This window comes from Pyrgilauda ruficollis, unplaced genomic scaffold (assembly GCF_017590135.1).
Source record: "Pyrgilauda ruficollis isolate IOZ18807 unplaced genomic scaffold, ASM1759013v1 scaffold41, whole genome shotgun sequence".
In the NCBI taxonomy this organism is placed as follows: Eukaryota; Metazoa; Chordata; class Aves; order Passeriformes; family Passeridae; genus Pyrgilauda; species Pyrgilauda ruficollis.
In genome coordinates, this window is record NW_024525601.1 from 5060590 (window position 1) to 5204768 (window position 144179).

The following is a 144179-nucleotide window of genomic DNA, read 5'->3' on the forward strand; positions in this document are numbered from 1 at the left end:
ATTTGAGTTTTTCACAACATGGGTGCCTCTGGCGAGTAGGGTTGGGTTATCTCTGTTTTCAGTAATGGCAGAGTTCTTTAGTTGGTTGGGTTTAAGTTTGTTTTGATTTGTTTGTGGTTTGTTTTTTTTTTTTTTTTGGGGTGGTGGCGGGAGGAGGGCATGGGCTGTGGTTTTGGTTTTGATAGAGAACTCTGTTATGCTTATAAGATTAGAATATCTTACACACTTTTTGGGTTAGGAAGCACTCAGGAGATGGTTTTGGTAAGGTGAAATAATTCTCCAGCCTCCTGGAGAATTGAACCCTGCTCAGGAGGCTTGGATTAAATTTCTAGGCTATGCCACTTTAAAATTACTCTTTTCCTCCTCTCAGTTAGTGCTGATGACCTGATTGGGAGTGTTTTGGCTGCTTAGTGAGGCCTCCCTGCTGTGGATCAGAGACATTCTCTGGTGGAAGGAACCACAGATGAAATATCTGTGAGGGCATGGCAGCCTTGGGGCTGCATGCTGTGGATTCTTCGCTTTGTTGATGCAGCAGCTGCTTTAGAATGGGGCATAGCAGCGCTGGGGTCTGTGCAGTGAGCTGGTGCCTGGGCTGTGGCTGCACAAACCTCCTGTGCTCCAAATCCAACAGTGATGTCTCTGTAAATTACACCATTAACTTCCTTAAATACTCTGGATTTTCCATGATTTCATGGCTTCATCTGATGCCTCTTGTCTGCTGTCGCCAAAACGTTCCTCTGGTGTTCAGCCATAATACTTGTGAGAAACAAATGTTTGCAAAAATTGAAGGCGTCCTTGTTTGTTGAGGTCAAACCAAGCTCAGGTCAAATCCAGCTGTGGGTTGTTCCAGGGCATACTGAAGTAGGTGAGAGACTCGTGTGCTGGCTGGTGCTTGCAGAGATTTTTCATTTACACCATACATTTCCATAATTGGGCAGGGCTTAATTTTGCTGCATTTTGTACCAATTTCAAACAGAGTGGGAAATTATGGTTTAGGGCTTCCCCCTGCTCTGATCCCTCCCCAAGAAGTGACAGCAAAGGTTTTCAGACTTAGTTTTCATTTTTACTATTATTTTTCTTCTACCTAAATACCTCATTCTACTTCTAGTGACAATGATGGGAGGAGTAAATGCAGATCAGCCAGGACAAATATGCCATTGGTAGGTTTTTTAGATTTGGTTTGGCTTTTTTGAGAGTATGCTTCACTTCAACACAGACTTCATTCACTTGCGTTGCAGGTCCGGGAGTGGGAAACCTTGTCTCAGGTTCTGTAGGATGTTTGTAACTTATGTGAATCAGCATCCCAGTACAGCTCCTGTGTCCTTGGCATTGTGCTCCAGTAGTGCCCAAGCACAGCCATGACAGCAGTCTGAAGCAGGAAGGATTTGGGGTGCTGAAGGGATTTGGTGTGGCGTATTCTCTGAGTGGTGGATGGAGCTTCAGTATCTTCTCTGGTGTCACATGTGATGGCAGTGGCAAAGAGCTCTTGGATAAGGTTCCCTAAGAACGGTGCTTTTGAAACCTGAGCCTGGTTCTTTGAATTATTCTCTGAAGCTACCCAAAAGCAAATGCAAGTCTTTTTAATCTTTGGTAATAAGTAATGTGATCCAAAATACCACGTGTTAATTCAGTGGCTGCATTTCTTCTTGTTCCTGAAAACTTCCCAAGCCAAGGCTGTGCTCAGAGCATGGTCTTGAGGTTCATCAACCAGTTTTAGAACCTACAGGTTAAAACTGTCATGGGACTGCTCTTCTCAAGTACAGCAGAAAACAAAACCTGATAATATATGAGAATTTGCAGAATAATATTAGGAAGTGAATAAACTACATTAATTTTTTTTTAAATAACTTTTGTAGGACCACAGTCTTTATGATGCCTAAAGCTGTTATTTTCAAAATCTTTTACTGGAATCTGGTTTTTTTAAATTTTATTTTACATGTCTATCATTTCATGCTGTTTAAGATTTCACAAGTGAATATGCTCTGCTTCTGTGGAAAAAGTTAATAAGCTCCAGATGTGATTTCATTCTCTCCAGAGGTAAATTTAAACCTAGTAATTCCTTACAGGCTTTGAATCAGTCATTCTTCTTTTCTGTTCCTTAATACCTAGCTGATGAATTACAAAAGTAATTCAAACTTTGTTTTCTAGTTCTTTTCCTTTTCTGCTGGCAACTGGCAATTCTTTTGCTGTGATGCATATCAAATCACAGCTCACTGAGGCTCCTTACAAACAGGAGGGCAAAGCACTCACATTGCCATGCTCCTTGGGATTTACACCTTTGGATTGACAATATGAAGCCATTGAGGACTCTTGATCTGAGAAGCCTTAGAAAATTTTGATTTTGCTGGCTATTGCTTAGAAAGTCATTACTCTGTTGCTGCTCTTTATGCCACTTGCACTACCTTTCAGAATAATTTGCTTTAGAAAATTGTGCAGTGAAAGAGTCTTGACAAAATCAGATTGAAGGCTCAAATAACAAAGGCTGAAATTGTAATGTTCCTACAGCTAATGAAGTGTAATTTTCCAAGTCAGTTCAATAATTTGCCTCTAAACTTCAGAGTAAGGTTTTATTCAGTGACTGTCAAATTTAAGATACCCCAAACCTCGCAGACAAAGCAAAGACCATGTTTGTAGCCCATTTACACTGGGAACCAAACTGCCAATGTGGAGCTGTGCCAGCTTGGGACAGATGAGAAACTGGCTCCCTACAGAGAGCATCAGATCTGTGTTTTTCATACCTAGTTTTTGACCCTGACATCCAATCTGGTAACCACAAGTGGAGCTGAGCTGCTAGCAAACAGCAACTTTCATTTTTATTTTTGTTCCACAGTAGAAACATGTGTCAAGTACAAATAGTGAAGTTCATCTGCTGTTGTAACAGCCCTCCTCACAGCTTTCTAGCAGAGGGCAAGATACCAAATGCAATCACACCAAAAACCCCCAAGGAATGTAGCACACGGAATGTAGCGCATGGGGCTTTAGCAGTTTGGGAAGGGGCAGAGGATGATGAGGAAGCAAAGCTGGCCACAGCAGGGACACTGAAAATCTTTTGTCAGACAAGCAGCATAACTGCAATGCCATTGGTGTGGGAGGTGATTACACCCCAGCTGGGATCACCATCAGCTGTTTGGTGTGGGACCATACATTAGACCTTAGGGGGAAGCCAGGCACATCTCTTAGTGGGTGAATTAAATATTGTAGGAACACAGCGTCCTACCTACATTGCTGCAGTGGCAATGGATGGATTTAACTTCCATGAACTTTACACTTGAGAAACAATTCGTTCTCCATTGTGGGCAAAGTGTAATTAAACCAGAATCTCAGAGGGATGAATCAGCTAAACCTATTCCTTTCTCCAGCTTCCTGCTTTTTCTTGAACTTTTCCGTCTAATATTAATTTGATTCTTTCAGAGACAGACATTTTAATTGATTAAGTGTACCCTAGAGGTTGATAATATGTTGCCAACGTTTTTAACAATATGCTAAAAAAAAAAAATCATCCATCAGCTTCATGCCTTTCTCAGACAGGGGGAAAAAGAAACCTGTCAATTCTACATCCTTCATCTTGTTCCCCAAAAGATCCATCATTTCTTTTTGTTGCACATCTGTTTTGGTACTTCCTAGTTTGTGTTGATTTTTTGTCTGCCTTCAGATGAGGGTAGTTAATATTTCCAGAAGCTATGATGGAAGAAACATACCCTGTTCCTTCTGTGGGAAGTGGTTTGGGGGACCTTTTCTAATGAAGGCTTCGTGAACCTGCACAGTTTGCCCTGCATTAGTGGGGCTGCCTTTGAGAGCAGTGGGCACTGAGGAAGCAGGAGTGTCTCAATCCTAGGCTTGGACACGAGCTGTTAAGAGGTGTGCTGGGTTGCAGGTCTAGATGGGCAGTCCTGCCAGGGGACTTGATTCTCCAAAGGCTTTTCCCTTGGTGAGTGTAAGTTATTCCCATTCACCCTTACAGTGCCATGCAAAGGACTGAAGTTTTTAGGAGCCACAAACAACTGCAGTAGTGGAGCAAGAAGGAGTCCTGTGAAGCTCAGCAAATAAAAATGCAGAGAACTGCACCTAGGAGGGAATAAGTACTGGCTGGGGGTGGCTGCCTCAGTAACAGGACTGCAGAAAAGGACCTACAAGTCCTTTTGGTGGATAAGCTGAACATGAGTCAGCAATGTAGGGCAATAACAGAATCACAGACCATAAAATAATTTAGGTTGGAAAAGACCCTTTAGATTATTAAGTCCAGCCATAAAAATAACACTGCCAAGTCTTCCACTAAACCATGTCCATGGTTAAAAAAGAGCACAGATGGAATGTCAAGAGAAGCTTCCCCTAGTAAACAAAAGACAGGTTATATCTGGAGTCCCATGCCCAGTTTGTTCCCATGGAAGAAAGGCTTTCATTTTCAGAATGAAGGTTATCTAGATAGCAAGGAGGCTGAAGAATAAAATGAAGGACCAAGAGAGATGGAAAGTGTGACTTTATATATCTCAGAGAAGAAAGTAATCAAAGAGGAATCTTATGAATTGTCTATAAATAAGGTGGATCAGCCTCATCCTGGAAGTGTACGGCAGCAGAAGGGTTTCGTGATTTCCTGCTAGATGTAAAAAACCAAATTTCATGGTAAAGATGATCAAATATCAGCACACATGGCCCAGGGAGTATCCAGTCTTCATCCTTGAAGGTATGCAGAATTTGACAGAACAAATGCTTGAGCAGTCGGATCTAACTTTGAAGTTAACCTTGCTTTCAGCAAGGAGATAGGACTTAATGATTTTGATTCTTCCAATCATAATTATTCAGTGATTCAGTTAAAATCCTATGCTTTTTGAACTCTTGATTTTTATCAGACTGCTAGTCAGGTGTTTCTCATGGAAAGTGTTTTTCAACCCATAATTACTCCTGATTTGAAATACTTCAGCTAACTCTTTTATCCAGAAGGAGTGTATGCCTCACCTGGAAGGGAAGAGAAAGGATTTGGTTTTTTTACCAAGCCAGAATGATCTTAACCTTGTTTTCAGGAATGAAAGGATAATATATTGTTTTACCTATATTAGGATTTTTTTTCTGTTCTTTCTCAAAAGTTCTGTTGGTCTTGTGCTTTCAGGCAAAGCCTATTAGCTTGGCAGGCTGCATGGCTTTTTGGCAAGGCCTTGCTGAGTGAAGTGCTGCACAAGAAGTTTATGTTCAATGAGGATTTGAGTTCAAATTTGTAAAACTAGGCATGGATGGAAGGGAAGCCTCAGAGTAGAGAGTGTGATGAAGATCAGAAAGTAAGGAAAAAGAAGGAAGCAGGAAAAAGAAGGAAGCAGGACATTAACAAGTCAGGGGAGGGGACTAGAGAGTGATGTCTTTGATTTGTCCTAGGTAGGACTTGTTTAGTGGTGTGCTCAGAAGCTGACCAGCTTCCTGTTTATATTTTGCACAAGGGCTGTGATAATAGGGCAAGGCAATGGGGCTGATAAAGTAGCAGACTGGACTGGACTGATCCATTCAGTCCTGTCCATTACCCTGAAGTTCCCTAGTGAGGCTATGTCAATTACCTGAATTTTCCCTTTCCTGAGGTTTAAGCTGTGATTTGAGAATTTCAGTACAAAAATGATGAGCTGCAGCTGAAAGGTGTTGGGATTATGCTAGAAGATACCATGTGGTGTAAATGGTCTTGCCTGGGTGGCACCAGTTGGGCATCCCAAACTGATGGATGCTTTTGACATTCATGTGTGTGGCTCAGTCCCCTGTGTAGAAAATGTGGCTGGAAAGGTGGCAATTATCAGTATTGATGGCAATTCTTGCAGGGCTCATTTATCAGTGTTAAGCACCACAGGAAAGCAAGGGAGGAAATTGATAACTCTGTCCTCATGATTCAGTTCCTTAAACACTCTTTACCTTTTCCACTGGATAAAAAAAAGAAGAGGAAGGTTGAACATAGCGCATCAGTACAATGCAACTTAATTCTGCCATTTCTGAGTATTGACTTCTATAATGCTAATGTATTCTGGTTGGTAATTTTACCTATAAAACTGTGTTCCTATTAGATTTGTCAATATTTTTGTTGTAAGCATTGGCCCTAATGATTTCTCTGAAGCTTCTCAGTCTGCTTGCATTACTCAGCATTACTGATGTAAGAGGAGAAGTCCAGGTTGTCCTGTTCCCTTAAACTGAAAAAAGAAAAGGTAAAAGAAAAGGTAAAAATCGTCTTTATTTTTAAAAAATTCTTTAAAAAATTCTTTAAAATTTTAAAAATTTTTTAAAGAAAAGGTAAAAAATCTTTCAGAGGCTGAGTGGACTGTTCTGCTGCATGGGTTCTTTAACCTCACTGTTCTTTAACCTCACTGATAGGGAATACATATTTCTTCTGAATTTTGGCTCCTGCTTGTGATACTGTTGAAGCCTTTATTTTTAGAGTTGCTATCTTTTCTCCTGCTGCCATATCTGTCTGCTGAGTGTTGCACTCCTGCCAAGTTTCACTTGCTCTAGACACAACATAAACATAATTACATGCAAAAAATGTGAAATTCCTGGGATTCACTGTGAAAAGGGGGTTTAGTTTCAAAATAATTTCACTTTAGTACTCTTTCTAGCCTTAATTCTGGCTGTATAAAGCAAGGGCTACCTGTTCTTGATGTGTAAAGACTGTAGTGTGCTTTAGCTTCTTTCACTGCCTGGAGTTTTGAGATGCTACAAAGAAACAAATAATAAAGTAGCTTTATGTGTATTAATGGGGGAAAAATTGTTGTTTTCATACTGACATCTGAAAGGGATCACTGAAACTGTGAAATAAATTGGGTGTGGGGAAAAAAAAAGAAAATACAGAAGGAAAACATTTTATCTTTCTTAAAAAGAAGGTGGTCCTAGTAGTAGATGTTACTGAGGTCAGAAAAGATTTTATTCATTGTCCTCTGAGGTCTGTATTCATCCCAAGTTCACTAGTTTTCTGATTATTAACACTATCATGTAAACCCCAATGAAAATTTGGCCATATTTTGGGAAAATAAAATATTTGTTCTTGAAGACACATTACTTTGATGCTAAGAAAAGAAAAAATGGAAAAAAACCACAGCAAACAACAATCACAAACAGCTTTGTTTTACTTACATCAATTCAGAAAATGCCTGTTTTTAGTTAGCTCTGACAAGTCAAACTTTGAGGTTGAACTTGTGTAATGTGCATTACTTGAACATTGCTTTGATGACTTTTTTTTTTTTTTTAAACCTGTGGCAGAGTCACAGAAACAGAACTGAATTGGTAATTTGGATGAGTCCTGGCATCTGATCCAGTGATGGTGCAGAAGGATGTAACTGCACATCACAGCTATTATAGCAACAGAGACCCACTGAAAACAAATTTTTGTGAGGATCTAGGGTAGATGTTACACAAACACATATGCAGTTGATTTAAAAATTAAAAAATAAGTGTCTTTGAGAGACACAGAAGTAGTTGAATATAAAATGTTAATTTTATTCCTGATGCTCTTCTGTATGATGCAGGACTGTCTGATGTCTGGTGGGACTAAAAAGGGTTTGAGTCTCCCTTATCTAGATAGTTTTCTGCAGCTGGGAAATAAAAGTGGTGCCACAAACAATGATGAAGGCAAGGAATTGCGTTAAGTAATTGCAAAACAAAGCATGGATGAGCCCTAGTACAGAAGACAAGGCTCCTGGGGAGGCTGCACAGTTCATGGGTGATGTTCTTCTCTAGGACTCTTTAGATTAAAACCAGCTCTAGAGAACAGGGCCCAAACTACTCCCAAAAACTGAGCTGTGATCCCAAGAAAATATTATACTACCCTTGACCACATGTGGAGCAGTGTCTTGCAATGATTTAAAGCAAGGGGAAAAAATTTTGTGGCCATTTGTGTGAATCTGTGAATATTGGCAATGTTTCTGCTGGCCTAAATAACTTTCAGGCTAATTTCTGAAGTTCCTGGCAGAGCAGCCCTGGAGCTCTGGGGGCTGTGCCCTACTCTTTCCCTCCTTTTCACTCAGAGGCTGATGGCACCTCATGCCCTGCCTCTGCTTAGCCTGATATCGTGCCAAAAGGATGCTCTGTGTGCCTTCTGTCTGCGGAGGGGGACAAAAAATAAGCTTGGGAAAGAGGGATAGTCCAGACCATGTGTTTTGAAAGTTCTCCTCAACAGGGAAGGATTGGTGTGGTAGGATTGGTGAAAACACAGCTCTTCTGTGTCTGCTCATTGCATGCCAGGATAAGATAAAGTTGTGAAATGGAGCAACCTATTTAAAAATATTCTTCATTGTTAGAGAAAAACAGGGGTATGAAAGAGGGAAAGACGGGGTTGTGATGTGGGCAGGTCATGCTCTTGTAGCACCCATTTAAATTCCCATTTATAGTTTCCTAATACACTCATCTCCTTTTTGCCTCAGAGCTATTTTAATTGAATTTGCTTGTTCTGCCTGCCATTTAGCTGCGAGCTGCCCTGCCTAAAACCAGTTCCAATGCAATAACAAACCAAGCTGTTTCACTAAATTTCCGGCATTAAAAGCAGCTGACCTTCATGTGCTGCGGGAGCAGGGGGGGGGGTCTGTGGGGTCTGATGCACACAGCATCAACTGCACACGTAACTTGGATGAGAAATTACTGTAATTGCACTAACTGTCCATATTAAACACACTTGCTGTCTTTTTTACGTGCAAGTGCGTTTGTGTAATTTTCAAATATTGTCTGCATTTGAATTGAATTATCAAATGGGCTGAAGTAGTAAGCTAGAATTCTTTTGGGATGAGTGTGTATTTTGTAATAATTAGTTCATTGCTGAGCATAATTTAGAAGTTTTTCTTGAATGTATTCTTTTCATTTATTTAGAAAAAAGGTATTTTAAAAAATTCTCCACAAATACAGCATTGCTACTCTTGGATAAAATACAAATAAAGGAATTGAGTCAAAACTGTACAGCTACTAAAATAGTCTTTGTCTAATTTGCAAAACAGAGTAGTCAGACAATGCATTGTTTCTCTCTGACACTATATTGCTGTTGGTTTTGTTGGGCTTGGCCACCCTGCACAGGGCAGGGACACCCTTTCATCATTAAACTGATGAATCTTCCGGTCCTTTTCAATGGTGAGGGCTTCACCTACTGAACTGTTGAGATTAGACCTCTTTGTTGCAGGGAGGAGTATCATGTTTGCTTATGTAAAGCTACTGTGGCAGACAGTATGGATAGAACAAATGTTATGGTTTTTTCCACCTGTGCTATACTGCTGATAGTTTGTTTAAGGCACTTGTTGAGTGAGTGATACAATTTTCAATCAGGTTTAGAAAGTTTCTGTTGTTTCTCAGTGGCTTGGTTGGAAAAGAATGTGTTGAGATAAGGCCTGACAGTATTTCCAATGGGTAACCCATGTTCAAACAAGCAGACAGGCGGCTTATTTGTGTGGTTTATAATGCTGCAGTAATTCCTAGTTTTATAAACAACCCAACTGTTCAGGCAGAGAAGCCCTCTTGTGAAATCCGATATAATTATTGGCTGCTGCCAGAGAGCAGAGTATGCATGAGGAAATGGTATGGAGGAAGCAGGGCTGCTTCTGTCCAACCCCTCCTTTCCTCTCACCAACGTGCTCAGAGTCAGTGCAGCTTTCAAATCAGATTTGAAACCTGTTTAAGCAAACTGCTTGCTCTGATTCTGGTCTTGAACATCACAGAATCATTAAGTTTGGAAAACACCTCTAAGACCATTGGGTCCAACCAATAACGCAGCTCTGCCCAATCCACTCCTAAACCATGTCCTTAAGTCCCACATCTACATGGTTTTTTTTTCAACACTTACAGGGATGGAGATACCACAGCTTCACTGGGCAGCCTGTTCCAGTTCTTGTTGTCTTTTTCAGTTAAGAAATTTTTCCTAATATCCTTCTATTGCTTAGAGCAACTTGAGGATACCACTTCATTAAATCACTTCCTAGAAAGCATAACAGGTGTTAGAACAGGGGGATGCATTCTCAGACATCTCAAGACAAAATGTCTTGATTTTTTTTTCCTCATTATCATAGCCATGATTAGTTTGAATTTCTTCTATACTAGAAAGTAAACTTTATCAGAGTACAATGAAGACTACAAATAGTAAGAAAAATTGTAGTCTATAGAGGTATAAGAAGCCTGGGTAAGAGCAGGTCCGAATATTGGCTATCCACTAAGGAGTCTGAGATATACAATGCTGTTATTAACTAAAACATTTTTAAAACTCTTATTTTTTGGGATTTAAGAAATGTCACATGCCTCAGCATGATTCATACCACCTCTCCTTCCCATGTTTAATTTTCTCATTTGAGTAGCTGTTACAACACTCGGCTTCCCTTCCACGAGTTTCTTTACTACTCTTTGGAACCACAAGGTTTAAGCAAAGTAGAGATGTAGAGATGTGGGTGGGAGGAAATTATCAAAGAGACTTGGTATATTTTTATTTCCCCAAATATATGTGTATAAAGAGAACCCAGTGTAAAAACAAATATAGGAACATTGGAAATTTGTGAAAATTACAATACAGTTGAAAATTACTTTATTGCTACATTGCAATGCTTTCAAAATACTTTCTCTGATAAAAATTTCAGGCTGGTTTTAGTCTGCTCTACTTGTTAGTATTTTTATTTCATCTATTCCACAGAACCTAGATTTCTCAGGTCAGATTCCTTGTTGGTCCTTCAGAAGAAACCAGGTTGATCATATCTCAATAATTAAGATGAAGTCTTTCTTCCTGCAATGCGATCCTGGTATCCTCTGGAGTCATGCTCAGGAACCCAGGACACCAACTGTGTTCTCCACCTCTCCAGCCCCCTTGAGCTTGAGTTCAGGGGCTGTGGAGGTGAGTTCCCACTGCAGGTCTCCAGAAGGTGGAGGTTCTCTCTGGGCTTGTGCAAGCTCAGCAGTCACTGCATGGTTACAAGTAGCTGTTTTTTCTTCTCTCTCACTCCACTTCAAATGTGACAACTCTGTGCATGGTTGTTCCCCATCTGTAAAGCTCTCAAATATTTGTGAATGCCTAAGTGCAGCTATAACTGCTTTCTGTGGGCTAAGGAAATTGTACCCAAAATAATCCTTATTCTTTAACTTAGTAATGCTGTAGGCATTTCAAAAATGTCTCTATTTTTCATTGCTTTCTTTTTCTCTTGTAAGTAAGCAAAAAACCTGGACTTTTCCTTACACAGGGGAAGTGTTTTATAGGTTTCAGGTACTGAAAGAGATAACAAGAAGTGGTTAAGAGCAGTTGCTGTACTCATGGCAGAGAAGCTGAGGCTATTAAGGACTTCAAAGATAAGAAATTAAGATGTAACATGCTACATTATCTTACCATAATAGCTCAGTTTGCATGTACATAATGCATTGTAACTGCTGTTTTATGGCGAGTTTTTAGGATGCTGTAATTGCCTGGTGAACGTTGCTTTGCTACGTTGATTGACTGATGAATTCTATACAAACTTTAGACACATCACATAATAGGATGTCTGGGAAGTTGCAAAGTGAAAATTTTATTTGATTAGCCAAAATAAAATTGATAAATAATAGGGAACATAATTTTAGCTTTAAAGAGGCTTTGAAGAGGGTAAGTGAATAAAATATCCACATTGATGATGCAGTTTTTGCAAGAGACCTTATAATTCACATGCATTCCAAGATCACAGTCAATTACAGAAAAACAAAACTTTGCTTTGCTTTACTTGTAAATTCATCATTGGTGAGCTTAACTTCAAAAGTCCTTACTTTAGTCATTATAGCTGACATATGTCACAGTATTTGATTTCATGAGTGTTGTGGAGTATAGAAAATTTATTTCTCTCAAAGGCTAGACCTTTTGTCATGTTATTACAAGAACTGTTCATAAAAAGTTTAACATTATTATTATTATTATTATTATTATTGTTCTTATCATTATTATTTGCTACTCATTAAAAATAGCGGAAAGGAAAACAAACTGAAAACCTATCAGTGAGGAATTCACTGATGGCGTAAGAACACTTTCCTTTTGAAGATAATTTTTCTGTAGTACTCTGAAATTATCTTGCTCTCTGAAGGGGTTTGGCACTCTTGCACCCCAAGAAATGCGTCACCGCAATTGTGGTGGATACTCAAGGCTGAGTTCTCCAAGAATAAGTCACTCCATCTCCTGCCTTTTTGTCTGAGTGGAACATGAGAACAAGAGCTCATGTTTCATCATTCCTCCGTATAATCACTTTCAGGTTCCTTCAAAGCCTGGCAGAATCCCCCACAAAGGAAAATAAAGCAAGACTTTCTGTTGCTTAATGCAAAGCAGAGGGTGGCTGGCGCAGGGAGAGACATGGAGGCTCTGCACCACAAGACACTGCCACAGCATCTTTGATGCTATGCATTCCAATCCATCCTGTGGTGCTATGGCAAATAAAGATGAGCAGTGCTGGTGGTGTAGCCGTGGTGGTCTGGGATGGATGGTCTAGAGGAGCCTCCCTCTCTAGGGGACAGGTTTTGTTTTGGTGTGAGCTCGGCCCTGTGCAGCCCCAGCAGGCAGGTGTCCTGCTTGATTAATCGCAACGTATGTTGTGATAGACAATCAGCGTGAGCAGTGCTGCCTGTCAGCTCACTCACTGCCAGGGCATGTGCTCCTTCCTGCCTTGCAGAAAGATCCAGAGGGGGCACTCAGAGCACTGAGCTTGCTGGGGTAAGCATGGAGCGTAGAAGACTAGGAGCAGTAATAAAACTTTATGAACGCAGCCTTTCCCATACTTCATTTTCAGCTTTCCAATTTTTCTCCCCAAAATGTGAAAGGAAGATAGGAGAGCAACTCATTGAAGTCATCTGAACCCTCTGAAGGCTGTTTTATGAGTTCATTTATCTGGCTTACTTGTGTTTCTTTGCAACTTCTTCCTTCTGCTGTTCTTCTGTTATTTTCTTCTATAAAAATAACTCTTAGACTATAGATTAGCTGCTGTACAAAGAGCAGTAAAATGGCCCAAACTTCCAGGAACAGACTTAATAACAAAGTCAGAATTGGAGGAGTTTGGGACATTTTATTCCAAACTAATTGATTTATAGAATTTTCTTGCAATTATAAAGGCAACAACTGTGCACTGCATATTGCATAAATGTAACGCTTTGTATCAATGCCACTGTGTTTTTCCTTTGAGAAAGTATTTGTAGGTTTCATTATGTCTTACACTGCATGTCTTGTCAGGAGAAAGCAATGTCTTAAACTGAAAATACTCCTTTTCTAGCCTTATTACCCTTGTCTGGCACCTCAAGCATCAGCAAGGTCTGTTTGCTTTGGTTGAGAAAGGACTGTTTGTGGTGCATGCTAACAGGTGCAATGGCAATTGCAAATTTGTCCTAAGCAGATGGGTCAAGATACCAAAGTACAGAGTGATGCAATCCATCACTGTGGTGTCATCAGAGTAGAGCGGGCAAGCTGGCAAACTGAGGACCAGCCCCGTTTGTAAGCCCTGACGCTATTGACATGATTTTATCTTGAAACAGAGATTCCAGTTCCACTTTTTCTGTTTGTTACTTTGTTTTGAGGGAGGAGCTACATTAAAACCCTGAAAAGTGGGAGTGCTAGGCTACTGTGGTGTGTTAAAGAGGGCCTTGGAAATAATTTGACTAAAGTGTGAGCAAAATTAGTCCAAATGTGGAGGAGACTGTAGCCTGGAACTCTTGGGTTCACAGGCCCTTTGTAAATACATTATTTTAGTTATGTATTTGAAACCACTGACATGTGGTTGACTTTAGCTGTCATCTGTGGTTCTGTGTTAACCCTCAGGTGCGCTGAAGGGATGCTTGCTTATTCCTGGATTTGGGTAAGGATTGGAAAGGCAGTGTGTGCTTTGTGTGGCTTTGCCCACGTAACAGATTTTTCAGTCTGAATATTTGTTCAGATTTTAGTTTAGAAACCTTAGAAACTTCAGCGCACAAATTGTTTGTTTTATTTTTTTTCTTCTTTTTTTTTTTCTTGAATGTGATGACAGGAATTACTACATTTACTTTTCTACCAAAAACAAATTGTGCACCCAAAAATTAATTTTCAGGGAAAGAAGCAGGGCATCTCTTCTTCTAAATGCAGGATCCTTATGTAAGCTTGTACATTCCTATCAGCCTATTTTTCTGAGTAACTTTTTTAAAGCAGGCGAGCTGGCCTGATGCTTAAGGCATTGAGGATGTTGCTTGGCAACTTTGGGCTGTGCATGCGTTTCTGTGGAAGCAGCTGGACAGATGTTTGCACACAGGCTGACTGGGAGAAGCGCCTGGTGGTGACCAAGCAAACCCAGTCCTAAAATTATTGTTTCAAGGGATGTGTGATAAATTAAACATTTGCACTGTGAGAGGCTGTTCATGATACTTGTTATTTGAAAAGCGTAGAAAGCTTTTCAAAAGGTGAGAGGCTGAGATGCCTTTCTGGCTATTTTTCAGTGCCTAGGGGACAGACACATACGATTTGTCATTTGGGTGAATGAAATTAGTTTAGTTTAAAGCTGCGAGTTGAAGATGATGGTTTGTTATGGTGTTGCCTTTCCCCACCCCCCAACTGTACCAGTGTCATTTTCATGCTATTAAGAGGATTTACCCTTCAGAGATCCCAAGGCAGATATCGCAGGGCTGTTTTGCAGGTCTGTGTCAAGTTAGCAATTGGCTGCTTTTCAGTTAGAAAGAAAACAATGGAGTGTGGCCCTCTGCTACTTTCTATCCTGATATACAATTTGCTGTGGTGCACACAAGGCATCTAACTTTAAGGTCTGCCACTATATATGCTGAGTTAAAAACCACAAAAACCTGGATGGGTAAGTAACTAATGATTTTTCCCCATGAGTACTGATAGTGAGAGCGAGTTGCAGAGGGAGTAAGCTGTTGAAACAGAAGGAAGGGATGAATGTCTCTTCACTACCTTAATTTTAACTGGCAGTGTCCCATGAATTGAATGTGAGACTTAAACTGTAATCTGGATCAGATCATGTTTTAATTCATTTTGAAAGCATCTGAGCAGCTATGAGCGTCAGGTGGAGGAGCTCCTGGCTATGTGCAGAGGCTGTTTGCTGGTGCTGGGTCAGTCCCCGTGAACCCCACTCAGGTGGGGGCTGAAGGATAGGGCTATAATTTTGATCAGTTGCTCAGATAAATAAAGGCTGATGCCCAACATCATCATCTGATGCCAGCACAAGCTGGCATAACCCCTGACAGAGGCAGTGGTGTGACATTGCTGTCATTCTCACTGCTTATGTCACACCACACCATCCACTCCTCAGTCTCATATTGATGAGATCTCACTGGAAATCATAGTGAGGAATTGATCAGATTTATTGTTTCTCCTCTGTTTTCAGTTCTAACTTGAAAGCATTTGCCTGCTTCTTCTCACAGACTTAATAAACATTTGTAGTGGCTTCGTGAAAGGGGCAGGAGATGGAGGTGGGAAGGAGCAACTGAGAAATTGTGGGATTGATAAAGAGGTTTCTCCTGTTGGTGTTGCAGATGTCTAACTGGGAGAATGTGGCAAACTGGGCCAGGGACAGGCTGTGAGGAACAAGGGTGACATCTGGCTTGGTGGGCTTGAAGCCACTGGGCACAGCCCCAGGTCCTTGTTTTGTGAAGAGCAGCCACTTCTGTTGTAATGTTTTGTGCAAGGAAATATATAAGGGCAAGATAAGGCAGCATACTGGGAACAACTGTGCACTTTTCTAACTAGAGACAGAGAAATTACAGTGCATAAATTGGGGTTTTGCTTTGTTGTTGTTTTCTTCAAAAAGTGTATTTGATAGATTAAAAACACCAATCCTTCCCCTTTCTGAGAGTTTACTTATTGTTGTCCAATTTGGGTTTTTCTACTCTTCTGTCACTCTGAATGAATAAAAGTGGAGAGGGGTAGCTTGACAGGAAAGATAGCAAACCTGAAGTTCTTGTTTAGGCATGCCAGGTCAGAAGTGTTTCAATTGTAAGGAATCCTTGAGCTTAAAGCAATCCTTCAACCACTGAAGAAAGCAACCTGGGACATCTTAGCATATAAGACATCACAGATAAAGGATAAATGTGTTCTGTTTTGAGCAGGCCTTCTTATATTTTCCCAATAACATTTTAGTATGATGATAAACATAAACATTCATTGTATTTTAAACAAGAACCTACTACTGCTTCCCTTAATTGCTTTGAACCTTAATTAAGATGAGAGCTGAACTGTATTGGGTGCTATGCAAACACTCATTAAAGTGCCTTCCCTCCCTGGTAAATCTTGCAGCTAACAAAGACAAATTATATGAAAGCAGTTGGGGGCTATGCCTATTAACCTGGCCACTGCAAGCCATTTTATCACAGGTGTCATGAGGAAGAGGCATCTTCCTCATGGGATTTGTAGAAGGCAGTTATGATTCAGGATGACATTTCTATTTCTGATAGTAGTCCATAAATATGAGAATTGATTCTTCTTTGACTCAGTGAGACTCTAGCTTATGCTTAGGTAAACTTCAGCTTAAATCCTTCTCTGAATTAGATGAAAAGATATAGAAGACCTAAAAATAGTTTTATAACTAAAATGCAAGGTTGGGTTAAATGGTATGGAAAAGAATCAAGGAAGCAACCTAGTAAAGGAAAATAGTCTGTGTTGACCTCCATAGAGATGATTGCCATCTGGGAAGTTTGTAGTCCTAGAGTTGCTACTGGAAAATGAAAGTTGTCCTTGCCTCCCTTATTGTTGGGCTGTTCAGGAACACTAATGAAATGAAAATAAATTTGTACTGACTGCATATTGTGTTGTCGGTTTCCTGTAGTCAGTGTATATTAAATCAAGCTACAGTTAAACCGTATTAATGACTATGAATAAACAAAATAAATCAAAAATTAAAACTTTAACTGTGATTCAAAGCTTCAGTTTATTATTCTCTCTGAAAGATAACTCTCATATGTTTTGGTCACAACCTCAGGTACATCCCAAAGCATCATGTATCCATAAAATGTGGCTACCTTTGGTTCATAATGGGGGCTGGAGAACTGCAGCAGGAGGCAATCCTTGATAATCCAGTTAATGCCTTTCAGTCAGAAAGTAGCCACAGATATGAAAGTGGCAAAGGGCAGTGCTGAATTAATTGCAGTAAATCTTCTACGGGCAGGATTTCAGCTGTACAGCACTGGAGCCAAATTTACTTATTGTTCCTTCAGTAGTCTTAAAATGGGGTGGATTTGGCAGTGACTGGCAGACTGAGAGTTAGAGACAACAGACCAAATAAATCTGTTCTCTGAGGTCAGTAAACCAGCATCAGCAATGAATCTAACCTGCTGTGTCACTGAGTTCTGCTTAAGGATAGCTCAGGTTTACTACTGACATATTTGAAGGCAATGGTAATATTGGCCAATTAGTGGGCATTATGTTTGTAGTGAGTGAGGATAGAAATAGAAAATTTGGTTTGATTTCTAAATCTTACCTTCATCTGTTCACAGTGATCATTCTTAATTATGAGAATTTTGTTTCATTGCCATGCAGAAAGTTAAGCTGCATGAGTCATGGACCGAATGGTTTGCTCTTAATAAATGGAAGTAGATACGGTAATAATAAAAAAAAAAGAAAAAAAAAATCAGTTTGACTCCAAACCCATCTGCCTGTCTAGACAGATAGTGCCAAGCTCCTGTCTGCTAAGAAGTATCTTCTTAATAATGCTGTATTAATGCTAGTACTTTTATAGTACTTGCCATTTTTCAAAGTGCTGTGCCCAGCTAATTCATCGTTGGCTGGACTTAAGACGGCTTTCTGCTGAGTTTGATAGCATTTTTGTGTCTTGCTTTTCTGTTATGTGCTATTTTGAATGCCATGTCCAATCAATTAGGCAATCACAAGAATGTTTTAGGCATCAGTTCCCAGAGCTGGGCAATAATCCTTGTCCCTGTTCTTCCAGGGTTGCCTATTCATCTTTTCCTGGCAGAGACCATGTGTCTCCCCATTCCTCTTCCCTTTAAAAAAGTCCTTGTAGTGGCCAAATGCTTTGCACAGGCCTGCTTTCCTTACGACTGTTTTCCTCTTGAGTAGAACCCCATGGGGAAGGGGTGTGTGTGTGTGTGTGTTGGCACCTTTCCCTTCCCCACCTCTAATTTACCTGCTTCATGTTTGCTATTATTCTTCTGTGGTTTTTTCTTCCTCCCTTTGAAGGGCTTTCCCAAGCTAGTTGCAATTGTTCATCAAAGGTGAGAAACTGGAGCAGCAAAAGGGGTGTATAGATAGAGAAGAGAACAGAAGGCAGAACTTTGCACCTATTTTACCCCCTTCCCCAGCTGTGTGTCATTCTCCTCAGTGACTCTGACTCTTGCTCATACAGCTGGGTCCTGCCATCTCAATACAGAAAATGGAGAAAATGTGGGGAAGGTATATGGTATGAGGGGAAGGAAACTGCTTTAGAGGGAAGATGAAGAGATGCCTCTTGAAAGGGCTGTGGAAGAATAGATGGTTGGGAAATCCCTGGCCAATAGGTATGGTCCTAATAGGGAGAGGGGGAGAATGGGCCAAACTAGATATGAGAAGAGGAAAGGGGATGGTGTAACAGGAGCAGGCTGAGAGAGGTGTTCTGCAGTCACTGGAATGGAGAGGAGATGGTGTGTGGGAGCTCATGTCTAGAGCAGCAGGGTGTGGGGGGTTCAAAGCCCGTGTGTTCAGAGAGACTGCCAGTGTGTGGCATCCCACCCAAGCTGGTCCTGTTTTTAAATAAGCAGAATGTAGGGCTGCCTGACTTGCTGTCAGCAGGGCCCTTTGTGAAGGTGAGAAGGGACTGCCTTGGGCTGCACCAAGCCTGCTGTGTTGGGAGTGGAGATGAATGGAACTCAAATGGAACCATTTGCTCCTGACGTTTAGCTGTGAAGCACCACCTCCAGAAAGAAAAGAAAGTAGCAAAAATAAAGTTATTGTCCATAGCAAGGCAGGAGATCGGTCTCTTCTCGTGCTACCTGGACTTCTTATCCAGTGTCTTCCTTTTCTGTAAATGGACACTGTTAATTCCTGTGAAGTGCAGGGGGATCATTAACATTTCCCACCTTTGTAAGACGAGTATGGATTTAGGCTTGCTATAAATTACTGTAAAAACATTAAAAAAATTAAAATGCTGATTCATGGAAACCTAAGCTTCCTTGGTGAGTATGGATTTAGGCTTGCTATAAGTTACTGAAAAAAACATTAAAAAAATTAAAATGCTGATTCATGGAAACCTAAGCTTCCTTGGAGCTTCCTTCTGACAGAAGTCATGGCAGGTTGGGCAAAAAAACCACTTTGGAATTAGAAATTAACATTTGAAAATTAAAAAAAAAAAAATACTGTGTTGAGAGCCCTGAAACTTAGGCCTCTATTGGTAGCCCAGAGGTACCAGCTGCCTTTAATCCGTTGCGAAGATTTCTTGTTTGTAGGAGCAGCCTGTTAATACCATTTGATGCTTTGAGGTTAAATCAATGTGCTGGAAGCCTTCTAGAGCCTCAGATGAAAGATGCCATTACGTATGCAGAATATCCACAAAAGGGATCACAGAGCATAGTGTAACTGTGGGGTAAATCTGCCTGCTGTACTGCTCAAGGATGACATGGGTGGCTGGGGACCACTAATACTCCTGTGATGTGTCTGCATAAAAGTGATGTCAACACCTTTCTCTGTAATGGGCAGTGCAAGAGCTGCCAAAGATTGAGCTGGGAAATTCTTGCTGTTTTTTTCACAAATATTTCTTGAGTCTCCTAGTTTGCTTTTGAGACTCAGTTTGATTCAGAGCAAGTCAGTCCTTTTCTTACTTTGCTTTTGTTTTGTTTTTTGGGTTTTTTTTTTTTTTTCAAATCAAACCTTGTTAACTCTAATGTGCGACTTAGCTGTCAAGTCCATTCTCTTGTGATTTGTGATGGCTTCCAGAGCTCCTGGTGGAAAAGAGTATACAAGTCTTGTTATTTCAACTGTGTGACCAAAGGTATGCCCTCTCTTAGCTGATGGCATGCATTTTCCTTTTGAACTCTCCTTCTCAGGCACATTACAGTGTGCCAGATCTGCTCAACAGCACTCTGGCATAGCAGGTGAAGAGGGTGGTGTGTGGCTGGCTACAATTCCATGTGAAATACAGAACAGCACAGTTTTGCAGATCTGAGAAATGCTATGCTTCTGCCTACTGTCAAAACCTACTTCTCTTCTTAAATCCCCCAGAGATGCTGCTAATTAAAAGAGCTGTTCCCTGCCCCTCCCTCTCCCCTTGATTCATGTCAGAGCCCTGAGTATGATTTGGATCTCATAAGTTTTGGGAGCTCTTTAAATGCCCTATCTAAAGAGAGAATAAGCCTCATTTATCCACTTGGCTGTACCAGGATTGAAGGTGCAGCATCAGACCATGTTCATCTGTGGCTCTTCTGCAGCCAAGCCATCACTTCCCTTCCTGTGGTCAATTCCTCCTCCAGAAAAGAGCAAGTTCAGCTACTTCTGGTCCCCCAGAGAAGCAAATGAGCAGTGCCTCTGATTATGGTGATGCAGCAGTCTCAAACCCAGCAGCCACTCACTCCTGTGTGTATAGAGGGGAGAAGTCAGTTTTGTGCTCTAAGAGGAGCTATGTATTTACCACATTGGAATGGTGCAAGTAGGAATAATCCTCTCCCAAACTGCTTTTGTATGCACTACAAATTTTTGATGCTTTCTGACACGTGGCATGTTGTGGTCTGTACTGGAGTACAAACTTCAAAGTCATCTTTGGTTTTACATTATCCCTTTTGGATCAGGAGTTGATGTGCAACAGGACTTTTATTTTTTTACATTTTGGCAATCTTCTGGAGGGAAATACGGTTCATATTTTAAGAACATGTAGTTTGTCACTGAAAATTAAAATTGAAAAGACTGGTAACATGCACCCCCCTCATCAAAACCCCCACATGTAATTCAAAGCCAGACCTTGCCAGCTCACAGCTTGCTGCTCTTAAGTTGACAGGGAGCTTCTCAATCGCAGGGGTTTGCCTGAAACTGCTGCAGCTGTACTGATCTCTCTAAATACACGGATTCATTTAGCTGAGCCAAAAACCGGCCGAATCCCTCAGGTCACAGGTGGGGATCCCTGTGCTGGCGGGGTGGCTCTGTGCGATGCCCGGGGAGCAGCTTGCGGTGTAGGGCAGGGAGTAGGGCAGGCTGCCTCCACAAACCTGCTGGCATCCAGCTTCAGCCGCTCTCCCCTGCGTACAGTTCTTTTTTTTTTTTTTTTTTCTTTTTTTTTTTTTTTTTTTTTTTTTTTTTTTTTCCCCTTTCCTTTTTCCCTCCCTCTCGCCGGAGGAGCCTCGGCAGCCCTGATTTGCTGGGGAGCGGCGGAGGCTCGCTCTGGGCAGAGCCGGGCTGCGCTGCCGCTGCTGACGCGTGGCCGCCGCCGCGCCGGGAGCAGCCCCGCGCCCGCCGCCCCCGCCGCTCCGCTCCGCGGCCGAGGAACCTCCGCGCCGCTCCGGCCCCGCTGCCTGCGGTGCCCTCCCCGCAGCGGGGAGCTGAGGGTATGCCCGGGGGGGCGGGGGCAGATTGCATCTCCCCCTTTTTATAGCCTATGCGTATTTATTTTTACATATGTGTGTGTGTGTATATATAGACGTATATATATAAATATATATGTCTATATATATTTGCATCATTCTTAGGAGCCATTTTTAAGTTGGGGGGGCGGCGTGTGCGTGCGGCCAGGCTGCCTGGGGAGCCGGGGCAGGCAGCGAGCGGTGCCCCCCGCACAGCGGGGAGGGCGGCGGGGGCTCTGCGGGGACACACACAGGCTCGGCTGCTCCCGCCGCAGCTCTGCCGGGCGGCCGAGGGTGGGAGGGCGACTGCAATTTTAATTTTTTTCAGGACGATACGCATTTCTGTGGGAAACTTCTGTAGGCGGCGGAGGGGGGCGGGCGAGGCGCGTGGCGTGGTGGGGCGCACCCCGAGCCCCCCTAGGGCCGTGCCTGCCCCCGTGCCCCGCTCACCTGGGGGACACAACACCTGGGCGGTGCAGGGGCCCGGCCGGGGCTGCGCTGCTCGCCATGGGGGGGTTACCCCCTACCCCCCCGCCCCGGGCCGTGGCTTCTGCAATGCGGTGGGTGTGGTTATGCACGGAGCACATCGCAGCCCCGGACCGCTGCAGTGGCAGCACCGCGCCGGCCCCCTCCCGGCCGGCAGCGAGGGGCCCCGCCGGGCCGGGCTGCCCCGCTCCGCTCCGCCCCGCGCCGCACGGATCGCGCCTCCCTGCCTGCCCGACACGGCGCCGGCTCCCAGGTGCTCGGCAGCGCGGCTCGGACGCTGGAACCCCTCACTGTTCCCCATCCCTACTCCTGGCCCCGCGGAGCGCGGCGTGGAAGTGTCGGTGCTCGGCCAGGTCTGTGGGGAAAGGGGAATAGAGAAGCTGCGGGTGCGACCAGCGTGAGGGCTGAGCGGGTCCGTCGGTGCTCCCGCATCCTGGGTGCGGCCCCGCGCACTTGGGCTGCCAGAGGGGGACCGGGGCGGGTCGGTGGGAAAGGATTTTGTCCTTTTCGGTTGTCCCATTTTTTATTCAAAGGCAAAACTTCATCACATGTAGCGAGAAGCTTAAACACTTGCACTCCTGTGGAAATCGCAATAGCAAATCATCCCTGTCTGGCCTTGTGCTGTCTTGATTTTATTTCTCTTGGGACTGTGCTGGAGGAGGAAAGCGGTTGTTACTCTCACCACTGTTCTCCGGTGTGTGTCCCTGTTTGAGACAGAGATGGAAACTGTTTCCTCCACTGAACATGCACGTTGCTTCGAAGTTGAAGGGAAACTACTTATAATGTTAGAGGTCTTTTCTGTCAAAATGATTGAAAGTCAGAGACCTGCTTGCCAAAAAAAAAAAAAAAAACAACCAAAAAAAAACCTGAAAAAAGCTCCGGGTTAGGTGTGTCCCATGCACATCTGTTCTTTTACAGCCTGGTGAGTTGAGTGATACCTTTTTGTTTTACTTTTAGTGTTGTCAGCAATTATCTCTGTCCATAGAAAACTGAAGGGTTTGTATAAAGAAAGCAAGTATTACTGAATCCCATTAAAAATAAGAATATAAGCAAACTACATAAGGCTTGGACCAGTAAAGGTCAGATGCAGTTGAATGTATGCTTTTTCTCTAATTCTATGGAGAAGAGTCCTTTCACAGAGTATTAAAAGGTCAAGATCATCATGCAGCATCAATGATGTTGTTAAATTCACTGCTCTTGCTGCACCTCTGAGTGTGTACATGCATAATAGAGTATAGGCAAATACTGCTATGCTGGTCTCCCTGGGTTGGAAAGTTTCAGCTCTAGTGTGAGGATGAGACCTGCATGGCAATCAGGGGAGGAGAGGAGAGCCTGAGAGCACTGCATTAGGGTAAGAGCTGCTGGAAGTTTATTCCTTATGGCACTGCATGAACACGAAGGCTCCTTGAGCTGCTGGCATGCTGTAGACCTGCTTGCTGCAGCAGGGAACACGACACACATCGGGAAACATTAAAAATACACTGGTTCTATTTTATCAGACCAGTACAGCCCTGGCCTCTCCCCTCACTAATTGCCTGCAGTCGCATCCCTCTGTTAGTGGTGCAGCTGATGGCCTTTTCTCCCCGAAGGATTCCCCATAGGATGAGGAGCTGCTCGGATGCGCATCAGGAGCTCATCCCATGGGAGCCCGCTGCTGCGGTGGGCAGGTTTAGCCTTGAGGAGGAGCTGCGGGGGAGGGGGGGTGCAGGGTGTGGCACCCATCCCCAGCCTCCCCCTGCGCCTCAGCTTGGCGGCTCCTCGCTGGGCAGGGCTGTGTCTGACTGCTGGAGAGCTGCACCAAAACTGGAGAGGGTTGGTTTGGGTTGGGGCTCTGTTCTCTCTTCCGAGAAGGAACAAGTGAAGGTGAAGCTACAACTTACGTAATTTTTCATTTAATCGGGATGAAGTCTTTTCTTGTCTGTAGTGGAAACCTGCTGAATATTTAGTCTTTAATGAGAAATAATTGCTATTCAGAGATTTTTCTTTGAAATCTGGGAAGGGATAGGTGATAGTAGATTTGTCCCACAGCAGCATGGTCGCATCTATGTTTGTTATGTTTGTTGTTTGATGTGTGCTTGTGAGTTTCATGGGGGTTATGCATGGTTGTTTTCTTAAAATATGTAAGATGTCACTTCTTTGTATTTCAGGCATGATTTTGAGTTAACAGAAAGTTCTTGAAATGTGTTAAATGTGTTATTCACGGTGGGTGACATTCAGACTTGTTTCATGGAAATCTCATGTACCAGTAAATGACTGCTTGTTGTCTGAGGGAAAACATCAAACCATTTATAAGTGGTTATAAAAGACTTCTTGTCTCTCATGAGATGAAGCATCAGCTTTATTTCTTGGGCTACAGCGTTTTCAACACAAAAGTGTGAAACTATGTGACTTTGTCACATCAAAATACATCCTTGGCTGAGAATCTCTGTGTGTTCTGTGCATGTTTAATATAAGTTGGGCTTTGAAAACAAAGAGTCAGTCTATGCAGGAAGGGCTGTTGTGAGTCTGCAGGATTGTGTTTTTTCAATGTGTATAGCATGGCCCTAGGATTTTGTGGTTTAGCATCTTATTTATCACATATTTACAGGAAATATTTTATGACTGCAGTGTTTGAATGTTCAAAGTGTTTTGTTGAAACAAAATTTCTCTCTAATCAAGTGAGTATAAATGCATGCATATAACTGAAAAATATGATTGCTGTCAACTAAGCTGAAAATTAGACTGAAAAAGTGTTTATTCTGGATGATGGATTGCTTCTATTTTGTACAAAAGTTGTAGAGTATAAGAGTGTTACCCAGAACTAGACTTAAATAAGCATCACTAAGCAGTTTGAGTCAGTAGCATAAAGGAAGTCTTTAAAAGAGATGAACCACTGGAAGAATGATAGATTAGCTAGCTTTTATAGCATGTTTCTCTAAATTTTCAGTCTCCAGTGTTAGCCATTTATAATGGCTGGGGAATGGTCCAGGTCTAAATGAGTATATGGACACATTGCACTGCCTCTCTCAAAAGCTGGCTTGAAACACCCAAAGAGAAAGGCTTGTTTTCTTTGGGAAGATCTCCATTTCTTAAAGGGAACAGCCCAGGTAGTGGAGAAGAGGAGCGTAAGCACTTTCCGTGGGTTTGGTAAGAGAAAACCTGCAGGCCCTTTGCTCCCTCCCCTGCCAGTCTCAATTGTTGTCACCATCACTATCAGTGCAGAGGAAGCTCCGGAGGATTGCTGAGGATGAGTACCTCTGGAAAAGCAGAAATGGGTCAGTATTTGGGACAACTGAGTTAATCTGAGACAGTGTGCTGTATAGACAGCAAAATCAGTATCTCCTGCACCTTTCCTAGTAATTGATATAATGCAATTTGAGTAATTGTCAGCTTTTTGTCTCTGGGGGAAAATGAAATCTTTAAATTTTACTTCATCTTTGTATCAGCGGAGCTGGCTGTTCTTGAATAAAGTGGGTAAAAGCAAAAATGAAATGATATTCTATTAAATCATGAATCTATTTGCATCCTATGGGATGCAGTATATGAAAGAGTATTACATAAATGAAAGTTAAAAAGCACACAGAACAAAAAAAACCAAAAAAACTGGGGGGGGGAGAAGAGCTTTTCTACAGAGACCTCATCAATTTTTACCTTTTCCTTTATAGATCTTGGAAATACTTGGTGTGCCACAGATAGAGACTCCTTTTAAGTGGCTTCACTATCTATCAAAACTGATCTGTTGGCAAGCTGAGAAACAAAAGAAGTACAGAAATCTGCATGAGGATCACCCACCAGATGTTTGATCCCATTGAGAAAAGTCTTTCAGTTTAAAGGGTTAAAGAAAAATGTGGAAACTGGGGACTCAGAGCATGTGTTGGGGATAAAGGGCTAGAATAAATGGAAAGCAGATGTTAATATAAAAAAAATATATTTTCAGGAAGGGTAAGGGAATGTGAAGAGAAAAAAGCAGGATACAATTTTGAATACCTGCTCATGTGTGGGTATTTGTATGAAACAGATGTTTATTGGCAAATGGGACAGGGGGAAGCATTGCTCTGTCACAGCATTGCTCTGTTATGTGAGCCTTGGGAGAAGAAAGCTCCTGTGTGAAATAGAGAATGGTTGATGATTCTAATTTAGGGCTATGTTAAATTTGGGACTGCCAAGGTGTAGCATGTGCCCATTGCCTGGCTTTTACTGCAGCCTTTTTCCCATAAGGAAGGAGTTGTTTTTTTGTTCCCAGATGGGCTGCAACTAGCACGTGAGTGAATAATTTGAGGTGGCAACAGCTGACCCTGGTGGGTTTTTGTTTGGAGCCCTGTGGATGAAGAGTGGGATGTTCATGGGATAGAGGTAGGGAAAACACCTGGCCCTGTCCATATCAGACCAGGGCAAGCTGCACACTTAGGCCTGTGGTTTTCTTCTGCTCTGTAGTCATGCCTTGCTCCTCCAGTTCAGGCTCTTCCCCATCACTCCCCCTGCATGTGCCCTTTCCCTGGCTGCAGTCGCTGGAGGGGTCCCCCTGTCGTTGGGCTCCTTGGTGGAATCCCTGCTGGAACCTGATCCTCTGGCACTCTCCATTTTTCCCATCACCCAAGAAAGTGGCCAAGTACCTGCCCTGCTTTTCCTCCTCCTCATTTGGGATTATTCCTTCATATTCCTCATCCTCAGAGCTTCATCCCTTGCAGAGCAGTCACAGCACTCTCCACCTCCCTGGCGGAGGTGAGTAAGTCCTGGGAGACAGCCACATGCTGGGGTGCACCAGCAGCCTCTTCCCTGGTGGCAGGAGGTGACACCACTCATGGCATCCAGAGAACTTGAGGCTGCTGTTAGCAGTGGAGCAGGAGGACTCCCTGGTGGTGGAGGTTACTTTGTTTAGTCCTTATGAGTCTGAGGGCAATTATGTGTAACACCTCCAGTTCCCTAGGATGTACTGGCTGCAAATAAAATCTAGTTTAATAAGCCAGGAAATGTAAACAGGCTGTGAAGAACAGAAGAAGAAAAAAAAAACCAACCAAAAAAACACACCAGCTCTTCCAGACCTAGGAAACATATGTTTATACTAACTGAGAGACCTGTTCTTGCACCCTGACTCATGTCGGGGAGTATCTTAGTCCGTCAGTCTTCCCACGGAAATTGGTAAGCCTGGCTGTGAAGCAAGGCTCAGTTTGGTTTAGATTGAGGCATCAAAATCAGACCCAACCAAATTGTAGCTTAGGTCAGGAAGGTGAAATCTTTCTAAGGACACTGGAAATGATTACTTCACCAGGTGCTCTGTATGTATCACTGTTTTCTTTCAATTAAATTACTGCTTTTGCAGAACAAGTGCTGGTGCAGACGGAGCTTAGCCCCTCTGCTCCCAGCACAGTGTGATTCCTGAAGGTGCCCCACAGATGCACTGGTGTCCGTACATGGACATATGCATATATACAAAGAGAAACATCATTGCTTGCCTGTGAGAATTATCTGTAGCAAAAAAAATCTGATTCCTCTACTTTGTTCCTGATAGTGGTTCCAAACCTTGCGTATCAGTAAATACGAGGTTTGATAAAGACAGTGGGTGATGTATAAAAGTGTGTGCTCAGGGAAGATCCTAAAAGGGTCTTTTGGTTTGGCCAGACAATCTCGATAGTCCAGGCACTGGTTGCACAGAGCCCTCTGTGTGTGGTGTCTGGCACTGGCATTGGCCAGCAAGGTTGGGGAACGATGGGCAGCTGCCTTTTTGGAGGTCAGCATGTCACTTTGTCTTGAAGCAGGCATAAAACAGAGGTCTTGCTTCTGCTTGAGGGGCTGGCCCAAGGTGAAGTGGCTTCTTGTAAGCAGGTTTCTTCATTGATCATTTTTTAATGATCGCACAGTTTGCTGACACCACCAAGCGGTTTGGTGTGGCTGACATGCTGGAGGGAAGGGATGGCATTCAGAGGGACCTTGACAGGCTTGAGAGGTGGGCCCATGTGAACCTCTTGACGCAAGGTCAAGTGCAAGGCCCTGCACAGGGGTCAGGACAAACCCAGGCTCAAATACAGGCTGAGAGATGGATTGAGAGCAGGCCTGAGGAGAAATACTTGGAGGTGTTTGTGTAAGAGGAGCTCAACATGACAGCAAGGCATGCTCACAGCCCAGAAAGCCAACAGCATCCTGGGCTTCATCAAAAGCAGTGTGGCCAGCCAGCTGAGGGATGTGGTTCTCTCTACTCTACTCTCATGAACCTTACCTGGAATATTGCTTCCACCTGTGGGTCCCCAGCACAGGAAAAGTGTAGACCTGTTAGAGCAGATACAGAGGAGGGCCACGAATGTGATCAGAGGGCTGGAGCACCTCTGGTAAGAAGACAGACTAAAATAGTTGGAGTTGTTCAGACTGGAGCAGAGAAGGCTCTGGGTAGACTGCATTGGGACATTTAAGGGGCGTTACAGAAAAGAGGGAGAGGCTTTTTACATGAGCATGTAGTGATAGGACAAGGAGGAATAGCCAGGTTTTTTAGAGAAGTTGTGGATGCCCCATCCCTGAAAGTCATAGAATCATAGAAAGTTGGAAAGCCCCATCAAGGATCATAAAATTCAACTCCTGGACCTGTCCAGAACACCCCAAGATTCACACCATGTGCCTGAACACATTGCCAAGGGGCAGGTGTCCAAGGCCAGGTTGGATGGGGCTTTAAGCAACCTGGTCTAGTGGAAGATGTCCCTGTCCATGGCAGGGATATTGGAACTTGGTGAGTTTTAAGGTCCCTTCCAACCTAAATTATTCTACGATAATGGCAATGTGTGGCTACTTCACCAAGTGTCTCACTGGGCAAGTGCTATTGTAAAATCTCAATAACAGCTCTGGAAGGAAGAGCCCAGCTGTAGGTGAAGTGAAATGACAAGGGTTTTTTTTTAACCTTGGAATTTGTCTTTTCCATTTCTTCTGTCTTACCCATTTAGATCATTCCAGAAGACTAAGGCTTTGGTCAATTATATGTGCTTAAAGAGAAACACTGTAATGTAGTTTCCACTGTACTGGAGCATTATTCTTGTACAGCTGGAGCTGGCAGCCTTTCATTCCCTTACCACCTCCTTTTTTTCTCCTAAAAATAGCAGCACACTACAGCAGTATTACAGGAGAGGCAGAAGAACGTTTCCTGAGCAACAATTTTTGCCAGATAGTGGTTGAGGTAGCATCAAGAGCATATTTGGAGAAAGTTGGAGGAAGATATAAATAGGAACAGAACAAAATGGGACAAAGATAAAATTGGTACGGAGAGGATGAGGCTGGTCAGTGAAAAGCCTATGGATAGTGATGTTCACTGGGCTGTGTAACAGTCTGCCTGGGGAATTGGGAGAAACCTCAGCACTTGAATCATTTAGGAGTTGTCGAGACGGAGCACTCGGCAGCACTGTATGGGTAACAGACTCATGGTGCAGATAGGAGGCGTGGGTGACATGACCTAATTTTTGTCTCTGATTTCTATGATTTATTAAAGAGTTTTGCAGACTTTCTCTTAGCAGGCTTAGAGCTGGAATTTGAAGCATGGCAATTAGGAGGATCCTTTAATACAGTGCCAGCACTGTCGGGGTTTCATCTATTACTTGCAGGGGTAGTGTGCGAAGTGCAGAAAACAGAGGCTGGGGACAGGCTCTATGCCAGCTTAGATCTGGTATTGACAGTGGTTTGCTTTCTGTGTTCAGTCCTGCCCTCAGTGCCACTACTAGTAATTGTGGATTATAATCATCTATTCATGGGCTATAGTAGATATTTTGGAAAAAACACCAAACCATCACCCACAGCCACATCGCGTGCCACTCTATTTAATCTTGACACTCTCAAGAAATAGAGAATAGCTGATTTGTCTCACTATCCTGATCTTGGGAATCCCTTCACGCCTGGGTTGGAGAAGCGGAGCCAGCAGACCATGCTTCTGTCCTCACCAGTTTACCAAGATAGCGAGAAAAGACAGCACCCATTTCCTTCATCAATATATTTAAATATATTCAACCAGGCTTTCTGTCTGCATAAACAATGTACCTACTTTTTATTTGCACAAACTAACTATGCCACACAGTCATTGTGATGGTGAAATGCTGATATACTTGAAAGTATATATGAAAGAAATGCTGAAATTACTTGAAAGCTAAAGTAAACATACTTGAAAAGCCAGCCTTATGCTTCTAAGTGTTGGTGCTAAGGTTGTTATTTCTGATCTGTTACCCGTTGACCACAGCTCTTGTGAAGCTCAACCACACAGAATTTCATATTTAAGGTTTGAAAGTATTCTATCCTCCTCTGCTACTTCTTTGACTAAGATTTCTTGACTTATTTTTCATTGTGTGAACCTGAAACTGTTTTTCTTACACTTGCATCATATATAAACTAGGAATATTTTTCAGCGTAGCTTCTCTGCCAACATGATAATGCAGAGCAGTAAAGCCAGTCCTTTTCTCAGCCCTAGGGGACAGTGATTGAATTAAGGATGCTGAGGTGAAGAATAAAAAAAATTTCCTTCCTTTTAAATTGTTGCCAACTTCCCACTGCTGTGCTGTAGGAACAGACATAAAATGTCTCTTGTCAGTACAGGGCAAACTGCATGGTTTTGGGGTTACCCATGGGGGCAAAATGCCTCCATTGACCAGTAGGATACCAGCAGCTTCTGTAACAGTAATGTCTGTATTAAAGCAAACTCTACCTGGCTTTGGACTTCCTCCCTCTCAAGCTCCAATGTTGTTTTAACCTATCTGCTTTGCAGACACGACTGTGTGATTTTCCCCATCCCTTGTTGCTCTGAATCACCTTGCCTCACCCCAGTAGAAGTTTGGGTATTGCAATTAATTTTCGTGATTCCCTGTGTCCTGCATTTTCCACCATCTGAAGTGCCCCTTTCTAACTCTAGCCAGTGTTTTTTCTATCTAAAAGCAAAATAGCCAGTACAAAAAAAGATGCCCCCCATGACCTTCTGATCCTGTGATGTTGCTTTGAAGAACACCGTTGGTGTATTTATGCCTCCTTCTTTAAACCAGTCTGTGGAAATTTATATGAGTGTTTGATATTTCCATAGATTCATAAGAAATCTTGCTGTGCTTTTTTTTTTTTTTTCCCCCTAAGCGAAAAAATGCTGGTATGCACTAGAAGATGCGACAGCAAAACATTATGTTAAAAACTTTCTAATTGCCTAAGAAGATACCCATCTATCTCCGGCTTCCGAGCAGCTATAAAGGGACAAAACAGATACATTAACTACATACTGCATTGTGTACTTCGCTGAAAATGCTTTGCCACCTTTCTTTTAAGGCATGCCAAGGTTATCACTGTTCCTAACCTGCAGAACTGTGACTGTGCTTCCTTGATAGTGTCCTCTGTGCCTGGAATGTTGTTGTAGGAAGAAAAAGCTCTGCAGGACAGTATTTGGCAAACAGATCAAGGTCTCAGCCAAGGAAATACATTGTCTGTTCATTTTCTAAACAAAACGAGCTCTGCTGAAAGCATGTGTTTTGTATCTGGTTTCCACTGGCTGTATTTTGATTTTGTAAAGTAGATGTAATATGCAATTATTTCTGCAAACGTGACATTGTTTAAAAAACACTAGCTGTTAAATATTTCTTAATTAAATGTTGGCTGCTGAGCCTGAAAGAAACTGTCCAGAAATTCAGAAGGGATAGCACAAACCTTAACAAGAGTCTGAATAAGAGTTTACATAATGAATGGAATTATTTCCTACTTAAAAACATTCTGAAGATGTGGGCTGAGCAGAATTCACTCTTTGACTAATCTCATGTTTAAGCCCAACATCTCTACATTTCCAGGCAAGGAATCCTGCTTTCTGCTGGCATTTAGTCTTCGTTTTAAGACCTTGGGTAGCCTACTCTTAACCTACTATTCTGAAGGTGTGGTGAATGGAAACCCCATTTTATTAACACTGTAGAAATTTTTAGAACTTTATTTCTTTCTCAATTCTGGTAGGACATGCAATGAGGAAACTATTAATCACTAATACTAGAGAGGCACAAAATTGGGGCATAAGATTAATAATATAGCATTGCTTAAGACAGTTCTGAAAAATGCATTATATCTTCCAGAGCTGGGGTGACAAGGCATGATGACAAGTGTATTCCATTAGAAAAAGGCAATTCCTTGAAAACTTAGTGTGAGCTTGGAGTATTTCACAGACACACCGAATAAGCTGAATTGGAAGGGACCTTCAATGATCTTCAAGTCCAATTCCTGGCCCAATCATCACACCATGTGCCTGAGAGTATTTTCCAAACACTCCTTGAACTCTGCTAGGCTTAGTGCTGTGACCACTTCCCTGGTGAGCCTGTTCCAGTGCCCAAGCAGTCTCTTGGTGAACCTTTTTCTAATATCTAATTGAAACCTCCCCTGACACGAGTTCAGGCCATTCCCTCAGGTCCCATCACTGGCAAATGTAGTAGTGACTAGCAACAGGTAAAGTTTTCATTCAGTTTCAAATAAAAAGCTCCACAGTCCCTCTAGTCCTCCCTGTCTGAGCCACAAGTACAGAACACACAGCTCTTTTCAGGTGCAGATAAAGGCCTCAGCTTCATTTCTGTCACCTTCCTTGCAAACCCCAGCACTTCTTATCAGTGGGCCTGCCCAGAGTCCTCCCCTGCTTTGGAAAACAAAAGGTAGGAGGTAGCAGTGGGGACAAGGACAAGGTCCTGGGCCCTCCTGGCTGTTGTGCTTGCAAGGAGCAGGACATCACTCTGTGGTGCTGCAAGACATGGCTTCCCCTTCTCAGGGATGTTCTGTAGCAGCTCCTGGGGCTGGTGGGTGACTGACTGCCTGCTCTGCTTGGTCTTTTGTCGTAGGCGCCGCCAAGATGAATAATTCAGTTTGTCAGGTGAAAATTTAAATTACATCAGTCACACCTCTTCTGGAGTTATCCTGTGATTAAAAATGACAAACGGGTTTCAATGAAGCACTGTTTTCATGTTCTCCTAACCTCTCAACACGTACGTATTTGAAGCTTAAGAGTGTCACACGCACTCTTTGAAATCTGTCTTTAAAATTATATGTTTAATGCAAGGAGGGAGAAAAGTTTCACCTGTAGTTTAGAGAGAACTGAAAGTGTATCCATTTTCACCTAAAATATTGACCTTTCTCGCCTTGCTGCTAGGAACAAAGCCATAGCTGTTCAGGCTTTGAATTTCTGCACCTGTCTGGCATGATCTTTGCTGAGAAGTGATGCTTTTAGAGTTGACTAAACCTGAATGATTAATGATTAAACCTGGTAGTCTACCAAAATAGCCTTACAGTAGCTGATAAATCCTGTGCAGTTATGGAAATCCATTAAAACCTTAATGTTAAATTGTTAATCTCAAGCAGTAGTATAACATGGAAAACCAATGCACCCCTTTCCTGAAGGGGCCCCACTTTGTTTAAATGGCTGGTAACTTCCAGCAAGGTTGCAGCCTCATCCTCTATAAAACCAGCCTGCAGTTTCATAAACATGAAGGCTGCATCTTGGCACTCAATTGTACTCTGACACGTGAGGCAAAAGGCAAAACCAAAGCATGCTGTGACTCCTGAACATGTTGAAGGAGACACTGAGGTGGCAGATCCCAAACATCGCGGAGTCTTCAGCAGGCTGTGGGCTGTCGGGATTGCCAGCTGGCACTTGCCAATCATACTATGAATGGAGCCTGCTTGCTGTTTTTGGTGATGGTGCTTCAGCAGTCAAGCAGATGTTGCCCTACTCTATAACAGACAGTATTTGGAGATACAGGCTCCTGGGTTTTGGTGTGCAGAGTTGCAGAGCTCTGGGATTGAGGATGATGTGCGTGTCTCTCCAGACTGCAGGTTTGGGTTGGGGAAACCTTTTGGGCTCAAAGGCTCAGCAGGTGTCCTAGACATTTGGGGCTTACAAAAATAACAGCATTTTGTGGCTGTTTGGGGGGGGGGGTGTTTCTTGTAATGGTCTGAAGGGCTTGTGGATGATGAGTCTTTGAACCCCACGCTGTGTTCCCACTGGGTGTTACACTGCCTTCACCCGCTTTGTTCAGCTTCCTCGGCGTCTTGTTACGTCACGTTACCAAAAAATACAGCATTAGCTTCAGACATCTTCTCCCTTTTTCAACTGTGAAGCCAGTAATTTTCTTATAAAATATCAAGTCCTCTTGAACACTGCAAGAATAGTACCAGACAGAAATGTTGTCAGCTAGCTCTGCTGTTCAAATAATCTCTTACATGAATGTGAAAAAAAACATTTTCAAGATTTTAACTGCTAATGTCAATTTACTGTTGCAATCTAAAGTAAGCTATCAGACCTTTCATTATTTTAATTCAGGCTCCTGTTTAAACTTTGGGCTTGAAGCAAATAGCTTGGTAAATGCTGTTGGTTATAGAGCTCTTTCTAGTATATTTTCCATACAAAATGTGTAAACACATGCAGTGTTTATGCATCACTTTTCAAGCTCTTTGCATTCCAGCTATTGGCACTATAAAATTGCATCAGTTTAATTGTTAAGATAATACTACTTGGCCATTTAATTTCCCTGGTAAAACATGAGACAGTTTGTAAGTGAATGGAAGGTTTTTAGCCAAAAACCTGTAAGGGCAAGAGGCTTTGATTCTAGTCCATGGTCTTGGAAATTGGAAAAAGAGCTTTTTAAGGACTACTTAGTAATAAATGATGGATATTGGTGCCATCTCTTAGTGTGGCAGCTGGAAAGTTTAATTATAGGCTGGGAAGTCAGTTAGGGATTAAGGAAAGTGTTAGCAGAAGGGGTGAATGTTAATGACAGCTGTTTGCTGTAGGCTTCAGTAAGGCAAAAAACATATAGAACATAAGCATAGGGACAAACATATGCTGGCTTTGAACATTCAAAAACACCAGGCCTTTGTGCTTTGGCACATGACACCAGTTTGAGTGAATTCATTTTACCATCTTGCACTTGTGGAGTGGGGGAGAAATTATTTCTTTCAGTTTCAGAGTCCTCAGCACAGGGGAGCTTGTGTTCACAGTTGGAAAACAGCACCTGGGCCAGGGATAAATATAAACTGGGAGAGAAGCATGTACTCATATCCTCATTAGGAGAGTGGAGTTGGCCTGAGAGAAGGGCAGTGAAATGTTTGGGCTGAGGTCCTGACATGCCCGTGCCTTGCACTGGCTTTGCTCTTGTCCCAAACAGCACACTGCCTGTGCCTGCAAAGACCTGTGAACTAAAACAAGTTAGAAAACTCATGGCATGGAGTGCAGGGGTTGTAAGCATGTCGTACCTGGTGTTGCAGACCCGCACATGCAGTTGCTGGGAAACTCCAAATCCTTTTGCTCCTGAAAGCGATACATTGGGAAATAGTTCTGCATCTGCTCAGGGTACCCATAAATCCTGTTGTACAGGTCAGGCACTACTGCTGAGGTCAGAAACACTGCAAAGGGCAAGGCTGGTTACAGCCAACACAGTGTTAAGGCTGAACCAGTCTTCCTATTCTGTCATTCTCCCAGGTACTCAGTTTAGGTTTTTCATTCAAGTACATTCAGTCTGTTCTGAAAATAGCTAAATAGCTTTTTTTTTCTTCTATGGCACAGGTTCTTCACTGTATAAATTTTTTTTTGAATGAAGAGGAGTTGGAAGGGATGTGTGCCAGACTTAAGCTTGCTAAGTGCATACATGACTTAACAAGTCTGCTTTCTAACAAAAAACCTGCTTTCTGCAGTAAGCAGATGTCATCCTCTGAGGACAGAGAATGATAACATAAGCCATCTTTTGAGAAAAACAAAAACTCCCAAAAAAAAAAAAAAAAAGAAAAAAGAAAAAATCAAACACCTCCCCACCCCAAACCCAAGAAACACACTCGCAAAGGCAACCCAACAACCTCACAAATCAAAAATCCAGCCTTTTTGTTATGAAGAGTGTTTGAAACAGATGTGCAACCATGGCTTGTTGGTGTTTCTAGTCTTAGAGAAGTTTGGATTTATCCTTCTTGTGTGTGAGTTTTAAAATTGCCTTATATTCAGTCTTAGTAGTAGACCTGCTGTACCTTACAGACTACTATGGCCACAGCATTAGAGGAATAAACTCAAAGAATCATCTTCTCTATTAATATTGAACTAAGTTGAACATGTGTGTTATTTATGATACATTTCATAGATTTATAGCTGCATGTGATCTTCCTTTACAATTAAAACTTGCCGTGCACAAATATGTATTTAGTTTAATAAGTGGCAAAACTGTCTCCTCTGAGACTTCTGGGTGTTACAACACTGAGGTTGTTGCAAAAGTAATTCAGCCTGTCTGCACTTACTTGCATGTGACCAACCATAATGAATGTATGGCTGTGATGTATAGGGTGGTACAGTTGAGTGCTTGAAAAATTACAAAATAATCTTCATAAAAAAATTGGGAGCTTTTGGGTGCTTGCCAGTTTTGGTTACAGCTGGAGCTGGGTGGTTGAGTGAAGGGGCTGATGGTATCTTCTGTCCTTGCTGGCTTTAGTGTGTGCTGGGTGGGTGCAGTGGCACATAGAGGTTGTGGGCTCCCTCTCTGGCCCAGCTGCTTCCCACTCACTGAGGAGAGACAAAGGTATTTACACCTCTTGTTCTTGGAGAGCTTACAGTTCATGGGAAGCTGTCTGATGTTGGACAGAAAGCACGTCATGTGCTATTTAAAATGATGGACAAGAATTCACAGCAGGCATTTCCTGTCATCTGAAGTGTGAGCAGAGGAAAAGGAAAAAGGAAAAAACCCTAATAAAATGCATCTCACTTTAGGGATGGTGAAGCTGAATAGTTGAACCTGTGTCACTTAAGGTTATGTCAGTGCAGGTCAAGTGCTGAGCTGCAGATGAAATAATAAGAAATAAAAAGAATCCTTGCCTTTTTGAAGGCAGTACACTTTTACAAGACTGTAAAAGATTATAAATGGGGTGAAACAGGGAAGAACCTCAAATGTGTGTGTTTTGGAAGTTGTGCCCTTGATTGTGTGCTTGCATGTGAGCAAGAGAAGAAATCTCTAAATTGCTCAGTCTGCAGGCTGCTGTGGTTTTCTGGGTAGTTTTAGTTTTGGTGGGTTGTTTTGTTTTTTTTTTTCCTGCAGTTGATTCTTCTCTCCTCCTCCCCCCACCCCTCCAAGCCCCCCTTGGAGAACTCTTTAATTGCAGCTGTAATTCTGAGGCTTAGATGCAGTTCTGGGCACACATGACCCTGCCATGTTCCTGGTCTTATTTACTACTAATGGACTAGACAAAAAAGAAAGTCTCAGAACCCCACCCTGAAATATTGCAAGATGCTTTTCTTCTTAAGAACTCCTAAATATCCAAGCCCACACTTGCATCCACTTAAGCCAGCTTGAACTAGCTTCTCTGCAAGTTTTCAGTTGTCTGAATGCCAGCCATTGTCTACCACTTGGTTGGAATGAAGCAGTATCCTATATTGGCCTGTCAGCCCTTTCCTGGCTTCCCCAAGGCACGTTCACTCTCAGTACCAAAGGTAGGAAGAGAAGGTCTCCTTGGTAGTGTAACATGGGCTGGGGTTTTGTTCCCTCCTGAGAAACCAGTATTGAAATTGTTCTTAAAATACATATTAAAGGAATCAGTCTCGATCTCTCTCTTTATTTTTCCATTTTTTCATTGCTAAGGCAGAGCATGTCGTTCATTTCATGAGCGTATTACGATGCCCAGAATTAACCCAAAATTGCAGTCTTTCCTTACCATTTAACTTTAGGTTCAGTAAGGGTTGAGGCAAACATTTGCCAGCATACTGAGAGGAACCTGACACTTCTGTTGCAAATAACTTTTCCCCAAAAGCACTGCTTGAGTTGGAACAGTTCGGGCTCTGGCTTGCAGCCATGGGTTCACCTAAGCATGTTACACGAAGTGACAGGTAGACAGAGGTAATACATATTTTAATGTGCTTGACTCAGCTAGAGACCATAAAATGAGGTAGACTAGACTTTCCTTTCCTAGCAGATGTGAGCTTGCTCTCAATTTATTAATAAGTTGAGACACTGTTAGCAATGCCACTCAGGTCGCCTTAATGGCCCTGTGGCTCTTGAAAGTTGACAAGAACTTTTGAGTTCCTGCCTTGTTTGGAAGGTGTTCTCAGCTCCTGTGAAACCATTACAGCAGACATGCTGGGGGTCAGCCTGGCCAAGTTTCTAATGCCCCCAAGACCTGTCAAGGAACTGGAGTGCATATGTCAGTGGTGAATTGAAACTAGAGGTGAAATTGGAAATGTTTCCAATTCATACTCCCTAATATTTTAATAAATAAGAGAGTATCATGGCATGAATGTACTTTGGATACAGGGAGCTGCAGTTGTTCTAACATAAATCACGTGCACTCTTGTCACTGAAACTAGATCTTGTATGGCAATAAATGCTTTAATTTTTTGAATGATACCCAGAAAAAGAGAAGGGACTTCATAAGTATAAAATTTTAAAGAAATCAAATAATATCTTGCTTGTAAGTCGGGCTTTTCCCTCGCTTTTTGTTGGATAAAATGTAGCTAAGTTAGTTTTTATCCACTGTGGAGATCCTTAGGCAGCAGTGTGGAGAAAACAGTGTGGGATTATGAACGGATCAAAGGTTATAACTAAGTTGATAATTGTCATAATATGATGAAAATACTGAACTCTTTGCTTGCTTGAGGTACGAAGAGAAGTATTGTTTGCAGACATAAAGCTGTCCTTGGAAGCTGTTCAGCATCAGTAAGGACAGTTGATCTTCAGCTGAAAGTAGGGTTTGGATACTGTTGCTCTGGAAAGAGGTGAGCTGATGGCAAAGAGAACAGAGAAGAAAGAGCCTGAGAGAGGACTAAAAATAGGACTGCCAGAAGACCCAGAGGAGAGAGTGGTCTGAGGGGCAAACAGCAGCTGTCTGCAAGCTGCAGAGCCGTGCTATGCATCCACTATTGTCAGGGTGAGGAGAACTCAGTACATTTCAAGTCGGAAGAACTAGGTTGGACATTTGGGAAAATTTTCCCAAACAGCAAGGCTTGGGAACTATTGCAATAAAGGTCCTATGGGGCACATGTAAACTGCAGCATTGTGGGATTTTAGTAATAGGTGACATAAATATATACCAGGTAGAGTTTAGGCAAGGCAGGCTGGGAAGGGGACCATGGAGCATCAAAGTCAGTGTGCAAGATGAGCTCCCTAGTGAAGATCCAATATGTATCTGATGTGCTTGTTTTGTGGTGGTACTTTTGGCATGCTTGCATGTCTATATCTCTCAAAGAAAATGTGGTGACTGCTGCTGTAGGGATCATTAATGCCATTCTGGAGCTGGGGGAAGAGTTAGTTGGTTTCTCGCTTCTTTGCAAGCCTTTAAAGTAATGATTCCTTGAGGATAAAGTGTCTGTAGCCCCAGCTGAAGTAAAACACATGTATGTAGTGAAGGTGACAGAGAACAGAACGGGTTGGAGCCCAGCTGCAGGGTACCACTTCCCTGGAGCACTCATGACATCCAGGGAGGGGGTGGATTACCTCATTCAATATTTTAGTTCTGATGTAATGGCCCTGTGAATATTGGCATGGACTTTTGTGTCCCCACAGAAAACAGACTACAGAGGGAGCAGAAGAGGGAAAGGAGAGATGAAATGTAGCTGTTGTTAATCTAGCATCAGACATAGCTCTAGGAGAAGCTTGTGGTTGTTGAGTCACCATTTATGATGCTCTAGGGAGTGACTGTATTTCCTACATGTTTATTAGAAGGTTGAATTGTGCACTAAGGTATCAAAGTTGTTTGATACCTTAGTGCACAATTAAACTTCGAAATTATAAATGCCTTTCTGAGCAAATTTTCCAGTAAGGAGTTAGACAGTTACCCAATTACTTTTTTTTTTCCACCCAAACTAGCATAGAGTGCAGAATGTAAATGAATTTTACATGCTGTGACCTGGAGGATGCTGATGGAAATGGATTGGTATAAAATAATCATTAGTTACAATGCACAGCAGTCCTTTGTCACTTGGCCAGAGACTCCTGCATAGGCTTCTGCATAACATCAGGAGGAAAGATGGCAAAAGCCTCTGTTCATGGACTTGTTTCACTGATTTGGGCACTTACCTCATTAGCACATGCAACAAGTTTGAAACTCAGCACATTAAATAGGATCCAGTATCAAAGTCTCTCACTTTGTTTCTGAATTGTAGCAGTCTCCCTTAAATTAAGGTAGATTGTAGTGACAGAATTAGTGGCTTTCTGTAGTGGACAGAATTTGTAGTCTTAAAAACGCACCATCAAACATTTAGAAAAGGTATGTTTAAAGAAAAGTATGTGGGGAAGGAAATAATTTAGGTTTTAGAGTAATTTGTTACAAAGTTTGGGAATTGCAGCATCTAGCTTAGTTACCTTCACTTCTCTCAAATTAAGAACTTGATACAGAATATATATTTTTTATTATAATTTTAAATGCTCACATTCTGTTGAGTAACCCAGATTTATGTGACTTATATTTTTTAAACCCTAGTGATTTAAAAGCTGCAAAGAGCTTTCCTGCTTCTTTCTGCTGCAAGTTTGTCCATTCCCTGTTACTTTTTTTTTTTTTTTTTTTTTTTTTTTTTTTTTTTTTTTTAATGATTAAGCTGCATTACTCCAACTTTCTGCTTTCTTGTTTTCCCCTCCTCCTTCTTTTTTTTGTTTTCTGACCGCTGTCTTGTGGGGACTCTTTAGGCCACCTGTCTGTCCCAATTGCCTCAACCCCTTCTGTGCTCTCTGAGCTGCTGTCATTTCTATGTGTTTGAACTCCAAGGAGGTCATACACATTGCAGAGGAATTGCCAGATCTGGTGACATCCATCTTCAGAGACAGCATAATCCAGTCTAACACTGGGTCAGGACTATATAATGTAATTACTATGGAGCTGTATGTGGAGCATTTCAGGGTTTAATAGGTAAAAAGGGTTAGAGCCTCTTTAAAGAAAGCTATTTTCTTTGTCGGGCTGTATTGGCTGCTGGTCTGCAAATCCTTGTAGTATGGTGTAGCTGCACAGATGGTGAAAGATTTTGGCTTTACTGGGATGTTATGTGAAGACACAGAAAGCTTGCTCTTAATTCCCTACAGAGCTGATCATGCAAAGGACCCTCAGGACTGAACTGGTGTGCATTGGGAGGTGAGAAAGGAGCTTCTCGTGCTTTGGAATCATGTAACTAAAAAGGTTCTAAAACATCTGAATCCAAGTGTGACTGGCTCTGGAAGGGAATCCTGCTTTCTGGCTGATTTTAAGTAAGATCACTCTACAGACGCCTGGACCCACCATAAATATACTTGTTCGTGTGTTTCCACTGACCGGTTTGTTCCTAGAAGTCCCTGCTCCCACACCATCCTCAGATCCTGGTTTGCATCCAACACATGATTTTACAGCTGGTGTCTGTGAGGCTACGGCTGGCTGCTGCTATGTGCATTTGAGATTTGGGGGGGGGGGGGGGGGAAAAACGTTGAACTAATTTCAAATAGGGGGGGGGGGGGGGGTGGAAAAACGTTGAACTGAATTTTCAGAGGATGCTGGGAGATTGTTTTTGCAGTGACAGTGTAACCTGGAGCATACGTGTCATGGGCTAGCTGCTGGTGCCAATTGAGCAGTATTTTTGTAATCTCTAGCAGGTAATTAAAGCTCTGGGGAGTGTGGAGATCCCAGAAGAGTTTATATATGAAAGCCTAGCTGTCTGATGCCATGGGTTTGGTTGTTTAGGCGCACAAGATTTTAATTTGTTTGGGGAGCCAGTGGTTTCCTGATGCAGTGCTCCATAGTGGAAAGTCTTTTACTTGATATTGCAGGATGTGTTTTATACTCAAAACCGACATGAGTGCCCAGGAGATTAAAATCTAAATATGAAATTAATAATCCATTTCAGAAAAACAGGAGCTATTACAACTAAAAACACTGTGATGCCTCACCATGAAGTAGTCTTGCTGTATCAGACCATCTATTGCCTTCAAAAGTTGAAACATGGGGTGTAAAATTAGTGTTAGCATAGGAAGGAACAAAAGGAAATAGGAAGATGAAGTAGGAGCACTTTTGTCCCCAGGCCTCAGCATGATGGCTCTCATTACACAGAGCTGTCTTTATTTAACTAGGTCCCAGCATGAATTCAGGGTGGTTCCTCTGCATTTTTTCACTGCCTGTGACTTCCTTCCTTCCTTCCTTCCTTCCTTCCTTCCTTCCTTCCTTCCTTCCTTCCTTCCTTCCTTTTTTAATCCAGCACCCACCTGGAGCTCCTAGAGATGGCAAGCAAGCACTGCTCTGGGGTGTTGTGGGGGAAACCATTAATCAAGCATCCTGCCTTGCATGACCCGGGTCAGACATCTGCCTCTGAGAAGAAGTGATTCGTGACCCCCTTAAAAAAACTGCTTTTAAAATGCTCGGTTCTGGGGAGGTTTATGGAAAACCTGCTGAAGCTCAGCATGCTGCAGGGCAGCAGTGCCTGTGGCAGGGCTGGGAGCAGAGCTTGCAGCCGCAGTGCTGATTTGTGTCTTGCTGGGAAGGAGCGGTGGTGGACACTGGGACACTGTGGCCAGCTGAAAGAGTCATCAGGCTACTGGCTGCAAAATGTCTGTCTTCCTTTCTTCCATTTCTGAACCATGCTGGATTGGAGAAAAGGCCACAAAAATGTAACAGTGAATTCCCTCCAAACCAGAAAAATGGGGGAAAAGTATCCAGTCACTGAAAAAAAAAATCCAAACCCAAACAAAAAAATTATACTGCTACATCGCCTTTGGAAGTAATAAGCTAAGGAGGGTTTAATTTATCAGTGAGCAGTCCTTTGTGACTTTTTCAAAGACTATTCAGTAAAATAAAGCAAAAAAAAAAAAAGTGGTTTCATTGCCGGATTCTAATTAATAACATAAATCAGAGAAGTTGAGGTGATATTTTTAAATTATAGTTCAAATCTTCTTTTACTTCATAGGCTGTTCCATCCCCTGAGCTGGAATGATAAATGTCTGGTCAGAAGCAGTCAGGAGGAGATGGGGTTGATGCTCTGATTTGTACCTTGTCTGTCTGATTCTCTTGTTTCTGTGAGGTTAGGCAGGTCACCGGCTTCGGAGCACTGGAGCACAGTCTATTTAGGTACAGCTGGATTCTAATTAATAACATAAATCAGAGAAGTTGAGGTGATATTTTTAAATTATAGTTCAAATCTTCTTTTACTTCATAGGCTGTTCCATCCCCTGAGCTGGAATGATAAATGTCTGGTCAGAAGCAGTCAGGAGGAGATGGGGTTGATGCTCTGATTTGTACCTTGTCTGTCTGATTCTCTTGTTTCTGTGAGGTTAGGCAGGTCACCGGCTTCGGAGCACTGGAGCACAGTCTATTTAGGTACAGCATGAAACAAAAAATATTGTTCACAGGTGTTACAGTATTTTGGCCTGAGGGTAGTGTGATAATGTAGCACACCTGCCATGTGTCAGCAACCCCACGCAAGTCTTCTTTTTTTTTTAAGTTTGAATTGGTTCTATTTTCTGCTTAATATAAGAAAATATGAACTTTAATGATGTGATGCCTGAAGCACACTCAGCTTCTGTGACATTAAATACAACTTTTAAATAGTGAATGGTGCACAGGGAGCCCCATGTGAACATTTGGCTCCAGAGCAATTTAGAAAGGTCAAAACCTCATGTAAATGTAACCCAAGTAATCAAAGTCACTTGTTTGCAGAAAATCAGCCTGTGCCATCGAGGGCTGTTTCTTGCCTTTTTAGTTTCTGAACGAAGTATTTATCAATTGGTTGTAATCAAACTACAAGCAGTTTTGCTGTGGGGTTTTTTGGCTAAGATTTTTTCAGTGAAATGTGGAAATGAGGGGTAAAGTTGAGTGTGTTTCTATGCAATTCTCTCATGATCAACATCTGTGGGATGTTGCTGTATTCTCCATTATGGGTTTCTTCATTTCCTTCTCCTCCTCCTCACATCTGCCTCCTTCCTGTAATTCCCTGTTGTTTCTCACTATATTGACTTACTACGTTATTTGTGTATTATTTCTGGTTCCCTTTACCTTCCTGCAATGCAGTATTTGAGTGGGTTAAAACTTTTTTGTGAGCAGACGGTTTGCTGAAGTCTGTTATAAGCAGCAGTTAATTGTTTCTCAGAAGTTCTGCTTTCACCTTTTGGGTTTTTTAATGAATAAAACAGCTGTCAGGTTTGGGTTAAATTGTGCATTTCTGTAGTTATACCCAGCACTCTCAGGGAGGTGTGTGCTTGCCAGCTTGTGTACTTGAGATCTTCCAAACAGGAGCCATCTGCAGGAACTGGCTTGAGTGGTGGGCAGCGGCTGTAATCAGTGATGCTTTTGGAGCTGGTGGATCAATCCTGGCAATGGGGGATGAGGGGGGCAAAGCCAGCCCTCACTCTGAATGCAGGGAAGGGTGCAGCAGCAACTGCACCCCAATGCCTGGAGACCTGAACAGAGAAATTAGTGTGAAAATGCAGTTCCCTTCTTCTGCTGGTAAATCCGTGTTTGCCCCTGGGGAAAACTGCTTGGATCAGCAGGACAGGAAAAAGTGATCCAAAACCTGTTATGATGGCCTGATTTTTCTTCTCCTGTTCAGAAATTAGGGTAGCCTTGGGGTGCTCTAGGTGTTATAACCTCCAGAAGGTGATCTGGTGTTTTCAGGGAACCTGGTCAGTCAGATTCTTTATAAACCTTGTGTGCAAGTGGGGCAGCAAAAATGGCAGTGATCCTGGGCTTCATTGCTGTGTGAAGCCCCCCATTCAGAGAGCAAAACAGACCCAGGTAATTTCATTGACTCAAAGAAATCTAAGCAGGAGAAAAAAATGTCATCCTGTGCATCTAGGTTGTCTGAAACAGAAGCATTTTGTGAATTTAGGGTAGTCAACCAAAGTGGAAGGGGTAGCAAAATAGAAGAAATCTTAATATCTTATGCTTTACAAAGTTGCAAACAGAGAATTTTTCTGCTTTTTTATCAGTATGTAAGTGTCCCATGATGACTCCACATAGCTATAGATAACCTCTTCTTGACTGTCATTATAGTTGATATGCTGTCTACTCTAAATCCCACTTGATGCCAATCAAGCTCTTGCTCCACTGTTAGCAAATGCTTGATTACTTTCTGTCTGCAAGAAGCTTGAATGTATTGCAAGGCTCTTATCAGCCCCTCTTTCTATTCTCTTTCCCAGAGTAAATAAATCCAGCTCCTTACATGTTTTTCCACTGGTCACATTTGCTAAAGCTACTGTTGTTCTTCCTGCTCCCTTCTTGACACTCTTTAATGCGTATTTTTCAAAAAAATATGAATCCCAATCTTAAATACAATATGCTGTATACCTCTCCCTGGTGCTGCAGAAGGCAGAACACCTCCAGCATTATGTCCCCCAGAAATTCATCCGACACTCGTGCTGCTTCATTCCTGCTGCCTAACCCACATCTTCCTCACCACTTTTCAGTTCTGAGGTCCCCACTGCTGCTGCCATTACCCTTACAGGAATGCAGTCAGATTCAGCATATATATGGTTTTCTTTCAGACTGCTCTGCTCTTCTTTAAGTCAGGGGAGGATGCCAGTGGTGTCTCCCAACCTCATCAGTGTGATTCTGAGCACGGATCAGGCACTCTCCCATCTTCCACTGATCCCCAAATAGCTGTGATTCCTGAAATCAGTAAGTTTTGCAGGTTGTCATCATGGTGCAGATAACTTTGTAGGCTAGGGTTTGGGCTCTTCTAATCACTTGTACACCTTTCCGCCCCCCACCCTTCCTTTTTGTGATAACATAAGCTATTTCTGTAGTTCACTCATGAAAAAGTCATGTGGGGCTGTTTTAAAAGCCTTTCTAAAGATAGGCTCTGTCATCTGTACTACTCTACTTCCTTTTTATCAGCTGGGACAGATGTCCTGTCAGAGAGAGTGAGAGAGGCATTACTCTAGTTTGACATGACTTTTTTGATACATTAATGTTGGCCATTTGTTGTGTTTTGTTCCTAATCTCATTATTTTTACAGGATCAGAAATCCTTCTGCGGTGTGCTCCAGTAACTTTGGTATTAGAAGTATTCTGGCTTTTCTGCTCCCACTTTCCTTTGTGAGACTGGGTGCTGTGTTTGGTCTTTTCATTTCTTTTAGACCTTACCTGGCCTCTCTGGCATCTGCATAGCAGTGGTTAATGGTTTAAAGATGATTAATGGTGGTTCCCCAAGCACTGTAGGGACATTTTCTGTGCTCCTGCTGACTTGAAACCACTTGCCTGACTGATGTGTTTGCTCTGTTCTTCCCTTACTCTATCCAACCTGAGCTTGCACGTGCTGTGTGTTAAGTGAAATATGCCCCCATTATCTGGTCCCAGCTAGCTGCTGTGAAATGAGGCACTGGAGAATGCAGCCTTTCTCATATTTTGCAACAGGCCTGATTTTCCTTCTCATATATTTATAGAGACTCACTTCTGATTGTTTGTCACATCTCTTGGTTAATTCTAAGTCACTTGGCATCCTAGTCTTCATTTCTCTTTTGTGTTCATCCCTGAGTCACGTGTCTCTGGTTGTGCTTTGCTGTACAATCCCTTTTTGATATATTCCTCCCCTTCCCAGGTCATTTCAAAGCTTCTTTTGACAGTTCTGTCCCCAGGCTTGCTAGGTGAAGTTTCTCCAGAAACACTTAGCTGTATTTTCATTTTGTTATGGTGCTTCCAGGGGGTGTGTGTGTGCCTGGGATCAGGGAGTTTTGGGTCCTGACAGATAACTCATGTCTGCAGTTCCCTTTTTGTCCCCTTTGAAAGGTGTGTCTGGTGGTTTTAAGGTGCGTTCTCCATCTCCTCCAGATAGTGTTATTCCTTCCTTAGATGTTGTCTCTGGTTTTCCTTTCATCTTCATCAAGAAACTTTAAAGAAATCTGTATCATGCATCTTCCTAGAAGGCCAAACAAATATTTTAAATCATGCTATATCTTGCAACACCTTCAACCAGCTTTTTTTATTATTGCTGATTAACACCTCCCTGCCCTCCCTGCAGTCTCCCTCCTGCATCTGTGCTTGGGCCTGTGTTTTACCACATCTGTAAAGTCATTTAGCCCGGAGCACTCTCTGCTAGCACAATGGCAGCCCATCCAGATGCCTTTCTCCATTGGTTTTCCTCTTGTCTTTTTCTTATTACTTTTTTGACTTTATTTTCGCGTCCTTTAAATTTTTTTAATGTGCTCTGTCTAATGGGTTTGTGCCTATATGTGTACATTTAAGATGCAGTAGTGAGCTCTCAGCACAGCCGGTGTGTTTGTGCATTGAAGCATAAAGGGTTGCACTTGCTGGGCTGGAGCCCTGCAGCTGTGTCAGACAGATGGGTACCCATCAGTGCCCAAAGCAGGGCTGTTGCTTCCCCCTCCCCATCCTGGGGAGATCTAGCCCTCCCAGCTGAGCCACCAGGCCCCCAAGCCACACCCTCTGCCACCACATCTGTTAAGTCATTTAGCACAGAGCACTCTCTGCTAGCACAATGGCAGCCCATCCAGATGCCTTTCTCCATTGGTTTTCCTTTTGTCTTTTTCTTATTACTTTTTTGACTTTATTTTCGCGTCCTTTAAATTTTTTTAATGTGCTGTCTCTAATGGGTTTGTGCCTATATGTGTACATTTAAGATGCAGTAGTGAGCTCTCAGCACAGCCGGTGTGTTTGTGCATTGAAGCATAAAGGGTTGCACTTGCTGGGCTGGAGCCCTGCAGCTGTGTCAGACAGATGGGTACCCATCAGTGCCCAAAGCAGGGCTGTTGCTTCCCCCTCCCCATCCTGGGGAGATCTAGCCCTCCCAGCTGAGCCACCAGGCCCCCAAGCCACACTGGTGCCAGCAAGAGGAAGGTGGCAGGAGCATGCAGTTGGGAGGGAGCATCCAGTTGGAAGGGGGCATCCGGTGGCCCATTTTGGGGTTGTTCCCACCCATGTTCATTTAGGACACATCTCTGCAGTCGCTTTGGCTTGTTGATGTCCACTGAAGTAACTGTAAGGCCAGAGAAGTGCCTTCTCTGTGAGGCTTCCTGTTGCTGCTGGCACTGGTGATGGGTCAAGAAAGAGCTGGTTTTAACACTTGGGGACCCTTTGCCAGGCATTTGTGGCTTGGGTGCCTCCTGCTTGTGAGGATGAAACTCATCCACATTAAAGAGGATCAACAGAAAATGATTGTTTTTCTAAAAAGGAACCCAACTGGAATGAAGTGAGCTGAGGTTCAGGCAGTTTGGTGAAATCAGTTTATATTTCAAGCTTAGAAGTTGGCGTTCTGGTGTGTATTCTTTTCTTGAAACATATATTGGCATTTCTGTCACTGCTCATTGCAGCAATATTGTTCTCCATATGCTCTTTTCATCAGCATCTCATCATTATTGGATAAATATGTCTCTCATTATGCAGAAAATTATTTTTGAAGTATGGAATCATTATTTTGTTACATAATTTCCAAATTTGGACCTTCGCAAAAATTTATAACAATCTTCAAGAATTACTGTAATTAAAGGAAAACTTTCTACAAAGAGAATTAATCAGATCAAAGAAGCATTTAAATGTAAATCATTAATCTGTGCATTACAGGAAATAGTGGCTATGTATAGTTCATTTAATTATACTTAGTTCAATTTTGTTTTCTCATTACATCACAGTTTATTCGGAATTAATTTGCAATTTCTTGTCTAATGTGACTTCTGTTTGCTTAATATAGCAGATATTTTCACTAGCATGTATTTATATATAAATAAAGGTTTATTAATGACTGCAGTGTTAATTAAGCTGTGGGCTCTGCTGTCAATTAGCTGTGAATTTTGTTGCTCTGTGGATGCAGCACAGAAAGTCTGTGCTCTGAAGATGAGAGGTAGAGTGTCAAGTTTTTGAATGTATGAATTTATACAGTAGATTGGGGCTGTCACTTGCTGCAGGGGACCAGGTGACACAGAAGACAACATGGTTTTGGTTCCCTTATGGAAAAAAGTAAGTTATGTTCTCTAAGTCTATAGTGAGTAATTGGTAATTGAAATGGGAATCTCCCAAGCTGCAGTAGGTTGGTAGCTGAAGGAAAGAAGGTCTAGGTGTTGTGTCAGGTTTTAGGATGTAGGGATTTTGCATAAGTGGTTTGCAGGTTTTATAATCCTTATGTAATGTCTTTGTGTAGTGTGATGGTAAGAAAAATTTATTTTCTGTGATTTGGTTACATTATATATAAAATTATTATAGAATGCCATGTTGATTTTTTGAAGTAGTGTTTTAATACTTTGATAGTATATTAATATCTATACTCCCTTACCTGTTTTCAGCAGCACTAAAACACTGACATTTTAATATTTTACTGATATTTTTATTTTACACTGCTGACATTCCATACATTTTTAGCTTAAAATTTTAGTAGTAGATTAAAATAAGCTGGGTTTGGGCTTCCCCTCTCCCCCCGCCCCTCCCTTTAATCAAAAGACTTAATTTTCATTCTGATTTTCATTCTTCAGCCAAATGCCTTGGACTATCCAGTAATAGCAGCATCTGTGTTAAGTTTGGACTCAGCTAATCTTTTGGAATCTTTGAATACTGGCTTGTAAGCCAAAGTGTAGCTATCCAAGAGCACATCTGGCTTGCATAGTATTACCTCATTTGTTAAGGTAGTGCTCCCAGTTTCTCTTCGTTGCCTTGTTTTCTGTTTGCTGGAAAGGGGAATTTGATACAGAGGCTGTGCTGGCAACAGAAAAAGTTTAAGGAACTTGAGTGTTTTCTTTCTTCCTGTGCTGAAATTCACATTAGAAGTCATGGTTTTGGTGCATAGCCAGTTATAGTAAATAATCAAATAATAAGAAATTCTCAGCCAGCTGGGCGCTGGATAAATGTTTAAGCACTACCAGCTATTCTGTCAGGTTTGCTGCAAACAAACAAAGGTAGAGTAATATTTATGTTGGTAAATTTCTTAAGATTACTGTTATTTCTTTCAATAAGTGAAATTACCTCTTCCTAGGAGGATTGTTGTGCTACTTATAACAAATGAAATGCTGTCAGAGTTCATGTGGATAAGCAGATGTTTGCTGAGGAAGGCAAAACGACTTGTTGGTTTGCACTGAGAGAGAAATGTTGTTTCCTGCCTTGTAATTTAGGTATTTTCAACCTGTGCTAGATGGAAGGAGATAAATCTTAACAATACTCTCATCTGAGGAGTTTGTAAGAAATGGGATTTGCAATGTGTTTGCTTTGCTTCTATTTACACCTGTAACAGAACAGTGTGGGAAGAATAGTATTTTGTTCTCAGTATTTGTTATTAAACATGCTGCATGCATGGGGAAATAAAGACATTTGGAAATGGGCAACCCTGGGTTAATTAAATCCATCTGCTGTCTGACTAATGATAGTAATATTGAATCCAGGAAATCTCTTAGTCTGAAAGATTTGATAAAGCACACAAAGTTTTCTAATAAAGCACTCTTAAAGCCAGCAAGAACTCATGGAACTGGAGAGAAAACCAGTAACTCCTGGAGAGTAACTCAGTGTTGTAAGGCTGTGCTTCATGCAGGAATGTCCCAGAAGAAAATAAGAACCTCATTTGTTGTTCCCTGAGATTCAAAATTATAACTAGCAGGAATGGTAAAACTTGTTTACATCTCATCCTACATGAAGTTGTGGTTTATGGGGCTATTTTAAATGTCTGTTTCCGTGCTTGTAAACAGACAGGATACAAATGTTCATTAGGAAAGAAGCTACCTTCATTAGGAAGGTGCAAAAATGAGCTTTCAGAGGCATGGTGATGGCAGCTGAAAGAAGACAGACTTTTGATTAGTATTGGCTGGCAATCTGACCCTATAGAGAGTAATACCAATACCTCTTTCTAAAGAGAAGTGCATATCATACAGCAAGTATGATGGTTGCTTTTTATTTACACTGCATTAAGTAATATCACGAGGGGGGAAAATGTATTACAACTTACTTCATGCATTACTTTTTGTATTGGTCATAGGTGCTCTTCCGTATTGTTTGAACAATGATTTTTGTAGCTGTAAGTTAGGTTTTGGTAACTTCCTAATTCATGGTTTCTGGAAAAGAAAACTGAACACATAGTTGGAGTTTACTGCAATAATTATTTGATTAATTTGCATTTCATGTCCTCAAGCACTTGTACAAAACACAGGATGGGGGTGGGCAGGGACACTTGAGACATTTGTGGAGACCTGGATGCTTTTAAAGCAAGGAAAATATAATGAGTGGCAGATGAAGAATAGTTTATTCCACGTTGATTTGACAGATGGGTAAAGCAAAACTCTGAGAGATTAACATTGTTGTTCAATTTAATGTTTAAAGCATACAAAAAAGAATGGCTTAGGAGAATTGAACATGGAGGATGGGTTTGAGTGATCTGCATTGGAGGAACTTGTTTAGGCTTCCTTCGTAGCAAATTGAAGTCACTCTAGTATGTGATTTAACACAGCTTAAAGCAGGAATTTAAAATAGGTCAGATGAATCCCTCTCTGAAACGTCTGTTTTTCTGCTCTGCATTTAAAGTGACCATCTCAGATATGGACAGCTGGAGTTTGATTAAATGAACACCTTTCTCACTATCACATTTTAAGACCCAAGTTAATTATTGCTTTTTGTAGATGCTAAGGACAATTTGTTAAATAACACAGTTCAAAAAGTGGTTTTTATACACTTGTGCCAGTTTGAATGTAGAAATTTACAACGTGTTTCTAAACACGTGTGTCACATGTTAGTACCTTGAAAATGTGGCCTGAAGCATAAATCTGCCATGTATGCTTTTTAGTTCTGCTTCTCTGTCCTGCTGTTTTGGCTGACACCCCCCTCCTCACACACAGTGCCGGAGCTGAGCACAGGCTGAATGCTGTGACTTGCTTTGCTCTGCAGAGATGTGTATTCACTGGAGAGCTTAGCCTTGAAAGTGCAGAATACACAAGTGAGTTTGAAAATAGTAATTGGCCTCATTTAAAACATTTTCTGTCAACCAATTTAGCTTATCAAACATTTAAGTAAAGAAAAAGAGAAAGGTTTGTACTTTTCTTATCTTCTATAATAAACTTGCTTACACTAGTAAGCATTGTAGTGTATACTAGGAGTTCATAGTGACTTCCTAGCAGGTGAATTAGCAGAGATATGTTTTGTGGAATCACCTATAATTACACAGTAGCCATGGTTACCAGGTTAAAGAAATCATGTCCTGATGACTAACAGAAATAGACTACAGCAGACTGGTTTGCCTTCAAGTTGCTTAGTAGCAAACTGTTCAAGAATAAGTTTGTGAGGTCTGAGAACATATGAATAACAAACATCAAAGCACACTCCCTTTGCTGAACTGAGTCTGCTTTTTCAAATCCTTGTTTTGATAAAAAAATCACAGTATTTTTTTAGAAGTTGGGGTTCGTGAGTATTTAGTTTGAGAATTGGGTGCCAACCACATATTTGCAACAAAACTATTTAATTACAGTAGCTAAAATTTTAAATTAATATTGCTAATATTTCCATTTTGATTTAGTACTGGACAAAGTTAAGTAGAAACAGACTTTTCACATTCAGTGAAAGTTGTATTCCCTTCATTTGAAATCTGACACTTAGAATGACTTAATGGAAGTCTTTATGTTTTCTTTTAGGTGCTCTAGCACTTAGAAAGAAATGACAGAAATGTAGATGAACTCAAGTGGGAAGGACAGAACTGGGTTTAAGGGCAAATGTTATGTTTGCACTGTTGTTGGTGGACCCATTTCAGATGTTTCTAGTATGTATAGAATCATTAAATCATTTAGGTTGGAAAAGACCTCTAAGATCATCTAGTTCAACTATTAATATATTGCTTGGAAGCATCAAAAGTACTTGAGTGCATTTCCAAAAGGGAGTGCAGATGTTGAGGAGCTCAAGTCCTCTTGATTTCAACGTAAAGGACAAAAGATTTAATGTTTCAAGTTTCCACATGGTTTAGAAACCCAAACTCTACTGGGTTTTGTTAGATTTAAGGCCCATTGGGTTACTCTCCCTCTATGAATTATGAACTATGTATTCTGTATTTAACTTGCACATAAGTCCTATAACGTTTGTGTTTTACTATGTAGAATAAGATTTTTTGGCAATATTTTTTTCCCTAGAGAATGGATGCATTTAGACCTGGTCTTTTGCGCCAGGGAAGCTTTCCTAGGGATCCTGGTTGGGCCAGTGTGATAGGCACTTACGTTTTAAAGGCTGAGGATATTAAGACTAAAACCATCTGATCTTTTTTGTATGCCTAGCTTACAAATTCCCAGCCATGAGATTGTACTCAGTAGGTCTGCTCACCCTGTCTTGCAGAATAACCAACCATGACTACAGAATCGGGATCAGACTCCGAGTCCAAGGATAAAGAGCAGGATCAGGAGGAGAGCCCTGCGCAGGAAGGGGCGGCGGAGACCCAGCCGCAGGAGCAGCAGCCGCAGCAGCCGCAGCAGCCGAGTGAAGAACACCAGACCGCGCTCGAGCAGTTCTCGGCTGTGGCAGCGCACAGCACGCCCGTGAGAAAGGAGCAGGTAAGGCAGCCCATGTACACACGCTCGCTGCACACAGCTGGCTGAGTGCCCACCTACTGCTGCCAGGAAATAACCAGCCTGGCACGTGTGGAGTGCAAATATACGTTCAGATACATGTGGAAGGTGTTTGATGGGATGCTGTAGATCTGGGCTGGTTGGTCTTTCGCGTTTAAAGGAAAATAGTTCTCATGAAAAGTGTTTTCAATTTCATGGCAGGCATTTCTGCCCCCAGTACTTAAACAGGAGGGCAGTCTCATTAACTAAGCAGGAAACATCTTCGACCATGCGTTTGCATTAGATAGCAAACAGTGTCAGTTTTTATGAAGCTGAAAATGTTTTCAGAGTTCATTCCTTTTGACACCTGCTGAACACTGATTTCATGCCTGCTTGTCTGATGTGTGAGCCATGAAGAATCTGTGGTCCCTTAAGTTTCTTGTTGGTCTGAAATGACTGTATTATAATTACTTGAGCTATTCATGTAATAGGTTTCAGAAGAGCTATTGCGTGCTTTCCCATTTAGTTCATTGTTGCACTTATTAAATTTCCAGAAGCTGCTTTCTTCTTTCCGTTAATAATTTCCAGTCAATAGGATTAACAGGCATTTTTCTTCATGGGTAAGTGACACACAATTAATGAGGTACCTGCAAATCTCTTCCTTTAGCTTCGTAAGGTTATGACCCTCATCTGATTACATTTACCTTTGGAGAGTGGAATAAGCCAGTCTAGCTCCTCCTCTTCTCTATCCTTTTAAAAATTCTGGCTGTTTGAAGTGGGCTCCTGTTCTTTTACTTGGTTGGGGTAGACAATGCTGGCAAAGCAATTTTGATCTCTCAGATAGATCAGAAGTTTCCTAGAATTAGTTTGGGGAGAAGAAACAAAGCTTCTCCAAAAGAGATAGGTGTTGAATGATTAAAAGTGTAATTCTATCAGTCTTAGGCATAAGTGCTATTCTTTATATAGATGTTTTTCCTGGCATCTTCAGTAATCTTTCCACTTCAAGTTTCTTTTCTCATTAAAAATGTAAAACAAATAAGCAACAGCAGCAAAAAACCCCAAACAACAAAACAAGCCCAACTCCACAATAACCACACACATAAAAAAAAGCCCAAACTAATGTAGACACCAAGCCTGTCCATGTGTGTTTAGAGGTGTGGGATGCTCTCGTGTGCTGCATCATCCCTTTCTTTCCCAAAGACCACCAGTGAGCTGTTTTTTGTAGAAGGCAAGATAGAAGAACTGGGTTAGTGAAAGGGATATGTGACACCTTCCTGCTGAGATTACCAGACTGAATCCAAAAGTCCATGCTGTAAGCCGACTGCCAAGTCCAACTGCACTAATCAGCCCAGTATATTTTGTAGTGCCTTAAATGTCTGTATCTCAGGAAAGGGACATTTAAATACAGCACTACGAGACAAAGCTGTTTGCAGTAGTGTCATTAAAAAGTCAGAAACTGAAGGATCTTATTCTCTCTCTCGCTGTCCATAATTGCAGTGAGAGAGTGGATTTTTGCTGTTACTTATATGAGAGAACCTTGGGATGGAAGATTTAAGTTACCAGTCCATGACAGTAACTTTTCTTTGTCATCCTATGCACATAAAACCCCCCAGCATTTTAATGTAAGTGAACAACCTTTTCATATTGAGATTAACAGTTATTAGAAAAATAAGTCCTTCCTATCAGGTGTAATAATGCAACCTCACTTTCTGCATGCCTTCCTGTCTCTTTGAAAAAGAAAAGGTGGCATCACACAAGGTCGGGCACCAAAGTTTCTGAGTAACTACCATAAGCAGATGGGAGTAATGTGTTTTGCAAGTGTGGCAATATCACTTCATACCCCAGTGAGAAGCTGCAAAGCATCCAAGATCTTTATTGCTGAATCTCGTGACTCCAGAGGCATCCTTTGAGAGGAGGTCCAGATTTAGAAGGGCTTGAACATACTGTGTCATACATGAGAGAGATTATGCTCAAAAAATGCAAACTCTGAAGCAACTTGTGCTGCATTAGAATTTAGTCCATAGCACTTAAAAAATACTGCAAAAACAGAACACAGAAACTGCCAAAAAAATGTAAAAAAACCAAAATACAGTACAGAAATACCTTGGAGAAGAATTTATAAGAAAATTAATCTATCCTTGCAGAGTAAAAAATAATTCACCATGTACATGGGTCTTTCACTGGCCTTTTTTTTTCCTGGGTTCCAGGATGTCAGGTTTCTTTAGGAAGAAGAGACTTAATACAGTCTGAAACTACCTCAATGCCTGAACATGTCAGCATAGTTTGGGGGAATCTTCTCTAATAGTTCTTGGCATGTTTTGTTCTCCAGAAAAATGAGAGGAAAACCTTTTGTATGATTTTAACCTAGACACATTCCCCTGATCTTACTGTAGATGGGAACCTTAACAAACAAAATAACCTCTGTAATATTTTTTAATATTTATAAATAAGGAAAATGCTGCAGTAGTCTTGATACACTGACTGTCTTTATGAAGGAAAATAATGACTAGTCCATTGGGATCCACATAAATTGCTCTCAGGCTGAGTATGGTTCTAAGTTATAAATGGATGAGGGGTGTCCTTGTTGTGGATTTTTTCCTCAAGCAGCTTTTCTGTTTTCTTCAAAGAGATTAGTTCCATGCTGGGGTATTTTTTGGTTGTTTTTTGTTGGAGCACAGGGCTAACCCTCACATGAGAAATGTAATGAGCCACTAGGTAAGAGAGTGCATTTTCCTCCATTGCTGGAATTACTTTTTTTACCCACATATATGCACATGCACCTTTCCTGGCAGATTTCTTTTGACAAAACATACAGAAATCATCACAGCCCCTTTGCCCACCAGCAGCAGTGCAGCTCTGCACAGAGGCCCATGCAGGAGGCATCTTCAGTGCTGTTTGTTTCTCCTTGCACAAGGCTGGACCAGTTGCCAGCTGGCTGCAGATGTGGTGGAAGGCTAGCTGGCCTCAAGCCCTGCTGTGAGCCCAGGGGGTCTCTCCCTCGTCATCGCAGCTGCTGTGAGTGTTAAATGCCCAGCAAACAGCTGATCCACTTACATACACTGTGCCTTCCTCTCCCACCGGTTTTCAGGGTATGTGAGGACCTTTACATCCAGGTACAGAGCTGGTGTCCAGCTGCTGGAAGGAGGAATTCCTTTTGTGCTGGAGCTAGATGGGGAAAGAGGTGGCTGGTGCCTGGCTGCTCCTGAGGAAGAACATTCATGGCCCAGGAGATGCAATAGATTTTGAAAGCAGCTCTTGCCTTTTAATCTTTTAAGCCCCACTCTTCTCCAGTTTCCCTATCCAGGAATGCCCAGGAGGCTATTGCTGTGTCCTCCTTGCAGGGAGAGGAGGACTGTGAGGTCTTGCCATACCTCTTTGTAATTTGCTGGGCTTTGGTGGGATCTAACACTGTAGGGATCACAGCCAGCTCCAAATTGTCCTTTGCCCCATTGTCAGAAGGCAGAGGAGAAACTTAAAGCTTGTTTTTATAAAATCACTCAGGGACAGTACCCCATGATTAGAAGTACAGTGTTGTTTCAGGTTGTATGATGCAACATTGTTCTGGTCTCAAAGCAGCTTAAAGCCTTTGGATGGATTTGCTCCATTCTCATGAAGGTTTATTATATACAATGAATGGAAACAGACTTGCAGGATTAATTTACAATATATTTCCACTAATGCTTGTTGCTTATTACACTGAAATAATTCAGAGCAGGTTGGTTTTTTTTTGCCTTGTAGTGAGATAACAGAAAGATGTTTTTATTTAACTTAAGTTTTAGCTGAGGTATTACTGCACTCCTGTTGAGGTTTTGTTTGGAGTCTATCAGGGGTATAACTGATGAGAAGGGTAATGGCTGCAGCACAGTGCTGTTGCTAGGAAGGGTGAAATGCAGTAGAGCTGTTCTGGCTTTCATCTAGCACTGTGGAGAGGACTGGGGGCTGTTCTGCATCACGGGAAATTCAAATGGCCTGACCCTTAGATAAACCTGAGCAAAAGCAGCCATGGTCGTTTACTTCTTGCCCCTCTTCCCCGCTGTATATTTGTCTTCCAAATAGCACCTACTTCTCTCCAGCTTGAGAGGCTTACTGGGCATCAGCAGAGAGCAAAATTCATCCTCTCATCCTGTCCATTTAGCCAGCTGGCTGCACATTAAAGTTGCTTGGCCCCTCACTTCTGTCATGTTTTCTTAACCCTTTGCTTGGGTGCTTGAGGAGCCTTTCGCTCTCCCAGGGATGTCAGCATCCCTTTATGAATTCCTGCTGTTCAGGGGGGATCCATTCCCTCATTCGGGGACTGTTTTCCCACTGAGAGCAAAATTGGTGCAAGCTTGATGGTGTTTTTCTGTTCTGTGTGACACCATGGAAACATCGTATTATTTAACAGGTACAGAACTTCAAAGTAGTATCAAGAAAGCGTAGGAGTATCTGTTCATCGACAAAATTTACTGATTACTCAGTACTTCCAAAACACCAAAAAACAAGTACAGGAAGTGCATGTGGGATTTTGTACCTGTGGCAAAAGTAGAAGCCTTAAAATATTTTCATGAATGCCCCTCCTTCATGGGTATTCTGTACATTCTGGAGGGAGAAGGGAGGGTTGGAAGGAATATGGGAAATCTTTTCAGTAAAGACTCTGTCCTGCATCGTGACTTTCTTGTCCAAGCCCCCAAAAAAGGCTCACTTAAATGCTTGGGTGCAGCATTTACAGTGAATTGCAGGGCATGATTGGCTTATCTTATTTCAAAAAGTATCTTTCTTTCCTCTTTATAGGCCACAGAGAAAGAAGAGGAGTTTGCTGCTGCGAGTGCAAAACAGCTGGAATATCAGCAGCTAGAGGACGACAAGCTCTCTCAAAAATCTTCATCTAGCAAACTTTCCAAGTCTCCTCTAAAGATCGTCAAGAAACCGAAAAATATGCAATGCAAAGTGACGCTCCTGGATGGATCGGAATATGCATGTGAAGTAGAGGTAAATGGCTTTTTGTCATCTTTTTTTTTTTTTTTTTCATCCTGTCAGGAGATAAATGGTGAAAATTGTATTTCTGATTTAAGAAAAAGGATGAATGGCATGATATTTCCCCAGTGCCAAGCACAGAGATACTTTCATTGTTTTCTCTGGAGGTTGTTGAAGATGGTGCACAGATTTGAGCTAGGTGAGGGATTCTGAGCATTCCCTGAAACAGCCAGAGACTGTGGATTAATTTTCTGTTGGCACAAGCCACAGAAGAATGCAGAAAACAAAGTACAGGCAACAAAGCCGATAAACAAATAAGGATTTTGATCTCACTGGGCTTTTCTTTTCCTTGGTACTTTACTGAGTTGAGTCTTCCATTGAGTCATTGTCCATACAGAAATTCTGACTATTGTGAGATTATTGCGGGCATGAGAGACACTCTGGGCAAGTGGGGAAAATGTCAAGCACGAATAGCAGTGAGAATGGAGAGTTTTGTGTGCTTTTCCATGATGTCTGTGAATCATAACTGTGTCTGAATGTTACTGGCAAAAAGATGCTGTATTTTTTCTGTACGGAAGCTTGCCTTCCCTTCTGGGACTCTGAGAGGAACCTACTTTTGGGAGGGATGATCTTCACTGTCACTTAAAAGCCAGTCTGTGCCTGTGGGCAGACCCATGCTAAGCGGGTGCCTTCAACTCCAGAAGGCCCCAGAAAAGCAAAAAGTGAGCACATTTAGCATCTCAATGTAAGTGTGAGAAAATTCAGCATCTCAGGGTGGGCCCTTTCTCCATTCAGTCATTGTCATCAAGGTGATTTTTGGGCAGTGGACCAGCCTGTCCTGTTTTAGGTCACAAGGTCATGCCCACAAGACAAGGTTGAGCCTGACCAAGCAGTGGCTGCAGAGGAAGGATGAGTCTTGGAGGACCTGGCTAAGCCAGCCATCCTTTGGGTTACTGAAGAGTTCCATGGAGAAGAAAAGCCATCTGGGGAGAGCAGGAGAGTATAAAGGAAGAGATGAAATAGTCTGCAGGCTTGAAAGGGAAATCCACAGGAGCATGGAGAAGGAGAAAGGACAGAGAAAAGGAGTACCTGACTGGGAGCCAAATCTTTAGCATCTTTACAATCACGTTGCACACAGCCCACTTGTCCTTCAGCTGCTCTCATTTTAGGTGCTTTGGAGAGCGGCAGGTGAGGAAAAGCCTTATTGGTTTTTAGTTAACTCTGGCATTACAGTTTGGGTCAAATGTTGTCATGCTAGGAGTGAGCTGCAAACAAGCTGGTATTTTACTACTCTTACGACAAATTAGCTGTCCATGTGGCTGAGTATCTTTTCATTTCACTGGCCAAGTCCCATGTTGTTTCCTTCAGCCTAGGACTAGCTATGTGGACACATCCCTTGTGACTATTAAATGGTCATTTCTTGACCTGCAGTCTCAGTTTTGTCACTCAGGGATAGTGTGGGAGCCATTAAGCTGGAGGAGTGACTCATACTGGCTTTGATGGAAAGAGTCAACTCATTTCAGCTTTTGCCACTTGCTTGTAAAATGTGAGTCACTTTTTGGAATACAATCAAGCAAATCTTACCAAATAAGATTTCTATGGAAATCTTGTCTAGCAGGCTGAGGTTTATCAGAATCTAAGATGGAGCAGAAAGGGAGATTTGTTATGTTACATTTCTACTTATGCAAAGAAATGCTGTGAATAATAAATACTTTTTATAGGAAGTTTCACTCTTTCACTAAACTTGAGTTCTCTTGAAGCGTAAAAATACTGGCATATGGAAGCCATCCTGTTTTATTGCTTGTCAAATTTCTCCCTCTGCTTTGCAAGTTCTGAATAGCTCTTGAATAATGTCCAATATAAGTTTTGTATGATTTTTTTCTATTTACACTGCTGAAATATTTTCAAGTTGTATTGACTGTCAGCAGTAATCATTTTATCTGCTTCTAAGATGATCAGGCTTCCCAGGCAGAATGCAGTATTGATGAGAAGAGAGCTCCTGAAAGCATGACTTTTTAAAGGAGGAAGCTGTAAGGCTATGATGATGAGTAGACCATGGGGTACATTGAAACAAAGTTAGTTAGGAGGAACCAGTATTTCAGATTTAACAAGTGCAGCTGGAGTGGTGATACACCTTACATGCTTTAAACAGTGTGATTCAGACTTTGCATCCTTCCTAGGTAATATTATCAGTATGTTGTATGTATTGATGATACAGCTGCAGGTGCTTCTGTGGCACAGCCAACTAGCCCATGGGAATTCTTGGTAGATCCAAAGGAAGTCCACTTCCTGCATGTATAAAGCTTAGCTACAGCAAAAGGATGCTGAGTCCAGCCAAATGATGTGACTTTTGCTGTGCTTTTTCTCCAGAGGAGTAAAAAAGAATTCACAGAGGGAGTTATTAGGGCAGGGAAACTGAGGGTCTGTCTCAGGAGACATCTCAGGAAATTGTGTAGGAGGCTGAAGTTCTACAGAAGTGTTGGGTAATAAAGTTCTGTGTCAGTTACACAGAAACTCAATGCTGCAGCATGAGAAACAATCTATCATATTTCAGAAAAATGCTATAATATTTTAAGGATCACCTTCAAGTGAACTCACTGTATCAATTTAAATGGGGGGAAAATGTATGTGTGCACAAGCATCCATATATATATATATATATATATATATATATATATATATTTTTTTCTCTGTCAGCAGCACACTAAGCCATGAAGTTTTACAGAATCACAGAATGTTATGACTTGGAAGGGACCCAAAAGGAACATTAAGTCCAACTCCTAAGTGAATGGCCAAACCAGGGATTGAACCTACCCCCTTGGTGTCATTATCACCATGCTGTAAGCAAGTGAGCTAATCTCAGTTCTTTCTTATATACATATAAAATATAAAGTATACTAAGGCACCCAACAAATTATGGAGGTCAGTAAATTCCCCAAGACTAATTCTTTAAAAGAAAAGGGAGAGGGATAGACAACATGGCAGTCAGATATTTAATACTTCCATTCCTTTTGTTCAACCCACATAACTGCATCTTTCAGAGTAGACAGTGACCCAAGGTAGGGATGTGACAATTTTAGATGTAAGTCAGAAATGTCATCCTGTGTTGTCAGCTCCTTTCTTTCTGCTCCATGTGTATCATGCTTCTACCTACTGAAGGCTAAAAAGCAATGTAATCTGGAAGGACCAGAAACGTAGAAACCTAATTTTGAACTAGAATAATAGCTCTGTCAGTGAATCTTGATTTGGATGCAGGCCAGGTATTTATCTCTCCAGAATTGCATTCCCTAGTCTGGGAGTTGGGGATCATTATAGAATCCATCAGTTACTCTATAAAGTGCTTTGCAAATGACAAATGCTTTTTATGTATGTTAAATATTAATGTAATTTAAAGGAGCTTATTGCTCTCCAGTAGAGCACAACCTGCAGCTTATCAATTATGTGTTCATCCCGCTAATGACCTGGCAGCCGACGTGGCACGTACTCACAGATTGAGACACTTCTGAGGCAGGTTTGGTTAATCCATTATGCCCTTGCTGTCCTTTGTTTCAGAAGCCCCTCTTTCTTATTCCATATTTAATGCTGAGCATTTTCACTGTCTGCTGCTATATCTTTCAATCTCTTTCACATTCAGTGCTTTACATTTGTGACACTGGGGTTTTTTTCATGTTGTATGAGATGTATGAGGGAAAGTGTAGTGGAGCTAACTTCAAAGCTGAGGTTAACAGGGGGTCATCTAATGTAGTCTCCATTCAGTGAAAGGATCTTAAGCAAATGCCAGGTAAAAGCTTTCCCTTGAGGCCCTGCAGTGTTACTGCCTGTGTGCTCTATCTGTCCTGACCCAGAAAGTCTTTCATGCAGTAACACATTACAAGCCAAAACCAGGCTAAGGAGGTAACCCAACCTGTTAATTCATCCTCCTCCAAAACCATACACCACCAGTGTTACCATCTGTACCCCCAGTGCTGCTCTTGTCCAGAAGCCTGCAGATGGTAGTGGCAGCCTTATTTCCTTCAGAGGTGGGATGTTTCCTTCAGAGCAGGGTTTCCTTCCGAGGTGGGATGGCCACCTGATGGTGCTTTCCCTCCCCAGGGAAAGCTGTTGGCTTTTGGAAAAGAGGTATTTGTACATTGACATTGTCCCCAGTCTGCCAAGACAAACAGCCTCAGGGCAGCTGTGTGTTTCTCCCATGTCATGAAGGGCCTGGAGATTTCTGAGGGGTGTTGGATCACAGGAGTCGATGCAGTCCATTCAGAGGAACAAATCGTGGTGGTTTCCACCTAGGTGTTCACCCCTGCTGGCAGTGGTTCTCCTTGGGTTGTTCATGATGCTCTTCCAACCGGCATCATGCTCAGAAATGTTGATTGTCAAAGTATCCAAGGTCAGAGCTGTGGCCAAAACTGCACTTCAAATTGTCACTTTTAAGCAAGCTAGACCTATGCTTTGCATTCATTGGTTTGAAGAGCTAAGGAGAAAGCAAGATCCAAGACTGCAAATTAATTTCACATAACCTAAAAAAGGCAATGAACACACTAGTTCAAGTTTTTCCTAAGATTCAAGAAAACAAGCAAAAATAACTTCTTTCTGGGTTTCTTCAGCTTTAAGTAGGAGTTTTCAAATGCTGTAGTACAATTATGTTTCTTCCAGGATTTATTTCCCTTCTTGTCCATATCTTCCCCATCTCAATTTTCTGTTATCTAGACCGCTGCATTTTAATTAAAAGATGCAAGTGGAACAAGCTGTCATGCTCTCCATTACACATAGCCTAATTTAAAGTGTCTTCCTAAAACACGTTGGAATTTGTCTTTGTTGCTGCTCTAAATATATACATGCTGTCACTCACAATGTGAGGGCAGAAAGCTGTAACATAATCTGTCTAAATAAATGGTAAAATAATTAGATTTCATTTTGAAAGGCTCAGCTGTCTGAGGCCATTGGTAATTTATACTCTTTCGTCATTCCTGTACCACTCAGACTTTCTTATCATGCAGGCCACCAGTGAATGAAAACAAATGTTTCCATGGCAGCCTGTCTGTGGCATCTCTGCAGCCCTACATCAAACAGCAAATTGACATAGGATCCAGATAAGCTGCACAGCACATGGAGAAACAACATCTCAGAAAGTATTACTGTTAACCCCACTTCTGTGTGAGTGGGGGTCAGCTGAGGTAGGAAGGGGCTGGTAAAAATACACTATATATGGGTACTTCTAACTCGTTTTCTCAGTCATGCTGCCACTGCAACTTGGGCAGTGGTTTGGTGTCCCATGCTGTAGCCACTGTTACACCTTTGTAATGAACTTCTGGTGACTTCTTCCCTGGTGGAGACCCCACTTTCTTAATGGGTTTCCCCACATCCTCAGGTGACATCAGAGTAGCATGCTTGAGTTTAAATAGCAAGAAGGTTTCTTTTCATACATTTGAAACCAGGACTTGTAACATGGACCAAAGCAGACTGGAGTGGACTGGTCCCTTTCTGCCCTACACAAGTATGGGCTGATAATCCTTTTTGAAGACAAAATGGACATGAAATAAATGGATTCTCAAATAGTTGAAGCTTTTCGCATTACTTTCTCATTTTCCTGTTAAAAAATGCGAATACATGATGCTTCCTTAAAAAATAAGTCATTGAAGGTTGTCTTAGGACAGGCTAGAAGTGTTGAGAACAAGCAGAATTATTTCTGCACTGCCACCTCTGCCAGCAATGAAAGAGAGCAGTGGCTGCCTGTGTTGTTTTTCTTGACCTGCAAGACTCCCTCTGGAGGAAAAATCCTCCTGTATTTCTGGATGATAGAGGGGGCATGCATGGCCCTGTGGTTCCCCTTCCCATTCAGTCCCAGCTAACCCTTCCCTGGGAGTTTCCACGTGTGGATCTGCAAGCTGCTTTTGCACAGGGAGTTTAATAACATCAAATTTCTCCTCGATTTTGAGGTAGGTTTGAAGGTCAGGAAGGAAACCTTGTAATAAGATGCACTCTGCATTCTGAAGGATACGGTTTTGGTTACCCCTGCACATCTTAATTGTTTAATGAATTCCATGCAGTCTCTTGCAAATGGCTTTACATGTGAAACTGATTACTGAATGCAAGAGGACTTTTTTTAATAAGTCTTTTCCTTTTGACCTACTCATTGCTTGCACTTCACTTAATTTAATATGAAGACCTTTGTTTTGGATTTTGTTTCTTCCCCAGGATATGTTTCAGTAAAAGTGACTGGGTTGAGAGGCATCATCGCTGTTACACAGCATGTTTTCCGTCCCCAGACCCTCTAATTAGGGCTGACTTGGATTAGCCAGAGGATTCACTTAAGATCTATGTTACCTGACACATGTCAGTAGGAGTCTGAGCATTGCCTGAATATGTTTCAGCTGAATAAAGTTAATAAACAGTTCTTCTGACTTGCTTTTTCCAAATACCGTAGGCCTCTTTTTATGAGTTAAAATAGTTGTCAATTGAAGAAGCATAATGATCTGGAAATCAGCACCAATGTCGTAATGATCTCATAATGATCAACTGTGAGACTGAGAAGAGAAAGGGTTTTTTTCTTCAGTTTGGTAATTAAAACAAAAATAAAAATGTTTGGGCTCCCTTTTATTGATTATGATTGTTATTCCTATTTCACTGAAGCTAAAGAAATCTAAATCAAAACAAGTCAGGTTGAGCTAAGCCTTTTGGAAATGCCACAAGACTGAGGGAGTGGATCTGGAGCATTTATGCCTTGCCAGGGTAGGATCAGGTCCCCCACAGCTTCTTGTGGCTGGGAATGTCTGGGCTGTGTGGTATTCGGGAGGAAGGTCTCTTATAACCTTGATAGGGAGACACCTAAACAATTAGACAGATATTTTCTCCAGTTCATATGGAAGTATTTTAGAGACTGAATGAGGAGCCAAGAATTAAAACTAAGTCACTCCTCTAGATGTACCAAATGGACAGCAGTTGGGGCCTTAAATTACACATTTTGGCACAGCAGAGTGCCATGGTCACAATCAAATGCCAGAAGCTTAAAAGAAAAAAAAAAATTGTACACATTTTCTCCAGATCTACATTTTCTACATCTAATCCTCTTAACTACTGCCTTTTGTTAATAGTTTCTGAAAATTATTTGTGCACTGAAATGTTGAATTTATCAGGCAAAAAATATTCATTTTGATACCTTGGAGGTGCCAGCCATTTTTCATAACATTGAAAACTATTGTGAGCAGTCCACCTACGTTGACAAATACTTTCAACTGCACTGAAACTGCATATATTTTGGGGATAAATAGTTAGCTGAAAACTTTCTACTGAAATAGTGCCTCTGGTTCCCTCCCTTTGGGGAACCAGTTGGACACAAGCCAGGCAACAGGAGCTTGTTCTCCATCTGGCAAAGTTTTTAAAAACTAGGTTTGATCATGCACCCTCAGACTGAGGTACTGCAAGGTTCATTGCTGGTTGATCTGTTTGCAAGAGCCCAGGAGAGGATGATCTTCTACCTGCCTTTCACTCCAGACTGAGAGATGTCTGTTGGCTCCAGGGGTCCTGTCCTTGTCACCATTTTTGCTGATGGCCTCAGCAGGGTAAGACTGCATCAGTCACTTCATGTTTGTCTTCTCAAGGCTTATTGCCTGGGGTGGCCTTGGCCCCAGAGAGCCTCAGCTTCTTACAGGAGTGCCTTGTGCAGCCAGCACCTCTGCATGTATTTTTTTAATGACTGCTGGAATATAAATCAAAAAGAGTGGATGACAGACTTTGTCTTTTTCCCTTTTCCAAATGGACACTCAAAGTCTTCTGCTGTTTCCGTACAATGTGTACATTCCTCTACCTCATGCCCAACCAACGCAGAAGTTGCTGATTGTCATGTCGCTGCCCAGTCACGCTCCTGCCAAGCCTCCCTGCATTTTGTCGTGTTTCCTGTTCTGTTTCTGTGTCAATGAAGTGCCTGCTGCTTGTTCCAGTGCCAACCGAGCTGTCTAAATTCATCAACTCTGTTTCTAGTTGCTCAAATTTATAGGTGCTGTCCCCACATCTACACTTAGAGTTGCCATTTCCAGACCCAATCTAAGTAAATCTTCAGTTTAATATCATCCTCTAAATATATTACCATATCAAAGAAAATCTTAATGCCTCATATGGGTGATTTTTTTTTTTTTCTAGCTGAGCCCCATGCAGCACTGGGCTGCTTTTATGTTTTCTCATCCTTGTCTGTTGATACAATGAACAGAATATCATAGACAGGACTGGGTGGTGAAATATCTGCTTGCAAAGCAGAGTGTTGATAGGCAGCAAGGTCTGTCTCTCATGGTTTATCTCACTCTGGCAGAAATGGTTTTGATCTGAAGTGGATAAAGCTTGGATGTAGCTTGAGAACAGGATATGTTAGTTCTCATGAAAACCCCAGCACTGATGGTGCAATACCATCTAAGGTACCCCAAATCTAAAAGCCTGATCATCCTGCTCCCTCTTCTGCCTCAAGAGCATCTTTCTCTGCAGTGTATTTTTTTTTTCACTCCAGGCTGGCAATGTAGGTCAGAGAGAGCTCTGTGGCTTTTAAATTCATATGGCAAGATTACTCTGTAAATCGGACTATGTTGACAGTAGAGCTTTTTCGGCTGAAAATAAACAAACTGTTTATGGGGTTTTTTTTGTCGATATATGCCAAGGACTATTTATATCTCAGGTAGTGATTGGTTCCCCTTGCTATGTTGGTACTAGGCTTTTGCAGTTAGTTAGCACGTGAGATGAGGAGAGATGAGTGTTTGCTGAGTTTATCCAAGTACAGGTAGAATAAGGAAAATATTTATAGCCACCACTGGAAAGCTTCAGCTGCTGCATGAATCTCAAGAGACCTGCCTGAGTTACTGCAGAGTGTCTTGCAGGGGGTGGTAGGGCAATCAGGAGGCATTAAGCCAATGGATCAGCTGCATGTCTAGCTAAAATCCAAGCCCAAAGAGTCTGTGCTCTCAAGAAAGCTGAGTGGGGAGGGTTACTTTCTCTGCTGAAAGGCCTTTATAAATGGAATACTGTTTATTATTTTATGTCATGATATAGCAAATGTGCAAAGCTAATAAATGTGCTGAGAACAGAACTTCTAATTGAGAAATTGTGTCCACTGTTTTTATATTCATTTATGGGAGGGTAGTGCTCGTAAGCTGGTAGCAGACCTCAGTTTATGCAGTATGCATTCTGTTGATTCACTTGGGAAGCATTTGATAATCATCACATTTGACCGGTATTTCTGCAGCCACTGTGCACGTGCAGACGTGGCTCTCACACTTCCACGTCCAAAACCACGCTCCAGAGTGTTTATTTTTTATTGAGTGCCCCCAGCATGTTGCATTGTCATGAACGGAGTGCTCACTCTTTTCCCAAGGATGCAAACTGTGCGGTGCACCCATCAGGACGCTTAGAGAGCTTGTGTGGTGCCAGTGCTGGTGTGATCTCTGCTGCTGATGTAGAAGGCAAAAACCCTAATTTGGTTTGATGCCAGAATCGGGACTAGGTCACCAATCTTCTTACTGGGATTTAGCAGTCCTCTGGGTTTTTCTAGATTAGTGCTGGCTGTTTAGGATTGCCAGCTCAAATGGCATTAAAGAAGGTTGCCCCTGATAAAAACTATGTCATATTATACAATGTCATTGACATTTGCTGCAGGTATCTAACTGTAGCATAGAAGGTGTTACGTATTTGTTTGTTGATCTAAATGCTTGGTTAGCGGTCAACAGAAAAGGTTATTTTCAGGAATGGTAATACATTTCAATATGATGTATTACAATAAATATCAGTAAGATGCTGAATTATAGTACTACCATCATGGGGGTAAAAAAGCGATCAGTCGTCACTGTATGTTAAAATACCTTCTCATCTACTCTGTTTCATTATGGGGCATTCATTTATATGTGCAGAGCAGTATAAGATAGTGTTCTAAATTAAAAGGCAGAGACAGATATGCAAAATATTATTGCAGGTTTTATTTCAAACTATTACTCTATATCAGTCACCTACTGGGATGTTTTGTGAAGGCTCACACATAAAGAAGTTAATAAAGAAATAGAACAGTTGAAGAGCTTACATTGATATGCAGGAAAAGGATTTCTGTACATGAAGTAGCTTCATAAAGAAGAAAGTCTTTTTAATTTAGCTTTTATTCATAAAAATATTTTTGAAATTGCCTAATTCTTAGTTCTCCCCACATTTGGCTAAATATTTTATTAAGTAGATATTATCTGGAGTTTTGACTTGGGACATTGCCAAATACAGTTTACCATTGAAGCATGGAAAACTTTTGAGAACTAAAAACTGAATGTATTTTGCTTTGAACGTTTTCTTTTCTTGGAGTGTATCTTTTTTCCCTTTGCATCCTGAAAGGCTGGCAAAAATATCTTGTTCAATATCTCTATTCTTGCTGGCCAGCTGCTCACAAACTGGATGAGAGGGTTCTGTCCATCCTAGGGATACATTTATGAAAATTTATTATTAACGATTATGTGTTCTATTTTGAACATTTATGTCTCCTCCTCATCCAGGGGATGGCAACAAAGATTCTCAGAGGGCTGGAGCACCTCTCCTGTATAGACAGGACTGAGAGGGTTGGGGTGCTTCAGCCTGGAAAAGAATCCACAGAAACCTTATTGTGACCTTCCAGTAGTTAAAGGGGGCTTGCAGAAAAGAGGGAAAGAGATGTTTTACTCAGAGAGATAGTGATAGGACAAAGGGGAACTATTTTAAACTAAAACAGGGAGTACTGAAATTGTATGTTGAGAGGAAATTCTTTACTGTGAGGGTGCTGAGACACTGCTTGCCCAGAGTACTTGTGGATTCCCCATCCCTGGAAGTGTTCAAGGCCAGGCTGGATGGGACTTCGAGCAATCTGCTTTAGTGAAAGTTGTCCCTGCTTATGGCAGGGGGGTAGAACTAGATGATCTTTAAGGGTACTTCCAACCCAAGCCATTGGTTTATAATAGTTTGCATATGCAAATTTTTTTCTGCAAGAAACCAAGTAGTTGGAATAAAAAGTCAATATGAGTTAATTTCCTTTATTTTTAAGCTTTTTCTTTTGTTGGTTTGTGTGGAAGAGGGAGGAGTAGGGCATTTGTTGTTTGCTTTGTCAATGTATATCCTACCTTTGTCTTTGGTGTACAGTGTTGCACTGCTAACTTTGGCAAAGGTTTTTCTCCCTAGGAGAAATAACTTGAAAGTCTTTTGTGGAATGCCTAGAACGTGACTCGCAACACACTGAACTTTCAGATGAATTAACTGTTATTGATGCTTCTGGAACTGCCAGTGCCATTTTCAGCAAGCATGGCAGGGGATTTAGAGACCTGGATTCCAGTGGTTAAGTCATGTTATGCTCCCAGATGCTTTTATCCTACACATTACACATGTGACATTTACTTTAGTAAACCAGAGGAAAACTTGCTGATTTTCAGCCAGTTAAGACTCGAGGAAGATTCTCTATCCTGTTTTTCTTTCTGGATTCTCCTCACTTAGCTTCCTGCTGGGAACTTCAGTTGAGAAACGAGAGATTTGAAGAAATTCAGAGGTTGTTTTCTCTCCTGTCACCTTTCTGCTTCATTTTCTTTTCCCTGTGGAGAGAAACTGTGGTGAAGTATAAACAGGAAAAGAGTAAATCCTTTGAAAATGCAAATTTCAAATGTGTAGCAGTGAAATGAAGTTAAACTTCCTTGGAATGATTTTTTCCACTTATCTTCCTGGAGAAAATTGCTATTTCTTTCTGCTGGCTTCAGTCAAGACATGTTCAAAAAACATGTCCTCCATGTTTGGAAATTTTCTGGCCTAAAGTGCAATGATCAGCTTCTAGAATTTGTCAGTTCAGCTCATTGGTTCTTGAACAGCTCCAGTGTTTTTCAGGAAAAAGACATGGGAAATGTCATGGTATGTTGATTATTATTTCATTCACGGATAAAAATGTGCTCCTTACCAGAACAACTGTGTGAGTTCAGTGCTACCAGCTTATGAGCACTACTCGCCGATAAATGAATATAGAAACAGTGGACACAATTTCTCAATTAGAAGTTCTGATTCAATTTCTGTAGATGGAGAAGCAACATGATGTGGCCACAGGCTTCTCTACATTTGGAACTACAATGAACATCCGCTTACAAATTCACATCTGTTTGTATGCACATATTGTATGCTTCAAATTATGTACATACTTGCCTATGCATATTAATTTATGTGATGTTCATATCCCTCTCCCAGAAATGGGATTGTCGATAAAAAAGTGATCTTGTGGGCTTGGTCACTTTAGCTTGCAAGTAGTGAGTATTTGAAGAAGTATTGGGGATTTTTTTTTCTGGGATTTGGCATATATTTTGTGTAAATGGTGTAGTTCATGAGGAAAGAATGAGAAATTGTGTTGTCAGGAGGCTGGAATTCAGCAACTCAGAGACTCCACTGGGGGAATTTTGTTAAGAGAGTGCTCTCTCTGGTGAGTACAAAGTTCTCAATTCCCAACAACCAGTTAATCATTTTCATTTGTTTGTGTTGCAAGAATGTTGTAGGAGAGGCTGCAACATGGGGATGGAGAAGCATCCCCTTGTTTATGCTTCTTAGTTGTTGCTATATACATTTTGGTATATGGTGTTTTACTTGTGTTTGCACATAGGAGACTACCCCGCAGCCCGTGCAGTGTAGAAAATGAAAGTGTCAAGCAAATTAAATTGCAAAAAGTAATTAAATTGTAACAGTAAAATGAAATAAAATTGGTTGTCTGCACACAGTTGGAATCTTTTTCATCAAAAAAACATTGAAACATTGGAAAGGAAAAAAAAATTAGCTAATTCTTTCCCACCAGAAGGAAGAGGGGAAAAGGAAGAGGTCAGTCCAGCCACATGCCAAAATACATTACAGCATGCAAGGCTAGAGCCAGCCCACACATTTATACAGTGCATTGTTGAGATCCATTGGAGAGTGCAAATGCTAATTAGGAATGTGAACCAGATAACCTCAACATCAGTTTGAGTCCAATTATTCATACTGGGATTTCATGATACTGATCTGTTTGTCCTTATTCCAGCGATCCTGCCTAACTAGAGTTATTACAGTAATTGTATGGAGTCGGATGCCAGGCTAGAGCTGGTGTGACATTGCTCACTGGCAGCTTGGCAGCTTTTCCCAGGAAAGCAGCAAGGTTATTTGCATATGTATTTGTGCAGAAAGTTACATGCAAACTCGTCCCTTTTAAAATCCAGTCCACAGCTGTGATACATTTTCATTTTGCTATGCTCCTTGACTGATCAGAAAGGGAAATGAAGTTTCAGTTCATCGGGCTGTCCTGACCTTGTGGTTACTGTGCAGGGGAGTTGATGGTTATTGGTGGCAAAAATGAATCCTGTTATAGATGTAGAACTCTGTTCTCACTTTGTGTTTTCCCTAGCACTGCAAAATTTGGTTTGAATGTGATCTCTTGTAATTGATTCCATGCTGCAAGCAGCCCTTGCTCAGCATTCTGCACCCACATGAGACTGCAGCGTTGAATGCCAAAGCAGAACCACCCCAAAGTGTGTGACTTTGGAGGCTGCAATAGTTTTCATTTCTAGGAAGCAGAGAAGGCTGCTTGCTGCTCATCAGCTCCTCATCCTGTTTCCCTCTCAGTGAGAGGGGGATAATCTGCTAGTGAACGAAAATAGAGCCTTGAGCATAGACCAGCACTCTACCCTGTAATCAGACATTGAACCCCCTGGCACCTGGGGAAGCACACAGGGATCCCAGTATCATGGCCGTGCTGGTTCAAAGGGGCTGGAGAGGCCCCTGACATGAGCAGGGAAGTGCCAGGGCTGTGAGCAGGGTGTCAGGCCAGCTGTGACATTACCTGGCCAATGCCTTGAAACCCTCTGAGGACAGAAGCTCCTCAGCCATGTTGAGCTACCAGTCCCAGAATGGCATTGCTCCTCCAGTGGGAAATCTGTCAGATACAGGGTTGGATTCTATCTGAAAGGAGCCTGAGTACTGACAGGTCCTCAGTATGGACAGCACTAGCTGGCATAGAGCTAGGAAAGATGGCTGGTCCTGTAGGTTGGAGGTTACCCAAGAAATGAAAGTGGGTCATTCAGGGTGAGGAGCGATAGAAGAGGCTCAGGCTGCCTTATCAGGTTGGGTGCCAAAATGGCCTGCAGGAAGACTGCAAATGACTGTGTTTCAGGGACAGGGCAGGTTTGCCAAACCAGGAGCCACAGCAGCTTGAAGACCTTTTGGAGAGGTGGTGCCTCCTGGCATGGGGCAGCCAAACTACTGCCTTTCACAGAAATAGAATTTGTCTCTTGGAGGTGGCAGATCTGAATCCTGATAAGTTTTCCTCTGGCACAACTGGCTTCCAGTCTGGGACGCACAATCCAGCACATAACATTTGAAATCTTCCTGATACTCTTCCCTATATTTTACTGACTCCCAAAGGAATTTTCTGGAGTCTTACTACCACCTGTAGGACAAGGAAGTTGGAATCGTATCTTTTTATTAAGTTGTTGGTTGCTCATTTTCTATGTAATTTTCCTCGTGGCTTAACACAGTACGATAACATATGGGTTTGGTAGCTGGGTTGGCACAATACAGGGTTTTTATTACTCAAGGGTCCTGATGGGAAAAAAGGTGAACAGAAGTCAGTGATGTTCCCTGGCAGCACAGAAGGTCAGTGCCATCCTGGGCAATGCTACCAGCAGGTTGAGGGAGATTATCCTTTCCCTTTTTGTCAGTCTTGCAGTGCTGAGTCTGATTCTGGGTTTCCCAGTACAAGGGAAACATGAACATGCTGGGCAGAGTTCAGCAGAGGGCCACAGATACGAGGGAGGCCCTGGAGTATGTCTTTTACGAGGAAAGGCTGAGAGCTGGAGCTAATCAGCCTGGAGAAGAGAAGGCTCAGGGGGATCTTAGCAATGTGTATCAATATTTGATGGGAGGAGTGAGGAAGACAGAGCCAGAATGTGGTCGGGGGTACACATTTGCCACAACGAGAGACAAGGGGCACAAAGTGAAAGACAGGAATTTCCATTTAAACAGAAGAAAAAAAAAAATATTCACTATGAGGGTGAATGCCCCACAGGCTGTGGAGTCTCAATCCATGGAGATATTCAAAACCCAAGCGGCCATGATCCTGATCAATCTGCTTTAGGTGGTGCTTCTGGAGAAGAGAGGATGGACTAGGCAATCTCCGGAGGCGCCCTCCAGCCTCAGCCAATCCGTGGTTCTCTGATTACCATACAGCACATAGTTTGTGGCTCAAGTGATAACAAAGGCTTGCATTTTTTCACTTTGATAATGTTTGCTTATTATAAGTACTTTACAGCTTATGGGTTTAATCATAATAAAGGAAAACATTTTTATTGTTGTTCTGCATTAAGAAATACTGAATGTTGTACCCAAATGTTTGCCAATGAGAATAATTGACTTGATAATAATCTTGATCTGGTGATCTTGTAAGATGGACGGGTATGGGCTGAAGAAGATCACGTGGAAAGATTTGAGCCTGGTTCAGAAACCCATTAGGAGTCAAGAGAGCCTTTTGTGACCTCTAGCATCCCAAGAAGGGAGAAACTTAGCATCAAAGCTGAGGAGAAGCTGGTGAGAAGAGAGGCTGCTTCTCCTTATGTGTGAGAATTGCTGGCAGGCACTGGCTTGCCAAGTTTGCTGCTGCTGGCTCCTTTCACTGGGAACTTTACCAGGAGGCTGTTTATTCCCATTCCAGCTTCAAGAGAGAGCCCTGGCCTTTATAGACCTGCAGGGATGAGGCTATGAAAAAATGTAACGTTTTTGCTCCCAGACCTTTGTGTTCATTTATACTGTTAAATCTGTGTGTTGTATCCCTTCTGTTTACTTGATTTCCAGAGCTTAAGCAAAGCATCTTTTTTCACATCTGCACATTTCCTTTCATCCCATTCATGCCTGAAAAATATCTAACAATATTTCTAGTGGATGTTCTTGCCAGATTTACCTTTCAGAATATTTTTTCATTTACAAAGTCATTATTTTATAACACAAAGTTCTTTTTTTATTTATTTTTTGATCCACATTTTTGGACTGCTGGGAATTGACTGGCATTTTTGGCATTGAGTTGTGATCCACAGTAACCAGCAGACTGTCAATCTTTCATCATCTTAGACTTGTCACTCCAACATAATGTAAAATGAAGGTTTAGGATGGATTGAGGAACTGTATGAATTTGTAAGTTGACCTTTCTCTCCTCCTTCCATTCTCTTCCTGCCAAAGCAATGATATCCTTGCCTTTCACAGCACAGTTATTTGGGCATGCAGTAAAATAAAAACAATAAAAAATAAAAACAAGGGCAAAACAGGTCTGCTCAGTTGCTTTAATTATATATTTCTAATTGAACCTCCTTATTTTCCATTAATTTATGCAACAGCTTCCCTTCGCTTTGTTTCTGTGCAATGATGCTTTAGAAGCAGTGTGCCTGCTCACAACAGATGGACACCAAGTGGCACTGCTGCCTATGTGTAGGGGCATGGGGATTTCTCTTGCATTAGGAGGACAGCCGGGGTGACTCAATTTTAGGCTGCTCCAACTTCCCAGATGATCGGAGTCCTCTAAATCCTTCTGCCACAGGTCATCTCTGACCTGGGAACAGGCAGGGTGAGGGGCAGTGGTGAGGCTATGATGTGAGGCTCCTCCAACACTCATTGTGAATGTTGGGACACTAATGGCGGTTTCTGTAGGAGGAGAAGCGATCTTGGTCAGGCTTTCCCTCAACTATCACCAGTTCTTACCTTGTGATGGTGAAGAGAAGACCCTGGCCAGGAGGGGCTGTTAGTTACATTTTGATTTCTCATGTCCTCTTGCACCACCAGCCGGGTTTTCCCCCATCGTGATGCAACACGAATTTTGTGGAAAATTACTTATGTACAACTTAGGCATCTTCATACAGGAGGAGGAAGAGCAGGCTACATTGCCAAGAAAATTGTTCCAGATTGCCATAGATACTCTCACTTGCAATGTGAAGCCAAACAAGAAATACTGAGCACTGGGGGTTTTCTGGGCATTTGGTTTTTATTACAGCACAGTCCTGCACAACTGTTTCCTGTAATTCCCTGTTAAAACACCATACCTTGCAGCTGCTAGCTACTATTTCTCAAAACAGACATCTGTGTAGATCTCTGTAGCCATGGATTGGCCACATAAAACAGCTCCTGTGTTGGCCTTGAGTGACTCTTAAAATTAAGAGAGCACTGAAGTGCCACAATTCAAATACATGTAAATGGTTCACTGATGCAGACCAGTGTTTTTCAGAGCTGGTGCCCTCTAGAGCTAACCTGCTTGTTTTTCTCAGTTTGGTACAACTACTTAGTTTGTTAACAAGTAGAAGAGCAAGAAATTTGTCAAAATGCAGCATTGCTTGCTTACAGCAGAAATGTGACCATTTTGGCTTGAAGTTTCTGAGTTGGTTCCTCTCCACACACTAGTATTAAGATCTTTTCTATCTGCTTCTTTCTCTACAGAGAGCACCAAGTATAAAACCACCAACCTCTTGTTACCTACTTTCAAGTTCAGGGCGTGAAGAACTAACTAAACATTTGTTTGACATTATAAAGGAGCTGGGGCATATTTATGCTTCCTACTTACAGCGTGGAAAGCATGTGACACACAGAACAAGGCCCTAGAGCTGTTTGGTCAAATAATGCTGGAAGGCACAGTAAATGAAGTTACAGGAATACACTTGTAATGCACTTCTGGGCCTGGATTTTCTTCCTCAGCTGGAGAACATTTTTTAGGCCACGCTTCAGTTTCTCCATTGATAAAATGTAAAGGATGTTTTCCAGTGTCCTTTCCAATATACCATTTGAATGCCAGTAAAAATACCAAATTTAACACAAATTAGATTACACTGCACAACTCCCTCTGTCACCTCTTGTGATGTTTTCACTGGGTGTTAGGCAGCAACCCTCAGTTCTTTCCTTTTTTTTCTCTTGGCTTTCTTAGGACTTCTAAAATAGTTTGAGGCCAGCATTGAGCTCCATGGGTTTGTTGGCATAGCTGTGCCAGCTTGGATTTTGAACGGCTCTCTCCCAGCCAAGGCTGCTGGGCTGGCAGTGCAGTCCGAGTGCAACTCTGTTGGTAGAGACACATCAATTTGAAGGTGGCATTCTCTCCTCTTTTTTGTCAACTGCCTGCATTGCCTTTGAAGCAAGTTACGTGTTTCCAGTCTGCTTCTAGTCATGTGTATGCTACAGATAAAAAAAAAAATGCTCCGCTGACATCAACTAAAATATTTATGTATGTGTGTGGTCAAAATAACATGGGGAGATTTTTTCCTTTAGCTGAGTTGCACTTTGGGAAGCAGGCAGTGATGAAACACAGTGACAAATATGGCCCAAATAATTTTGAATTGTTTATCATAGTTAATGCATATCAAAGTTGGCATGTGTAGGTTATAAAGAGGATGTTTGGTTTTCTGGAGCATTATTTTCTCAATTTCACATACAACGCTGAGAAACAAGATGACCTGAATTTTTACTGTCCAATATGATGGATACTACGAAGCTTCTGCTAAGGGTTCTAGATGTTGACAGTGAGAGGTCTTCTCATCTGACATGCCAGCAGTAAAGAAGGTTAATGGGGCACTGGAAAGCTGGTTTTTTACCCAGCTGCGTTCCCAGTCAGATTTCCCCCGTGATTTCCGTAGATGGCATAATCACATTTCCATGTGTATTGGACAAAAATGGGTCCTGAAATCAGTCCACACTGTTACCAAAGCAAAAAGTATGTCCATCTTTTGTTTTTTTCTCCAGTGGATTGCCCCTCCAGTCACAACTCTGATAATCCATAACCAGGAATATTTTGTACTGCTATTTGTTGCTACTTGCACACAAAGAATTGCTTTGGTTTGTGGAGGTATGACCTCATCATGCTCTTGAAGTTGCAGTTTCTGAAAGACAGAAGAGATTTTCCTATTGGAAGTTGAAACATTACATATATGACTTATTTTTAGCTCTGCAAGAAGACTTGAGGTTTTAGGAAAAAAGGATGTTCCCCATTCAGCAGATTCTTATGAAACTCCAGGTCAATAGGTTGGAAAGATGGATGCATTGACTAAAATAATTTTGAGGTTACTGGTTTGACAGAAAAGGTGTTACTTTAACGCTTATATTGCTTTATTTTGCAAACTTAAGTGTCTTTTTGTTTGTTTTCTGTTTGTTTCCCACAGAAACGCTCCAGAGGTCAAGTGCTATTTGACAAAGTGTGTGAGCATCTGAACCTTTTGGAAAAAGACTACTTTGGGCTAACATACAGAGACACAGAAAACCAAAAGGTAACCCACAAAAATGCAGGTGGCCTTTGCCATGTCAACATCAGAACTCCCTGAGACACTCCACAGACAGCTGCAAACAATCCAGAAGTTGGTTTTATCTTCCTTGCCGAGTTCCATAGACACAGTTTGAGCAATTGTTTCTTTGTGACTCTACTTCTCAAGAGCATCTCCTGTGTTTCCCTTTGTTCCCTCTCTTTCAGCAATTTATGACATAGAAGGTATTAATCATATAGCTGGTGCTCTTTCTAGTATGATTTATTCCTTTACTGTCAAGATGAAAGTCAGATTTACACTTACAGATACACTGCAAAACATATAATACTAAAATATGGCTTAATAATAGTGGTTTGGACACAAATAGGCAGGAGATGTCTGACCATTCCTGCTAACTGCTAAGATAAGGGATGGCTCTTAGCCTTGACTTTATCTTAGCATTGTTGTTGATTTGACTAAAGACATTAGTTTTCAGAAGCAGTTGGTAACCACAGTGAATCACATTCTGCTTTCCTGCATTCCAGCTTCCATATGAAACAAGCTGTGTATTACAAGTGTTGAAGATGATCTAATGTGAAGATGTTTGGGACATGGTACCATGAGAGTATCAAAGGATCATTTAAAATATGTTGTGCTATTTTGGCATTTTAAGATAAATATTTTAACAGAAGCCAATACAAAACCTCTTAGCTATATGCACAGCAGCTCAGCAGAGCTCACAACTGAAGGTATTTTGTGCTTTGTGTGGCCTCAAAGGTCTTCCCTGATGGAGCTGGAGCTACTACTACTTTTTAGCTGTTTATGTCTTGTGGGAGCAATAGTTGTGTTTTCTATGCTTCCTTTTGTTTCAAATATATATGATATGAAAGAAATCGGTCTTTCTGTTTGTTTTTCCCCTTGCTTTACAGACTTCTTTGTTTCTAATTCAGAAAATCACTTAAGCAGATACTTGGTCCATGCCAGCACAAGGTCATGCTTAAGCATGTGCCTAGTTTTGAGTTTTGAGAAAAGCTAGGCAGAAATGTAAGTGCATTTTCAGATAGGTATGCTTTCCTATGGGAAAGAGAAGCATGGATTCATTACTAACATGTGGTTTAGAAGCACTAAATATTTATAGGTCACCAGTTACTTTACAGAGCTGAACAGTTAAAAGAACAACTGCCTGCCACCCATTTTATTGATCAATAACATGCATATTTTTAATGTAAAAGTACTTAGCAATTCATCTCCATCCTCTGGCACATAACTTCCAGCCACACAACATACGTGCCCACATCCCATGTCATCTTTCTAAACAGAAACCCTAATGTGTCTTTAACTTCTTGGTGCATAATGTGCTTTTGTGCTCAGCAATAGCTGGAGATCTTCAGGCTCAGGTTTTGCACCACAGAGCAGGTTTGGACAGCTGCAAACCGGTTGTTTTTGTTGGGGAGGGATTGTTGTTCTGCTTGTTTGGTATTTCTTTAGTGTTTTATTGTCTCTCTGATACATTTGTTTATCTTTCTTTGGAGAAAGTGGAACTTTCCTGGGGAAAGCGAACTTCTTGTTCTGGGCTCTGACGCATTTTAAATATTAATTTGATTCTCTTAGAGGTCAAGACAGCAGAGGCACTGAGACCCCAAGCTGCTGTGTGCCTCCTCCAGAGGAATTTCATCTGCCTATTGGCATGTATGGAGTACTAACACATTACTGGGATAATTCTCCACCTCCTCAGCAGGGGTTTTGTCTTGCATAGTCACTGGGCTCTGCATGGTGTGGATGCGGGCAGAGGTACTGTGGTTCTGCCTCTGATTTTCCCTGAAGAACCCCTCATGCTCATGGTGCATTGCAAACATCTCTACTCTGCACTTGCTTATCCTCTAGCAAGTCTTTTCAGCCTTTCCAGGATTGGAGGAAAAAAAAAATCAATCAAAAACACCTCTTTATAACAAACTAGTAGAAATGCAGTTTTCCCTGAAGATACTCTGCAAAAAAAAGATCTCTTTGGGTTCATTTTGCCAATTCCCATTTTTTTATTGTTTTATTTCAAATCATTCAGGCCCTGAAAGTCTGTGAAGGTTAATAAAAATCCTGTTTCTACCAAGGGCCGTGTCTTGAAAATTAGTGTTAGCCCTGCCTACTGCTTCTCCAAGGAGAAAGGGGTGGAAGAGCTTCACATGTTCTAGCTTTGACTCATAGCACTGTTTTAAAAATAATGTTTATTGTGTTTTCTAAGTCAAATTGAAAAAAGGAAACATTTTCTTTGCAGAATTGGTTGGACCCTGCCAAGGAAATCAAGAAGCAGATCCGAAGTAAGTTTGTTATCGTTGCCCCCTTCTACACGTCTCCCCATGGGGACAAAGCATATTTCACAGTCATCTTTTGTATCCTGTCCCAAGTCTTTGGCAAAGGAATTATGTACATCCTTTATAGATTTTTTATGCTATGATGATGGTGAAGCATTACTGATGCTCGTAACACATGAACTTGCGTTGCTGAAAACAACTTGACATTTGCAGTGATGCAAAATCCTGAAGTTTGACATTAAGCAATGTAACCTTAGGGACTAGGCCATGTATTTGAATTATTTCTTGCATTACTGATATTTATATCTTATCCAGAAACACTGCTCATGCCCCATACTGAAATAATTCACTGACACAAAATAGTACTCTATCTAAAATACCTTTCCTTTCTTCATTTCAGAAGATTGATCTCTGTTCCAAAAATTACCATGAATTTTCTGATTCACATTAATCTTTTTAAAAGCTCAGTTGTTATAACTAGGCATCTAGTTATAAACTTAGTATAAGTTTCTACTAAAAGCAAAAATATATATTCTAAATCTCTATTTCTATTTCACTTTGTGGCTTCTTATATTAGAAATTAAAAAACCACTCAAAGGAAAACATTTTTGAGACTGCTGGGCTCAAAACTTGACTTGCATTTTTTTATTTTCCCTCATTGTTAAAAATTGTCAAAATACTTATGTGTATGACTTTTGTGGGCAGAAAAGCCCCAGTAATTTTTTTTCTTTGCACATTTTGTAAATGACCTCTTCTAACACTTTTGCTTCCACAAACAAATTTATCTGGTAGTTCACATTAGTTGGGTAATGCCTGGCAAAAGAACTCTCTTCCCTCTCCAAGATTAAAAGGGTTAGTTTACACTGGTGGGAAAATTTCCCCACTTACAGTGAGGAATTTCCCCACTTACTGTGAGAAACTTCCCCTTTTCTCCAGTATTATTTTCATTTCAAGTAAGTGATCTGCATTACAAAGTAATGTGCATCGGAAAATTTCCCCACTTATTGTGAGGAATTTCCCCACTTACTATGAGAAACTTCCCCTTTTCTGCAGTATATTTTCATTTCAAGTAAGTGATCTGCAATACAAAGTAACGTACATAGATTAGATGTGTGGATGACCAAAGTGAATGGGACTTCCCATGGGATAAAATTTCCTTGTTGCTTGTAAGAACAGTGTGGTTTGGGGTTTTGTTATTGCTTTTCATTTGCGTTCAAGTCATGTGCTAGTGTAACCTGACCCTTTTTTTTCAGAATAGCTTCTAAATTTACCTTCCATGTTCAACTCTCTTTTTAAATCTTGAATTCTGTCTTAAACCTTTTTTTACAACCTTTAAAGCTAATACTCCAGAAATAATTTTGCTAACTCTTGAGATACAAACCAGTATCCATCCCATGGGTCTACTAAATTTAGTGAAATAATTAAACAAGAATTCCCCAGTGCTATGTACTTTTGCAGTCAAACTCTCTGTTTGTCCTTGCAGTTTTGTCTGCACAATAATTTATGTCTGCTGAAGAAAGGAGCTATGTGCTGAGGCAGCACTCTGAGAGGATGCTGTGAGCTGATTTGGGCAGCTAGACCTCGGCACATCACCCTGCTCCAGAGCCCATTCGTACTCTGGCTTGTGATGTTTCCTGTGCCTCTCTGCTTTGAGTTATTGGTTTTTAAAACTTGTACAGACTGTGTGGTGCTTACTTTCAATAAACCTTGTCCTCAGACTGAGGTGTTTTTTTTAGTATTAGTAATAAATTACTGCTCACTCAGAGTCCTCACTTCAGTGGAAATCCTGCTAAATAAGAAAAGAGCTGTAAAATCTGATCTAAACAGTATCTACTGTAATATCTTCAGTATGATGTGTGGGAAAAGTATTCTAAAACCTGTTCTTATTAATTGCTTGTCTGGGATATTTTTAAGTCTGCTGGTGATTGAATAGCATGAGCATCTCTGTTTGCGTTTGCAGTGTACTTTCAGTCAATCTATGTTCTTTTCCAGGTGGTGCTTGGCAGTTTGCATTTAATGTGAAATTCTACCCTCCAGACCCTGCCCAGCTATCTGAGGACATTACCAGGTGTTTTAAACATTAAATACCTTTTTAGAAGTGGCTTAAAAGCTGTTCCTGGTAGCACTTACACTCTAATTATACAAGAAAAGAAATGTTTTATATTCCAATTGTCTCTCTTTTTCATATGAACTTGTGGAAAATATGCAATACTTGGACAAAAAAGATAGTGTGAACAGTATCTATCCTCTGTGTTATGAAGAATTTTGTGTAGTTTAAGCCTAAACCCCAGATTTTTCAATATGTAAATTCCTTTGAGTTGATTTTAATATTCACAAAGGTGCCTGATGCCCATTTTTGCCAGTGGTAACAAGTTATTACTGTAAGTAAAACCATGACTGTGAAAGAAAAAGCAGTGAGATAATGTGGTTTCGTGATCATACTGAATCCAAAACAGAGCAATCACTGTATCAGCTACTTAGGGAAAAATGAACTCTTTCCCAGCTGAAGCCAGGATAGATGAGAATAAGCATGCATATGCAAATTTTGTATATCATTTGACAAAGTAAGCAATCGATGTGCATGGAATAGAGAATATGATGGTAATTAATAGCTGCTCCCTCCTCTCCAAGTTACTCAGCTCTGCTGATGCGCCTCTACTCTTTGGTTTTGTATTCACATTGCAACCACAACAAAAAAAAAACAAAACAACAAACCTCACCTTATTTCCTCCTTGGAAGGAGGCACAAATGTTTTGATCCATGATGAGTTTTTGTGCTATCAGCAAACTGTTCCCCAGCCTGTTGCAACATTTGGCAGCCATTGAATATTTTTAACCTTCAGTGTTTTATGGACTATTTGTTGCTGTTAAGGTAGCATGAAGCCTTTGGCCTTGATCAGGGCCCCCTGTGGTAGGTACTGTGCAGAAAGACAATGTGCCAAGAGTTCACAACTGAACAGAGGACTTCCAAAGGAAAGGATTGCTTTATTCCTCTTCAGACTCCTAAATTTCCCCTGGGAGCTCTACCTTTGCCACCAAACCAATGCTCTTCACTTTTTTTTCTGTTTTCATGTATCTGGTAAAACCTTCCACTGCATATTTCTGTGGTTTTAACAGCACTTACTGTTTAAATGTATTTTTGAGAAAGCAAAATATGTTGCTAAAGAGACAGCTTATGTTTTTTGAATGACTTGGGGTTCTGCTATTCTTAAATGAACACTCTATGAGAGTTTTAATTATTTTTTTCTCCTGAAAGAATTATCAGGTAGTTTTATATATAAGTGATTTATGATAGAAATCTAGTATGTTTAATGGGTATTTCTTCATCTAGGTCACTAAACAAAGTAATAACTTTCTTTAGAGATCTCCATGCTGCTGTATAAAGATAAATTAGGTCTTCCTACTCATAAATTAGGCAAGAGCTTGGGCTTTTGGGGGTTTAGGGATTGTTTTTACAAAACTACTATTGCCCTTGTAAATGGCTGAAGATCTCTGGACTTGGCTGTCTGCAAATGCAAATTGGAACCGAGACCTCTTTCAAGTGCTCGGGCGGCGCTCTTTGGGGGCAGCAGTGGAGGAGCCCTGTGTGAGCTGCTCTGGTGCCCCCTTGCAGGTACTACCTCTGCCTGCAGCTGAGAGATGACATCGTTTCGGGTCGGCTGCCCTGCTCGTTCGTCACGCTGGCCCTGCTGGGCTCCTACACCGTGCAGTCGGAGCTCGGCGACTACGACCCCGACGAGTACGGCAGCGACTACATCAGCGAATTCCGCTTTGCGCCAAACCACACTAAGGAGCTGGAGGACAAAGTGATCGAGCTGCACAAGAGCCACAGGTAAGCAGAGGGCATCAGTGTGAGATCTAGCCTGCTTCAGGTACCATCTTGGTGGATCAGGAGATGTTAAATTCTGCAGTGGTGTACTTAATATTTTTCTGGCAAGATTCCTCTGTGTGTCTTTGGATAGAGAAGAGCTTTGCAGCATGTGAGTTAACAGGGTCTGCACTAGAGTTGTGGCTGTGGTAGGTACCCAGCTACATAAAGGGTATGACTATAGTTCTGACAGGCTGAAAATGTTTTCCAGCTGCTGGATTTTCTTTTGGTTTTTGTTTCCTTAACATTTATGCTAGAACTGGTTACTTTTCCACAGGGGAATGACACCTGCAGAAGCTGAGATGCATTTCCTGGAGAATGCCAAAAAACTATCAATGTATGGAGTAGATCTCCATCATGCCAAGGTATGTATTTTGGTTCTTTCACTGGCCATATGTCTCCTGTGCCATAGTACTTGTATCTGCATGGACTCCCTGATTTATTTTTTCTTGCATTTTTGAGACAGGAAATTTGTGGGATGAATGATGTGTCAACATGAGGAAAGGTGTTTCATGAAATAAGCAGAAGTATGTCTTGTAACCATAGCATAACGTATCCTATAGATTCAAAGACGTTGCACATCAACTTTCATGTTGATTAAACAATGCTGTCCTTGAGGGAAATACTGAGTGGATGAGGTGATGAGGGAGGATTTTAGAAGCTGTCCAGACAGTGGTGAATTTTCTGTTCATTCAGCTACATTTTCCAGTTTAGTAAGGCCAACCATGCTATCTTATCTGGATAGCAGATCATTTTTATGCTGCAAAGGACTTCCAAGCAATTATTTAGCTGTGCTGGAAACCTAATCAGATTGATGATAATGGGGAGAGAGCAGCTTGTCTCTTTCCTGAAGTGTGGTTGTTGTGGTTGACAGGGAGGGCAGTAATTCTCCTGGAAACATTCTCCCATGATCAAGTAGTTTCTCTAATCATCAGCAGGCTAAGTTATGAATAAAACATGGTCATTCTTATTGCGGCTGGAGAAAGTCACTTTTTTACCTTGTATTGGTTGACGGATTTTTGGTTTTAAGGTTTTTTTCCAAATAAATAATTACTATTGTTTTCTTCACTCTTCAGAGTAAGACTAATGGATTTTAACATTTTTGAGGTTAGCAAGCATCCTTGGCAAATGAATATGGAACCAAAGAATTCTGCCCTGTGGAGGGAACTGCATTTTCCGTAAAGGTCAAATTATTGTGAGCCTGCTTTTTTGCTGCAGCAGCTCCTTTAAAGAATTGAGATAAATTTGCAGCTTGGATTTTGAAAGAGCCTGCAGCCATATCCCTGGGGCATTTCATAGGAGCTGTGCATGTGTGTTACAAAATTCAAGGCAATCTTTTGTGTTCTGTTAATTGCCTTCACTGAAAATGAAGAATCTGCGTACAGCTCAATGGGCAACTACCAGGAGGGATGCCACTGCCTTCCCTGTATCCTGCAGATACACACACTGTCTTGAGGCACATTTGGAGCAGAGAAAAATGGATTGGCAAATGTCACTTGATAGCTTTTTTCCCAATGCAAAGAAGTCCAAAAACCAGCAACTAAATGGATTACCATTTAAAATAAGTTACAGGCTTTGTTACTGAAAATTTTACATAACATAGCATTAAGGCCTAAGTATTTTTTTCAGAATATTGTAGAAAAGCTGTGAAGTTTAAGATGGGATATTATAAGATAAGCATTTTATTTATTCTTTCCTGAAAAAGTATTACTATCCTGGTTTGCTCTTCTTTTTTTTTGTTTTTTTTTTTTTTCTTATCTAAAGACTCAGCAAGAAAAGTTAGTAGAAAAGCTAATCTCCAAACTGATGCTCTTTATTTTAAAAAGCTGCAGTGATAACCAAGATGTGTCTATCTGTGGGTTAAGGAACCCCACAGTCATCTTGAAACCTGAACTGAAGGTGGGAAAAGTAGACTCTGCATGAGAAGTCATGTTTAGTTTTAATTAGGTCTGCCAGTGAGATTTGATGATGTCAGGGTAGGGGACAAGTATCTCTGCATTCTTTTGGAAGTCATGCCACAGCAAATGTCTCTATGTAAATGTCAATTCATTAAGGTTGTGCCAGTATTTTCAGTGTTGGACAGATGTTGGACTCACCAGCTGGGATTATCAAATGCAAGGCTGTGATGAAAAATTTGTTCAAATAGACAGACTTGTCCTCTGAACTGTCACCATTCTGAGGAAGGCCACCCCATCTGTATGCAGAGCTAGAGGGATGTGCCTTGGACGTTACAGCTAACAGGTTCCTGTCCCATGTAACCACATGGCTCCTGAAAATAGCCAAATTCTTTTATTCAGGTTTCATTTTACACTAGAAGTATCATACAGTCGCTGACACCAACAAGTAACAGAAGTCTTGAATAAACTTGGATTTGTGGTCAAGATGGAGATAAGGGAAGAAGGTATTTCTCAACAATTTTTGAGAAAGTGTATAAAAAGAAGAAGCCCCTTGCACATGCAGAAACGTGCCATTTATGAGCAAACATGCATACAGACTTACATTTCAGACATTGACCAGGCGGTGTGATTACTGCAGTGAGACTTTTTATTTTAGAGTGTGTTCAGTGTATTTAGATCCTGCTCATTGCTTAGGAAAGTGAAACTGAAGTACACTGAAAAAAATGAGCTTTGTCTTATCTTGTAGTGCCTGATGGTGATACCACACATGAGCTGTATTTAGAAAAAATCTATCTTTAAGTGGTGATACCATCATTGTTGGAACATATGTCCTCTGTTGGTGTGTTTTCTAACACTGGGGTGACTTCGTGGCACTATTTCTTATGTTGTGATTTTTAAACTTTTTTTTTTCATTTCAAGCTGTGCCATTGCTGTTTCATCATGACTGACCATGCATACCATTGTGTTGGTCTTGAAATGTAACCAGATTTTCACCAAGTGCCTAGTGGTGCCAAGTGGCTGGTTGGGAAAACCAGAGGAAAATGATGAATTCATTTCATGATTATCATAGGGTGACATCTTCATAGCTTCTGCAATCAGTTTTCTGTGACTTTAAGTTATTTAAAAACAATTGGTGAAGAACTCAGTACTTTAAAGTGGATTCTTCTTTTCTCTATCAGTACTAGTACTTTAGCTAAACGAAAAAAACTGTGATAGAAGATAGTGAAGATTGGTTTTAGACTACTTGAAGACTTTTAAAGGAAAGAAAAATCTATATTTCTTACTTAAAAAACCACATATTTAGGGGTATGTTCTGATAAGATTGTGGACAAGTCTTTTGTAGTGCTATTGTTTCTGAGCTACAGCCTCCTGGCAAACGTAGGTTATAGCACAGTCACAGTCACACACTTTTCAAAAATAATCCTTTCTGGATTTGGTCCAAACGCCCAACTTTATGCCCACTGGGCATTTCAAAGTGAAAATACTGAGCAAAGGCGCAAGAGAATTAAAGAAACTGGCAAACCTACTAAAGACAAAGTGGGCAAACTACAGAAGAAAAATTTATCTAAGGATTCACAAGTCTTAGTCATGGAGACGAGTGATACAGGAGAAGTAAATTTGTATGCTGTCATACTTACTTTCAATCTGGTATTTATGCTAATAACACTTTTTATTATGCTAATAAAACTTTGCTATATGATTGATATATTTCTTTTAATGACATCTAAAATTTCCCTCCTCCTTTTGGAGTCTTTGTAAAATATAAGGAAACATTGGAAACCCTCAGTTTCCTTCACCCTGCCCAACCTTACTATTATTTGCATGAATGCATTCAGTGAGGAGGGTAATGCTCAGAAATCAGGTCACTACAGCTGATGCATTAAAAAGACGTAGCTCAGATAGAAACACGGGATACAGGAATCTGTAGTCTTGTAGGATGCAAGGATAGAAATACTTAACAAAGTGTATTGCTTGCTATTCCAGGATTCCGAAGGAGTGGAAATCATGCTAGGAGTCTGTGCAAGTGGACTCTTAATATATCGAGACAGACTCAGAATAAATAGATTTGCCTGGCCAAAGGTTTTGAAAATTTCCTACAAGAGGAACAACTTCTACATCAAAATCCGACCAGGGGAGGTAAGGGCATCCTGGTTCTCTTAAGTGGATAAACCTCTTGAAAAACATACGGTTTTACTGATTTGTTGGTGTGTTTTGTCCTATAAGCTTTTAACACCCCTCTCCATTTATATTTCTAATTTATGCTGATTTTCTTAGGAAAGGTTAGGTACACACTTTCTTTAAGATACAGGTAAAAGAAATACCTTGGTATTTTTCTGTTTACATCCATGAACTAATGTAAGGAATAAATATGGCCATCTGCACGTAAAAAGCTCATCCGTGTTATGAATACTTTGGACATTTAAGTAGCATATTGCTTATTCATGGAGAGCTTGTTGTCCTCCCTCATGTTGTACATGCAACTGGCATTTATCTCGGGCTCTAAGAGATGTAGACAGGCCATACCAACCCTTATAAACATATCAGACCAGTATATTTACAGCGTTTTGGGTAGCCGCACATATTAGCCCTCCCAGACCCGCAGGAGCTCCTGTTCTGGCTCTGGAGAAGGGGATGTGAAACCTCGTACAGTGAGTGCCCTCTCGTGGCTCAGCCGGAGGCGAAGCAAATACCGACCTCATGGGCTGAGCATGCGCCCTCCCAGAAATCATGGATGTCATGGAAGGGTTTGGGTTGTAAGGGACCTGGAATGATCATCTAGTTCCAACCCCTCTGCTGTGGGCATGGACACCATCCACTAGACCAGGCTGTCCAAAGCTCCATCCAACCTCGCCTGTAAGATGATAACTCTTGAGAAATTCAGGATCGTCACAGGTGAAGGAGGATTTCCATTTTAAATGCTGGTACAGTAATTGACCTGTGATAGATGAAATCCCCGTATCCATTTAGAGTGTAGAGCTGTATAGCAGGACAGAAATCACTTAGTTGAGGACTGGCATTTTTCCCTTAATGCAGCCAATGACTGGGACTGACTTCATAACTGACCTGGAAAACTTGCTGGGGCTCCCCACCCCTGAGCCTGAGCCTTTTTTAGAATCCTAAACCAAAATCCACAAACCTACATCTCCTGCCCCTCAGCAGACACAGTTTTAGTAACCAAATTTCTACCGTTGAATTTGATTTTAAGAACCTAAACAAATAATTGTTGGCATTCCCAATGCCTGAACTGAAGCACTCCACCACTGCTACCCTTTGAGCTCTGCTGGTCTTGGTACACAGTATCCTGTGACCAGGCCATAGTTCCATGTGTAAAATAATCAATGCAGCCTCTGTCCAAATTACATTTGATGATAATGTGATTCACTAACCCACATCATCTTTATTATTTTGTTGTTTCCTGCCTTATTTCCCTGTCAGCTTCCGTAGGGATTCAGACTTCCTTGCAAGTGCCTTTCTGTCTACCTTTCCCCCATCACAGCAACTCTGTTTTACCTACTCAGCTATCTGCATGTAGCCATCAACATGTTACAGCAGATATAGCTGGCACAGCTTCTGCATCTGAAATATATAAATTTGCAGCACAGTCCAAAGAGGTCTGGTTTTATCTCGGGACAACTCTTTTCAATTACCTGTCTTGCCTCATCCTCCTCAGATGAATTAGCTCCAACCACTGTGATTTACTAACGGTAGTGCTTTCTCTGTAAATATCCTTAATCTAAGGCTGTGTGAGACCAAATCAGTCCCTAAGGACTATTGCTCACCTCCAGCTATTACCAGCCTTCCCACTGTAGTTCTAACTAGTGAAATTAAATCAACAGGGTAAAACACTTGAATAATGTTTTCTCAGAAGTCTCTGAAGTCTAAACTGATCTCTTTGTTACTGTAGGGTATAAAACATCACTGTCACCGTAAGAAATCTCTTGCCCATTACTAGTGTTTTCCCCCAGAAATTATCCTCAAAGGTTGCCATAGATTATCATTTACAGCTTCTTTCCCAGAATTCTTTCTGTAGAATATGGATATATGTGGTTATGTACGTGAGCATATACATTCGCCCTTGCAATGAGGTGATACAGACAGAGGAAATGAAGATGAACCTGTGTACACTGTCTAAAAATAGATGCACAGCATCAAAAACATACTTATTCTTTTTTCCTACCTAGTTTGAGCAGTTTGAAAGCACTATTGGGTTTAAGTTGCCAAATCATCGTGCTGCAAAGCGCTTATGGAAAGTGTGTGTTGAACACCATACATTTTTCAGGTATGTGGATTTCTTTTCCTAAAGATGTGATGTAAAACGCAACAGAAAATATCAATTTTGTCAGCAGAGACAAAACCCTTCAAACCAAATTGTCTTTTTGATCATGAGGTACCTCCAAGCAGATAAAGGAACATTATTACTTTTTCAAAATTTGAGATGTTGCACCCAATTATTCATACTGTTTCAGATAGATACTGCTTAAAATCACCATATGGTCCTAATTAATCACTTTGCTTTATCTGTGCCACGATATTATCAGCTGCTATAATTAAAGAGATTAAGGACTCTGCTGCACTACTGCATATAAGCTTGCATAGGGAGATCAACTTATATGGAAGATTGCTGGGGAATGTGGGTAAGAGTTTAAAAAAGTAGGTTTGTTTTTTTTTTTTTTAAATTATATATGAAAGTACAGACAGTAGTAGGTCATGGTTTCTTTTGGTCGCCCAGAATACACAGCCCATAGCTGTAATTTTTGGATTACTAAGGAATTTTGCAGCTATTTTTTTGACTTCTAGGAAGAACGGAGAAAAATATGGGATAGGGAAATAAGTGCTGTAATTAGTTTGTGCTAAGATAGTCACTAAACAGATACTTAAAAAGGGAAATCCAAAAGGGTGAAATTTTCAACAGTTTGAAAGGGTGTCCAGTGCTTAAGAACCCCCTCTGGGGAATGTTTGGGAGTACTGAAGAATTTCCTTGCTTTCTTAAAACTGTTAGTTCAGGCTGTCTGTACATTCATATGAAATGCAGTCTTAGCAGCAAAAGATCTAAAGAGAAATGGAGTGTGCATTTTTGGAGTATTTTCTGATTTTTAATGAAAAATAAATGTCTAAAGCATAGACTCCATAGCAGGAGAATGGCTTTTTCAGCCAGCTACCATGCACAAATTACAGAGGGTGGGAGAGCTCTAACCTGAAAAATGTCTACACCCATGTAAATGAATAGTGCCTGTCATTCACTGGAAATCAGTTCTGGCCCTGTCCTCAGCATAACATCACCATGTTAAATTCAAAGAGATACATCTGCATTTCAGCCCAGCTGGGGCCTCTGGTACAAGGAACACCTTCTTTTTAGTTTTAGTAATCAGAAAATAGTAAATTTGATTTTCAAGCATGAAGGAGCTGAGTGACTCTTGCCCATGTGGAAGAACTCAGATCTTCAAATGCTTTAGCTAAGTGGTTTTGTCATGCTGTATGAGGGGCATCCTTTGATTCCCTTTTAGCCACAGACCTCTGAGGCACAGGTCACGATGGAGAGTGATACCCAGCAGTCGTCTTCTCTCTTCTTCAGAAAGAGTGGACTGATTTTGGAGGAGGGGAAATAACAGGTGCACTGCTTGGTGTGTTTTAGGCTCCTGCTGCCCGAAGCACCTCCAAAGAAGTTCCTCACGTTGGGCTCCAAGTTTCGCTACAGCGGCCGGACGCAGGCCCAGACGAGAAGAGCCAGTGCCCTCATAGACCGTCCCGCACCTTACTTTGAGCGTTCCTCTAGTAAACGTTACACCATGTCTCGCAGCTTAGATGGGGGTAAGGTCCTCTCAACCGACCTTATCAAACATTATCATCACAGTGGTCACTGCTTTAGATTAGGGGTAAACCTCATCATCTCCTGTCCTTGAGATTTGGCTGAGTGGAGGCTGTGAGTACCTGCACGTTCACTGCCAGGGTAGAGGAGGATGCAGAGGAATTCCGTGCTAAATGTACCGCTGTGGTCCTTACAAATTGTTTGGCTGGAGGATGTCTTTTGGAGCCCACTCTTCACAGAGCCTCTGTCTTTGACCTCATATCTGCTTCCCTGATTTGGGGAAGGATGGGATGGACCTGCCTGCCCAAGAATGTCAGGCTTCAACACTTTTTCAGGGTTTGCATGAGTGACTGTTTGGGTTTTGGTTGAATCTGAGATTTCCTTCTGTATAGGTTTTTCACGTAAGTTTGTTACAATCCAGAAATTATTAATTATGTCCCTTGGGTAGTAACACTTGATTCCAGTTACCTCACATCCTGCTCCAATAAGCACTAAGAGACTTTTTTCATATGTTATTTTCAAAGGTATGAAATGCAGAGTAACATACATAGGTTAATAGTACATCCTTCCTCTCTTTATCCTTGCTTCATGGAGGTCATGGTTCTGCTACTGACTTTGGTTAAATCAGTGTGTAGTTCAGAGTATCAGCTACTTCCATCTGCTATTACTACTGTCAGCTGTTGAATAAAAAGAGGCTGTAGTTTTGTAGTTTATTTTTGTAGGAAAACAAAGACTGAGACTAAACTCAGATTCATTACAGATTAAAAAGGTGAAATCTCTTGCAGAATATCACAAATTGCAATGAGTATAGTTGGTGGTGGGGATGGGGAGAAGCTTTGATTTAAAAGTACACGTGACAAGACTTTTTCTCTCTCTGTAAAGGTGCTGCTTGTCATTGATTATTTTGGAATATTCTAATTCTGATGTGCTTCTTGCTTGTTACCAAGCAACTGGTGACCTGATTGCTGTGCATGTGTTTCAAAGCAGAAATTATCCTTCTGCATTATTTTGTTTGTAACATCTAAACAAGGCATCTTCCTCTACTCCTTTTGCTTTCCCCTGCCTCCTAAACTTAATCCCAAGAGGCAAGATACCTGAAATGCTTTACCCAGCACTTGTTAGACTCGGCAAGGTTTTTATGATGTTAATTTGCCTAAGTGCAAATGGGGGAAAGAGGTTTTTTAAATCACTGCTTATGATGTCTTCACTAGCATTGTTACTATAATGCAGATATGTCTGTAACATTCTGCATTGTGCTTACATTGTGATCCAGACTCTGTCATTTGTTACAGATGCAAGTGAGTTTATAAATTTGAATAATCCTATTGGTTTAGAAATTAGTTCCCAATAGCCAAGAGCAGGGTCTGGGCATATGTTTAAAGTTTTGATTACATTGTAAAAGTACTATTTCTTTCAAAATAAATTTTATGTATTTAAATCTGATTAATTATTGAGCACTTGCATCCTAAAATATTCTGGTTGGGTCCGCTGAACTGAATATCATCACTTCACAGAATTTTTAGGATAATGAGCTCATCTAACTGGCAGACTTTAGTACTCAATAATACAAGGATCACATTTTCTTTTTCTCAGGTATTATGCCTGTGTTATATCAATACTGTCATTTTCTGTAATGCAGCACGTTACTAAATCTGCATTTGATCTGCATTTTTTTATTCTGACAGATTTTTTTTAAAAAAATCTCTTCCACCCCCATGGCTGATGTCATAGCTGGTTCTCCTTATGTTTCCTGCCTGATAACTGTGGCAGTGCATTGCTTTTTTTTTATGTGGTGTTTTACTACAGTAGTAATTTTAACAGCTTGCTAACATTTAACAACTGTGTAATGCACACATTAGCTACAGTAATGTGTGTATACACATCCATAATATATGTCTATGCATATAAAAGCTATGAGCTTCAAGTAAACAGTTTATTTAAATGTATGCACATGCTTCTGGTTTCCTGAAACATGACATAGTTGTGTTTTCAGTGTTATCTCAAATGTTTTTCTAAACCAGCTTTTTTAATTTTATGCAGCTTCTCAGCAAAAGCTATTTCAGATTTTCCCTCTTTAAATATTTGCTTTTAGCATCAGTGAATGAAAACCATGAAATGTACATGAAGGATTCTGTGTCTGCTGCAGAGGTTGGTACTGGCCAGTACGCCACAACAAAGGGCATCTCTCAGACCAACTTGATAACCACTGTGACTCCAGAGAAAAAGACAGAAGAGGACAAAGATGATGAAGAGGGCAAAAAGAAGAGAGCAGAGGAAGTCACCCCGATTTCAGCAATACGCCATGACACCAAGGTAGAATTTTCAGGGTTTTGTATTAAACAGGGCTGCCTTGAGAGTGCTTGGAGAAACACAGAATTTTTAGGGAAGAGGGAGAAAGAGGAAATAAAACTAGTTCTATGAAAGGAAATATACTGTGTGTATATACATGTCTTGAATCAGTGTTTTTGTAGTCCTTTCAGTTTTCGTATGATGTTGTAAAGGTTAGTTCCTGCCTTCGACTTCTTTTTGAAATAAGTTTAACAGTCAGAATGATGTTTTTCACAGAGCATGCAACAGCTCTTTAGGAAATGCCCAGAAATAGCCTGGCCGTGCATGTTTGTTCCTCTGGTTTTCGGTCATATTTTGACTTCAGTATGGCCATCCTGGTTTTTTTTATTTTGACAAAGCAACAAAATAGGTCTGTATTCTTGTATGTAGCTCTGTGCTTTAAATTATTACTCTTATACTTCTCATAACACTGTTTCCTTGCATGAATTTCAGTGGGCATTTTTCCTCTATTAACTTCTGGATATTAATCTGCTGTTATAAGCAATTTTTTTCTGGCTTACAAAAGCATTTGCTTCACTTGTTTGAAGTTTCTGTTGAAGAAAGCATTTTTTATTGATGGTTCTCTTATCAGTTGTTAAATTTGAGTCATCCCTCATCATCTTCAATCCCACCACCACACACACATACATACATGGTTGTGCATAATAGCTACTGAGATATTAAAACAGGGTAAACCAAACAGAAGGATGGAGAAAATAGTAAATAGAGATTGACAGTGAAGAGGAATATGGTAGAATAACATTCAGAAAGTGTACTGTGGAATGCACTTGCTAAACAAGTAAGGTTTACCCTCAACTTTTAGGAAGAAAAACCTTGATATATATATATTTATATCCACAGAACTGTCAAGTATGCAAATTTTAGAACCTGAACTTTTAGCTTTATCGTGCAAGGCCACAATGAGCTACATAGCGAAAGGATCAAGTCCTCAAAAAGAGTTGCAGTTAAGGTACTGAAAACCAGAAACAAATTGAGTTACTGAAAATTGCAAATGAGAAAGATTTTCTTTTGAAAGTGTGTGCTGTATTGTAGCATTTACAAGATAATCTCTACAAAATTTAACTGAGGTCTTCTTGAAACTCCATTAGTTTCCACATGGAGAAAGAATGATGAAAATAGAATATGTAGAAAACATCCAAAAGAAGCTAGTTCTTTTCCAAGTGTTTGTTAATTTAAGTCAATGGAGGGATCAGTTGCATTTTGAAGATCATTCCTTATATATGGCTAGAAATACTCAGAGATATTTTAGGAGACTAATTTGATAGAACTTATGTATGCACAAGTGATTGATTTTTACCCCCACACAAGACATGAATTCTTTTTAAAACGTCATAAATAGAGTTTCAGTTCTGTAATCCTACAGAGGTCTAACCTGCTAACAGATTTGTCTGTCATCATAAAGAAAATGTCTCAAGAAACACAATACAAGCTCAAAATCAAATCCCTTTTAAGGGCATATAAATGTTTTAGGTATGTTTTCAGCTTTTCCATTAAGACATTTTGCCTTTGTTTTATCCATGTGTATTTAAATACCAGAAGTTATTCTAAATATTAACACTGTAAAGATGTTAGCAAGGGAATAGTCTGAATTAGAAAAGAATACATTTACTTTGGATTTTTGTCTTTACAGTAAAGGGAAGTTGTATTTGTGTGTGTATTTAGCGCACACAAAAACCTGTGAGTCCATCAGCATTAAGTTTTGACTTGAGCATACTACATTAAACCCATAAAGACATTTGTAAGTGGTTTGAAGCTAGTCTTGGTTCTGATTGCTTAGTTTGGGAATACAGATTCCTTGAATTGATAGATTGTTAGAGAAGAGAGAAAGGGAAATATGAAAGAGGAAGGAAAGGAGTTCTTCCATATAATTACTTGACTTATATCCTATTCCTACCATTAATATACCTAGTAAAGTTAGGGCTTAGTAGCAATCTGTGTCTAAGACTTGAATCTGCTTTTTGCCTCCAGTTCAACACCAGCTTAAACTGGAAGCAGATGCTGTTGTGGCTTTTAAGTAATTTTGCTTTTGGGAGCCTGGAGTGAAAGTGAAATGGCTATTATAGCTCCCTGGGGAGATGTAGTATGGATGGAGCAGCTCAGGCACTCAGGGCTTGGTCATGGATCCAGTGGGCCACTTCAGCTACATGCACTTGGTGGATTTTGGCCAAAACATCTCTGATCTATCAGCGTTGTGGCAGATGTGTTGTGCTGGGTATACATTTTGGTCATGACAGTGGTTTTTGTCCTTCTAAAGAGCAGTGGTGTCTGCTTGCAGGGAGCATGTGAAATGAAAATCACCATTTCCACTGAATCACCTCCTTCCTCCTACCAATTTTTTGACCTCAAATGACCTGAAAGGCCAGTTGAATGCCCTACAAGTGGCATATCAAAGCAAATCCTGCTTGTTGGTAGCCAGTATTCTTGGCATTGTGATAAAACTTGTAGCAAAAGCATCAGGGGCATTTTTGCCTCTTCACTATGGGTAGAGGATTACATTTTGGTTATGAGAAGATGTGGCTGTGTGGGGCAAGGATCTCTCTCTAGCCAGACCCCCTTCAGATCCCCAGTGAGAGATTATAGGGCCTGCTGAGCCACAAGTCTCAGCTCCCTTATTTCAGTGTACGGCCGAAGGGATGGCAGCATGGAGGGGCTGGCAGGGTGAATGGCTGGGAGGGGCTGTGCCCCCAGCACTGCCTGTTTGGGCTCACAGTGAGCAGAGGTGAGGGCAGGGCTGTGGGGGTGCCCAGCAGAGTCCAGTGGTGGGAGTCGTGCTAAGGAACCGGCTGCTGGGATATCTGTTGAGCAGTTTTTTCCCATCAGGAGCATTGATGAATGGATTTCTGCTCCCCCCACCAAAGAACAATGTGTTTTAATTTGGTTTACAGCCTAGATTTTTTTCAAAATATTGTAGTTGAGGAATTTAAAGTCCTTGGAATTTTAATTATTACTGCTGAAGTTGTCCAAGGCATAGGTGGGAAGCGTCTGGCCCCCACCAAGTCTCCTCCTGGCTGCAAAAATGCTGTCACAAGTAGTGCTGGTATTAGAAATGTTTCCTTCTTTGTTGCTCTCCATGTACTTCATGTTTGAAAACTCTTTATGATCGAAAACCAATCTTGCAGTAAGTGGAAATTGGCAACACCTGAAGCTCCCCATGTGGCCATGCAGGCTTTTATGTAAATCCTGAGCTGCAGAGGACTAGACAAATGTTGAATCAAGAAGTTGCCTTTTGTAAGCTGGAAGCGTGATTTGCTAATACCTGTGGTGTGGGGCATGGGAACATGCACCATTCAGTTCAGTGGAAAGCTGTGGTGTTAAAATACTGTCTATAATTTAAAATATATAATATATATTATTTATCATCACGGAAGAAAATTAACTAATTACAGTTTTCTTTTTGTCCTTTTGCTTTTGCGCCTTGTTTGCTGCCCTTTCTCTGTCACCAGCCATCTTTGCTTGGCACTGACTCCCACCACTCCTCGCCATCCTCCTCTCAGCCTGGCCCCCATGTATCTTCAGCAAAGCTTCGCAGGAGATGCAAGGAGAGCACTCGGACAAAGTCCTTAGGCTGTGAGGCCCCCAGAGAGAGCGCTCCAAAACACGGCGAGTCGGAGCCAGACTCTGACAGAAAGGGGCGAGTTTGCTCTGCCGAGCAAGACATGGCTTTTGGCTACAGGCAAAAAGCCAGCAAAGGCGGAACACTGTTCTCCTTCTCCTTGCAACTTCCAGAGTCATTTCCTTCCCTCCTGGATGACGATGGCTACCTGTCGCTCCCTAACCTCTCCGAAACCAACCTCCTGCCTGCCAGTGTGCAGCACTATCTCCCCATCCGCTCCCCCTCCCTCGTGCCTTGCTTCCTCTTCATTTTTTTCTTTCTGCTCTCTGCCTCTTTCTCAGTGCCATACGCCCTCACTCTCTCCTTTCCTCTGGCTATGTGCCTCTGCTACCTGGAGCCCAAGGCGGCCTCCTTGAGTGCCTCACTTGCCAATGACCTGAGTGACAGTTCAGAGGAAGAGGTGTGTACCTCGGCATCGAACACACTCTTTTTCGTGTTCAGTGCTTCAGTCCTAACCAGTGTTAGATTGCTGCAATAGTGGTCCTACTTTCAGAGCCTCATTTCTGTCTGTGCTGGTATGTTAGAAGGGATTTCTTTTTTTTTTTTTTTTTTGTTTGGGGGTTGTTGTTTTTTGTTTTGGTTTTTTTTTTCTTCTTTATTTTTTTCTCATGCTGGGAGTACAGCTCAAAGCCCAGGGTTAGGCACAACACTGTGTGGAAGAGGCTTGGCTTGAACTGTGTCAGTTGGTTCAAAGCAACTTGCACTAAATGATAAGACCTTTTTCTTCCCTCTATCAGTTTAGAATAGTTTAGGGATAGAATAGTTATCTAAATAGTGGGTATTAAGTATAATTTTCTGCATAATTACTGAACATCCAAATATATGAATATGTATCTACATTTATTTATATGACTAGCTGCCTAACAATGATGAGCACCCTCACCAATTTCAGTATGTTTAAAGTCCAGATAGACTCAGCTTTTTGCAAAAGTCTGTCAGCTGTAGCTGAACCCCAGAAAAAGCTTTCTGGTCCAGCAAAACCTGGATCTTGATTTTCAGCCTTGATCCCATCTCTGCTGCAGATTAAATTGTTTTCCCATGGTTAAATCCAGCGTATCATTGAGGGGTCATATTGGGACAGCTGTTCTGCAGCTGTTGCAGGAGCATACCATGTGGGCTGTCTTGACATTTGCAGTGTTATATTAGCAGTGCCAAAACTGATGCCTTAAGCCACCAGGGTCATCAGGGGCAGATGAACCAGCTGCAGTAGGAGTCTGCTGTGGATGTGGTGGTATATCCAGAAGTAGGAAAGGAGTCTGCTTAAGTAACAGAGTAACTGGCATCTCAGTTTTTGCTGGAGCCTGATTATTCTTTGTTGACAGAATAAAATAATGAGTTCAGTTTTTCCTTGATTTTCTATTTTCTTCTTCAACTTCAAATACAAAAGTACGGTTTTGCTTTATATATAAAGAAAAAAGCCCAGATCAGATGATCACAGACCAGCTGGCCATCTAAAAAGCCACCTTGGCCACTTGTCGATAGTCCATTGCAGTAGCTCTCTTCAATAAACCAGCTTGAACATTGTCATCTGCTGCTGTTGGTTTTGTAAGACTTGGTGCAGGATTTCATTTCCTTTTTATGGAAAGCCAAAAGTCACATCAGTTTGTCTTGTAAAAACATTGTCTTTAAATGCTTTTGGCTCTGTGATGCCTTACAACTAAAAAATATTATACGATTTCTAATAAAGGGCATCTAAAATGCTGCTGTCTTACTTCTTGCCCTTATTTTGAGACAGCATTTAGGTCTCAATTTGCATTAGCTTTGCACTTGGATTAATCTAATAGCAGTAACAGCATTAATATAGTTCCAGCTCTAGAGGCAATAATGAAGCAGCGTTTATGTAATACATTAGTCTGTTCCCCTTTCAGAAATGAGCACTTCTTTTTGTTAGTAAAGTTAGGAAGCATTGAGCATAAAAACATCTAAAATAGGCTTTTTAGTATCGCTCTTTTATGAGGGTGATCACTCTGGCAGTGATTCCTGGCAGACAACACAGACTTGTGCCTAATCCATGGGGTATTTCTTGTTCAAGATATTGCATGAAAGTGAATATGTTTTCAACTCGGGCATGTCTGCATTACATTGGCAAAACAAATCACAGCAATTACGATCGCAAGGTAGGAGAGGTGCAGCCACAGCACATCAGGAGAAGCTGCCTCTGTCCTGCTCCTGCCCTCGCCTGCCTGCCAACCCCACCTCAGCTATACCTCAGCCCATCTTGGAGCTGAGCCTGGCCTTTTTTACTCTTCACTCCACAGCAGACCTGCCTTACTCAGCCTTAACTCACCATTCCCTGCTCTGTGATAACCCCAGATCTTTATTTCAAGTAATTCAGTAATGCTGACTTCTACTCCATGGCTGTTGATTGGCTGATTAGCAGATATGTATGTTGCAATAAAGCAAGGTTTATGCTTTATTTAGGATTTCATTCCACTTATGGCAAAAGAAATAGGAATGTTTCCCACCCCCCACAGTTCACAAAAGATTGCACACAGAGATGCAGAAGACTACAGCCAGTATCCTGAACCAATGCCTTACATTGTTGAGCTTGTTCTCCCTTGAGCTGTGCATCTGGAATTAGTCCATGCAGTCAAAGACAGAATCTCACTCCTTGGAATTCACTAGCTTCTGTGTTTTTACCTTAGCAGCTAATTTTCTATTGACTTCAAATTCTTAAAATTAACCCTATATGCCAGACTTGTATTACAGTGCCTTTACACAATTTTTAATTATTTTTAAATGCCTAGATGCATTAATTCCTCTTTGTTTCTTTTTAGTTTTGTAAACAGGAGTGACAATGCATACTTGTTTTTTTTTTTTTTCTATTGCCATACCTTTACAACTGCCTATAATGTTATAAAGACATGAGATTCTTTGTTAATAAAGAAACATTTTTCTAGCACTTTAGTGAAAGCAATTGGACCAGCCTAATAGACTGCTTTGACATTACACTCCCATTTAAAAATAAATGTGGTCTGTCTCAAGAGTGGTCATGACTTGAGAAATTTCATGTAACTTGCATTCAGGCACTTAGCAAGTAGTGCAAAATGCTTGTTTATTCTTCTGTCTGTCATACAAATAATACAAACTCTTCAAAGAATAAAAAACAAAGCTATGAAAAAAAATCAAAACATTGCCTTATGAAACAATGGCGTTCTCAGAAAATGACAAAAAATTGGAGGACATTCAAAGCTAAGACTGATACTCCATCCACCAGTGGGTTGTTCTTTTGTTCTTGTTCATATTGATGTGATTGGAGGATGAGATGTGTTGTCTTGGCTTTAAATTGCCTGCCTGGGTTGCTGTCTAAGGACCACAGAAAATCAGTAACGAAAACCAGAGCTTTCACTGCTATCAAAACAACTTGGATGTGCCAGTCTGGGGCAGTAGGGTGCACTTTACTTACTAGTTTTCCATATGCTTACCTGACATCAGAGTAGTTTTTTGAAATCTTTTCTCAGTGTGTAGTAACCTCCACTCCACTCTCTCTTAATCTTGACACTTGTGTCCTCCACTGAAATGTTCTTCATGCAAAGCAGGGATAAATCAGTCTGTGCAATGCTGTGCTTTGTTTCATTTTTATCACTCATACCTAGTAAGTGTTTGGGGGGTGGGGGAAGTTACTTTTGTTTTTCTCCTGCTTTCATCCATACTCTTAAATGGAATGAGAAGTATTTTTTTTCTTCTTTTAATGGCAGTTTTCTTTCTTTATACTATCATTAACAATTATCAGCTGCTCTTTATTGGAACCGAGTGGGATCTGAGCCTCCACAGACAGACAGTAGATGGGCTGGGGGTACGGTTCTTTGAGCTCCTTGGTAATGCAGACAGCCTCATGGTGTGTAAATGTGGAGACAAGAATAACCTCTGTACAAATGAGGGGCTGAAAGTCAGATGACTGTTAAAGTAGCTTTTTTGTTGTTGTTGCTTTTTTTAATTATCTTTTTCCCCTCCAGATAAAAATTTAACCACTACTTTATATTGGCTAGAACAAAAAAATTAGTTCAATAATTTTCTGTAAAAAATCCTTGTGGGAGGAAAAGTTCAATTAGAAAATATTAGTCACATTTTTTCCCCTTTTTTTTTTAAGCTACCTGGTTTTCTTAAGGAAGAAAAAAAAAAAAAACCTGCTATTCAAATAACACTTCCAGTAATGTTTGGCTTATAAATTTGTTCCACTAAAGCCGTATACTGTGTACAGTACGCCTGGAGTCTTCCTCTGAGTCTGTTCTGTTTACTAATATAGCATTTTTATTTTGCTTCTTTGACATGTGCGTTGTTTGAAAAGCAATGCTAATGCAGTTCACAGGGATGTTGAGTTTAACAAGTTCCCCGTGTGAGCCGCGTGTACTGATGAGCTGGGTTTATTCTTTATTCCTGCCTTCCTCTCGGGACCCGGGTACTTGTCTAACCCAATAGACTGACAGTGAGCAGACGGATACTGCGGCTGATGGTGAGACCACTGCCACCGAGGTTTGTACAGTCGCCAGCACCCAGCTATGGCAGGGGAGAGCGTTCGGCCTCGCCTCTTCCCGACCCTGGGCCTCGGGGCTAGACCGCATGTCTGCTACGGCAGCTCAGGATCCCTCCCTGCGCGTGTGTGCATGTGCGTGCCTGCAAGTGGGAGAGCTTTGCTAGGACAGTTGAGTTTCCAGTGCTCCCTATGGGATCCTCTTATTCCTGAGTGGTTTGGAAGCTGCAAGGCCTCTGCGTTGTGCGGTCAGTGGGGCAGTGGCGGCATCACCCGCGCCAGTGCTGCCCACCCGGAGGGCTCTGCTGGCCAGATCGTGCCCTGGGGTTTTTTTGTTTGCTTGTTTGCTCTTATACTCTGAAGCCCGAGTGGGAGAGTGGGGAAAAGACAATAAAAAGCTGTTTCTTGAATTTACTGAATATTCTCACATTTTAAATATCTAAGTTTTTTCTTTAATGTAATTTCACATGGCATCTTCACATATGGCCACTACTAGTCCAGGTATTCTTTTCAGAGGAGAAATGTAAAATGTTCATATTTTCCTTACACTAAGAAGCTTCATATCCACAACATGGTACATAGGCTGTGCAGGCGAATTCAACCTTATGTGACTTCACTGAAGTGCATATAATGCTTTCATAATTAATATGGTTGCAGCTGCAAACATGAGCTGAATTTCGTCTGACATCTGCTAGAAGACGGAGTCTTACCACAAACACTACTCTAGGTTTTCAGAAGGATCTCATTAATATTTGAGACTGTTAAAATTATCATCAAGGAAAAATTTTCTGTATGACACGTCAGGACGATTCAGCGATGGCTGTAAATAGAATAAATTTGAACGGAGTTGTAAAGTAATCAACAGATTTTCCCATGAGTCATTTGTCTAATTAGGACTATATGAAAAATTAACAATAAAATAGCAGCATGGGCATTAAAAGAATTCAAACAGTGCAACAACATAAAGTCTGTTGAGTCAGAAATACAAAATGCTTTGAAGTGCTTCTTCCACTCATAGGCCTTGAGCACTATAGAAAATAAAACATAACTATAAAATTGTGACATTTTAAATGTGCAGCTTATAATTCAAAAATATGTGTAAATATTCCTAGTTGCCATCTTTAGTTAAAGATGTAGCACATATCAGTTGGATACAGATACCTGATTTTCAAAATGTGTGGTATATCTGCCACCTGGAAATTGCACCCTTGGAAACAGGGCTGCTGGGGCAGTTTTTATGGTGTTGCTTTTGAAAATGTGCACTGAAGTGGATGGGATATGTGTGCCATTCCAGATGATAGGTCCTGAAAGAATATATAGAGGCTAAATATGAAATAAAATTGCAGAAATACAGAAAGGGACTATGGTTAGGGAAATAGCATTTTAAGCAGATAAAATGTGCTTCTTTCTGTAGAAAGTGTTGCAGGTTGTTTGCCCATGGTTTATGCAAAGCTTTGCTTGTGGCCCAGATTATATCCTATGCGTAAATTCTGGGATTACAGAATTTCAAAGCGTTTGCTGTTGCTGTTCCGTCCTAGACTAGCCGTGACCTTGGTGAGAAGGTGCAGCTGCCGCTCCATAAATAGAGATTTATGAATGTGGAGTGTAGCAATATTTATAAAAGGAAGATGTTTAACGCCCCTTTGATAACAAAACACAAATTTGAGGAGTGGACATTTGCTCTGAGTTAGGAAGACTATGCAAAGCCAGTATGTCTACTCCTTCTCCTTAAACCCTTAATGAGGAGAAAATGGAACTTTAACCTAGTGTGTACCTCTCACCAATGTTCGTAAAGCCTTCATTCATACAAGTGGGTAAGGTGTTGTTTTCCAATCTTTCTCATGCTGGCAGTCGGATCAAGAGGAGGACGGAGATCTAAAGGCACAGGTACAGAAACAAAAGGTCTAGATGTTGCTCAGGTACCAATGTTGGAGGTGTTCGCCTCTTTCAGCATGTTACTGTCGGTTCTCTGTGAAGAAATGTGTAGAAACAGCATTTTGTATCCTTTCAATACTGTGTCCCTTACTTTTCCCTTTCTTTTTCACTTCTTTCAGAATAGTCTGATTAAGCGAATACAGGGTGAAAATGTGTATGTCAAACATAGTAATCTTATGTTAGAGGTTGGTATTGGTATATACCAGTGCATGTACGTACATGTGTGTTAGTTTTAGTGGTAAACTGTGGATCTGCACTATGATGCATGAATTGTGTACTCCCACCTGCTAATAGATTATTTTTTCTCTCAGATTATGATGACTCCTCTAACCTGTACTATCAATATCAATATATGCGTGTGCCTCTATGTGTGTGCCTCCACGCGCATATGTATGTTTGTTTAGAGCCTCTTTATCAGGTGCAAATTACAGCAATATGGATAGGCTCTTTAAGAGTGTACTTAGACTCACTTGTACGAGATATGCTATGCTGTTCTCTTTCAAAATGCCACATTTTCACAGAGTGTTGTGTTAGTGCTGTGCTCCCCGGCTCCCTGAGCTGTTACTTCCCTCTATACTAACCAAGTTGTGTGTTTTGGCTCTAAAGTTTGGTTGGCTTAGGATGTATCACAAACTGCTCTATTCTTTTAAAACTGTCTAGGATCTAGACAAAACCCAGGAAGATCTGATGAAACATCAGACCAATATAAGCGAGTTGAAACGCACCTTCTTGGAAACCTCCACAGAAACGACTGTGTCTAATGAGTGGGAGAAGAGGCTTTCCACATCTCCCGTTCGACTTGCAGCAAGGCAGGAGGATGCTCCTATGATTGAACCACTAGTGCCTGAAGAGGTCAGCGTGAGCTGAAAGGCTTCATTATGTATTTGTCTATGCATTTTTACTTATAGCAGCTCTCACTAGATTAGAGGCTGTAGTTAGAGGCCCATCCCTGCTTGCAGGCACTCCCTTTTCTCAGGACACAGACAGCAGCGATGGAAGGAAGAGTAGATACCATAAATATACACATATATAAATATATGTGTATATAGAGAATTAAAATCACTGGAAGCCATGTGGCAGAACTGGGTCTCTCTGAGGGTGCAAAATACAGGCATTGTTACAGGTTCGGTGAGCTTGAGGAAGTCCAGCCATGCGTGAAAGAAACCATGAAAGTGATGGAGAGAAAATTTAAACAAAGGTGACTGGTTGGGAGACGTGGTGTAGTGAGACAGGTGGGGGCTATGGTGCCAAGCTTGAAAAGAAAATACAGAACAAAGGGCAGAACTATCAGTCTCTGAAAACAGGGAAGAAATAATGATGATAATTAGACCTTCTTGGCCAGTTCCATAAGGAACCTCATGGTTGCTACAGTCTGCTGGATACTGTCATTGAAGACCCAATGCAGATTGCTAAGTATCTGCATTTTCCTGCAGTGTGTGTGTGTGTGAAAAAATCTTGCTCACTGTGCAGTCTTGAAGTGCTTGTAAGAAACTTGCCAGTTTAAAAGCTGGTGTTTACTTCATCTGTAGGTAGATAAGAACATGTGGGGTAGCAAGGCAGTATTTGTGTTGCTATAAAATACACAATGCAGGGTCTTGGCTTAGGTTCAGTGGAGCAAAAAGAAATAAGCTTGTGTGGTCTGCCTGAAAGTTGGGTTTTTTTTATTCTATTATGAATGGATATCTGGTTTCTGTCTCAGAGGAATTATCTTTATGGGTTCCTCTTGGTTTTAGCATTAAAAACCAATAAATGGTCATGAGATTTTTTTTCTGTGCCCACAGCACTGATGTAATGTTGTAGGGAGCTCAGTAAAAATTGTCTGGAAAGTGTAAATTGAAAGAGTGTTCTGCTTTCTCACTTCAGAGGTTGGTGTTGCAGACCCATAACTCTGGGGAAGGGCATCCCTGGAGGCATGCGGGTAGCAAGTGTCAGCTTCTCCTCATAGGGAAAGGGATATTGCCGAGGAAAGGGGTCTCACCTCCTCCTCTCTCACAATATAACCAGTGGCTCATGCTGGCACCAGATGTGCATTACTGTGGCAGCCATGTGTGATTAAAATATGTAAAAAAAGCAGGCTCAGTGCTTAAAGCTTCCTTTTTGAGGGGAGCATGGAGGAGTTTTAGTATTGCTCCTACTGCCTTGTTCAGGAATCATAACAGGCCCTACAAACGGGTTGGTTTGATTGTAGTTGAAAATAAAGGTTTATGCTTCTAAAAAGTAAAATTGTAAGTACAATGAGTAGGATGCATTTCTCATAATAATACGTAAGGAGCTGTTGGAAAGGGTGGCTAGCTAAGCCTGAGTCTGAGAATTGCAGGGGGAGCAAACTTTGCACCACCCTGTTTGTTTAATATCTTTATTACTTTAGGAATGTAATAAACAGTTTTAATTAAAACACACAAGCAGTATCAAAGCTTACACAAAGCTGTATTACACAGCTATGTAGGCTTCACCCTGAGGAAACACATCTGAATTTAACCATTCATTTGGAAAGGAAAAGGACAAGAATTATGCATGCATCTAAGTAATAAATCTGTTTCACAGAACCTCATCCAAATGAAGCTATTTCTGTGGAAAATTAATAACAGACTTGAGCTATCAGAGCTTAATTTGGAGGTGACTTCTGCTATAGATAACACCTGGCCATTCCTTTGGTCCCAATAAGTGAGATGGTTTCAGTTCACATGTCCTGATGAGAGGGGATTTTTTCAGGAAAAAGCTGAAGCCATCCTTAGGTCAAAATCCACACTTTGATGTCTACTGAGAAATGCAGAGGCAGTCAAGATGGTGTAGTGCCTTCTGCTAGTCAAAGTTACACATTATCCACTTTAAAAATATGTTTGGTGTTGTTACCTGTAGCTTCTTCTTAAAATAAAACGAGAACAGAAGAGAAAATATGTCTTTTCAAAATGTGATCTTCAAGCATGTGGCACCTGAATGTTTGGTCAGTGTGACTTCAAGCCACTGGTTGCCGCTTGGTTTCTAAGAACAGATGGGGAAATAATTTGGTTTTCCTTACTACAGAAAAATATAGTTTTAAATATCTTATATGATGGTAGCCAGATAGCTGTAGAACATGAAAACCATCATATTGACAAAGTCTTTGACAGTGTTTAGTCTGACCTAAATTGGATGAAACCAACACTAGGAATAAAAGAGTTGTACATCTCCTCGCAGTCAGGGAGTTGAACCATTTATCCCTTTCTGGTTTCATATTTCTCTTTAGATTTCTATCTTTCCTCTTGATTATGTGTTCCCTTTTATCATGCCAGTCATAGGACTTCCATTGACATATCTATTGAGTATAGTAATTACTGAAGTCACTAGAAAGGGTTTGGCAAGAAACCCATTTTTCTCTGCAGGGACTTACTTTCTCTGGCCAAATGACAAGAGTGGCCAGCCCAGAAGGTGGGCTCAAAAGCCTTGGGAAATGTCTTACCTACATTTAACATTTTCTCAGTTGTCCAAGACAGAGAGATACTCTTACTATTCTCATAGCAGTGGGAGAGCACTGATGGGATAAAAGTGAGGAGATTTCACTGTCACACTACAGGATAATAGAACAACAGTTAGCTCCCTCTGTAGGAAAAGTGCTCCTAAGACTTCTAATACCAGCAGTGAAAAAGGGAGAGCTGAAATCATGGCTGGGCACACCTTCTGCCTGCTCCAGCAGAGAGGGCTGCAAACTCAGGAGAGAGCCTTGCCCAGAGTGAAGGTGCAGGTGCCTGTTCTGGGCTGTTGGTGGAAGTTGTGTGAGCTGGCATCAGCCCCAGTTAAATAAATCATATGAAATGAAACAAACACAGTGCATCCGCACCTGGGTCTTACTCAGTTTAGTGGGGTTTGTGCTACACTTGTGCATACCATTTGTATACTCATGTCTCCTTTGTATTCACCACAGAGAGACACTGATTTCACTTCTCATTGGAAACCTCTGTGCTGCAAAATGATTCTCCTTAGTTCTGTTTCCCAATTTTCCATGAGATTAATAATTTGTAGAGAAATATGAGCTACTGTGAAGTATAGTATATATACCCTCCATTTACTAAAATCATTTGTTCCCCTGACATTAGACCAAAGAAGAAACAGAAAAATCAGAAAAACTCATATTTTTGCAGAAGGGAGGTACTACATTCCTTGAAATGCAGGTAAAGACAAACAATACTTCATTGAAATGCAGTCAGAAAGGATGGCAATGATTTATTTTTTTATTATCTTTTTTTCCTTTCCAAGCCCTCCCTTTTCATATTTTTTTATTGTTATTATTTAATAAGTTCCAGGCAGAGATATAATCTGGAGACCAAATTCTGAGGAATGGGTCACCTCCAGAGCTTATGGCTTCCTAATGGAGACTGATTTCTCTGCCAGTTAGAAACCTACTTGCACGGTGCTGTTTGGATGTTGTTTGCAGTTTGCATGCATTTCCAGCATAAACCTCACGGAGAACGTTACGGTGAATGAGGCACTTCTGTCACGAGAATGCATTTCCTTTATATTGTCAACTGAATTTAGATTATGCTGAGTGATGGTGAACTTTATATTTTTGTTGGTTTTTCTATTAGCCAAGTGTGATAGAGAAGAAGCTGCAGGAAGGAGAATCTGCTGGCACTTTGGTTACTTCTCATCAAATCATTATCCAGAAAAGTATCCCATCATCCCTAGAGGTTATTTTTAATTAATTTGATTTTAAACTACATCATTTGCTTAGTTAAATACAGAAGTTACAGTCTTAAAGTCAAATAACTGGATGCTGATTGCATAGTCAAAGCAAATCACATAGCACATTTGCACGAGGAAGAAAAAAGATGCTGCAATTAAGTTTCATTCAGAATTTTTAGTTGTATGCTTAGTTTATACAGTTTGTAGTGTTGTGCTTCTCCATTTAAACAATCCTGAACGGTGTTGATGTTCTAATGAAAACAAGGAAATTCAGTGCAGGCTACATACAGAAGAGTACTATTCTAAAACGTCATTAACAGCATGTTTGTAACAACTAGGCTACAGTTGAATGGGCTTATTTGCCCTATTTTTGTAATTTGTTTTTGACTGTAGCTTTGTGAACCACTGCAGTATGTGATTTTTAACCCCAGGTTGATTCCAATCACCACTATAATTATGTGCTGACGTGCTATTTTGCTTCAAACAAATACAGAAATAGTATGGCAAAAGTAATATTTTTGGGCCCATAATATATGGACCTCTGAAGAAAGAGAATATGCAAAGAAATCATATTTTGCCTAAGGTGATTCTGTTTATTTTGCTTGATAACTGCTGTAAGAGGTACAATGCTAGAAGTTACTATATGCTTTCAGAAGAAGCAAAATGTTTTCTTAAAAGTCTGCATAATTTAGTGCTCCTGAAGTACAGATAAACCTGCAGATATTCTAATTTAGCTTTTATATTTCAAATATAGGGCACTGAGGATTGGGTTATTATAGACAAAATACCCTCTGAGGTAGTTGATGGTGAATCGGAAAAAAATCTGGCCTACAAAGTAGTGACTGTGAGCAGTAAAACTGCCTTTCCACCTGAGGTATTAAAATCCAGTACCGTTCTAATGCAGAGCTTTGAGGACTTGGAAAGTGAAATACAATCCAATGAGGAGAATAAGCAGAAAATGTTCACCCTAGGAAAGTCCTATGATACCATATCTGGGAAAATTGTAACCATGACAAGTAAAGCTAAAGAGGGCGAGAAAGCGGTACAGCCTTCAGGAGAAACTTTGCAAAAACTGGAAAGGGAAGTTCAAGAATCTGTGAAAATCATTCCAACAGTGGCCAAGTATGAAATCCTCCAGCCTGTCACTGATGAGAAAGCCAGGCGGGGATCTGATGTGCAGAGCATGAGAAGAAAGCTGTCTGACTCTCTGACACCCATAAAGGAAGCAGAATCTCAGTTGCAAAGTCCCGAAGAGGAGAGTTTGAAAAAGACACTGAGGATGGACCAGGATTTGCAGTTACTTGGTACACTGGAAAACTTACAGCTTGGCAAAGCAGAAAAGCATCTTGGTGGAGAAGCTGTAAAAGCAAGGGCATTTTCCTGGACAGATAAGAGCCTGTCTGAGTGGAGATATTCCAGAGAACAGCCATTTACCATTGCTACTGCTCACTATGTTACTGAGTCGTCTGCATCAAAAGTAGTGGTAACAAGTGGCTTTGACTTCACGCCACGATTTAAAGATAAAAGCATGACTTCTTTTAGGCAATCCCTTCACACCACCCTAGCTTTGAGTTCTCTTGCTGCCTGGCTTTATGTTGACAGCAGCCAACCCAGCTTATTTTTTTTCTCTCATACTTTGAATCCGTCTCACAGTCTGAAGCAGACATTATATAAGGCTTTCAGCCTTTCTGGTTTATGTACTGAAATTCAGTATTGCTGCTGTGGCTTATTAATAGAAGGAAAAAAAAAAAAAAGGTTTGCTTGAACCAGCAAAACGCCAATGCTAACAACTACGCTTTGTAACTATTGCTTACTACAGCCATTATGAATTCGCTCTGATTTATTTTCCCATTCTTTTCCTGTTTCCAACCTCTCCGTGCCCCTGCAACCTTCTTTTCCTCCGTCTCCGCCTCTGGTTCTGGCAATTAATATGTCTGTGCATATGGGTCTGCCTTTTTTCTGTGTATGACTCTACATTTCTTTGTCTGTTTAGACTAAACAGTCCACCAGTGAAAAAACCTTGGATGGTTCAGATATCTTCACTTTAATAGAGTCCGCCAGAAAACCAACTGAGTTCATAGGAGGGGTTACTTCTACTTCCCATACCTGGACTCAGGTGGCTGCTTGATTCCCTCCATCAGTGTCATAAACATGCACCAATTACTTTTGCTTTTCTGTTATTTTGTGGGGTTTTGCACAATATGGAACTGTATAAATAATGCATGTATTTATGTGTGTTTTCTTTTGATTAAGCAGACCACAACAGAAACTTCACCAAAAAGGAAAAAAAAAAAAAGAAAAAAAAGACAACAACCACCTTTTCTTTCATTTCATTTTGGTCATTTCACAGGGTGCTGTATTTTGCCTTTGTAAAACTTATACAAAAATACCAATGAGAAGAACACTGACATCGAAATTTCTCACCACTTTTAAAAATTTTGCTTCTTGCTTTGTTTTCTATTTCTGCTGTACTGATAACATCCTGAGACCAAAAATCTATGCAATGTGGAAGAAATAACTTGGCAAAATATAATGCCCTTTTTTTTAATTTATGTTCACAGTACATTAAGCTTCAGTGCTACTGCAAATAGTGTTGTCTGCTTCTCATGCTGAGGGTTTTTTCCTTTTTCCCTGCAGAGAATAGACACGACAACGTCTCAGGAGATAACTTCCAGTGACATGAAGCAAGCAGTTCAGCCGGATCAGGATACAGTGCAGAAGGTTGTACAGGAGACTGTAGTTGTCAAGGAGAGACATGGGATGGAGGTGCATGCAGGCAGGGATCCTGCTAAAGTGGCCGGACTTACGCTGGATGCCCAGGCTGAGGCAGCATCGGCGGTGGCTGCCGGCGCGAAAGGGAAGGAGGGCTCTGCTGGGACTGAGGGGGCGAAGGAGGAAAAAAGGGAGGAGGCTGGGAAAGCCCTAACCAAACAGGAAGGAGTCGCTGCCGCTGCTTCGTGTGAGCAGGCGGAGGAGCACAGAACAACAGTCCAACTTTCAGAGTCTTTGGAAAGAAAACCTCATTTTGAGGTAACTTGTTGTTAAATTGGTCGTGTCTGTGCTGAATTGTGAATGTAGGCAATAGTAGGCTAAGTTAATTACTGTCTTTGAAAGTTAAGTGTGCCCAGCTTGTATGATTGCACTTTTATAGAAAGCAGGTTTTTTCTCCTCTTATTTCCTCCTTGCATGTCACCTGCAAGGCTTGCTGCTGGTTTCCATCATTAGCAAAATGCCATGCATGTTTTACTTGTAACTGCTTTCCATGCTGCATAGAAATACCAAATTTCATGGCATTTTATGCAACAGATAACAAGATCAGCTGGCGTTCTGTTTGGGAAAGTCCATCAAGGTTGGCAAAGTTCACATGTCCCCAAAGACAGGAAACAGATTCTTTTTTCCATGCTTGGTGTAATTATATGTAAGTGTACTGTGTCTTAAACAGACCAGGTTCCTTATTTTAGCCCCATTAGTAGAATTTCAAGAGCTGTTTTGGGCAGGGTTTTTTCCCCAGAGATAAAAAGACTAAGCCTGGACAGAATTAATTCTCTTGTCATTTTAAGAAAATGTAGAATCACAGATTCTCAGAACTGCTGAGGCTGGAAGGGCCCTCTGGAGGTCCTCTGCTCCAATCCCCTGATCAGACAGGGACATCCAGAGTGAGTTGCTGCCCAGGACAATGTCCAGAGTACTTCTTCTGAGTATGTTCAAGGAAGGACATCCCACAATATCCTTGGGCAACCTGTGCCAATGTCACTCTCACAGTGAAAAAGTGTTTCCTCATGTTCTCAGGGAACCTCTTGTTGTGCAAGATGTGACCATTGCCTCTTGCAGTATTTAGAGCATTTTGAACTTTGTTTCTGTAAAATCCAGGGAAGTGCTAAATGTCAACAGCATTATATACATGAATGTACCACTGTAATTAAGAGAATTTTCTCTTTTTTTTTTTTTTAATGTAGAACACTTTTTAGTTATTCTTTCTTTGCCCCAAGTAAAAAAAAAAAAAAATTTCTGAGAAATCCATAAGCTTTGCTAAATGTTCCAATTCCTTCTTGTTTTTGTTCATGCAGTCACCAGTTGTGAAGACTGAGACTATAAGTTTCAGCAGTGTTCCCGCTGGTGGGGAAACCCTTGAAATTTCAACAAAGGAAGTGCCAGTAGTCCATACAGAAACAAAAACCATTACATATGAGTCTTCTCAGGTAAGAAATTCTGCAAAAAACATCTAATTTAATGTGCCTTTAAGGAACCCATTTATTCACCCATCTTTAAGTGTATGCTCTAGTGTGAACTTTTCTAAGTTGCTCAAGTATTTAACATTAGCATGAGGAGGATGTACATAAGAATAACTTACCTGAGGGTCACTCTCACGTCCTGGTGTAGGGCCTTTGCAGAACATTGATGAAACTGCAGATTTAAAAACGCCATCTTCTCATCTGTGCTTCCAGAGGGGAAGGACAGCCTCCAGATGCACAGAGAAATACTGACACATGGTCACCCTAATAGCAGTTTTCCCCTACCATAAGATACTCACTTTATGAAGAACTGTAGAAACAGAGAAGTTTAACAGTCCAGTTCTTGATTCCCTGTGCTCAGGATAATTTTTTTGGTGACTGGTTTTTCTCTTCTGTTTTCTAGGTGGATTGCGGTGCTGACTCTGAACCAGGTGTATTGATGAGTGCACAAACAATCACATCTGAAACCACCAGCACTACAACTACTACACATATCACCAAAGTGAGTCCTCGGAAAACAGGGAGCTCCTCTTTCACCAGGGTGTATGCTATCTTAGCTTTGGTTCTATGGTTTATTTCAGAAAGGAAACACATTCTGATACTCTATTGACAAAATGTTGTAAATTTACCATAAATACTTGTCTTTATTCACCTGTCTTTGGCTATGTGAGTTGATTAACACATCATCCAATGACTTGACATGAATCCTAAACCCTTAAGGTATGTCTGTGCAAGCACAAAACCTTGCTGTACAGAAACACTTTATTTAGCTGCAAATGCTACCTGGAACTGGAAAGAGTATAACCACAATGGCGTATTCCTGGAAGGAGTATCTTGTCTGAACATGAGGCTCTATTGATGACTATGCCTTTCAGCACTGAGATTAGCACTGCACAGTGTTGAAAGCACAGAGTGAATCCATATCCTGTAGCCGTAACAGGACATTCAGTCAGCTCCAACACCTTGGCTGTGTTTCTGGCTGGTACCCTGAGGAACTTGCCCACAGTCAGACCAGAAGCTCATCTGCACAGACAAACCATGCTGTCTTCCAGGTTCTAAGGTAGCATTTAAATAACAGTTCCTCCCTAAAAAGAAACTCTCTTAGTGCTGTGACAGCTCTCCTACCAGTATTCACTGAGAACAGGATTTCATCTTTCTACAATGAAGTTCCCCCATTAGTAGATGAGCCATACAATGGCCATGCCACCCCGTATGCCATTCTGAAGCAAGCAGTTGGACTTAAATAGGTCTGAATATGGGGCTGTCTGTATTCCCATTCTGTTTTTCATGGGAAAAGTTTGCCATTTTTGACATACAAACATCTCTCTTGATGCATGTGCAGATTAACTTGAATTATAAAATTACCTGTGTTGGAAGGACATCTGGAGGTCATTAGTCCATTCAGAGCACTCAGGCCAACTCCAGAGCTGCTCACTTGCAGTCCAGGTTGTTCCCTCTTTGAGCTGTTTCAGTTCAGTCATGAGGGGTTCCTGCACTGATCATTCTGGGGATGAGTAGCAGCACTCTAAAGTGAGTTACTGACGTGCATTTTTGTCCCTCCCATCTAGACTGTGAAAGGAGGCATCTCAGAAACAAGAATTGAAAAACGAATAGTCATCACAGGAGATGCAGATATTGATCATGATCAGGTAAAATCTACAAACTGCTAAAAGGCTACCCTGAAGACTGAAAAAGAGAACATTTCTAAACATTGCTTTGACAGATATTACCCATACTGGCATGCCTTATATTAAACTGGAATAGTAGTTAAATCAGTGATGGTATATTTCATATTTTAATCATTTTCCTCATTTGTAAATTGTGTAATATGTCATGAATCTCTCCACCTTGCTATTGATCATGCATGTTCCACCTCCTTTTTGTTTTTGCCCTTCTGTGGTTTCCTTGGGATAGGCGCTGGCTCAGGCAATTAAAGAAGCCAAAGAGCAGCACCCTGACATGTCAGTGACCAAAGTAGTGGTACATAAAGAGACAGAAATCACACCAGAAGATGGGGAGGATTGACCACAGGTAAGAGGACCAGATGATTTTCCTAGGCATTTACTGGGCTGGCATGTTGCAGATGTTGTTTTCCTACCATATTTCACCTTTAACTCTTCACTTTCTCTCACTGGCATTTTCAAGCTGCTAGTTATCAGTTCTGATATTTTAAAGTAAACCACATTCAGCTGTAGACATCTGCCTTCATTAAACAGTGCCAGCTGGAGAAAGAGAAGCTACTCATTTGCTTTCGTTGGCTCTCTGAAAAGTCCTCATTGTCCATGCTTTGTTACAGTCTAATTTTCTACTTCTGAAGTCATAAAAAATCTGTTCTCTGCTTTTGTGTCATTTAAGAACAAAAACAATTTGTTCTTAAAGGTGTGCATTTTTGTTTAAAAATGCTGAGGGAAAAAAACCTACAGCTGCTTTTTAAATGTCTTGTGCAGATATGTTAAAAGTTGTGCTTCAATTCCCAACTTGCAAAGATATGGTCCAACTTGCTTTTAAACGCAGTGAATTAGTTTGTCGGTATTTGGGTGTCTTGGCTTTCTTGTACTTGAAAGAACATTTAATGTTTTAAAGCAGCATTGTTTATCAGGATGAGATGATAATGCAGCTTTCCTTGCGTCCAGCTTTTTCTCAGCAAAGGCATGCTCTCCAATAGTGGCTGGCTAAACAGACATCTCAATATTCCTATATTTATTCTGTGTGCAGAAACATGTCATGCATACTAACCTGCTATGCAAAAGCTCTTAATGCCAGCACCATTGCGCAAATTGCTTTGAATGCTGTATGCAGAAGGGGAAAAAAAAGCTGCTTGTCAGATTTGTTGAATCAATAGCAGCATTTTATTCTTAAAACAATATGTATTCCCTAGCACTTGGTGTAAGTAACAGAGTATAATGCACAGCACCTTTTGAAGCTCTTTGGCTCTCCTGCTTTTGGATATACAGACCCTAAAGAAAACTGAATTTCAGTGTCAGTTATTTATTTGGAAGATGGAACCAGTCACTAAGGAGTGAGTAGCTGTGATTCTTGTGGTATTCTGCTAATTGTTTCAGAGACAGCTCAATGTGGCTTGCTTAAAAGTCTATTGATGTCGCTAATTCTTTCCATTGGCGTCAGTGGACTTTGGATTTGGTCCAAGTTGCTTATAGTGGGACATGCCATTTTCAAACAGCTTTTCTTGTATGAACAAATTGACAAATCTCTTTTGCAAGAGAGTAGTTGCTTTGAATAATTAACTCAGTTCTCTTTTCTGCAGGAATGACCTAGAATGCATATGAATCCAGACATGCATACCAGTAGGAATACGAGAACCTATACGGAGTCTCAGTTCCAACCTGACTGACTTGTATCTGTCTATGGAAAATTTCAGTACAGAAGAATTGATCTTGACCGTTAATAAAGAAACTGGCAGAGATACCTTCCCATAGAAAGCAATCTGAATCAGCAGCAGTTAAACAATATTGCATGAAGCAACAATAAAATTACAGAAAAGCAGCATTTTTAATTTTCTTAAAATGTCTAAGTTTTCAGCTTTACCTGCACGTTCATAAACAATATAAACAGTGATCTCATGTAACACATAAACAGTTCATGCCTTTCACAGTTTCTGAAAGTCTAAACAAATTAAAATTTGTTAGGTGGCAAGCCTTTTGTTTACGGATACTGTAAATGAAGATTACCCCGAAAATGCTAGAAGCTGTATAGGTACTGTGTATAATGTTTTACCACACATTAGATGTGCCAATAACACAGTTTATTCAGTAAACAACTTGAATCTTATATTTGTTTCATCTGGTTTTATTACTGCCCCATAAACAATGATGAATCTTTACTCTTATCAAAACATATAAATGCTTACAAAGTGTGCTTTGTATACCTGACTGAATACCTTATGAGGTAGCAATGATTTTAGTATATTAACTTTAATGATTTTTGTCAGCATTGTTCAGAGTCAGCTTCCAGTCACCCTTCACAGATCCTAACCTTGTAAATTATATGTAGTTATTTTGGAGGAAAAAAAAATCTGTATTTTACTTAGTTTGCAGCTTTAGAAAATTATTAATCTGAAATAACCGTGATGGTTTTCTATTGATTTCCCTTTTGTTCTCAGAGAAAAAAAAAAAATCTGTTTGAGAATCTGGTCAGCATTTACTATCTAGTTCTGAGTCAAGCCTTAACCTGTACAGAACGTCCACTGAAAACTCGCTAGTGTCCAGCTCTAATACCCACGGAAGGAATAGCGTCCATTACACTGTCAGCTGCATCACAACACATGGTGAATGTATGTTTCTGCATAGTGAAATAAAAGTGGTAAATGCATCTGAAATTGTATTGTTCTGTGTCTAAAAGCACCTAGTGGTCCTTAGTATTCAAAACATCAAAATGTTATGTTTGTAAGACACCACAGGTTTCACTCATGTGCACAGTAGATGTGTTTTGTCTTCAGTGGCTGACACTGCACTGTGCAGACAGTGGGAGTTAGTGGAGAATCCAAAGGGATGACAGTGTTCACCTTTGGATGTATGATGTTTGCAAAGGAAAAGGACTGTTTGGTTCCTTCTGTTTTCTCTGGTTGTGTAACATTTCACCGAAGATAAATGAAGAATTTTGTTGTTGCTTAGAAAGTAAAGGCCAGTAGCGCTTGATCCAGATCCACTCTCTTTTTGTACTTTGGCTCTGAAACATGGATAAAATTCTCTTTAAAGCAGTATTACTTTTTGGTTCCTTTTTTTTTTTTTTTTTTTTTTTTTTTTTTCTTTTTTTATTCTCCATCCTGCCCCCCGCATCTCACTGACGCTCCCCTAGTAGTTTAAGAGAAATTTGTAAGGATTAGTTCACCCTTTAGTCTGTATTTCCTTGCAGGATTGAAAGGCAGTGGGTACAAGCAGACTTTTCAGGACATAAAGGGCCAAATTTGCCCTTCGTTGTTTACACGGGGCTCCCTCCCACTGAAGTCAATGGATTTGCCTTCAGTGGAGAGCAGGATTTGACCCAGTGACTTGTTAATAAATGTTTATTTTCATAATTTAGAAAGAAAAATAGTATATATAGAGAGAATAACCTGTAGATAATAATTAAAAGTAATATCACAAGACTTTTAAAGCTTTGCCCTTAGTCTCCAAAACGTCTTCCTTCCACCAGCCATTCTTCATGCCTTTAAATCTGGAGTGCTAACGATGTGACCCCTCCCTGCCCCGCCGTCATTGTTACCTCTCACCTAATGACCGACACAAAGCTGACGGTCTGCTGTGATCTTTGATGGCCCTCTCCTCCTCCTCCTCCTCCTCCTAGCCCAAGACCATCTCTGTTCTCATCCCCCTGAGTGACAGTAGGCTCAGCCCTCTGGTGCTGCTGGTGCCCAGCGGCGGTCGGGGGTGGAGGATGTCCTCACCCTGTCTCGGCCGGTGGCACACCAGGTCCCCACTAGTGCATCAGGAGTTTAAAAATAGACTCTGAAGCCATATTGATCCTCCTTCAGGTGCCCCTCATGTTGTCAGCTAAGGAACAGCATTGTATTACCTCAGAGAGACACGAGGCGATCTCACAGCTTCTCTCCAGAGTTAGCATTATATTTTAGCATGGCTTGAGGAGATTGTACTCTGGTGATCCTGCACAGTATGTACGCTGTCTAAAGATATATTGCATTGTAGGAAGTTAGTCTCCTTGGAAAGGACACTCACCACTAAGATACCGCCTAAGCGCATATAAACTATGAGGAGATGAGAGTGGACAGGCAAGGACATCTCAGTGCCACTGTTGGTAGTAAACCCTTGTTTGGGGGATGGTTCCTGGAAGTTATAGCTTTGGTTTTTGTTGGAAACTGTTTCTTGGGTTGTCTGCCTAATGCTGTGCCACATGAAATAAAGAGCACCTGCCTGTTTCTACCAACCAGCTTTTGTCTCCGTCTCTTTTCATTTATTGTTGGTCTTTGTCCGGCTTCTCAACATAAACCAACCTGGAAAACAAACCATCAGTGTGTTAGTTGTGGGCAGCATTGCCAGCACAGGCACCAGCATGGGAGGCAGCCTTAGCTGCTACAACTGGAATCCCAGCTTCAATCCTGAGAAAACTGACTACTCTGAGCTATTATGGTAATGGCTTTGCACACCAGGCAAGAATGGGCATGGCCAGTGACCACAGAAATAGTGACCATTACACATACAGAAAGAGTGAATACATCACACTGACATTTTTTAAAGCTGCTTGGAATTCCTTAACATTTATGCCCCTGAAGTTTTTTAAGGCTGTCTCATCACAAATGGCAAGTAATGGTGTTTCTGTGCTCAAGCAAATATAAAAAACACTTAATGAGCTTCTAAATCCATATACTAGATCAAAGCAAGGGTTTAACAGCTTAGCCTTATTTCTTCCCAGAGCAGATTTAGGCAGCTGGTGAGATGGTGTGCTTCATCTGTACAACAGTTTGTATCAATTTGCAAAAATGATAGTCCCTGATACATAGTTCTTCATGGCATATAAATTGGACATTGAGTCCACACTTCAGTTTGGCAATCGCACTGGCAAGTCTTGCTGCAGGTTTCTTTCCTTATACCAGAACAGTTCTGTCAGTTCAGATCAGAAAACCCATTTACAAACTTCACCTTTACATGTTCACAGGAATTAAGGACAAGATAAAGAAATACATTCGCCTTTTTTATACCAGAGCAATAATGGTCAAGATTCTTCAGAACTAGGAATCAAATAATTATTTTTAATAATGTTTCCTGGTTATTAAATGCTGAGATCTCCTGCAGGCCTATATAGATCCCAAGGTACAGTGGTGGTTTGAGGTACTATGGATGGACTATGGCTGGACAAGTGGATTGCTTTGAGAAACACTAACTCAATTTCTTATGTTATTTTTAAAGAAAGAAAAATAAGCACTTTTCTTAAATCTATAGATTCCAAAGGCTGTATCAATCCTACACTGCCAAAAGTGGGTTTCTGTGTCTTTTGTCACTAATGTTATGCTACATCAGCAAAGTCTGCCTGTGGTTGCTCCAGTGCCTTAGAGCAACACAAAATACCAGCCTTCCTAATTAAAACTCAGTCATACTTAAAATGACTGTTACTATTTATGCATCTTGTAGTTCCATCTCAAGGATTTACATATAGATGAACAATGGGGCATCTTGTTAGTTTTTCCATAAAAATATTTTCCATAAGTTTCTGTATTCACTAACTGTAACCAGATTATTCTGGAATAATGTTAGCCCCTGCCCAGACTGTACATTAGTCTGGTTTATGCCTTTTGTTTCCATGCTTTTTTCTGACTCCTATTCAACATCAGCCTTGCTCCTCAGCTGGAACTTATGGTTCCTGAAAGGGCTTCTGGAGCAGAATTTCAAAAATCATTGTTTAAAGAGAAACCAATGTGCTCAAATTACACAAAAAAAAAAGTCAGTCAACTTTCTTCCATTATCTCATGTTCCCAAATTCAGCTATAACCTCCATAAATCAGTGACCTCACCCTTGCAGCTGAAATGATCATCACTCACTGTAAGTAGAATTAATGGCCTGTCTTTGAGCATGACTACAGTGACATAAAAGGGAAAAGAAAAATGAGAAAGAGTTCTGACACTGGAAATTGTTTTCATTTTTAAATACATTAGATTTTTATTTCTACAGTCTACCAGCTCTACTTTCTCCAGTACAAAACTTAAATTACAAATCTTTTCTTCTTGGGTGGGGTGGGGTTTTTTTTTGTCCAGAGTTGGCTAGGAATTTCTTTTCTATTTTCTAGAAGTATCTCTGCTGTCTGCTGTGGTGAGGTGAGGTGTACCATGACTTAACTTCTGTGCATAACCAAAGCTTGGGCAATGTCAACTAATAGGAGCTGCAAAAAAGCAGATCCCAGAACGTGCGCAGGTTTTGAGCTGCCTGAATTACAACCCAGAAGGTGTGTTTCCACACAAGTCTTGCCTTACAGTGAACATGTAAAGTACTGGCCATGTGTTATTTGGTGGATAATCCTGGGTGGCTATAGTGTAAAAGATACAAGATTAGACAAAGCATATTAAAGGGCTCAGGGAAGGGTGTGTCATAAATTGTACAAAAATGCAAAGAAACAAAGCAATATGTCTGAGTATACAAAGCAAATAAGACCTTTCAAAGCATTTTCTAGTAGGAAAAGTCCATAATATGATGTTTCCTTAAATCAAGGGTGTTTCTAGCCCAGGTGTCCTTTCTCAGTGGATTTATGAGGCTGTTTCTCAGACATACTGTTTTTCTGGCCAAACAGTTGATGCATTTGGCATACGAAGGCTTCTAAAGGCATTTATATTCCTGTAGTCCAATCTCCAATCAATATACAACTTAGATAGATGTAAATCATTTTTATAGTCGCAGAGGTGGTGACAATTTAACCACTCATCTTTGGAGCTCCTAAATCCTAAGCTATTGGACTAACATACACACATACAGAACATTATTTGTTCTAAGAGTATCTTGATGAAATCAACCTTGAATATCCATTAAACAATATATTTTTCTTTTGGTTTGTTTCTTTCCATTCAGAATGCCATCTGGTGATTGACATGTAACAAGATATTTTTCCTGCAATCAGATAAGATGTCAGTACAGGTATTTTTGACATATCATTCTATAACAAGGAGCAACACAAAAACACTGCAACATGTAGCCTGATATCATAGAAATAAATTACTGACTTGAATACCTGTGTGATATGGTTCTTGTAATGGGGACACGTCTGCTTACTCTGGGAAGACAGCCTGTAATAGTTGTCCCATCACCTCCCAGTTATTTTAAACTCCTTTTGTCCCTTCTTGCTTGTTTTCATATTCTCCAACTTAATCCACCTGTATTTGATCTGTCAGGTTTCTCTCTGTATCTTTTCTTCTTCCAACTCTTCTCCCAGCTTTTAAGCAAACTGCATCTGATGCTTCTCTTTCTATTAATTTTGCTGTTGCTTCTCTACACCTATCAACCTTCTTTAAAGTCTTACTAATTCTCTGTCCTGCAGTCTTCCCAACTCATCCATAACCACTTCAACTCCTACAACGATGATACATCCAATCCTTAGGTACATATTTCTTTGCTTTCATATCTCTCTACAAATTTCAGTCTTGACTCATTCTTCTCATCACTGTGTCTTTCCCATGAGTGATTTTATCAAGCAGCACTCTCTGATTTTTTTTATAGCCACTTTCTCCCTCTTCAACCTTCATCTGATCTCTTTCAACATTTTCTCATTTTCCCTCACATTGACACTTGGACCTTTCATGTTTTCTGGTCCATTAGCTTTGATAAGTTGTCATCTGCTTTCAGACCTTTCAAACCCCATCCCTACTTTCTCTGCTCCTCTTTCTGACCTGTCACTGAAAAGCATGCATGATGGAAATGCTGTATAGTTTGCCTTCAGTACAATAAACACTCTTTTCTCTAACAGTATTAAAGTACACTCTTGTATTTAAATAAATCCCACCCCTCAAGAAGAAAATCTATGTGCTGCCTGTTGCTTCTACTTCTTTCTGCATGGGCTCCTGCCCATACCTTCCACGGAGAGCATAATTAATATGCATAATTAACAAGCAGAATGACTATTACCAGCCTATCTACTTCCTCTTCATTCTCAACTTGCACTTTTCACAACCATAGAAGTATTTTGTCTATTTCAACACCTGACAGCCTCAACACATCCTCATGATTGCATCCCAAGGGATCTTTCTCCTTACAGTATCAATTTTATTTCCTAAATTTTTACTTCCTCTCATGGTAAAAATATCTGCTCTGGTCCCACCAAGTCTCAGTTTCACATCTAGATCATGTTGTCGACATTATCTAGAACTGCTCTCTCCTACTCTGGAGGCCAGCCTGTTTTCCCCCACAAGATATAGCACAGCAGCTCTTCTCCAGGCTCAGGCTCAGGACCAGTACTTTTCTGTCATCCTCCATAACTTGCTCTCTCTGTAGACACATTCCACACTTTTCTGTCTCAATCCTGTCCTCCTTTCTGTGCTCACATAAGTCTTACTGACTCTATCCAATCTTTTAGCAAAGGCTCTCCTTGTTTCACTCCACTCTTCTGTTGAAATCTTTGGAGCTCATGGCATGCATCCAGTCTTCCTTTACACTGCCTTGCTGTGATCTTGCCCAGGAATGAGGATTCAGCCAGCCCATATTTCTGTCTAACTTATTGAAAGGGTTAGTATTGCTTCTCTTCAAGCAACTTGTGTATATTTACAGCTGCAGCACTGTTTAGTAGAAACAGCTCTGTCATATGTGTTACCACATTAGAACTTCTGTGTGAAGGCAAAATGGACGTACCCCTAGGAAATGTGATATTTGTGAGTGTGTGAGAATAAAGAGGTAACATCATTGCTATGTTGATAAATAAGCTGTTCTGAAATAAACCACTGGTTTTATTTCCACTGATAAAAATGCCCATTACCAAATGGGCATCTTCACTGGGGCCCAGAATTGTAGTCTCTGAACTGGAGCTGGATTCTACCTGATCTGCTCAGAGCAAGGGCTGAGGAACGGGACTGTTTCCTCTCATTCTAGTACACATGACCCTTACATAAACTTCAGGAATACAGTGAAATGCTCTGATCCATGCAAGCCAGGCTGCTGTGACACAGGCTAAGCAAGTCAGGTATCAGCTCACTGGTTACAAGCATTGGCACATTTGTACTGAAATAGTGCATCAACACCATTTATTCAGTCATGCTACTAAGCTCTCCTTCAGTGCATTTAATGCTGCAGGAGGAAGACGGCATAGCAGAAGAGAGGCAGGCAATGCACAGGCTCTGCCATAGCCTTGCGGGTGACAAAAACCTTGGCTGGCACGCTGCATGTTCCATCTGTGTTGTGAGCTACATCAATCACCCCAGCAATTAAAGCTAATGGATGTTGCAACAACAGTAGGCCCAATTGGCTACCTACCCAAATTTTATCATTATACGTCCTTGTTTTTCCAGGAATATATGGACAATGTGGGAAGCTGATTCCAGTTCCTCCAGTGAAGTATGTTAATCTCCTATTGACAATTAACCCTGCAGTGTCAAGGATGCCACCTAGTGCTGTGTCAGGCCAAATCCCATTGCTCTAGTGATTTGGAACAAGGCGGGAGTTTTTTTTGTCAAAAGAAAACTAATTTGGCCAAAACTAAAAACCTGCCTTTCACAGTGATGTGAAAAGATCCCACCAACAGCCTTTTCAAAATTCCATTAAAAGCATCAGTATTGTTGACATGTTATGGTGACAAAATCAATTCCTTCACTATGTATGATGGAACTTATTTTTGAGCCTGGGGAAGATGACACGACTGAAAGACAAGGTAATTGGTAATAGTTCAGGATGAAGAAAGCTGCATCTTATGCCCAAGTCTCAGTGAAAAACTTTGCTATCATGTCAAACTCTATAATGTGTCTACACCTTTAATTTTGTACTTCTTTAAGGCATAAACAACAGTGGCAAAGGGGAAGAAAAATCTTGTGGCTCCTCATAAAAGAACAGTCATGTGGAAGAAAGAAAACCTCCAGGTATGTGTAAGTAAAATAAGGGAGTAGTGCTGCAGCAGATGGTGATACAGAACAACAAATTGCTATGTGGGTTTTGTAAAACTCTTGGGGTTTTTTGTTTAGGAAAATGAGGTAAGGCAGACAGTGCTAATGCAGAACTTCTGTGAAGGTAACACAACCTATTCGTTTAAGTGACACTTGGTAAAAAAATAAAAAGACAAAATGGACCACAGGTATAACAAAAAGTTCAGATATGCAAGACAACATATCTCTTCTGTTAGCATGTATCCTGTAAAATGTACTCTGAGCCATAAGTTACTAGCATTGCTGTCCCCAAAAGGAATAAAAATAGCAATGGACTAATATCCATCCACCATCTGGAACAGGCACATTTCACCTTTACATGCTATTACCTTGAAGACCCCAAGGAAGAGAGATAAGAACAGAAAAGGCCATCCACATAATGTTGCTAAATTCCACAGCATATCCTCAGGTTATGTAATACTAAATTGTATCTCTAATCATGTCTTTAGATACCAACAGCTGAGTTGTTATTTGATGATATTTTAATGTGTGCCAGGAAGAAACTAGAGAATGGAGTCTATATCCAGTGCCTGCACAGTTGCTATACTGATGGCTCCGCCATAAGCAAAAATTTCAAGGCATTTCATTATGTAGTAATATTTGCATTTGTATTTTCCCCTTCATAAACAGGCATGAAACTACAAATTGTGTGAACAAGATTGAAGTATTTATTACTAAACCAGTAATATCTCTGTACCTACATGAAATTATGCAAAGCAGCTATTGCTGAGACTCCCAAGTGATCTGATTTCAGCTGTAAATAATTTGATAATGATGTTCACCTTAAATTATCTGCTTGGTCAAAGACTACTTGCATGCTCAGCTACTCTGGCAAATAGATTTGTTACAAGTCAATTAGTAAAGCTTTTGACAAAATTGATGCACACCAACAGTTAAAACTCAGCCACTTCTTGCACTGTTTTGCTGCTGGAGAGAGAAATAATGATCTTTTGAGAAAACAGTAGTATTTAAGTCCTGCTAATATAGATGTCTCTGCATCCATTTCTCTCCCAGAGGAAGAAAAAATAAATGAAGACAGCAGAATTTCCCTCTTGATTCTCTTGGGAATACACTGATGGACAGAAGTCATAATCCCATACAGGCTTTGCTTCTGGCAGAGCAAGCCATTGTCCTCAGAAGATGTGGTACTTGAGAGCACTGGACCTGATAGTGTCTTTTGGATCTGGTGGTGCCTTTTCCAGCTGGTTTTCAGCCATCTCCTTGCCAGCCTTTCCTGCCCAGTTAATTGCAGTTACACTGCAATTAACCCAGAACTGCAGAGGGGAGAAACCTGCCTCTCCTAGCTCTGCTTCTGCTTCCTATATCCTATGCAAGTGTTCTGCAGAGTTTCTCACTGCTATGCATTATGGACCCCTTATCTCTCATCCTTCTCCTAACAAAGACTTCAGCTTCACCTTGGTCATTTTTTTCTGGGATGAAGACACAGCCTCACTTCCTCCTGAGCTCTACTGTCATCTTCCTGGTACAAAAAACCAGCGACACAAGTCACAGGACCTGAAGATCTGACCTTACCAAGTCTTTTGTATTCAATCTACAAATACAATATCCCTACTACCTTGATGACAGAAATTTTCATAGGCATCCATATCCATGTAAGGTGGCAGAGAAGCTTCTCTCATGCCAACTTTCTTGTAACCCAGTATCTGCGGCCTGCTTAGAGCCTGCTATGATAGCAGTCAGGGCTAGGATCTTTCCATATTATCAACACCCATTGACTGGGTCCCAGTCCCTTTTCTGGATATGACTGAATATTAATCTTTCTGTTAGCAGAACAGAAATGCATAAAAGAGCTATCTAAAAAGAAGTTGAAGCGTATAAAATATAACACCCTCCTCTATTATTTTCTACTTTTATTTTTTATCAAATGATAGCTGCAATATGTCTGTATCTATTTTTCAACAATTATTTCTTACAAATTTATAGTTCTTTATACCCTGCTGCTGTGGCTGATGAGCAGAAGTTCACAAATGCAGCATGTGTTAGTATTATTGACATGATAAAACAATTTTCAGTCTGTGTTCAATATATCCCATTGCAAATATTAAGGTATAATTAATCTCATGGCTGGTGCAGAATAAGTTGAATATTTCCTCAATATCCTTAACAGGAACTTCATATAGACTTTGCTCAGTCATTTCATGTATAGAAACAGGCATCCCTCTCAAATTCACGTGAAAGTGACTTCAACAGTAAGAAACATGTGCCTAGCTCCAACACAGCAAATGTGAAAAGAAGGTCAGTACCTTCCCTCAGACAGTTTGTATTTTTGCTTCACTGGGAAAGACACATCCATCCACTTCACGACAGTGATCTGCTGTCATTCCGAGATAGCTTCCTCCACCTGTCCATTTTGTGTCTTATGCTGGTCATCAGCATGGCTTGTCAACTTTTGCAGGTGATAGGACAACCGAAACATTGACAGAAATTCCTTTACTTCTCCTTCCTCTTTATATTTGAAACAAAATTATCAGGTAGTTCTCAGATCGGCAAATGACAGGGAAACCTGTCATTTTGATTTGATATTATTTTCTGTATCGTTGTTCCAATGCAAGCACAAGTGAATTAGGCATGGCAGTGGCAGTGGGAAGGCACAGCTTCCAACATATGAGAGGAAATCTCACTGAGAGATGCTGTCGCAAGACGTGGAAATGTGTAATGTGAGAATTAAAGTATGCGTATTGCTTTCCACAGTGCCAGACAGTGAAAGAGTTGTGGCGGACCTAGAAGGAAATAAAGCATCTGCCTATATCACAAGGTAAATATAAATACTTGTGTCTAAGAAGAGATTTCATGTGGAAAAGAAGGTCTGTATGCCCTGAGGTCTAGGAGTCGAAATAAGGCGAACAGATGGGTCTGGAGGATGTAACCCCAAAAGAAGGCTAGAGCAAACAACAGATCTACGGCAGATTTACCAGGTTGTACTAAAAGCAGGAGAAGTAATTTGGAACAGAAAATTTACTATATGTTTGGACTCTAACAACCAAATTTGTGAACAGTACTTGCTAGATATGTTACTTTTGTTAGTACGAGATTTGGAGTCTGACTTGAAGCCAGATGAGAAAAGAGAAAGGAATTCTCCTGTGGCAGCAACCAGAACTCTGCAAGATCTTCCCATTTCTAGATAAAACCTTCTAGGATTTTAGTAAACTTTATACAGAACATATATATTCCACTGTTAGCAGGAACTCAAACTATCTCTTAAAGCCCTCTTGCCTTTTAAAACTGTGTATCTTTAAATGTTGCAGGAAACTGTTTGTGTAGTATTTCACTGCAGCATGATCTTGCCTCAGAATTTTACTTCAGAAGACCAATATTCCTTCAAACAGGATTTTTCCACCCAATATCTGTCAGTAAAATCACTAGAAATCAAAGCAAATCCTAGAACTAAAATATCAGAGCAGCGTCATAATTACAGCAATGAAAATCAAGGCTTATGAACACAGCAGAACTTTCAGGGCCCAAACTGGTGAGGTTTATTTTACCACGTGAAGGTAAGTCATGAGGCAAATATACCTTAACTTTGTTAATATTTTCTTTCTTCCAAACTGTAAATACACACAACCTAGAAGCTCCTGACCATGCCTCTAGGCTTAAGCCACTGTATTGAACACAGGTTGTATAGCTGGCATCATGTTTGCTGACTTATTTCACACTGACACACTGCAAAAAGAGATGAACTAACAATTAGGTTCATCATCAGTACAGTATATAGGCTGTCCCACTCATGGTCCATGGCTTTATTTTGCAAGATGAAGAACACATACAGAACAAGAATGTGGATTCTTCCACTAAACAGCTTACAGACAATGCAAGAGAGGACTGCTTAGAGACACCTAGGTGAATAGAAAGGGATGTGAGGGATAAAGGATCCCAGTGCACATGGCTTGCCTACTATAAAGAGTTTTAAAAGGGGAACTTCTAAGCAGGACATGAGAAACACTTTATTCATGTTTATAGAGAATTTCCAGAACAAACTCAAATGCAAGTTTTGATGGCTGGACTAGTGACAGGGGGCCAATGAGGCAAGAAACTAAGCTGTACCAAGGTGGAATGGAGCCAAAGATCACACAGGACTTTATTCAGGGAAGACACTCAGTAATCATACTTGTGGGGACTTTTTAGATAAGTTTGTAAGGATGAGGAAATGGGCAGTCATAATCATCCATCAACAAGATCACTGACATCTGAGCATGAGGGGCCTTGAGAAGAAGAGAAAGACATTCAACAGACAACACTAAGTCAAAATTAAAGGCAATGCTCTATAGCATCCACATACCAGGTACCCAGGAGATAATAGAAGGGTCAGGTGAGATTGAGTGCTCTTTAAGTCAGAGTGGGTGAGAGTATTTGAAAATAAGAAGACTAGAAAGGAAAAGCTGTTGCATCCTCTTGCTGGTCTTTCTGCACTAGTGATCTTGAGAGAGAAAAGGCACCCAAATTTTTCTTAAGTTACTGCTTATGGAAAACTTCTCTGAGCATAGTGTATGTTCAGGAAAAGCAAAGTAATTAGCTGAGCAGAATTCATGGTTAAATTGCTCCTGCAAAACAAGCAAGTAAAAAGTTTTAACAGCATGTTAGAGGTCTACAACAGAATATTGCTGAATCAAAGCAGCCTGCAATGCCTAAGGCTGTTATGACATATTTAGCCTCTGTATTGACAATACATAATCCTGTGGCTCTTTAACTGTCACAGCAAAACATGCAAACATATATAGTACTGTTAACACTTACTGTAGTGGGCTAATAGAGAGCATACCAATCCAAAGCTCTAACAGATGCTCTGACTTGTGCCTCACATGAAATACTTAAATGTTGTGATCATTAGCAGCCTCTTCTGGAGTATCACATGTAGTCTCAGGCACCACAATATGAAAAAGACATAAAGTTATCAGGGAGCATGCAAAGAAGTGCCATGAAGCTGGTGAAGGATCTTCAGGGGAAGCCTTATGAGGCAGAAATCACTTGGTTTGTTCAGTCTGGACAAGAGGAGACAGGGGAGACCTCATTGCAGTTACAACATCTCACAAGGGAAAGCAGAGGGACAGGATCTTCACCCCAACCGTCATTGAAGCAATAGCTTCCCAGGGAAGCAGTCACAGCACCAAGCCTGACAGAGTTCCAAAATCATTTGAACAATGCTCTCAGGCACAGGGTGTGATTTTTGGGGTGGTCCTGTGCAGGGCCAGGAGCTGGACTTTGGCTATGTCTCTGGAACCCTTTCAATGCAAGATATTCCATTATTTTAATAGTCTGTGTGTGATTAACCTACTGAGGTGTATGCTCTTAAGCTAATAAATTCACTTTTTTCTTTTCTTTTTAATACACAGCTACGCCCAAGCTTTTAAAGCTAGAGGGCTAACAAAGGCTATCTCAGGTTCTTCTGAAACACGATGGCAATTATGTTAGCAAAAGAAAATCCCTGACAATTGTATAGCACTTATATTTGGCAATCTTAAAACAAACAAAAAAATTCCCTGCTATTTTTCTCTAAATTTGGATTTGGACAGAGTTACAAGACAGCTAAGTGCAGATTTTATGTGTTACAGTATCTCCAGAGAAGCATTTGCCCTCCCAAGTGAGAAAGGCACCACATGGGTTAAAAGTGAAACAATGATTTCTGGAACATTTTGTGGATGTCTTATACATGTGGATGTCATGTCTAAACAGAGGGGCTTCTGCTACTGAAATGAATGACATCTACAGAATCTATGTCAATACAAGAGGTGAAGTTTATATCTGCTGTCATTTTACTCTCACTTCTGCTGTGTTTCAGTCTGTTTGAAAGACACCTCTGAAATCAGGGCTTCTACTGTTAAGGAACCAATTGTATGCCCTAAGAAATTTCTAGTGCATGCTAGGACTGGTTTCATAGGCACTGATGGGAGAAATTCACAGAATGGTGTCATGTCAGTCAGAAAAAACAGCCACTTTCTCTCATATGGGTGTATTTGAAACATGCGGGTGTATTGATAGCAAGAGTTATCCTAGCACTTTGATTTGCTTAAATGTGTATGGAAACTTACTTGTTGTCATTTTAACAGCTGTGAAAGCTGGTAAGTACACGCACCTAAGGCTGACAAAAAGAACTCGAGTTTACTTCTATTAATAATATACCTTATTAACACAAGAGAAAGTCTGGAAAATGCTGCAGTTGCAAAATATCTCTAGCTTAAAATGTGCACAAATAATCCCAATCATCATTTCAGTCAGTGCTACCATGATGGACAGCACTGGCCAGAATGTGGAAATTTGTGTTTTGATGACGGTAAGCTCAGAAAATGCACTAGTGGTGTACCACACACCTGCTTTATTTGCACATGTCTCCCCCCAACAGGTAGGAACATCCACAATGGCTAGTTGCATTTGATTTAAGGAGTGATGATAATTGAGATGGAAAAGTCTGTGAAGGGACAGAATCTATTTTAAAGCATTCTAGGCTTTCCACCTGGCACCCATCATTAAAGGATGATCCAGACTGGCAACATTACTTTCTGTAAATTGGACTACTTGGCAGACAGTAGGCAGAGCCAGCATGTTAATATTATGAAAATTGTTCTCTATCCTCTCCATCCCTATCCCATTTGTATTATGTTACCTACAGGTACTGGGACCAAGGAGGGACTGTAAGAAATTGTTTCTGAACTGTGCATGTCTATTATGGTAATAATGCAAGGTTTTTGAGAAGTCGCTATATCTTCATTGCTATCATAGTTGGATGGTTAGTGACTTAGTTGTGAGACTCCTCTAGGATTTTCCAAGAAGAGATTCTTATTTTAGCATATGTTTCTCTTCCACATTTATGAGACCAGATGACTGCTTTCATATCAAAATAAAACATGAAATAACCCTGCAGAATATAGAAAGCAGAAATGGTTGTTTAGGCATCCACCTTGAATTCTGTGAATAAATACGGACAGAATGGTAAATGCAGGTTAGTTAAGTTTCCAATGCATAACAATCAGTGTAAGTTTGCAAATTCTGCTGCATGTATACTATAAGTGATTAATGTAACTCTATTTTAAAGCACATAACTCTATTTCATAGCATATTTCAAGCAAAAAGACTTCTTGTATTACCACCACAGGCTGTAGTTGTATCACTCACAGTTTTGGCTGAGATGTCAGTGGGCATTTAAGTCCCAAGAATGTATGAGGTAAAGCAGAATGAGTAATGTTTGGGATGAGCATAAGGCATGATTGTTATTAATCTCTTCATACTGCGACTGAGCAATGTTCACTTGCTCCAAGTAATTTGGCAATCACAGCTGCTGGAAATATTTATATGTGTTCTGTGAAAAAGACTCTAACAGACTGTAGTTATAAAGCATAAATTGTTCAAACCAGGCAAATGTAACTTCTACTTATTTCCATGGGACTAATAATTCACACAAGCCTGTAATTTATTGCAAGTTATGCTTCCTGTACTTCCTGCAACCTTCACAGCATTGAAGAACAGACCTGAGCGTGGCTGCAAAGTCCATGTGCAGTTGAATTCAGTTTGAAAAACACATACACACACGATACTGGGTACTCAAGCAGATGAAAGGACCTTGATCAAACAAGCCTGTAAGAATAGCTGTTTTGGCAGAAATTTTGACAATCCTGTGGCTGAACAACGAATGCTGTTCTCAGGCCAAATCCAACTGTATACCATTGCTCTAGAAGCAGCAGCACACCACAATCGGTTACCATTTTAGTGTGCAGTAGCTACATCCCATGGATTTTTTCCAATTTTCCAACCACTTTTATACAAACTCTTGGAACTGGAAAATCCCGAGGTTTCCTGCCTCAGTCAGAAGCACTTATCAGTACTATAACTTCTTGCTGCAGCAGGCAAACTGCAAATCAAATTGTTTGCTATACCTGTTGCACTATACTTTTTTATTTCCAAGTCCTTATATTTCTTATTTTATTAACTATGTTTACCCATTTTCCTAAGGACACACGTTATCCCTGGGGACCTTGTACATTAGTTGCATGCATCTAACCCATTATCTCAGAAGTCAAGGGCATTATTTTGCCAGAGATTAAATATTACAAGCTACAGTGTATTGGGTTATTTTCAAGCTTCTGCAATGGTAGCAAATCCAACATACAGCTATTAGGGTGCCCTAAAACATCGCTGAAGAGTGCTGTGTTTAAAGTTAATATAGAAACACAGGCAGATCTGAGCTTCAGACAGACAAATTATTATGGTTTTTTGACACTAGACTTCTTAAGACACTAGATGAAAAAAGGAGTTTGTGGAGCATGTTCTGGTAATGCCAGACTTTTAAACAAAACAAAACAGCCAATGACAACAGCAAAAAAACCCAAACCACACCAAAACCCAACCAAACAAACACAACAAAAACAACAAATCTCCAAACACTAGTCCCTTTGCTAGGAATACTCTGTTCTGGTAATTCGTTGTCTGAATTGACACAAAGGATGCAGTCCAATAAAGGCAAAATGAATAGGTCTCCACAAAGAGAGAACTACTGTACATGTCATAAACTATTACATATGTCATTGCTTGTGGGCACCTGTCATATCTGTCACCATGGTCCATAATGACAGTGGAGGAAAGTGTTTTGTTGGCCACTACATATTATTTTCTTATAGCTGCATATGGTTTTTTGTAGTCCAGTAAATACTGAGGACTCTTCCAAGGCTCTGGAAGAAGCTGAGTAGACAAGGAAAAATAGAAGGAGGAGAAAAGGGAAGAGATGCTTAAATTGTGTTAAGTTAGTATTTCCAGCACGTCATTGCTTTGATATACTTACCTTTATATCTCTTAGCAATTTATGAAACTGTAGCAAGGCAATTTGTTTAAGATTGCACAACAGATGTATCGATCACGGTTGAAATCTATTATCCTTAACAGACACACCTTTTTCTTCTGGATATGTTTTTGAATTCAAAGTGACAGCCTTTAATTTATATGGATTTGGGAGACTATTTAAAGGGAAATGGCTGGTATATACGAGGTAAGTGATTGGCAACTATTTTCCCTTACCTCTCCTCCGTACAGTTTTCAGTTAATTGGACTGTAATTTCTGATCTTTTGTAAAGCTTTTTCAGGTATTTCTGAGATGATGAAAACCATTCTTATCTACAGTTTATATACCTGCATACCAGTAAAGATTTCTCTGTAGCCACCAAATCCCATAACCAACAGTTAAAATCCCTTCATATTGAAGTATCATGAGGTCCAAAAATTATAACAGGATATCTTTTCTTTTGGGCAAACAATTAGCTACATGATATAAAGATGAAGCTTACATTAATAAGGAAGATGGAAGACTTCAACAGACTAGTTGACAGGGGATTGCTTTTGTTTTAAAGGGTAAAACTAATAGGATTCTGTATAAACATTGTCTTTATTCCACATTGTCTTTATTCCACATTGTTCACACTGTGTAGCACATGAGAATACAAGTAGCCTCAATACATTAAAGTAATAAATTAAATACTGCTTTTGCAAAACCCAGTTCTAAGAAGGCAGACAAGGCAGTAATAATACTTATGCTGATTCTAATACAGGATTTTAATTTCTCCGAACTCCCATTAAACAAAATGGAGAGCTAGAGGTTTTTTTTTCTTCTATGAAACTGATTATTTACAGTAATAGCTTTGGATTTATCAGAAAATAAATTCTGTTGCATCTGAAGAGACCTAGGATGTGTTCAGTCCTATCTTTAACACTGCTTGACAGTGTCTCCCATGGAAAGTAATGGGAGCCATTCTAGGTACTTTTGTGGATGTTGGATGGGATCTCTGAACACTATGGCATTTGAAAAGCACCTGAAAAATAGAGGAGCACACTTAAGAAAAAAAAATCCCCAAATGTAGGCTTACAATTTTCTTTCATATCCTAACACACAACTTTTTAATGTTCTTGAGACTACTAGGAGACAAAGGTAGGCAACATATAATTTAAAATCCCCTTTCCCCTCTCCTTTAAAAATGCACTTACACTTCTACTTTAATTTGGTACATTTATTTCCTAAATTCTTTGAACAGAGCCATAGAGAGGGATATTTTTTCAATGGGTTTAAAAGATTATTTCATAGCTGTATACATTTTTCTCAACTTAAATTTTATAATTTTTTTCTGTATATGAAGTGATGTGCTCAAAAGTCACTGTTTGTCAAAGCCAGTATTATCTATGCATTGCATTATAAATTATAGCCCCACATCTGCTTCCCGAATGAGGGGCAATATTTCTATTGACTATGAGGAGAATGAGCTCAAGCAAATTTCTAGGCAGCAATTTTTCCCAGCTTCATTACTTTTCCCAACAGGCTTATGGTAGTCTCAAGATGTTTGTATGCACCTCAGGTAACACACATAAATATGAAAAATAAAATCCTCCCTGCAAAAATCCATTGTATTCTGCAATCGGGCAGTGACCAATGTCCCTTTATCTGTATTTATGAACAGAATAATAGTTCTTAATATGCAGGATCATGCCATCTCCATAACTGTGCTGCCTTTCAGAACAGACATGTTGATGGCCTAATGGGGTATCCTCTCTCCTTGAAATCCATGTATTTCCATTAATTTGACATTGATTCAAAATGTCCACCAGTCCTTTATACAATTATTTGTTCATTGCAGCCCTTGCTAAGGGCTGACCCACATAAAAGGGGAAGGAGCTGTTTCTATAGATCAAGCAAAGAATAGCCTGATTTCTAGAAATTTAGGATTAGAGCTTCGGTAATCTGAGTGACTGAGCAGTTAAGACTGCATCATGATGCAAATACACAGAGGATCACAGTGAAGATTACTAAAGTAACTTTAATTCTTCCTTCTTTATCCATGAAGTGCTTAACTTCAAAGCACTACTTTTCTTTTAATGCAGGCTTTTGGCAGTTGCAGTATTTCACAGACTGGCAAGCCAAAAAGAACACTATAACCACCTAATTTTACCACCTATATAAAACAGGACACAATGTGACTTGCTGCTGTTACTTTGAGCCAATTAACTAGGGTGTGACTAAGCATAACTTAGAAAGGCATCCATTTTTTCACTTGAGGATTTTGAGAGATGAAGAATCCATTAGTTTTACTGCTACAGTTAATCATTCCCTCTGTTTAGAAAAAATGTGCATCATTGTTTATCTGAATGGTTTCATGGTCACAGCTTCCAGCTACAGACAATTCAAGTCTTTGGACTAAAGATCCCTTTATTTGCTCAGTATTTTCTCTCCATTAAGTGTCTTAGTCTCTGAAATCAAGTCATCCTAATGCATACTTGTTGAGGAAGCTAAACAACTAGTACTTCTGAAGTCTCTCACTCTAGAATACTTCCTACAGCCCTCCATGCTTTTAATAATTGGTAATGAAAGTTGTGTATTTGTCCATGGAATTGAAAAGCCAAACCTTAGTTCCTTAATGACTCTTTCAGCTTTCTAGGCTGATTTATTCCGTTAAAATTAATCAAACACTTCTTCCATTATCTAATTTTTTTTTTTTATTCTTGAATGGGTTGCAGTTAATTATATTTAATTGTTTCAACAGTGCACAGAAGGGTTTTTTTTTTTGCTTCCAACTGGAGTACTGTTAAGCTGAAATGGTTTTCTGTGGTTATGGTGGATTTGGGGTTTTTTGGTGATGTATTACTGAAACGATCTTTAATGACTTAGCTGTTTGATGAGACCACTTCTGAATTCTACCTTCATTATCATAAAATTGTTTCCACACTTTCTGCAAATATTTAAATTCAATAATGAGATTGAAAATGCAGGTGTTAACAGTATAAAATCTTTCTGGAGTGTGGTGGCCTACAGCTGGCCTGTAGGCCTCGAAGTATAAACAATTATAAAATTATAACAGAAATATGTGATCAATTACGTAATTACCTTACTTATATAATTCGACCAGTAAGAGCAGGCCCAGGCAGTTGGAGACTCAGGCTTCTATTGGCTGGCTGAGCAGGAAGTAACAGGCTCAGCCAATGAGGATTGACCTCATGGGCTCCTAAGGTATGTAAGGGAGCAAGGTCTGAATAAAGTGAACTGCTGCTGCATGAACTCCGTGTGTCTTGTCACTGGTCTGTCTCCGAAACTGTGACATCTGGTGGACCCTGACGTGATCACAGCAGCTTCTGCCAACAGAGTGGGGAGACAGAGGGGGCAACCAGGAAAGGTTGCCTGCAGCCTTCGAGCTGCAAAGAGCAGCGTTCACAGAGTCGTGAGGCAACCAGGAAAAGTTGCCTGCAGCCTTTGAGCTGCAAAGAATAGCATATAGAGCCATGACTCATCCAGACCCCCCTTTATTTTTTCTTTTAATTTTTCTTTTTGTAAGTGGAAGTCACCACCAGCATGGGAGCATGGGCTTCAACACTGGAGGATCCCCTCCTGAAGGTATGCACTCCCATTTTAAAGAAAATGTTTGAAAAATATGAAGAATGCACTATATTGGCCCTCATAATGTGGTGTGAGAGCCATGGACTGGATGTATCAGAAGGGGCTGTCCTAGATTTAAAAACTTGGGAGCAGGCCGGCCAACATATCCTAACAGCTGCCTCCACAGGAGATGACTCTGCCATTTGTGTTATCAAACCATGGAGACTCATAATGAACATGATAAAAATGTTGCAGAGTGAGCGGGTGGTGAGAACGGCAGAGGGATCACAACTGGCACTGTCTGCGAGGCAAATGGCAAACGCAGGGCACCGAGGGAGGCGGTGGGGCAGGCAGATGCTGTGCCAGGTGTGAGAAGGAAAAGGATGGGTACAGAAAGTACAATGCACCAGGAGGCCTATGGGCAGAGTAATGAGGCATCCCCAGGCGAGGGTGACCTACCTGGGGAGTGCCCTGACAGCCTCCAGGACCAGGATCTGTTGGCGGATCATCCCGTCCCTGGGGCCATCAGCGAAAGCAGCCGTGCTGTGTTAAATGGGCACTCTACAGCCCCTCTGTGCCGTGCCCTGGCTGCCGAGGCCTCTGAAACAATTGTCCACTTTCCTGCTCTGCTGCCCCTTGTTCTGCTGTGCTGGCAGAAACCTCCGTAAGCACCCAAGAGCAGCGCGCATTGTCAACAGGGTGCAGAGGGCAGAGAGACTCTGAGCGCACCAGAACCGCTTCCTCCCGAGACCAACTGGACCAGCTCCAAGACCACAGCCTCAAGCCCCCTTCCGCAGGGCGTGCCTGCATTTTCTGCCCAGCCTCCAAGGGGTGGGCATGTACCTCCCCATTCCCACAACATGGGGGTGGGTCCGAGAAATGTGTCACCAGGAGTGCCCAGAGACATCATACATGGAAGCAGTGCCGCTGTCCCAGTCGCTCCGATGCTGCTGGACTGAGAGTTTTCCTTAGATGATGCACCAGCTAAGAACACAATATACACCAGAGAAGACGCTTCTGCCACTGCTGAGCCATGATAGCGCAGAACTTTCCCTTTCTACCCTGGCAGGTCCCCCCGTGCCAAGCCTAAAATTATGTTTTTTTCTCAGCTATCCGGAATTGTGCAGACATATTATTTATGGATAAAAGCTGTTAGACGAATTTATAACTAACCAGCCAAAGGTACAAATAAAGTTCTAAAGCTTATAGGGTTATTAAAAAATATCCAAAAGTTAACCTACTCAATATGCTTGTAAAAGAAAGCCTTACATACATTATTCTAAACAATATTCATGATAATATTTACCTAGATTTTATCACCTTATATCTAACTGGATATTGTGATAACTCTAAATAATGGTAACATAACACTTTGTCACTTTCAGTTTAGTGATTATTCATAATGCTTCAAAGAAAAATACACCTTGGGCCGTCAATGGGACCCTTAGAATGACAACTCACTTGTAACTTTACTCAAATACTTCAAGAATCAAATACTTTAAAGACATTACAAACACAAAGATGTGTCATTTTTGCTCATGTGCCAAGATGTGGCCTGTGAAACCTAAGATGTGAGATGTTTCCTTTGATAATTTTGAATTAGTCTTGTAAATAGTACTTTCAGAAGCAGTTGTATACCTCACAAAATACAATTCTTACAGCTATAAGGTGTGTTACACCACTAGTATCCCCTACATAGCACTTTAAAATATACTTTTTAAACAGAAAAGGGGGAATGCCTAACGCTGTGTATACCCTAAAACAGATTACACTATTAAAAGGATTTTATATATTTAAAGAAATGAAGACTAAGGATTTTATTTATTTAAGACTATAGATAACAGGTCTGAACTCATATTGTTTTTCTTGTTGTTTTTCCCACACTTCTGAGAATTTAAATGTTTCCTGTTTTTAGATTAAGCTGTTTCTTATTTTAAAGTTAAGTTGTAAATTTGTAACTGTTGAGCTGTTTCCTGTTGTTAGAGTTAAGTTGTAAGTTGGTAGCTGTTAAGCTCTAAGCCTGCAGCATGCCATATTGATAACTTGTATCACTAGTGGTCCCACCTGACAGTTCTCTAGAGGGAATATTACAAATTCCAGAATATATAGGATACATCACCAACTGAAAAGAAACCTGAGCCTGTTAAATTGAGTTGAAGGCCTCATTCAAGGCCAGGTTGAGGTTTATACACAAGGCCATGTCTGTCACCTTGTCTGGAAGGACCCTGCAGAGATGACAGACACTGCTTTTGTATTTAAAAACAAAAAGGGGGAATTGTGGTGGCCTACAGCTGACCTGTATACAAATAATTAGTATAAATAATATAAATTATGGTATATAATAATGTATATAAATATATATGTATATAAATAGGTATATAAATAAAAAGTATGTATAAAATATGTATAAAGATATAAATATGTATATAAATAAAAAGTATAACTAATTATAAAATTATAACAGAAATATACGTGATCAGTTACGTAATTACCTTACTTATATAATTCGACCAGTAAGAGCAGGCCCAGGCAGTTGGAGACTCAGGCTTCCATTGGCTGGCTGAGCAGGAAGTAACAGGCTCAGCCAATGAGGATTGACCTCATGAGCTCCTAAGGTATGTAAGGGAGCAAGGTCTGAATAAAGTGAACTGTTGCTGCATGAACTCCGTGTGTCTTGTCACTGGTCTGTCTCTGAAACTGTGACAATTAAGTGTCTTAGTCTCTGTAATCAAGTCATCCTAATGCATACTTGTTGAAGAAGCTAAACAACAAGTAGTTCTGAAGTCTCTCGCTCTAAAACACTTCCTACAGCCCTCCAAATAATTTTGAAACCTTTGTTTTTCTTCATCCTCTTCAGAACATGGGAACCAGAAATGCGCTGTATTTCAACAGGAGATGAGAGAATGATACCCATCATGAGTCCAAACCAAAACTATGCACACCTGCCTCAGCTTACCCAGCTATATATAAATATTTATATATCTATATATCTATACCTATACCTATTCTTTTTTTGGGCAAAAGTTGTACAGCCTTTTTGGGACAGGTACGGACCTATTAGACTTATGAGACTAATTCTATTTCATGATATCTGTTACCTTCTGCAAAATATTAAATACAGGAAAAAAATATTACACAACAACAAGGCTTGCTGCCACCAGTAGCAGAAGTGAAGCAGACAGCAAGGAGAGCACTTTGCCACCTGCCGCTTCTGAGGTCAGGATCCACTGTAGGAACACTGGTCCTTCAGCCAAGGATGTTCAGACCATCCTCAGGCAGGAGGATGCTGCTAGTGCTGTTGCCTTTACTAGATCTGTGTCAGCCCAACCCTAGCTTTCACCTTCCTACTTCTGGTTTATTTTCTGCATTTGATGCTGCTAGACAAGATTCCACCTTCTGCAGCATTCCTACAACTATGTGGCAAAAAAAAAAAAAATCAGCAAAAATGATATCTAAAACAGTCTTATTGCTACTACAAATGAGTCACATCTCAGAGCTGCCTGAAGGCGATGTGTAAAGCTTGTTCTTTGGAAAGGAAAAGGTTATAAGCAAGAGTAAGCACCAGAAGAACTTTCATTTCTCTCTCTGTGTTTGCTGCTACTGTATGTATTCCTGCCATTAGAAGGAAGATGGTTTAAATAACTGACATTATAGAAAATTTCTCCTGGACAGCTATTGCCACCTTTAATATAAAAAAAAAAAGTTGCTTCAGGGAAGAGAAATGGATGCCAAATTTATTCTTTCTTTTTCTGCACTTTTAATAACTGGTAATGAAGGTCATGTGTTTGTCCATGGAATTGAAAAGCCAAACCTTAGTTCCTTAATTTTGTGTAACATCAGGATGACTCTTTCAGCTTTCTAGGCTGATTTATTCCGTTAAAATTAATCAAACACTTCTTCCATTATCTATTGTTTTTTTTAATTCTTGAATGGCTTGCAGTTAATTATATTTAATTGTTTCAACAGTGCACAGAAGGGTTTTTTTTTTTGCTTCCAACTGGAGTACTGTTAAGCTGAAATGGTTTTCTGTGGTTATGGTGGATTTGGGGTTTTTTGGTGATGTATTACTGAAACGATCTTTAATGACTTAGCTGTTTGATGAGATCACTTCTGAATTCTACCTTCATTATCATAAAATTGTTTCCACACTTTCTGCAAATATTCAGATTCAATAGTGAGACTGAAAATGCAGGTGTTAACAGTACGAAATCTTTCTAATCTTCTTGGAGAAAGGTGCTGACAATGACTTAAAATGTACAAACTAAAATAGCAGAAGTGCTCTCCATTCTAAAATTCACACATAAGGTCTGTGGTCATTAGCAAATGTGCAGCAAACCCAATAGCCTGTGCATAAACCATCACACAGAGCTTGTTCACTGCAACAAAACTTTCCATCTCTCTTTATAGATATCAATGCCAAAATATGCTCAGCTGCTTGGGGAAATGTCAGCAGATAAGTGCCTGCAATTAACTAGTGCAGCAAGCAGCTGTACTACCCAGAAGAAGGCAAAGCTGTCTTTTAGGGGGGAGCCTGATTCCTCTCTACTAATGGCATTTTGTGTGAGGTTGATGAACGCAGGAATACTGGTCATCCAGTGATGTGAAACTATCATACTCTATATTGATTTTAGTTTTTTTTTATAGAGCATTGACTAAGAAATATAGCATTGGTGAATTAAATGGGTTGTTCTTTCTCTAAACAATAAACATCTAACTGTTTAACAAAAAAAACCATGAGGCTGACAAAGAATAAGGTTGGAGGGGACTGAGGGCTGTAGCTGTGAGATGACTGATTTTTCAATTATAGTCTATCTATAATTATGAGGAACAGTTTCCAATATTCAAACACAAGATAAAAGCTTGGGTTTTTTACAAAATAAATACATCACAGTAAATAGTACTTGTTTGCATTTGGCAAGCTTGGCTCCTTTCAGAAAATGCAGACTATGCCATGTCCAAATGATTCTATCATTAGGAAAAATGTCTTCAGTAAAAGGATCATCAAGTATTGGAACAGATTGCCCAGGGAGCTGGTTGAATCACCATCGTGGAGGTATTTAAAAGACATGTAGGTATGGCATTAGAGACATGGTTTACTGGTAGACTTGGCCATGCTGGCTTAACAGTAGGATTCAGTGATCTAAGAGGCTTTTTCCACCCTAAATGATTCTATCATTAAAATTCAAATGTGAATGAAAATCATTTTCACATAGCCATGATGAGATCCATGACATCTTGGTAACAATGACTCCAGCTCAAAAAAGAGTTAAATTGCACTACTCTGCCCATTCTCATACCAGCAGATAATGAATCCAAAAAAAATTGTGTGCCCTACTTACACAAACAAACTGGACAGTGCATAAATAATTCACAGGATGGCAGCCTCTTTTATTAACTGCATACTGACAGACTCTGACAGAAACATGAAATATGGCTGAAACCACCATATAGGACCAGGTTGTACATGTACTCTGTAAATAAAAAATGTACCTGACCTGTGAATGAGAAATTTGTTCTTTTTTAATAAATCAGACATGAGGAAGCTGTTATACACTTGTGGACCAGCTGTTTCTTAGCAGTATGTTATACTGCTGGCAGGTCTGCAGTACAAGCAAGAATGAAGCACAGATATAGCTCTCACCAAGTGAACATTAACTAATTCACCAAAAATTTTTCTATATTTCTTATATACTACACCCTTAAAGGTCAAGAAATACCCAGGTTAAAAACGAATGTGTAATTCTAAGCTTTTATCCATTACCATCTTTACCTAGGATGATAATATATATAAAAATATATATCCCCCTATTCCTTCTTCTCTGGGACCTCTCACATCTGTTCAGTGCTCTCTTCACTGCTATTCCCTAAAGTCTCTACCTGTAGCATTTTTTAGCTTCAGCACCAGAATACAGGATCACAACTGAATCAGGAAGGAAGGAATCAGGTAGGAAGATAAGGGCACAAAAGTAAGGAAACAATTAGAGAATACTGTGGGGAAGGAAGAAAAAGTGAAATTTCATTATATACTTCTGGAACTTGGCATTGGAAAGTGGCATCCATCCTTCTTCACTCACTGTCCATATGGTTCTAATCAAATAAAGGTGTCAGCAAAGCCAAGGAATTGGGCGGAGAGTAAGGTAATTGTCAATGAAGGAGAAAGAGAAAGAAAAAAAAGGAAAAAATATGAGGATGAGTGAGATATAGGGGAGAAATAGATAAAAATCCTGAAGAAATAGAGTCCAAACCCCAAAACATGAAAAAAATATATACCCCTAAAAGGGATAGGGGGAATAGGGATGGGACATGGAGACAGAGAGGATATTAACAGGGACAGTAATAGGGTGTGTGTAATTATGCAAATTACAGCTAGAGCTGACTAGACTATGGGATGTCTTGTGCATGCACAGAGTGTGAACTGCCATGTCATGTTGACATGGCCACATCTTTTTACCTTCCACATTTCTTGATGATCATCTGTCTCCAGGCATTACTATACATGACTGTAGATAAACACACCATAGCAGTAGTAGTAGAATTTATTGGTAAGAAAAGTATATCATTAAAATGCTCATCTACTTAGAATACAACAGTATTAAGTAAGATTTTACAGATCAGGTTCTCTCAACAGGACTTGTGTCCCTTCAGGCATTGGCACAGACTGAAAGCTCCAAGTGCTGCTCAGTCATTTGGAGGGTGGCATGGGCTCTCACCACCCATTTGTACAGCTTAGCCTGGGGCTGTGCCACCAACCTCCATCATCTATGCTCTGCTCCTCCCCAGTTTTCTCCACTGTTTCCTCTTTCATGGGGTGTCTCCATCTGTCCGGGAGCTCCCCAGGAACCGTGGCCAGCCCTGACTTGGCCGACAGCGGGGGGACACTGTCTCGTGCCCCAAGAGTACCAAGGCAGCTAGGCTAGTCACCTTTGCAGCTGAGGAGACGCTGGAGACATCAGTAGAGGGTAAAAGGGCCGACTGTTAGCAGGAGTTAATCCAAAGTTTTTTTGGAGCTCATAGCAGCTCCCAGGGGGCCTCCTGCTCAGAGCGCCCGGGAGAGGAGCCAAGGTTACCTTTAAAGGGAGGTGTGAACCAAAAAGTAGATACACTTGCTAACGAATAAAGAAACTTCAGGGGTGAAAACCTAGGGAATGGACATTTGGGATAGCGCATGGGGTAGCACTTGGGGGGTTGACCCCTGGCCTCTGACTAATCACTCGACGACCTGGAGCGAAAGTTCTAGATAGAAAGGATGGGATGCTGAGTGATTGACAGAGAGCCAGGGTGGGGATTTGGGGATGATCTCAACAAAGGGGGGGGAATATACAGGTAGAGGGAGGGGGTACAATCAGGGGTAAACCATTTGGGAAAAAAAAGGGGATACAAACACAAAACCGTTACAAAGTATAAAAACACACTACAGCAGTGGGGATACTTGAAAATACAGGCACGAGTAAGTGATGCGAAAACATGACTAACTCACACGCAAATTTCTGCCAGGAAATTTGCCAGGTTGCTATGGGAAACACACACTGCAAGGAGCATCTGCTCCCTGACTTCTCTTCTCTGTCCTAACACATTCACTTACACTCTCAGGAGGCTTTGCTGTCCTTGCTGACGCACAGGAATATACTAACAGGGTCTATGATTCCCTTTCACAAATACTGGATTTGTAT

The 144179-nt window shown here is 40.8% G+C and overlaps 1 protein-coding gene across 10 annotated transcripts; it reads left to right on the top strand.

Annotated features, from left to right (window-relative positions):
• The first annotated feature begins 21313 nt into the window (after window positions 1–21313).
• On the top strand, window positions 21314–116598 carry EPB41L3 (erythrocyte membrane protein band 4.1 like 3). 10 transcript variants are annotated; one of them, XM_041477692.1, is made up of 27 exons: window positions 21314–21417; window positions 53061–53275; window positions 58040–58237; window positions 77368–77472; window positions 79715–79757; window positions 81744–81819; window positions 83364–83582; window positions 83896–83983; window positions 87500–87652; window positions 89698–89795; window positions 91149–91324; window positions 93415–93635; window positions 97115–97684; window positions 101704–101757; window positions 103607–103642; window positions 103810–103875; window positions 104351–104542; window positions 107764–107838; window positions 108253–108354; window positions 109104–109832; window positions 110343–110465; window positions 110987–111379; window positions 112417–112548; window positions 112985–113083; window positions 114150–114230; window positions 114496–114612; window positions 115847–116598. In XM_041477692.1, the coding sequence occupies exons 2-26, from the start codon at window positions 53072–53074 to the stop codon at window positions 114604–114606; spliced, it is 4344 nt and encodes a 1447-aa protein (XP_041333626.1). In that variant the 5' UTR covers window positions 21314–21417; window positions 53061–53071; the 3' UTR covers window positions 114607–114612; window positions 115847–116598. The 10 variants fall into 10 exon arrangements, with proteins under 10 accessions (XP_041333626.1, XP_041333617.1, XP_041333620.1 ...); XM_041477683.1 differs by lacking the exons at window positions 97115–97684; window positions 101704–101757; window positions 103607–103642; window positions 107764–107838; XM_041477686.1 differs by lacking the exons at window positions 97115–97684; window positions 101704–101757; window positions 103607–103642; window positions 107764–107838 and having other exon boundaries at window positions 110987–111070.
• The last annotated feature ends 27581 nt before the right edge of the window (window positions 116599–144179 follow it).

Bases quoted from the DNA above. Each gene is read 5' to 3' on its own strand.
- EPB41L3 (XM_041477692.1), top strand. From the start codon at position 53,072: ATGACTACAGAATCGGGATCAGACTCCGAGTCCAAGGATAAAGAGCAG. The intron at 81,820-83,363 runs GTGTTTTAAACA...GCCCCCTTGCAG, and splicing joins CTATCTGAGGACATTACCAG to GTACTACCTCTGCCTGCAGC. The intron at 108,355-109,103 runs GTTATTTTTAAT...TTTCAAATATAG, and splicing joins GTATCCCATCATCCCTAGAG to GGCACTGAGGATTGGGTTAT.